This window comes from Metopolophium dirhodum, chromosome 4 (assembly GCF_019925205.1).
Source record: "Metopolophium dirhodum isolate CAU chromosome 4, ASM1992520v1, whole genome shotgun sequence".
In the NCBI taxonomy this organism is placed as follows: Eukaryota; Metazoa; Arthropoda; class Insecta; order Hemiptera; family Aphididae; genus Metopolophium; species Metopolophium dirhodum.
The window spans coordinates 6,749,927-6,873,406 of NC_083563.1; the positions used below are offsets into that span (position 1 = coordinate 6,749,927).

Consider the following 123,480-nt stretch of genomic DNA (forward strand, 5'->3'; position numbering starts at 1 on the left):
CAAACTAACAACTTCTGTAAATAATAAAACATTAGTGGAGGTCATAAGTACAATTTTAATCCAGACCCATCCAATGGTGGACATTTGATAATATTTCTGTGGAGGGGGATACCAAATTGTTTTGCGTCAAAGCTGTTCGCTACGGGCTCCAATGAATTCATTGCCGACATATTATCATTCTTTATGACTCATAGACAATAATAGACCTAACCTAACGGAGTAATAAGGCCCTTTCTAACAATGTTGGCCATTCGAAACCTATAGCTGAGTATGGGGGACGCGCAATACGTGCGTCACCTGTGACGCAATTAGTATATATTATACCTTTTTAGTTTTTATTTTGAACGCAGCACTGGAAACTAGATTATATTTAATACCTAGCTGTGACCTAAAGTGTATGCTATCTTTTCCGAAAAATGTCGTTATTTTTATTGTTGAACATCTTTTTGTCTGACGCTGTTAATATAGAAATAAGCTAATAAAGTATAAGGTCTTAAGTTTTACGCTATATTTTTCTAACAATGTTGGGCCCCATTGACCTCCCTATTTATTATCAATAAATTTCTTTATAGGTCCATGTTATTACTAATACCTATAATATTTACCAACTCACAACATTCAACGACGTACTGGTCTAATATTTTTAACTTATTTCTATATTATGGTGGCTGTTGTATTTGGTACCTAATTAGTAATTATATAAATTAGGGATTAATCAGTAAAAGAAATTTGTTGACATAGGTATAGTCGTATAGAATAAAAATACCAACTTTACTACTGTAGGAAATTACTAATTTATGTCAATATTGAGACGCTAAGTATATATCTTTGAAATTAACCATAGGCATGCATAGACTAATGTTCGGAGGGTATACGGCTGATAAAATGTGCTCCTCAATATGATATAAATGCTCTTAAAATTAATTTCATGGCAGACCCGGATTCAAGGAGTGGCGTAGCAAAAGATGGGCACGACCCCTATTCAACGATTCAATATCTTCCTATAAGTGCTAGAACCTATAAATGAAATAAAATATAATGATATCTGACTGTAATTTATAATTTGTATTTCTGAATATTATAATGACTATTCATGTTGATCTTATTTATCGAGACTTTCAAGAGCTCCTTGGGTTATATTATATATGTACGGTTTCGAAAGGTATGAAATGGTATGAATTGGCGTCACCTATTAAAATATAGGTAACTATTATACCTATATGACTATATGTGAAATTCTGAGTTACTAATTAAGTATAACTAATACAGTAATACGTATAGTCTATGTATAGTCTATAGTCTATACCTAGGTACTGAAATAAAACTCAGGATTTGAATAGGACTTTTGCTCAATGTATTTGATGTGACTATTGAATGCATCGGAATGGTGCATTGGTGTGTTTTTGTAATTTTTGTAATTTTTTTTTCCGTTTAAAGCGATGTTAAAAATATATTTTTTTAGTTTTAAACAATTTAAAATAACTTAATTTTAATTTAATATGCAATTTACTGATATGCCAATATGCCGTGTACCGGTGTACTAGTATAATATGTTTCACTGTTTATTTATTTTCAATCTTAAAAGTATTTGAAATGTATTTGAAATATTTTCTGAACTCATGTTTTATGTAGACATTATATTATGTATATATTAACTATTAGGTAAAAACATTTTAAATTTGGTAATTTATTCAATAATAAAAAAAATTAAATTGAAGGTTGGTAATAAATATAATTATTTAATACTTTAACTTTTTTTCTTAAAGAGATATCAATAAATTAAACAATAACTTAATGTAATCTCTGGTCAGGTGACACTACTGAGGGTCTTCCTATTCGAAAATTTTATAATGTTATATAAACTTTGTCATCATACTTACTGATTATTGTAAAATAGATTGTAAATATATTTTTCTAAATAAAAAAAAAAAGAGATATCTTTTATTATTTATTGTTTATAACTAACCAAAAAAAAAAACAACACAATATTCACTTGGATTTTACACTGTTTTAAACATATGTTTTATTCGTTTTAAACAACGAACAAAACGTTTAAAACAAGTTGTTAAGAACATTGTGTTTTAAATATAACAACCCTAACGGGAATTTGGAATACAGTATAAATGCAGTGTAAAATAATTTTGCTCACCAAACTGTGACTAATGGATACTACCTACCGTAATAAAATAACACGTGGGTACATAAAATGTAAAAAGTATATCTTACTAACAATGTGACGGGATATAGGAAAAAAACTGGTTTTGAAGAATTTTTTGTTTGGTATATTGATGGGCACAGTGGTTCTCGGAGTCTCGGACCCTAAAGATATCGATAGACCCGACCCGATATTATTGTCACTGGACATAATATAGTAACTGTATAAGACGTCATTTGGAATATCAGGATATAGTTTACAATAGATGGACCGGGCTATACCTATAGTGTATTAATGTGTATACCGATTCTTGGTAAGTCGTTGTTTGTTATATTTTATTGTTGTTTAAATAGGCAAACCGAAGATGACTAAAAAAAAATTAATCCACGTGGCCATCGCAGCAATTGTATTTCTACAGGTATCCTGCTGCACCATGCGCCATGATGATAGCATGTTTATTCCTTCACTGCTCTTTCGACGCGACAGACGTTTCTGGTTTTTAATGGTACACTAAGCATTTTCGTTCAATTAGAATATAATCTAAGTAAAACGTTTACATATTCTCTTAAAAAATATTAGACCGATAAAAATAAGCTTGATTTTATAATTTGTTCATCCAAAATTATAATTATAATCTACAATCAACCATCGAAGTACACAAAAATGGTTAATGGATGTCCTTGTCAGTACGGCAAAGGTATGCGATTATTCATTTTATAATTTTTAGTTTCAGCATAGGTATACATAAATAATTATTTTAATATCACTTTTATTGTTAGTGCGTTGACCCATCTTCGAATTCTTAAATGTATTTAATTTTATGGAATGCTGCATGAAAAAATAAATAAAACATAGTTTATAACTGGTGGTTATTTGAGTGCCACCACGCACTCTTACAAGTGACAGGGATTCAAGTAAAATTTCATTGATATTTAAAGAATAAAAACTAAAAAAATTGGAAACTAAAACTGTCCGTAAACAGCTCAAAATAAGTCAAAATATTTTAAAAATGTATGGTGTATAGAAAATGTTAATGGTTATTCAGTTCAAATTTCATGTATCTATATGGTCATTTGTTTTAGAGTTATACACACCAAAAACCAAAATCTTTTGTCGAAAATTAATTTTGCGTAGAAATTCCCGTTGAGATATATATCATATGTTTATTTTACCAATTCCTTTACTTGATAAAATTTTCAAAATATTTCGACTTATTGAGCTGTTTACGGAACATTTTTTTAGTTTTTTTTCTATAAATATCAATAGAATTTTATTTGTTGGGCTAAAAAGCGTAAAACTTAAATAAAAGACTCCTGATATATTGCTTAAACAGCAGTTGAAACATATTAAAAATACATAGGAAAAACAAGCATTGAAAGTTTGATTTTTGACAATATTTATCAATTTTAAAATTAAAAATGATTTGGTACCTAGTTAAAAATGTATACAATTTTCAACTTTTATAGCTGAGGACTGAAAACTTACAACAAAGTTCCACGTAAGTACGTTATTCTGTAACCAAAAAATCTCAAAAATATAAAAAAAAACGACATGCACTGACCCACCTTTTTTATATTATAGTTTAAATATTTTAATGAGACGATTGGTGTTATATGGAATGAACGAGAATGTCATACTGGGCTCCATGTTGATAACTTTAAGTCTTAAATATAATCTTCTACGTCCAATATTTTATTTCTATACATTTATTATTTGAATTTATTAATTTGGGAAATTTATTTTTCACACGTATAGATTAGAAACTGTTGAGCTTGTATTAACAACCTTGATATTTAATCTTAATAATAATTCCAATTTTTCATCATAAGCTCTTTTGTTCGTGTACCACGACCATCTATGTGAGCTTTCCGCGTACCACACTGAGAAACGTTGATAATATAGCCGATATAAAAATATAAATTAATTGTATAAATTGTACGTGTATTAAATGTTTAATGTACCTTTATATGTATAATACTATATTGACGCATTTATCCTTTTCACAGACAATGCCACAAAAATTGTTTCTGAAAATAAAATTCAATTTCAACAGTTGAATGATATTTTTTCCTTAACAAGTTATTTAACTGCATATGATCAAAAAACTCTATCTAAGAAGCTGAAGATTGATGAAAAAGACATACGACTATTGTTCCGAAAGAAACGCGCCCAAGGTAATGAGCAACAGTTATTTTTATTCAAAACATACCAATCTTTTTTTTAACATACTGATCGTTAATGCGATAAATGATAATACTTTTCTTAAAACTTATTCCAATTCGTTATTGTGTCTACTTGAGAGTTGAGATCGGTCAGTCCACTTTCTCCAATTTCACCTCCCCGACAACTATACATTTAGTTTGAATATTTTGAAATTCCAAAATTTTCAAACCTTGGTTATTCGGAATTTAAATCAGAAATCTTGAAATGAAACTGATCTCTACTAAACATTATAACAAATTCACATCAGTTTTTTGAAATATTATCGCATTATTAGGTCGATCGGTAGAATGGACAAAAAGTACATACAAATGAGCATGAATTGTTTACCATACAAACGCACAACTCCGAGGCGGTGACTTGTATATGCGGGAGCGCTCCGCTAATTTTCCACACAGTCACAACACTATAGTTACTACACACACATTTACAAGACCCGCGTCCCGCATACATGCAATTTAAAAATTTCTTAAAAACTGTTCGCCTCCGATCCCCTTAAAATGAATTCAATAATTTCAAAGCATACTCATCTATATAAACTCATGACTAATATTATATTTAATAGCACCTAAAATTGAATTCCAAAGTAGTTCGAAATTAATTGACCACTAATATACTGCTCGTATTATTACCAACCTCTGAGAGTATAACACGTTTATGTAGGTACCACAATTAATCTTTTTTGGATGTAAGAAATTATAGCTCAGCAATCAAAACTTGACTCAATCTTTATTTTCCAATACAGGATCGTTTATTTTTAAGGTTAAAAATTCTTATAAATTAATTTTCTAAATTTATTACATATATAGCAATCAAGTACGTATATATAAAGTAATATGGAGAAATATAATAAATATATGTAGGTAGCTATATTGTATAGAATTAAAAAATTTTAAGTTTTAAACAACTATATATCTACCTATGGCTGGGTATAGGAATATCCTATAAATTATAAGGTACCTATTCAGTTTAAGATAAACTCATCATACAAAATAAAAAAGCTCTATAAAACCATCAGTAACTCAGAACTTTTTAACCTATATATTGCAAAGACATAATAAACTCCCGCAAATCGTGGATTCTTTTAATGGTTCATATTCTTTAGTTATAATTTATAACTATATATATGACAATATAAATATTATTTTTGATTAGTTACATTTAACATTTTTTTATTTTTACCCAGATAAAAAGGATTTAGAAACTGAAAGGAAGGCTGATATTTCTACAACAGTAATTTGTAACAATGACCGTGTACCACACCACCCGCACCTACTTCATGGCCTTTATCATGGCTGCCATTTCAGTGCCGAAGCCAACCACAGTATCTAAATAATATATTATCTTTAGGATTGTGAATTTAAAATTACATTATAAATATATATTTTTTTATTTATAATATTTAATGTACAAAAAATAAAAATAAAAAATATTCAACTTACTCAGGTATATTTTTTCTTATGATACTATTTATGATTTTTAGTGATACCTCTTTTGTTTCAAATTCAAAGCCCCTGGTCTCAAAATCTGTAAATCAGGCTCTTACACACGCATAGCTATAATATATTAGGCGTATATAGTTACCTATAGCTAGATATCGTAGGTATAATATGTCAATATGTCACCACTAAGTATGAAATTATAATATTACATTTATAGTTGTATGTGTGTAATAAGCGTAATAGTTACTCGTTAATTTATTAAAATACTATTGCAAAAAGAATTATTATTATTTATTACATTCGATTGGTTCAATTTGTTTATTGACTGTTTCTTTTGTAAGCGCGGCTTGATCGAGACAAATATCAATTCAAATCTGAAAATAAATATTGTGTTTAGAATGAACTAAAATGTACTAACATTTTATATATATTATTTTTATATTTTAAAAATCTCGTGTCACAATGTTTGTCCGGGATGAAGTCCGAAACTACTGGACCGATCTTGATGAAATTTTTTACACTGTGTGTAATTTGGTCCAACTTTAAAGATAAGCTAATTTAAAAAGGGAGAGGATCAACCCCGGGAGGCGCTGAAACAGGAATTTTGAGATTTCTGATGGGAATTTTTGTTTAAAAATGGTTTCCATGGGTTTTAAGCTATTATAGCAAAAATAATTAAAAAATAAAAAACTATTTGCTTTACTTTTTAAATATAATTTATAATATAATATCTAACTATATAAAAATGTGAAATGAAAATCTCTGTACAGGCTAAACTCTGGAACTACTTATCAGATCTTCTTGATTTTTTTTTAAAACGAAAGAGTATTTCACGGAGAAGGTTTTAGGAAAATCCACCGGTGTATAATATATTGGTTGCTATCGGGCATGTTTGTTGATTTGTATTATTATCTTTTGTCAATATACATATAATAATATATAATCTAATATATAAATGTGAAAATGAAAACCTTTGAGTGATATGTTCTCGGAAACTACTGAACCGATCGTTATGGTTTTTTTTTTAAATTGAAAAGCTTATTGCGGAGAAGGTTTAAGGCTTTTGATCGATTCTCTAACTTTAAAAACAAAGGAGTTATCAATTATCATAAATAATGACCAGTTACGTAGACTGAGTGGGTGAGGTTTGCGGTACGGCAACGGACGGCGGCTAGACGTGGCCGCCCAAACTTCCCCTTCCATATCACCGTTGCGCGACGTGATAGTTCATATCGTTATTGGTTGCTAATGGAAAACCTTGGATCATGTAGTATAATATGATCTAAGTGGAAAACTATAATTATAATTATTTAATTATTATATTATAACTTAAATCAGTACCATAGATTAAATATATAAAATAATATAATCTATGTTAATACAAAAAAAACACAATTTATCGCATATTCTATAGAAATTCACCGCATTATAGTGAACGAAGGACGGACCGACCGACATTTTAAGAGAAACTTCGTAAAAGTCGGAACGCTGCTTAATGTTTGTGCATCGACTATCGATGAATTGTCGAATATTCAAGATGCCTGCATTTAAATAGTAAACAGTACTAATAATAAGTAAATTACTAATAATAACTTACTTTTAATTTAATTTAATTTCCATAATTTTTAAATTTTTATTCGTTTCTTTTAATTATTAAAATTTATCACAATGAAGAGGAAAATTAATTTAGGTCGTTCATCGAATATAATAAAACGTCAACGTTTACTTAGATTAAGTCAAAATAACAATGGCTCGCCAGATAACTGCAATATTAACAGCGATAATAATGATGATAATATAAATAATATATCTGTTACCAATAGTGTTGGTAGTATTAATGAAAACAATATCAATAACAACGAAAATTTAGATGAACCACAAGTTCTGTGGCGTCGCCGTGAAATGTCGGCATTTACTTATGATAAATTAATAGATTATAAAAATAATTCTCACGTTATCATTGGAAATATGAATTTAAAATGTAATTATTGTCGTGCATTGAAATGGTCCAAAGAGCCTGCAGGTTTTTTTTGTTCAGGAGGAAAAGTTGTTTTGGAAGACATTCCTGATCCACCTGAACCATTAAAAAGCTTCTTAAATTTTTCTCACAATAATTCAAAACATTTTTTTGACATGATACGTGTTTATAATTCGGCTTTTCAAATGACATCGTTTGGTGCAACAGAAATTAGACATGGAAATTTCATGCAAACATTTAAAGTTCAAGGTCAAATCTATCATTTGGCTGGTTCTTTATTACCCACCGGTACTGAAGAACCAAAGTTTTTACAGATATATTTTATGACTCAGAGAATGAAGTGAAAAGGCGTTGGTCTATTGCTCCCAATACAGATAAACAAATATTATATGATTTGCAATATATGTTGCATAGAAATAATTCGTACATTCGTAGTTTTAAGAGTGAACGACCTACGGTATTATCATACAGTATGCAGTAGATATCTATGAAATATATTCGTCGAGAAACCGATATTAGGTACCTGTATGTCCTATTAAAATGTCTCAAAGAAATGACTATAATAATAGAGATTTAATAATAACAATATAATTATTAGAACGCATTATTATTATTATTATAAATGTCTTGATTTTTTTTTTAACGAAATAGTATTTCATGGAGAAGGTTTATATAAAAGAAAATTTTAGGAAAATCCACCTGTGTATAATATATTGGTTGCTATTGGTAAATCGGGCATATTTGTTGATTTGTATTATTGTCTTTTGTCAATATACATATAAGATCTGACAAGTAGTTCCAGAGTTTAGTCAGTGTATTTATATAGTTAGTTGATAGATTAGACCTCTGGGAAGAAGATAGGTTAATATTTACAGAGGGTTAAATTTGTTTTTCATTTCATTCATCGGACTTTAGTACGGTTAGGTTAGGATAGGATTTTGTATAAATTGATTATATTAAGTAAAAACGACAAACTTGGTATAACTTTGATACTTTAGAGTTAAATCATACGTACAAACAGCATACATATACATATACATACCTGATAATGTACTGCTGCGTATCAGAATTTTTATTCCGGGAAACGGAAAAGTTAAGATACATTTTGAATACTATACACCGAATATTAAATAACGAATTGAACAAAGTTTGAGTCATGTGGAGTTGATACATTTAACGGGCAACGAAGTGCACGGGATCAGCTAGTTATAATAATATATGTAATAAGTAATAACTAATAATGATGATATATTAATTTGGGACCTTTTATGGTTGTTTATTTTTGAAAAATTACAAAGGAAAAAATGGTATTGTAAACTGACATTTTTATTAAATTATGCCTTACCGAAAATTGTTTCTATACATATACTACTGAGTACTACAGAAATATAGTCAATAGATATCTATCGATATGACGATATGTATTTTTTTTTAAATGTATTTTGGATTTTCAGTACCTATGCCTCAAAATAGCCTAAATAAGGTATTTTTTGCAAATGTAAGTATTATACATCAGCCTTGGATTAAGATCTTCGTGCCTGTAATCTGTTTATATTTGGTGCCATCTATCCATCTATTGATCTATTTTACTAGTCCTTTGTAAAAATATTATTTTCCATACTTAATTTGTATTTAAAAAGTTATTGCACAAACGCTTTGCATTTAAGATACAAAAACTCATCACTATTCAATTTAATTCTATATATATTAAAAAAGTTTTAAAAATATTATTCAGTATTTTACAATGACAATCAGGTAAAAAAATAACAATTAAGTATTGAAATATAAAAATCGGGGAGCTCACTCTGCTATCTAGGAAATGTTGGGTGTGCCTCGTAATTTGGTAAGTCATTAGTACTAATGGATATGTTAAAATGTAATTCAATGATGCATCATTCGAAACGATTCTTTGCAGAGTCAGTCTAAATTTCTAAGAATATTTTATTGTATATTTATACCTTATTTACCATTAGTATTTTATTTTTCTATTACTCTATTAGTAAGATTTACTACCTACTTGGTTGGACCAATTATGCCAAAAACAAAAAGTATTTATAGTTATATGGTAATTATTATAATAATATATTGAATCTAGGAAAAAACACGGATGAAAACATCAACGTAAAAATTCCAAAAAGGTCAAATGGAAAATATTTCAAAATCACAAATATCAGTTTTAATAGTAAGTTATTAAGTTATCAAATTATAATATCAATTATCAATTATACAAATGTGAAATCTGTAAATAATAATAAAAAAAAATCATCAATATCGTATACTTTTTCGTAGACATTTTTACCGCAAGGCGGAACTAGTGGGCATCCCATTTTTTTGACTTAAAAATCACAAATATCAGTTTTTCATAAATTAATAATCCAGACATCTGGTGTCTTTGGCAAAATAATATGAAATAATTCTGAAATTAATTACAAGTGCAGTTTCGTATATGATCCCTGCTCAAAATGAGTCAAAATATTTTGAAAACTGTATAAAGATTAAAGGGTAGGAATTGATAAAATAAACATTTAACAATATGATATAAATTTCAAGAGTCTACTGTAATTCGATTTTTAATTACAACAAAATAAGAAAATTGTTTCACGAGGATTTGTTGATTTACGGGTGAATATCATCCAAAATATAATTTCTAACGCTCGAAAAAATTTAATTTGAATTGACTTTCTTGTAAAGTATTTGTTTATGTTAAATGTAGAAAATCTTAAAGAGAATCTTGTATTACATTTTCAAAGCTTAGATTTAAAAAGAAAATATTTTATGAATATCTAATTCAAATTAATTTGGACATGTATACGTGATTTTTACGTATTTTGTCAAAATTCGAACTTTAAATACTTATAAAAAAAATGTGACTATGTATTTTTAAAATTTTTTAACTGTCATTACAACAATAAATTAGGATCATTGTATTAAATTTTCAAGCTTTTTGACCCAACAAATAAAATGTCAATGGCATGGCATTCAAAATTTTAAACTGAATATGTCAGTAAACAGCTCAAAACAAGTCAAAATATTTTTAAAAGTGTATCGTTTATAGAAAATTCTTATATAAGCATTCAGTAAAAATGTTATGTATATACAATCATTTGTCTTAGAGTTACACCAAAAACCAAAATAGATTTTGTCAAAAACCGGTTTTGCGTAAAAATGTCTATTTTTCCTTAATTTATATTTTGTTTTCCCGGCGCTTTTGGAAACTACTGGGAATTTTGAATTTTGACCTCCTCAATGCACCAACTAGATTTACTGTCCCATCAAATAATATACTAAAGTTGAAAATCAAAGATTTTTTTTGACTACTTCTCGTGTAAACAGATACAAAAAAAACACATCATTGTAAAATTAATACATTCATCGCAATACATTGAATCTAAAATGAAACTATGATTCTTGATTTTATCGCCATTTTAAAATGTATTTAATATATATTTGAAATGAGCAACAAATAGTCTACTCTGTGCCTCTGTGTATTGATGATGGTGGTAAATGGAATCTAGGACAAAATATCCAAGGACAAAATATCCAAATTTATCCGTTTTTACGTAAATTAGTAGACTATACTTTACTTTGTAATAAAATTAGCTCAAATATCAAATTATTTAATTATAAAAATATACCTAATATATAATAATAATATAAATATAAATATATGATATAATATAGGTGTTCATTATAATATTAAACTATTTTCCAAAAATTCAAAAAATCGTTTTTAAAAATTTAGGTAGGTACTAATTAGTAATTACTAATTACTAATAGTAAAATAAATAAATTACATTAATAGTAATAATATCACAAATTATACTGCACACACATTAGTCAAACCCCTGCTTTGAGTCAACTGGGTACTATTGGACCACCATCGAAAAATAAAAGAAAACATATATTAAAACATTTTTGCGAAAAGTACAATGATGGAAGTACCTAGGGACATTCCAAAATTTTTTAATGCTATTGCTTATTTTATTAGAAAATAAAATAACATTTTCTATTTTTAAAAAATGTTTTTCTACATTTTGAGTAGGTTGGTACACGTGTGTGTTGTGTTTTTGGCAAAATGTCTAATGGGGCACCCGTAGGTTTCTGCCATGCCCCGGGGGATGGCGGCACTTGTTCTCCGGACACCGTGAATTGCCCGAAGAAAAATGCCGCCCGCGGCCAAGGTATCGAACTCGGGTCGGCTAAGTCGCAGCCGACGCTTTAGTCCGCTCGGCCATTCCGTCCCCCACATTTTATTTTGTATTAAAATGTGCGTGCAAAATTTATTTTACTATTATAGTAATGCAGTGTATATAGGTTTAACTAATTTTACGAGCTAATTTTAAAATTTAATATTTAGAAAATTTTAGATTCTGAACGGAGCAATGAATGTATTGATTTTACAATGATGTATCATGTATGTATTTTTATTTTTCTAAATTTCTAAATTCAAAATTTTTAGAAAATAGTGTAGGTATAGTCATGCGTTTAGCAAATTATTTAATATTTTATTTTATTTCATTGTGTGCGTATACTATATTCATAAAAACAAATTGTTTTACATTTTATTTTATATTATTTGACTATTTGACTGATATGTGTGCAGTATATTTTGTGATATATTAAATAATATATTTATATTTATATTATTATAATATATTAGGAATATTTTTATAATTAAATTATTTGATATTTGAGCTAATTTTATTACAAAGTAAAGTGTAATCTACTAATTTACGTAAAAACGGATAAATTTGGATATTTTGTCCGTGGATAGTTTGTCCTTGGATATTTTGGTTTTGATATTTTGTCCGTGGATATTTTGTCCTTGGATATTTTGACCGATTACCATAATATATTATTAATTATTTTGTGTATTTTCAAATTTACGACTTCGGTGCTGGTACAGAGTTTTATTTATAATGCAATAAAAATGATTTCATTTTCGATAATATGTTACTATTATGTACCTATAATACAAGAATATCTATACGGCTATACTGATTTTTAATATTTTATAGAATAAATTATAAACTGACTGCTTTTATAGTGGTCATATGATTTGGTAAAAAACGAATGTTTATAAAAACAGGTTTTGGTAAAAAAAACATACGGGTTCGAGTGGGTGACTCATACATTCATACTATTCGTATTGTTATGTTGGAATGCCAGACCTTGAACGGTTCAGGCTGAATCCTACACCACCTCCCCACATTCCAAAAATGACTACCTACTCACGTTATACCGTTTAGTTTAGGGCCACAGATTATTATTTACAAATTTACAAATGATCATTTTTAATGACATTATTATAGCATTGTTGTATTTTATTAGTTTATTGTACAACAAAATAAATTAGTACCTAATTACAGTGATTACCAATTTAGATTAGTCCAAAATATTTTAATCCATTATATTCTATTATAATTTATACTGCGAGACGTTTAGACGATTAGTCGTCGCTCTCCAATAAACTAATATAAATAATATATAACATTGTAGTGATTAGTGGATAGTAATTAGTTACTAATACTGTACAGTTCAGAGGTGACTGAGTTAATGCGATAGTATATCTCGTGTTATTTGATTAGGGGCAATATGTAGGCAATATGCAATTTAGTTGAATCCGCTCGTGGCATTTGTATTAGTCGTAAATTATAATTTGAAAACTATAGCCATATGTCTCCTCAGATTTTGCGCATTTGTTTAATTTGATACGCCTAATAATGTAGGTAGTCTAAACCAGTTAGGTTAGGGTAGTTAACTAGTTACAATTTAGGGTTGGCAGTATTTTACGGGTTATACGGTATTTTCGGTATTTTAGAGTACCGGCGGTATACGGTATAATAGTATTAATGATCTTTATTTTACGGAATAAAATGCCCAATTCCCATTTCAACCATACAGTGTAATACAGTGTATTCACAGTTATAATATTTATCACATTGATTTATAATAAATAATTTAAAATTAAAACGTAATAAAATATAATATAAAATAAATAGGTTGCCGGTTGGTATGTGTAAGGTATATAAGTTAGGCATGAGAATACAATATAAAACAATACGCATAAATACATTTATAATGAACAATACTATAGTTTATAGGTAGGTAATAATAGTTTTAAGCAGTTTTAATTATAACGAAAATTCGTTGATAGATAAATTGAAAAAATCGAGATCTTTTTAACTTAGTGGCGCCATTTCAGTTTTCAATAGAGGATAGCAAAGATTTTGACCGGCCCGAATGGGTAAAAAAAAAACCGGTCGCTTCGCCCGCAACCACATTATTATCTACTTATATTTTTACCCTCTTTAATAAGTCTTCACTAACTATAACCGTTGCGGAATAAGATCATGACTGCGTTGCGGACCGTTTTTCGTCCGTTTCGCGTAGCCGGTTTTTGATTGGTTCCCCGAAGTGGTCGCATGGACAAGCGGTGCGGAGGAAGTTGTTTTGACTGCGCGACCAGTCATGATCTTATTCCACGGCGGGTTAGGTTAGGTAACATAATTTTTAAATATAAGGTAGCAAATATTTTATAAAAACAATTGTATAGGTACCTATATCAGTTAAAGGCTACAAACTATTATATGGCAATATTTATATTAATAAGCAAAAATATTAGTACCTAGCTTATTAGGATATCTTCTTTTTTTATTTTTGAAAATATATCAACTGCATAATTCATAATTATCTATAAATCAATTTTACCTGATTCATCACTTATAGCCTATACTCTATCACTTTTATATTTACTCTTATATAGGTACCTATATGATATATTTACAAATTAATATTATCTTAGTATATATAATATATTTATTTTTTTATTGCTTGCCGGCTCAAGTTTTGTCTGTTTATTAAACATACGAGAAATTATTTTCGATTCTTGAGCAGTTTGCAGTAATTTTATATTTTTAGCCGCACCACCCATTTATTTTTTTTATGTCATATTTTGCCCAAATTAAAAGATTAATGTAAACACGCGTCACGAAAAAAAAATAGTTTTAAATTAGGTAGAATAAGGTACTCAACTAAATTAACACAATGCGTAGAATAGTTGAATCATACACGACTGTCGCAAGTTAACTGAAGTCCGTGATCAATGATAATTAATAAGAGTGCCAATCGGTTGTTGTTTTTAGAATTTGTATAATTTTAGATTTTAGAAATTAAACTATACGAGATTATGATACTAATTCATTTTCCTTCAAAAAACACACTCACCCAAACAAACAAACATACATACATACATACCTATACATACAATGTGTACATCCCCGCATACGTATAAATATAAATATATTCCAACTATCAATTAGAGAAATATACCATTGTGACAATAATTTCTTAGTACATCGTATAATGTTTTCTGAAAATATTATAAAATAGCCATGTTTTTGCGCTAATAAAATATAATAATGGTAAAACGGCAACAACTGGGCACCGGCCCGTCGGACTACTTTTAAAATCACACAGGGGCAAAGTTAGGTTAGGTTAGTGGATGTCGCTCTGCTGTACAGTAGGTTACAAGTGGGTCACTGTAATGGATGGTGTTAAATTTGAATTCAATGATATAATATCATTGTATAAGAAAAACGATTCTGAGCGAAAACGGTCAGTCAGCCTATGATATTACCAATTATATTTGATGATATTATTGTGAACTAAGTAATTTATATATAAACTATTTACGTGGAACCTTGTTTTAAATTTTCAACTACAAAATAATTATTAGATTTTAAATTTGTGGAGCTAAAATATCAGGAGCCTTGCATTAAATTTTCACGCTTTTTTACCAAACAAATAAAATTTTATTGAGAAGTATTTATAGAAAAAAATAACTAAAAAAATTGAAAACAGACTATGTCCATAAACAGCTCAAAAAGAGTCAAATTATTTTATAAATTTTATCGTGTATAGAAAATGCTAATATAAACATTTAGTGAAATTTTCAAGTATCTACAGTCATACGTTTTTTAATTACAACAAAATAAGAAAATCGTTACATGAGAAATCGAGTGAATATCAAATGTTGTAAAAATATGAATTTCAAACGCTCATAAAAATTTAATTTGACTTTCTTGTAGATATTTTTTTTTTGATTAAGGTAGACAAACTTATGGATAATCTTGTATTACATTTTCAAATTTTTAAGAAAAATTTTATGAATTCTCAACTCAAAATAAATTTGCTAGTTTTCGTGATTTTTCCGTTTTTCGTCAAGATTTGAACTTTAAATGCTTATAAATAAAAACGGTGACTATAGATTTTTAATTTTTTTCATCTGCCTTAAAAACAATAACCTTCTATTAAATTAAAAAAAAAATTTAAAAAAAAAACACATTATTGTAAAATCAACACATTCATCGCTTCGCTCAGAATCTATAAGTACAATTAAAATGCGTCACTATGATACCACAGATTAATATGTGATGACACCGTCTATGGTTTCGTCGCGATGTCGCATGATAATATAATATAATATCGACATATCGTTAGTAACATTTTCATTACTCTATGGAGTATGGTTAGTTATAGAGAGAGCCTTATTATTATACCTAAATTATCTAATCTAGCCTCTCTATATAAATTAGTTGGATAGTTTCATATCCCTACTGTAGTACATATTACTCAATGGTTATATCACGGAATAGATAAAAATATCAATTCTGTGGTTATATCGGCTCCATTCTATCTACAACCATACTTCAACCATAGAATTATTCTGTGAGTAGACCGTGTCATAAACTGAGATAATCTTCTGTTATCACTTATCAGTAAATATTATATAATTTATGCGTGATAAAGAAACTTCGATGTTAGCGATTTGTGTTAAAAAATGTACGAATAAAATGTGTATAGTTGTTATTATTTATTGGTGCTACAATTTGTATTCTGTGTGACGTAATTTAAATATTATAGGTATTAATACTAAAGGATTTCAAGTACTAATTTTTTTGTTTGGTTTTTTAGTGGTTTTTATAGAGTAGAAATGGTTGGTATGCAAAATTGTACAAACTTATTTTAACTACGTAATTCTAAGGTTTTTAACTAGCAATGTAGAATCAAATCAGTGATGGGATAAACGTTTTCATCTGAATCGTTTGTCACGGACAACTACAATATAATGGAAAAGTTTACTGTTGATTTAGACAAAGTACTAGACGAATTTGAGTTCAACGAGGGTAAGTTTACAATGATGAATTTACTGTCATTATTCCTACAATCATAATCTATTGATTGTAATGTTTACTATTTTAATATAGAAAGAGAACAACTACAAGCATCCATTTTAAATGGACGGTCCAATGTTGTACCAGCAATACAGGTAATTATTTAGTAATTTTAAGTAATAATTTTGAACATTGGTTTATAATAAAATATTTTAGCCACAAGCTCCAGCCATTACTGGAAAAATGTTACCAGCATCAAGTTATCGTCGTCCTGCATTTGAACCTATAAACTTAGCTGATGCTGATTTTGGTATAGAACCTACAGCTACTACATCTGGTAAGTCTGATTTGTTACAAAATGGATTTGTTGAAACTGTTGATCCGGAAGAAATTACACCACTATTGGATATCGATTTGCCTTCAAATGAAAAAGCATTAAACAGTATAATAGATGTAGTCGATGAATACCAATACAAACCATTTAATTTAAATATACCTCCAGATCCTTATGACGGTCAAGAAATGTTAAAAGACTTTCGTCCAGACTTATTAGAATCATATGTTTCAGCTAAAGAAAGCGATAAAAACTATTCAATCGATAACATCCAAAGGCTACCAGATATTGCATCTTGTCCTGTACTGATTACCTCACCTGATTCATCCAAAGATGATTGTACAATATCTAGTGAACTACAGTCTTTAAACACATCAGAGATTTGTGACATAGATAGCACAAACGCCGATTTTTCAGATTTAGAACTTTATAAGTGTCTTCAAGAATATGAAGAACGAGATGACTTGTTGTCAGTAAATTACAACTGTAGCAGTTCAACCGATGTCCTATCGCCCCGCTCTGAATTTTCTGATGAATTAATTGCTGAAAAACCATTGATATGTGATGATAGCATATCAGAAACAAAAGATACAATTTCATCTGAAACATCCAATGATTTACTTTCAAACAATAACTGTGATGAACCTCAGGAGGATGTAAATGAACAGTTACTGCTTTCTGAAGAAGAAAAAATAATACTTGAAGAAATACTTGAGGATTCGTCAAAGTTAGAAGTCAGTTTAAAGGAAAGTACAACTGTTGAACAATTAGAAAATGAGTTGGAAATAATTTTAGATGTTGAAATTGAATGTGAAGTTACAAAAGACAAATCTCAAAAAGATGTAGATGAGCACAATGACATTCCAGATTTACCCATTGTTCCTGATTCAAAGTTAGAATTAGAATTTCAACAAAATGAAATAATTCAGACTTTTGACCAACATATAAATGAAGAATTGCTAGAAAAAAACTCTAATAATGAAGTTATAATAGAAGACAAAGCACTTTTACCAGAGTCACAAGTTGAATATGTTTATCCACCAGATAAAGAACCTACAGATTCATTGTGTAGTATAGAATCAACTGAAACAATATTATTAAAAGACGACAATCAAGTAAGTGTCAACACTGTCACTGACTCTTTAGATTCTCAGAGTACTTGTTCCCTACCATCTGAAGTGATTGGCGATACTATAGAAAATGTGGAAGAAAACCATTTACAAAGACCTAGTACGCTTGATTTGAATGGAACAACAAATTGTGAAATTGAACTACCATCAACCTTAAGCACAGGTAAATTAAATTGCTTTATTGTTAGGTCTAAATAAATCTTTATTTAACATTTAAATATTGCATTTTAGATTCAGACTGTGCACTATCATTAATTGAACGTAGACTTGGTAAACTACAACCATATTGGGTACCTGATGAAGCAGCAAAAAGTTGCATGAGATGTCAGTTGAAATTTACTGTTGTTAAACGCAGGCATCACTGTAGAGCTTGCGGTGAAGTAAATTGGATAACCTTTGAAAGTAATTTTAGAATATATTTAACAATGATTTTTTTTAGGTTCTATGTTCGAAATGTTGTAATTTACGAGCTCGCCTATCATACATGAATAATAATGAAGGACGAGTTTGTCAGCAGTGTTATAACACACTCGCTAGAGGTAAAATATAATTCTAAATATTATTAATGAATAATGATTTAATTTATGATAAAGTTTAATTTAAAACATTCTAAATTTATTACAGCTTCTCAAGTCGAACAAAAAGTAGCTACAATTAAACATCCAAACCCAAATAATCCCATGGAATATTGTTCAACAGTTCCACCATTACAACAAGTAACTGATTCTAAAAATCAACCCGTGCCATCAGTTTTAGTTCCTGTGAGCGTACTTAAAAGAGAAGGTATATTACTTTATGCATAATTCAACATTCCATTTTACATAAATGTTTTCATTTACTTGAATATACATTCATGTCTCTAGTATAGTTATTTATTAATGATTAACTACTGCACAGTTAAATTTCAGTACCTCAAATCTCTAAATAAATACTTAATAACACTATTTAATTGTTAGTATTATAACATTTAAGTTAAAATTATTAGGATAGGTAAATTGATTTAGTAATATGTAGAAATAACTAAATAGTTAAACAATCATTAACTAACAACATAAATACAAATTTAAATATATGCTTTTTTTAACTTCTAATTTTACTATTCCCAACAAGGTATCTTAAGGTATCTATTGGTTAGAAAACATATTTTGCTGTAATTTTTCTTGTACAACATTCCTCTTCTACCTTACTTTTTGTTTTCATTTAAATTATTGCTATTCAAAATAATTTTTCAAACATTTTATGTTTTTAATGTTTTTATCCACAAAAGTATATGAATTGAATGATTCTTATGTTATTATAACCTATTATTTTAATAATTACAATTTTTATTCATTTTCTGAATTATTATAATAATTATATTACATTACTACATTATTAGCACACCACATTACTTATATTATTAATAATTTACAACACAAATATTGTCAGATTATTTAAAATACCTTTAAAATACCATATTTTAAATATAGTCAGTCTAACTCAAGGCCGTACATGAGGTGGGCTTTTGGGGGTTCAACCCCCCACCATAAATATTTTATAGTTAATAAATTTAATTTATGTAACTTAATTATAATAATTTACTATGTGGGTACCTAATAATATTATAACTATGTTATGTTTGATTATTGATTATATTGTTTAACATTTTATTATTATTCTTAAAAATGTCTATTCAAAGTATCATTATTTCTATACATGTCTATTCAAAATATTGTGATTCCACAAAATGTTTGTACCAAAAAAAAACAAGTCTCCCATTAAATCTGTTCAAAGTATTGCCATTCCAACAATTCCAAAAATTTCATTTCCAATTGTCTGGCCCATTTGATATATTTAAATTAAATACTAGTCTACTACATTATATTCAAATAATAATTTTTCCAAATACTGTATGATTTATTGTTTTTGTAAAACAGTTGTTCCATTTCTAAACATTCCAAGAAAATAAAACTGCCCTAAAAATTCTGATGGTGTTTTCTATAATATTATGTAATGTTATTATATTATACATAGATAAGTCACACACTATAATTAAAGTTGTTTTGTTGACGGACGCGAAACGTCTATAAAGTACTTAATATATTATCGAACAAAAAATGATCGCCTGTATTGCCATTTAATCTCAAAAAACTCCATAGTATTAATAATAATTTTATCATACACATTAAATAAGTATACCAGTACAAATATTGTTAAAATATTCTAAAACAATTATGATGTATTAATAAATAATGTCAGTTTTTTTTTTTTTTAAATAAGTGTTAGTTGTTTTTTTTTAATTACTTACAATAAAAGTATTATTTGATTTAACCCCTCCTCCCCTCTAAAAAAAAAAATTGTTCTCCCTACGGCCTTGGACTTTATTATTATAATTTTATTGATTTTAGGACGAGTAAAGTCAGATGTTCCTAAACAGGTTATGTTTAGTGATGGTATCAGACCTGGAGGCGATTTAGCAGATTTAGATGGATCATCTGAAAGAATTATACCAACAAGACGACTATCACGTTCGTTAAAGAAGCTTAGTCCTACTATAAACAGTAAGTCTTATCAATTATACCCAAAGTCATCACTTTAGTGATAAAACAAATTGAAACTGGTGTATTATTCTATATGATTAGAATGTTAAATTATTATGAATAAATTACCCATCATTTATTATTTTTTAAAAAATTATTTTCAGAAATAAGTTTGCTTCAAATTATGAAATTAAAAAAACAAAAATGTGAAAACACAAAAATTGACTGAGATAATAATTGTCTAGAGAGGACATCGTACTGACATTTGTTGTCTCTATCTTACACATTCCACATAATATGTAACATTGCAAATCTACTTATCAGGTTCTTAATACAGTTAATTTTTAGTTTATATTAGAGTAAATTTACTTATTATCGAATCTGTTATGGAGAATATTTAAATAAATCATATAAATTTTTTTTTAAATAAAAATATGAAAATAGCCCCTTGCTTGAGCACAGTTTATATTCTTCTCTACAAATTCAATAATAGATAAATTTTCTGTAATATTAACTATACATAAATTGTAGTAAGAGAGTTAGACTAAAGCAACACATCCGAGTACAAAGTCCTCTTTAGATCATGCTATAGCCGGTTGTATTTTTTCTATAACTCTTCCAGGTTAAATGGATTTGAATCCATTTTATCTAGTGAATTTTAATATAAGGTAAATTTATTTATTGATCTACTATAACATTAATGGGTAAGAATTATATTTGTTCATAAGCTTTTTTTTATTGATATTTAAATTTTAAAGCTATTTATGAGCATTTTAATATTTTACATACTTATAATTCACAAAAATTTAAATCATTTATAATGGCCTAAATATGGCCTAGATCAGTGTTTTTCAACCTATGGTATGTGAAAAAATCTCCCTTTGTAAAAAAAATGGAATGGCTCTTTATTCACATTAAATATAATTTGATATATTTAATTTAATTTGTGTGCATTAAATGCTTGTATCGTCATAATTTTATAGTTCTTATTAAAATAAAGTTCCATACAATATGACGTATAAAATAACATATACATTTTTTATAAGAAAAAAAAAAACTATTTCGTTAAGTGGTACATATGTAAATTTTCCAACTTTGAAGGGGGTAAGCAAATATAAAAAGGTTTAGATCCACTGGCTCAGATAATATTCTGACATTTAAAATTGAAAATAGGCCAATTAACTATAAAATTTAAACCTACAATATATAATGGATTCTACTGAACACAAATCTTATATGTTGCATATTTGTAAGATAGAAACAACATACACAGGTGTAGCACTACCTCAACGGAATAGAAATATATGATTTAATCTCTGTCAATTATATAAACAAATAACATGGTAATTCATTCTTATTCTCTTTTTAATATAACATATTACATATATCAATCAGACTTATTTAAAATTACTCGAGTTTTTGTATTTGTTTATTTGTCAGTATGTTTAAATTAATTTTTTTTATCATAGTTACTAAATCTTTTATTCAGTAGAGAAGACTTTCAGTGAATTCAAATCTGAGTTTTAAAATTCCTTATTGCATCACTATACTCTTTCTCAAATATGAGTAACTGCAGCCGGCAATGTGTGTGGGTAACAAGTGCCGTGTGTGGCGGTCTCAAGGTTTGCCGCCACATTATTAATCCAACACAACTGAGATACTTACTCTAACACAGTAAGGAAAATTTTTGAGCGTGGCCGATTGTTGGAAGCGAAAGCTGACAAAGAAAATTGATGTGTGTAGTCTGACCAGTACAGACAAAAATAGGTTGCAATATGAGGTTACTCTTATTTGAGATAGACTATAGATTAATCAGTACATTAATTCATCATATTACTACTAAATTCTTATGTTACAAATGTAGTTCCCTTAAGTTAAAACATCATTTTGTATATTATATTACATCAAGTGACTTTCTATTCGCCTTCAAAATTATTTAGAACCTTAATTTTCATTTTTAAATTTAGTTATGCTTTTTTTACTTTATTCTAATTTGAATTACTGATAAGTAAATAAGGAGGATTATCAATGGTACAATTTTGTCTTTTTAAAATATTTTGACATCATTATTAATATTTATGTTATTTATTTTATAAAAATTGTTACAATAGTATTAAAATAAATAGCCAAATAAATTTAAATTTTCAAATATTACTTAGCATTTTAAATATAATAATTAATAAGTATGTGAATGTTTAACATAGTAGAAGATTTATAATAAATTTGCATTGGTAAGAAGTGTTTAATTCCAATTAACTGTAACGCTATACATTTAAGATTGAATTTTTGTGAAATTGGTTCTGATCAACTTAAAAACCATCATGATTCATGGCCAACATCAAACAATTTGAATTTGCTTTTTATATATCAATGGATGTGTTTTCAAGATGCATGAAATTGTGTAATTAGTTTTAAGATTAGAACGATATGTTCATTGTAAAAAATAAAAATAATTTTCATGGTCTATCTGAAATTGTTTGTCATTATGGCCTATCTCATGAATCCAAAATCTTTAGTAAGAATATCGTGAATTAATGAGTCATGACCTATCTAAAGTTAGTTAAAATATTACATTATCAAGGCCAATCTTATGAATCTATTGCAAAAATGTCATAGCCTAAATAACGAATAATTTCAGATACCATGGCTTACTTATCTAAAGTGAGAATATTATACCACTATGGCACTATAATAAAGGCAATTTTAATGAATATGTAGTAAAAAATAAAAATAAATTTCTGGTAAAAATAACTTTTCAGAAAGTTGTAGTATACATTTTAGAGTTAATAATTGTTCAGAAGGATACTAAATTTAAAAATGCCTAGCATCAAAACCGTTTTTTGTTTCTCATAGAAAGTTGTGAAATCACGGCCCAACATTTTTAAATAGGAATAGCTATGGAAATAATGAAATTAAAGATTATTTATTAATTACTAAAATAATAAAACTAATTTATTTTCAAACTATCAATCAGTTTGGCGGTTCAGAACCGGCCTGTTGGTCGTAGGTTGGAGACCCTTGCTCTATACCACCATGCACCAATAATCGTATTATTATTGAATTACATCAGAGAAGATGATGTGATCGAATAGTAACTTAAAATAGTCTTGTCAATAAACTAAAAAATAATTTTTTATAATTTTTTTTTTTTTAGATGTTATTGTTGCTAACAGAAGGCCACTAAATTCTCAAACACAAAGTTACATACCGAATATTGGTTTACCACCAGCATCTAAAAGAGATCAGGGTGAATTAATATTTGATGACACTGAACGCCCAATAGCATTAAATGATCCAGAAACAATGTTTGCTATCAATCCTAATTTATTTCTTTATGTCAGGAGAGTTTTTTGTAAGCATACTATTGTTTAATAATATTTATTTATTACCTATAATATTATGGCATATATATTTATTTCCAACAGTGGACTGTTGTGTTAAACGTGAAACATGGTGTATGAGTACTGATGGCCTTGCATGTGTTGGCCAAGATGAGGTAGTAATTTTATTGGAGACACTTCCTAATGAAAAACATCCACCTCGTGATATATTTCTCTTCGTAAACAATTTGTATAAAAACGCTTCAACAGGTTTATATTATTATTTTCACAAGAAGAATATTATTATTTAAGCTATTACTGGTCAATATATAATTATTTTATTATTTTAGGTGTAACAGTTAGTGATATGTCCTTTACAGCACCTGTTAACACTACATTATTGGATTCCAATAACCATGGTGGATTTTTATTCGTAAGACAAACATACCAATGTATGCAAAAGTTACGTTTACCATCACCTCCTTATTTATTTGCATTGCTTGTTCATCAGTAAGTTGTTTTAATTTCTAACATCTTATCTATTTGAATTTAAATTGAGTATAAGGTCGGGTTCACACCTATGTTTTCTGTTATGTTATTATCAAAAGTTGAGCTCTGCCTAAATCTGGAGATTTTCTGGTAGATTATGGTTAGTGAATCATACCATAATTACAACAACCAATCAGTATACGATAATAGGCACAGGATACGACAGATTATGTAGCTGTGAAGCGAGATTATAACTGGGCTTTAAATTCTAAAATCATATTAAATTTTGTTTTAGGTATGAAACTCCTTGGGCCAAAATGTTCCCTATTCGGTTAATGCTACGACTTGGAGCAGAATATCGTTATTATCCATGCATGTTAGTGTCTATTAGAAATCGACCTTCTTTATATACAGAAATCGGTCAAACAGTCATTAAGCTATTAGTAGTAAGTTATTGTTTAACAAAGCTTTTAAGAATTTTTAACAATTTAAAAAAAATAAAAACTTATTATATGTTTAATAAATATTAATATAAAAAATGGATGTGCATATTTTTTAAAGGATTTTAGACAATATTCTTATGGTTTACCAACCGTTAAAGGCTGCTATATACATATGGACGAAAAACAAATTATGGTGCTATTACCTCGGAATAGATATGATCAAGTAAATATATTATTATATAAGTTTATTAAAGTATTTACTATTATTGTTATCTATTTTAACTTATAAAATATATTCATTTTTAGGTTTCAAGATTGGTATTAGCATCAAATCGCGGTCTTTTAGCATTTGGTGCTAACTTCAGTGCAGTTGCTGATTCTCATCTAGTATGTGTTCAGTCAACTAAAGATGATGGAAATTACAATACACAGGCAATTAATATTCACAATAAACCTAGACAAAGTAATGGAAATCATTTATATAACATTAATTGTATTAACTAACTTAAATGATGGGTTATATAGTAACGGGTGCCAGTTTTATTGCACTGAATGGTGATTTAGAAGATGAGGTTAGTACCAGATGGCGCATAGTGGAAGACGGTGTCATGGTTGAAATGTCATCACAAAAGATGGCATTGTTACGCGATGCTCTTCGTCTAATGAAAGACTTTGAACTAAATTGTGGAACCAATGATGAGCAAACAGTGATATTCCAATGGACAGAAGACGATGTTAATTTCAACATTGGGTGAGAAATGACAATCTTAATTTATTTATTCTTTATAGTATCAACAAAATATTTTGTTTGTTGTTTAGAGTTAAGAGTTGTATTGATGGCAGACTATTAGATGGTGTATACTCAATTAGAGTACATAACGGTGTTGATTATTCAGGAAAAAGACATTTTATTCGATGGACTGAAGTGTTTGTTATACAAGTATGTAACTTTATATGACTTATGATTATTAATACCTTTAGTTTACCTTAAAACGGGTAAAATCCATCAATAAATTCGGAAAGTGTTTCATAAATTTTCACTTCTAATATTTCCTGAATTTATAGGGTAGTACAACAAAAACGTTCACTTTCATCCTTACCATTGAATTAACAATATAATAGTTACCAGATATGTTTTTTTTTATTTAAATACAGTGTGAAGAAACGTCTGATCGTGTTGATGAGCCTTTGGACACTAGTAGAACAGCTGAATCTATATCCAAGGCAACATGTACTGCTTTGGTTCCACTTTTAGATTTGTTATCTGCAGCTTCATTGACTCCACTGGCCTTACGAATTGTCATCAATCCTGATTCGGTAAAAAAATGTTTAGTTTGTTTTTTTTTTATAACTTCAAGCATAGAAATAATATAAAATTATGATACCTCTTGAGTGTATATAACTGTAGGATGCTGAAAATTACTGTAATATATTTTATTCAATTTAATTTGTGTTATTTGCCAAATATTATAGGTAGGATATGAAGCTGGAAGTGGGCAAAGTAAACTTCCCCCTTTATATATGCAAAGTTTGGACGAACATCTTGTCCCAGTGGTGAATGCAATAGCAGTTAAAGCCCAGCAGTCATCAGTAATATTGGAACTGGTGTTCAGAGTAATGGAACACTAGGTAAGTTATTCCTGGAATAGTGTGACCATATTTTACCCTTTTAAATATGTACTATTTTTGGTTAAATTTAACTTTATTTAATATTGTGTTGACTTTATTTTGTTTACCAAATGTCCCAATACCTAATTATATTTATATATATATATGTATAATTTTTATTTTTGTACGGACCTCAAGAAATTCTGGAACAAGAGTAAATTACTAATTATATTTTAATTCATACAATGTTGATAAAATAGTGCATTTTATTAACACTGCAGATGTCAAAAGAATTTCTTGTAGTTTCCTTATTTTGTTGTGATGTGTACCTAAATCATGTTATGTTATCATTATAAATTCATATTATACTAAATAGTAAATAAGAATATTTAACTAAGAATGTTATACTAATTGTTATCAAAATTTATTTAATTATTAGAGTTTAAAATTTTTTTATATTACTCATGCATTTTAATAGATTACTCAAACAAAATAATTATATCAATAAATATGTATTATAATATATAACGTTATAATGTATTTTATACTAACAGTCCTTGAAGTAGATATCTTATATAAACTATTAATACATATTACACCGGGTGATTATTTTATTAAAGAACACTCATTATTTCAAAACTTAATATTTTAATAACATTTTAAGTTGTTACAAAATAACAATTTTGAAAAAACTACTACCTAGTACCTACATATTTTTATTTTTTGAATAACAACATATATAATTATATATATCTGTGGCTAATCTTCATGTTCGTGGCTATGAGAATATAACAATATATTGAAGCGAAACTCGATTACAGAATAGATTAAATCGATATAAATAGATTTAATTAGAAAGTCTAGATATATAAAGGCTCTAGTTTAAATCTATTCTGTGACTCGATCACCTGATTGGGTTTACTAATGATCTGAACTCTGAACCATCGACTTAGTTAATACTTTAATAGCATAGTAGAACAATATGGAATAGAAACTCGATCAGCTGATTGGGGTCTTGTTTACCTATGATCTCAAGTCTGAACCTCCGAAAAACATGAAAACGTTTCCACGGACAAAGACGATGTTAGACCCAAAGTGACTCGTATTATGTTTAGGCGGGATACGCTACGCGAGGTCAGCCTGCTTACCATTCCCTATTTCATGTACGCCACACCTCTGGAAACCGTGTTCCAGCCTCCAGGCCACAATCGCCCGATACGGCCATTTCACGCAGTTTCGTACCACTGCTATAATAGTAATAGTCGTGTTATGAGGGAGACACCAGAGTACCAGAACAATCGACAGTGAAATATCGGCATATTTTCACGACACCACGGGAACTGGAGTTGGCTACCCTGTATCGATCGAGTTCCAAGGAGGATGTAAAAACTAAAAGGTAGTTGCAGTTATGCATAAATCGTGGTTGGCGGTTGCAATAACAAAAAATTGACGCATCATTGTCGATCTGCGATACCTTGGGTTTCTTACCAACACGGGCACACGGCTGACGGCTTCTACTACAACTACAGTGCTACACACGTCTCACTCTTGATGTCCAATGTCCGTCGCGACCAACGGGCCTGTGCTTTCTAGGCGAGTTTTAATTTTTATGATGTTCATTTATATTCCTCTGTTCTGGGAAACGTAATAACTAATAAGTGACCAGCTATTGATAGTGGTCTCTAGTCGCTGCTGGTCATGTTTTAGTCGCGAGTGATTCAGTTTTTTTATTTCGACTCAAAACCAATGTTTCTGTTTTTGTTTTAACTTTACCTTTACATTTTTATTTTATCTTTTTCTGTGATCTCAACCGTCGCAGTGTTTATATGGTCGGCTTACCGAACGCAATTCACTGACTTCTGGCCACACATTTTGATTATATTTTTTCTCAACGGCCCGCAGTTACTTACGTTTCACAACTAACCACCGATCTGGCCGTTTGCTGTTTATTTGTTGTATCTAGACAATCTTAGAACAATTGACGCTCCTTAGCAGATTTTAGTGATGCAAAACAAACGAAAATACAACAAATATCCATTATTTATTTATTAAATGTATTATTCAGATTATATTTGTGAAATATAAACTAATTATATTATGGTAAGTAAAATCATATATGAATTTAAATAATTTAATATCTTCTCAGAAATGTTTGAGTTCTGTGTTACTGGTTACTAGTTACTATTGAGTTTAGTATAGGCTTATGGAATAAGCGCAAAAAGCTGTCGTATTAAAGTGGCCATTTTAGATTTCGGTCTTATTCCACAGGATTTTATTGGACAGATTAGTATTCAGTTTACTTCTTCAATTTAGTTTTAAATGTTTTTAACCATAGCATACTCAATTCAGTGTTTGGAAAGAACGTTGTTCATGAACACATGTTCACGTTCATATTTAGTGAACAATGTTTATATATTTAATGAATTTGAACAATTTTTAAGATGTTCAAATTTATTTATTATTTAATAAATATTGATTTATACTATTATGGTATAATATAATAAGTATATTACAAATTATAAAAATAAAATACATGAAATTCCAGCGAGCATGCCTGGACATAAAACAACAATAATATTATGATTTCCACAATTTTGTATTTATGTTTAAACTATATGTAAAAACAAAATTAATTAAATTAAACAAATGACGAAATGAACGCGTTCATATTTTAAAAGAACGTGAACGTGTTCATTTGAAAAAAATATGAATTTGAACGTGAACGAGTTCCTTTTTTAAGCACTAAACGTGAACGAATTCATTTTTTCAGTGAAAGTTCCGAACACTGTGTTATTAAGTATTTTATTTATTAGACAGGGAAGTACTATCAAGTACCAAATACTTACTGTTAAAGTAGCATAAGAACAAAATTATGATTGTTCTAATTAAATTATATTCTGATCTTTTAAAATAGTTATGAACGGGTAGTTGATAAATATTTTAACATTAGTTACCCCTCGAGTTACCCTAAATTGTGTAGATTTGTAGGATACATTTTGGATAAAAATAATATCATTCACATATTATGATGCCTAGATGTAAATTAATTTTATTTGTTGTACTTATATATTTTGAATGTTTAAAATCGAATTGTCAAACTGTTGTCTATTATTTTTAATTAAGTACCTACTAATATATTTATTTATTTTAAATTTAAATCTGGTATCGTTAATATAAATGTTACATTTTTCTTATTACATTAATTTAAATGAACAAATATTATAGGTACTTTTTAAATCTGAAGTTACTCTCGGTTAGCACGGTTATTTCAATTTCTATATGATGCTCATCCAGGCTATTGTGATTACCATGATATCAAAATATGCTTTACCACAATTATTAGGTATCTTAAATTGTGTTCTATACTATTCTGTTCTCATAGAAATGATCGCAGGGGAGGGGAATATTTTTTGTCGTGGTATTTAAAAGAATCTTCTTTTAATTGGCAGTAAATTATTCTAATCTGTAGAATAAAACCATTGGGGTGTTTCCAACTTAAAAAACTGTACTTTATTTGATATTATAGTAGTTGGTACAATAATCCCCAGATGTGCAACAACAAAAATTTAACTTATTCCTGGCACCTAAAATCTGATTTTTGGTTGTTGCGATAACCTGAGAAATACTTAGCTAATTGTTTTAATTTAATTACTTATGTAGGTATATACTACATATTTTAATAAAGTATCTACTTAATATTAACTTATGTACCTAATTTTAGTAGTACAAAATAATTAAACTACTTTTTATTTTATTTTAGAATTGAAATTTATGATTTAATATGTCAGTAATCATAAAATCTGAACCTATTAGTGGAGTAGTGGAGTTGTCATCGGATGATGAAGAAACAGTATCAACACTATCAACCATTAATAATGGAATTCCTAGTAATGGAGTTCCTAGTAATGGAATTCCTAATAATAGAATTCCCAATTACGGACCTGTTGGACGCTGTTTAACACCAGATACACAATGCTCAATTTGTCTTGATGATTTAAACGATAGATGTTATACAGATTCATGTTGGCATTTATTCTGTTTTGAGTGTTTACGACGATGGTCAAATGTAAGTTTAAGTGATCCTTAATAATTATTAATCGTTAAAGGTATGTATATCATATTGTATCAAAAATGTCTTAATAAAAATTAACTAGATATTTACAGTTCGTGTTGGAATACATACCATTTTTTTTTATCATTTTTACCATAATAGTTTAAAAAGTAAGAAGACTGAACCTAATTTAACTTCAGAAAAATTGCATATTCATAGTCTGAAGTCTTTATTTAGTACAATCAAATATATTATTTTATTTACTTAATGCAGATAATATAAGAATTAATGTAATTAGGAACTTGTTGAAAAGTTTCATACTTATATAAGTCTTGATCACAATGTTGATATGTTTTTATATGCCTATTATTTAGTCTGAACCAACTTGTCCATTATGTAAGAAATCATTCAGTCTTATTTTTCATTCAATTGATAATGTGGGCATCCAAGAAACATATGATGTTCCTTCAATGGCCAGCATTCCGACGTAAGAAACACATCATATTAAAACATTGATATAATATTATAATGTTTATAATTGCAATTTTTTTCCAGACCAAGAATATACATACGGCCAATGAGTGAAATGGCAGGTGATATAGACAGGTGACGTACTATTACTAGTACTTATTAAATATTTTATATTAAATTTGGATTGTAAAGTATCAATAATTTTTATTATTTACATTATATTTCAAAATATATTAATGTACTTATTATAAAAATACCTGTACTCTTTCAGAATTAGAGTAACCCAGGGAGCGAGTCACACGTCGAGTTCCCACATGTACCCCATATACCTGCATGCCTCCACCACCTACCCATAATTTATGCATTTGTGAAACTAGTGTGCTTTTATTCTGAATAGAGTATAGATGCAAATTATATTGTAGTTACAATAATATTAATGAGCATATTATTATTATTATTTCGTATGGCGTCTATGAGCAACACTAGAAACACTTAAAATATAAAAAGATATAACATGTATAAATGTCAACAGTGATTAAACTCAAAAATATATAAACACATTAATAAATACAAATACATTATTAACATAAAATAGACAAGAGGTTCCCCTGATGTAAATGTAGGGATCATGCTATAGCTCCAAATCTAGATTCTTCATCCTTTACCAAGTGGATATCTTCCATGGTGCCTTTAAATGCACAAATTGGACATTTAATGGTGATGTGATTGATCGTCTGGGATTCATAGCCACAGTCACACGTTTTAGTGTCATGCAGTCTCTATTTATACATCATGTGACCAGTCCTGATACGGTTTAGTGTTACTCAAGTATTTCTTTTGAGGTCAAATCCCAATTGTTTGATAGTTGGGTTAATCACCAGTTTTTGGTTATCTGGGTTTTCTATTGTCCAATTGTTTTCCCATTTAGAACTTATATTGAATTTTTCTCTGGTGAGATCCCTTGGTGTTTTCACGATGGTTTTCGGGATTTGAGTCGTTGAACATTTTTTAATACAGTCAGGTCCGCGTGTATGGGAAGGGAGGGGTTATTAGCATACTTTTTCCATTATTGCAAGAGTGCGTGTTCTTTTCGTAACTTTGGCGGAGCAATGTTACTAAGCACTGGTAGCCATTTTAGTGGTGTGGATTTTGTCAACCCACCAATTGTGCGCATTGCTGCATTAAGGTGTTTGTCTACATTCTTTGTGTGGATGCTGTTAAGCCAGACTGATGCACAATACTCAGCTGCAGAATATACTAATGATAGCGTGCTTATGCGTAACATATTTGTATCAGTTCCCCATGTTGAGCTAGCTAGCTTTGAAATGATGCTCTGACGGGTCTTAAGTTTTTCTGATAGTCTGGTTAGATTTTTTCTATAAGTGAGTGTTCTATCTAGAACCACTCCTAGGTATTTTGGGTGCTTAGTAATTCAAACTTCCTGACCGCCAAAGCTTATATTTATTTCTTGACTAGCTTTTTTGTTATTCAAATGAAACACTGTTACTTCTGTTTATGTTGGGTGTTAGGCTTTAGTCTACCATTTAAAATATGAGTTCTCTAACTTACTAAGGTCGTTGGTAAAGGGCTCTTCTAGTCCCTCAAAGCTGTTACTCTGAGTAGCCAGGGCAATATCCGCATAGATAAACTTTTTGAAAGATGTTGGAGCAGATATTTTATATATAAATTAAATAGTAGTGGGGCCAGGATTAATTTTTGTGGTAGGTTGTTATTTAGCACTCTCGTCTTACTTTTTTCCTCTCCTATATAGACGATTAGTTGTCTATTACTGAGCATGTTGTTGAGTAGTATGAGTAATGTTTTACTAGGGATTACATCAAGGAATTTAGATAATAGGCCTTTTTACCAAACTGTGTCGTAAGCAGAGGACAGGTCGACAAAAGCTACAGCCGTTTTCGATGTGAGTGGTTAACGCTATGACTTGGTCACAGTAATTTTGTTGTGGGCGAAACCCTACCTGTTCTTGCGGTAAGACCTTATCTATAGTTTCCGATATTCGGTTATTAATTAATCTCTCGAGTAGCTTGCACTTAGTAGCAATATGGGTCTTTCAACGTCGTCATTTGCTTATGTGGTTTTAGAGCTGCTAATACCTTGGTTGTTTTAAATAATTTTGGTAATTTACCTGAACATAGTATGTTGGAGAAATAGTCTACTAACCATTTTCTTGTATTGGGACCACAATTTTTAAGAAATTCCGGGTGAATACCATCTAGTCCGGCCACTTCACCAGTTTTCACACTCTTTAAAGCTATTTGTATTTCTTCAGGGTTAAAATTCTTTGCCCATTTAGATTTGTCCATTGCTTCAAATTTTTTAGTTTCTAGGCTCATAGTGACTTCTTGCTGTTTCTTTATTCATCGTAGCTCTGGTCATTTCGACTATTCTGTTAGCAAATTCATCAGGTTTAATTTTCAGTGCCGTTTTTGCTCTTGTTGGGTTTGGGTAAGCCTGCGGAGCTAATTTCAGGCTTCTCTACTGAAGTGCTTGAAATCTAGCTTTTCCATCATCTCAATCCATCTATCTCTACGTGATTTAGCCAGTGAAGTTAAAAGCATGTCTTCAAGCTCATTTGTGCTATTTTTTTTTGAAATTCTGTATAAAGTAGATTACTTTCAGCATTAAAACATGGTATATAATTTTGTCTATAACCTCGGGGGGACACAGCGTTTTGCTGCTCCTTTAACAATACCAACAAAAATGTCGTAATTATTACTTGTTGGTTTGATCTACCTGATATTTATGTCTACAGAATTCGTGAAAGTATGCCAGTCTGCTTTTCTAAAATTCCAACTTGGTTTTTGAATGGTTTTAACAATTGGAATTTGAATGCTGACATTTATAAGTATCGGCCTGTACTGGCTTCTGGGAAAGTTGTTTAAAATGGTTCTGTAGGCTGGTATAGCTATTCGGTTTTTATTTTTTGAAACGATGCATAGGTCAGGGTTGTAGCCTCTGTTCCACCAACCTGAGTGAAATGTTTTCCTATCTTTTGCATTGAATACTACTTGCATGTTTTCGCTATCCATCCAATTTTATAATATTTCACCATTATTATCATTCTTTTCATATTATTATATAAATGAGCCTAATCACCTTTTTACCGGCTTAAGAAAATCAATGTGTTTGAGCAATATGATTCAACGTTTTATGTTTAGAAAAAAATGTATTCATAACGAGAAATCATTATATTAGTGTTATTAATTGTTATGTATAGTTTACCATAGATGGATTCATCACACTTGAATGCCTCTAAAGTAACTGCTTTATTACAACAAATTAAAGTAGAAAATAACTAACATTGCAATGCTATACAGGGAGTAACAGGAAGACCTGACAAAAAAATAAAAATGTTGCTACTTAAACGTATGTAAAAAATTGTGAAAATTATGTAATTAAGAGAACGTTACACCAACATTTGTTGTTTCTGTCTTAAAAGTGCGTAACATAGCAAATTGTATGCTCGGCTTTTATATGCTTCTTAAAATTTTACGAGAAGTCAATTCACTCTAATTTTTAAACCAACGGAGCTAAACGTGTTTTCCGAGCGTACAATTTGCTATGTTACGCACTTGTAAGACAGAGACAACAAATATCAGTATAACGTTCTCTTAGTAAATAATTAAAGTAATATACTGATGTCAGGAAATTCCCAAAAATAATTATACTAATTATACATTATTATACTAAATTAATTTACTAAAAAACATATTGATATTTTAAAAAATTCTAAAAAATAAACTACATGACTTAGATAAATGTTTTACCATCAAAATTGTTCTTACAATTTGATTTAAAAATTGGCTATTTTGAATTTTACCAAAAAAATTTGAATCAAATTTTAAGTTTTTATTTTTAGTATTAAAAAATAAAAAATATTAATTTGAACATAGCCATTTCATCTGTCAGGTCTTCCTATTATCCGGTATATAAAAATACTGGCAATATTAAATTTGTCAAACAATTTTATCCGACAAGCAAGAATACTTATTAACAACTGTACAAGTACACTTAAGGTGAAATTTGGATTATTTTAAGTGTATTATATATTTATTGCATATTAAAATTCTAAGACAAATGTGTAAAACAATTTTTAATATGTAATTTAAATATATATAACATTTTTAATAATACTAGTGAAATTCACAGATGATTCCAAGTCTGTTATGATAGGTAAAATGCATTGATAAAATATTTCCAAAAAATTTTGTAGCATATTAAAAAAAGATCAATCAAACATCATAATATCTTTAAATTATTAATTGCTCAAATGTATTATTACAAATTGCCTAAACGTCTATGGTCCCAATAACAATACTTATTTCGTTAAATGTTGTATTTTATATTAAAATGTATATATATAATCTATATTAAAATATTTGTAAGTTAAAACTGATATTTTGTCTAGGATGTTCAGAATGAATATGTTTATGAATATTGTCAGTACAACCAACAGAATATCTCATCATCCCGAATATGACATAGACGATGTGGACCATAATCAAAATGGCATGAATCCATTTGTACAGGAACTGTCTGATAATTATCCTAGTACTACTTTACAAAGACCAATCTCTGGTATTTAATATTTATTATAATTTTGTTTAGAGAACGCTATCCTCGTGTGTTGGCTTTGTCCGACTAATGTACATTCACAATAATCCATTTTAATCTATTACTTTAGATTCTGAGCGGAGCGATGAATATATTAATTTTACAATGATGTGTGTTTTCTTTGTCTATCATCGCCTTTTAGGACAGTAATAAATTTTAGATTTTCTTCAACAGTATCTTTTCTGATAAGAAAGTGAATCTAGTTGGTACTTTGGGAGGACAAAAGTAAAAATGTACAGTAATTTTAAAAAGCGATATGAAAATCAAAAGAAAAATGTAAGGAAAAACAGGAATTTTTACGCTAACTCAATTTTTGACAAAATTGATTTTGGTTTTAGGTAGATACATGAAATTTTGACTGAATGTTTATATTATTATTTTCTATACACCATAACATTTTCAAAATAATTTGAGCTGTTTACGGACATTTTTAGTTTCCAATTTTTTATTCTATAAATATCAATACAATTTTATTTGTTGGGTAAAAAAGATTGAAAATTTAATAGAAGGCTCCTAATATATAGTTTCAAAGACAGATAAAAAATATTAAAAATCCATTGTCACAATTTTTTTTTATAAGCAATTTAAAGTTCAAATATTGCGAAATATGTAAAATTCACGAAAATGTGAAAATTATATTAAGTTAGAAATTCGTAAAAAAAATTCTATTTAAATCTAAGATTTGAAAATGTAATTAGTACAAGATTCCTTATAAGCTTATCTACCTTTATCAAAAAATAAATGTCCACAAGCAAATCAAATTAAATTTTTATGAGCGTTTGAATTTCATATTTTTACAATATTCACTCGATTTCTCATATAGCGATTTTGTTATTTTGTTGTAATTCAAAAACTAATAACTGTAGATACATGAAAATTTCGCTGAATGTTTATGTTTTCATTTTCTATGCATCATAAAATGTTAAAAATATTTTGATTTTTGAGCTGTTTACAGACGTTGTCAGTTTTCAATTTTTTTAAATTTATTTTTCTATAATTGTCAATACAAGGCTCCTTACTTACCCAACTTTTATATCAGATGATTGAAAATTTAAAACAAGGTTCCACGTAAATAGGTTATATATAAATGACTTTATTCACAGTTATATCATCAAATAAACTTAGTAATATCATAGGATTATTGACCGTCTTCGCTCAGAATCGTTTTTATTATATAATGCTATTTTATCAATGAATTCAAATTTAATACCATCCATTACAGTGAGCCACTTGTAACCTACTGTACAGCAGAGCAACACTCACTTGTCCACCTTTTTTAAATTAGTGTGAATTGATGTATTATAAAATTTAAAAGTAAGATTATTATCTAGGGCATCTTGGAGGTTTTTATTGATATTTTAATTTAGAAGCAAGTTATAATAAGTTATACTGTACAACAAATTAGTTTTAAAATGCTCATAACTTGCTCTTTAATTAAAATGTCAATAAAACCTTTGGAGGTGCCTTCCAACTTGCCTTTAAATTTTAAATTATGTCAATTTCACTCTAAATTTAAAAAATAACAATCAAACGGATTATTGTGAATGTAAAATGTGCTATTTAGTTTGTTTGTATGACTGAGACAACATACACAAGTGTGGCGTCCTCTTAGTTTATGTATTTTAACATTACCTTTAATTTTCAGGTCAAGCAACGAGAATACAAGTGTATATTGATGATGCTTGGGCTATACCACTACCTGATACAACTGGCCGTTTTAGAGAATGTAGCTCAGCTTTCTACCGGTAAAAATAAAAATTTGTCTTTTTATTAGAAATATTTTATGAAAACTTGTTAAAATCTATATATCGATGGCGACAATGCAAAAGGGCATAAGCGACATTTTCAAAATTATTCAGGAGAGTCAAAAAACTATTTTTAACAATAATTACATTTTGTAGATTATATTTTTAATTTATAAAAATATGATAAGAATAAAAAAGATGAGTTATACTCTATTTAAAACAATTGTTCTTCAATTTTTTTAGTTAAACATTAGTATAAGTTAGAATTGGCTATTATTATATAATTTGGTGCTTATGCCCCATTTATTTCCTTGCCTATAATTTTAGTACTAGTATTTTGGTGCTTATGTCGTATTAATTTTCTTCTTATTTGTGAATATTCACACGCAAAACTAATAATTATTGTAAAACACAAATAGTCAATCATAGTTAATTTTCATTGATAATAATATTATAATTTATAATCATAAATCCTAAATAAAAGACATGTTATTTTAATAGAAACGTAGATAAATATTCTCTTTGGAATAAAAATGTTAATAACTTCATACGATTAAGATTAAGATTATTTATCTTCAACCGAACAGACAACAGAAAATGGTTTTTTATATAAAATCTATTATTAACTATAATAATGATGTTGTCGCTTAGGCCCCTTAAAGTAAAATCCTATGGCACTTATGCGAACATTTAAAACTAAATGTCGCTTATTCCCTATTTATACACATACATGTTAATTAATTAAAAATTTTTGGCGCTTATGTCTAAATCTAAATTTTTGTTTTATATTGTAAATAATAATTGTATTGATAAAGGAGTAAGAGCAATCGATACAGAATGACGTTGCTTATGCCCTAATTACAAAAAGTCGATTTCATAAAAAGTGTCGCTTATGCCCTTTTGCATTGTCGCCATCGATATTATTTTTTAGTTATTATTTTTCAAACTAATAAATTTTTTTAAAAAATTGAAATTTTAAAAATCATAATAAATAAACCATTTTACTTAGATAAATGTTTTTACAGTCAAAAGATTTCTAAAAATACAATTTACAAATCGGCTGTTTTGAATTTAAACAGTTTTAAAATTCTTTTTTTCAATATTAAAAATTATAAAATTACATATGTTGTGCAAAAGTTAATAAATTATATATAAAAGAAATAAAAAATAAAAAACTAGGTATTATCTCAAAAGTTATTTATTTAATTTGTTAGGGTTTTCAAGACACTCAATTATATCCAACTTCATTATCATCTCTTAATCAATTATTATTTAGTTTAATACATATTAAAAATGTGAACTAAAGTTTAACAATTTAACCATTTTTGATAGAAAAAAGTTTGATTAATAAATTAATTTGTATTTGATTATATATTACTTATAAGTTACTGTAGCTATATATTTGCAACCCTTATGGAATTAGTGGGGTAGCGATTGTTACTGTAATAATACCATAGACATAGATTACTGAACAAACGCAAAATTTGTTTATAAATATTAAATAAAATAATGATACAAGTGTAAAACACACATAGTATATACCTAAGCACAAAATATTGGTTTATAATGTTTTGAGTATACACTATATATTCCAAAAATGTTCTTACTGCACTTATTCAAAAAACATAACTTTGTTACTTACTCCATAGTTCTCAATAATGCGTCATTAGAAAAAAAAACAAGAATAATCATCCATGTAATATGTGAAAAATAAATCTATTATTATCCACTTAAAATATTTTCAGCAGGTGATCTATTTACACATAAGTTGTATTTATGACTATATTAGTTACATTGTTCTTGAGTGGTGTGTCAAATCACAAATAACCTCAAAATTTAAAAAGAAAAAAATACAATTTAAACAGAATAAGACAATATACTCATTGCCACCATTCACTGTATACTTACAAAATTAATATTTTTTTCTCGTTTACGCGTTATAATTCAGATCCATAATTTGTTCTTGATAAATATATATATACATAAAAGTGGATATGCTGTACAGTAGGTTACAAGTGAGTCACTTTAATTGATGGTGTTAAATTTGAATTTAATGATATAATATTGTTCTATACGAAGAACGATTCTGAGCGGAGACAGTCTGTCAGTCAGCCTATAATAATATTTTTAAATTACAATAAAATATCTAAGATTGTTAGTCTTTGTTCAAAAATTTAATTTCGTCCAAGTTTGAACTTAAAACAGTATTAAAAAAAAAAAAACTATATATTTTTAGATTTTTTTGGTGACAGTATGGATTACTTATGAGATACCTTGATACCTTGGTTTAAATTTTCAATCCTTAGCTATAAATAAAAATGTTATACATTTGTAACTATTGTAACACCAACTAGATTTACTTTCCCATCAGAAAAGATGCTGAAGTTAAAATCAAAACAATATTTCGTCCGCCACAGCAAAGAAGGTCATAACTCTGTTTTAACAAATTTTTTTTTTTCAAGTTGTCTTAACTGTTTTTGTGTAGTTTCCGCGAAGATGGTAGTAACTGCATTTTATTGTATAGAACGTCTTTGATTGTTTTATGCTACTATCAGTTTCACGGGAATTACACAAAAAAAGTTATAACAACTTAAAAAAAAAAAAAAAGGTGAAAACAGAGAATTACGAACTTCTTTGCTGCGGTGTGCGATTTAATATTTATACTAGAAAAAATATTTACAGACAAAAAAAATAAACATTGTAAGATTAATACATTCATTGCTCCGATCAGAATCTGAAACATGACAAAAATTTATTGGTTACAATAATATCTGTCAAGAGAAGTTTCTTTAAATACCCTAAAATGTTCTATATATATAAATGCATGCTTTAATGATTTCTTTGTATTAATACTATTTTTTCTAATATTTATGTTTTTGTTTAAAATATGACTTTTATAGCTTCTATAAAACTATTCTACTTTTAGTTGTTTTATCTTTTTTTTTTATAGACTTTTTAACAACAAAAATCAAGACTAGTCTAAAATTAATATTAAAAATAAAAATCAATAATTTTATAATAAAAAAAAATTCAATTTTTAATGCATTTTGCAAAATTATTTTTAGTTATTTTTGAAAAATGAATGCATTTAATTTACAGTCCTGCTCATGTTAATATAATACCACCTTATAAATACAAAAAATACATTGGCACAATTATTTTATAAGCATTTCAAGTTCAAATTTTAAAAAAATTACCAAGTCACAAAAATTTGCTAATTATTTTGTAGTTAAAAATGTATAAAATGTTCAATATTTATAGCTAAGGATTGAGCATTTTAAAAACAAGGTGTCTTAAGTACTTCATAGTGTAACCAAAAAATCTAAAAATATATTTTATTCACAGTTTTTCTTATTGATATTTTAAGTTCAAATTTGGTCAAAACTAGATAGGTATTTAAACAAAAAATAACAATTTTATTTATTTCAGTGTAATTCAAAAACATTATTCATGGGAACTTAAAGCTTTTACATAATATATTATACATTTTACGATACACAATGATATTTTCATTAGATATATTTAGATTAATTTTTAGCTATTACCTATTCACACTGTTCTACGATAAGGTGGTATTGACTTTAAAGTTAATAACAATAATGTAATTTGATAGAAATTATACTATTAGAATAATTGAAGGGGTCCGTGCAAGAACGAGATGACTCAATTTTTCAAAACTTTTCAGGAAACGATAATGTTATTTTAAAAATATTTAAATAAAGATAAATAGGTATAATTTGGAAATTAATTTAGATACATTAGACCACGATAAAAAATATGCCGTAGTAATTGATTTGATTTTCTTAATTTCTTTGAGATGATAGTTAATATTAACCTACATTTTTGGAGTTATCTTGTTTTTTGACCAGAACCATGTATTTATTATTTATTCATAATTTGTTTTAATACAAAAAAAATATTATTATTCATTCGGTTTTAGAAATTTGTAAAAAATATTAAAAAAATAATAAATAAAATATAATAAAAAAAATATAAATATAATTGTATGTACCACTCTGGAGTTATCTGGTTTTTCAACGGAAAAAAAAAACCAGACAACTCCATTTACTTTATATCTTCTATACGAATGATCGGAGTTATCTCGTTCTTGCACGGACCCTTCAATTAATGTAATACGTTTTCAAAAATTTAATCAACTTCTCTTAATACTAATAGTAAAATAAGTTACTTTAATATCAATATCAAAAGTATATCATGAAATATACTTGATAGACTATATAGTATATCTATCAATATTGGCTGACAACATCTACGCTCAGAATCGTTTTTCTTGTACAATGATACATCATTAAATTCAAATTTACACCTCAAGTTATTGCAGTGACCCACTTGGCACCTATTGTACAGCAAAGCAAGGCAAATGTAAATTCAGCCTTCGATTGCCTTTTTAATTGTAAACTTTTGCCAGAAAATGTTTACCGATAAAACATAATAAAGACAACACAACTTTATCTGAAAATAACAAATAACACATTTTAATTCAACTTACTCTTTATAGAAAATATAGATATCAGAAGGAGTCCTTCAAAAGTTTTAAATAGGCCCATCAATTAAAAATGTTGTCTATTAAGTTCACTACTGTGATTTTTGTTAGGTTTTATCAATATTTAAAAGTTAACCTGCAACAAAAATAATAAATAAGTTTGAAAAAATCCAAAACGAACCTTTTCCATACATAAAAAGGTGGATAAGTGGATGTCGCTCTGCTGTACAGTAGGTTACCAGTGGGTCACTGTAATGGATGGTGTTAAATTTGAATTCAATGATATAATATCATTGTATAAGAAAAACAATTCTGAGCGAAAACGGTCAGTCAGCCTATGATATTACCAAGTATATTTGATGATATTATTGTGAATAAAGTAATTTATATATAACCTATTTATGTGGAGCCTTGTTTTAAATTTTCAATCCTTAGCCATAAAAGTTAAACATTTTATAAATTTTTAACTACAAAATAATTAATAAATTATAAATTTGATAAATGTTGTCAAAATTTGAACTTTAAATGCTTATAAAATAAATTGTGTCTATGTATTTTTAATATTTTTCAACTGCTATTAGAACGATATATCAGGAGCCTTATATTAAATTTTCACACGTTTTTACCAAACAAAAAAAATTTTATTGATATTTATAGAAAAAAAAACTAAAAAAATTGAAAACTGACAATGTCCGTAAACAGCTCAAAAAGAGTCAAAATATTTTCAAAATTGTATGGTGTATAGAAAATGCTAATATAAACATTCAGTGAAATTTTCAAGTTAATTCTAAATTCGTTCGTTTTTGAATTACAACAAAATAAGGAAATCGCTACATAAGAAATCGAGTGAATATCCAATGTTGTAAAAATTTGAATTTCAAACGCTTATAAAAATTTAATTTGACTTTCTTATAAACATTTTTTTTTTGATAAAGGTAGACAAACTTATGAGGAATCTTGTATTACATTTTAAAACCTTAGATTTAAAAAGAAAAATTTTTACGAATTTTTTAACTCAAAATAATTGCTAATTTTCATGATTTTTCCATATTTTGTCAATTTATGAACTTTGAATGCTTAGAAAAAAAAACTGTGACAGGATTTTTAATATTTTTCATCTGCCTTTGAAACAATATACTAGGAGCCTTCTATTAAATTTTCAAGCTTTTTTAGCCAACAAATAAAATTTTATTGATTTCTTTAGAAAAAAAACTAAAAAAAAATGAAAAATGAAAATGTCCCTAAACAGTTCAAAATAAATCAAAATATTTTCAAAATGTTATAGTGTATAGAAAATGCAAATATAAACAACCAGTGAAAATTTCAAGTATCTACGGTCATTTGTTTTAAAGTTACACCAAAAACCAAATTCAATTTTGTGAAAAATTCCCATTTTTCCTTAATTTTTCTTTTGTTTATCTTGTCGCTTGTGTAAACTATTGGGAAATTTTTACTTTTGACCCCTCAAAGTACCAACTAGATTCACTTTCCTATCATAAAAGGTACTGTTGAAGAAAATCGAAGCATTTTTACTGCTCTAAAAGGTGTCCTCAGACACAAAAAAAAAAAAATTAAAATTAAAAAAAAAAACACATCATTGTAAAATCAATACATTCATCGCTCCGCTCAGAATCTAAAAATAAATAGTTGTTACAATATCTAGTTTAAAATGTAGCATAATAAGTAATAACATATTTAACAGATCAGTTAGTTTTAGTATATTGAATTGTGCCTAAATGGCCGACTAAATAGACATTAAAATTATGTTTGACGCCTAGGCGTCAAATACCTCGGATCCAAGGTACTGACCTATCACCACATAAAAAAAAAATGGATAGTTTTTATAATTAAGATTTATTTTAGTAATTTAATAATTAATGATAATATAGTTTTTAAATACTCGTTTAGAATAAGATAGCAACCCACTATATCTTATTGTCTAACCCAGCTTTTCCTAAATTGTGGTCCGTAGACCCCTAGGTCATCCAGCCATTTGGCCCGTGTCTTATCTAGTACTTATTCACTTTGCCTCTCCCTGGAAACTTTTTTGTATAAACAATATTATAAATTATAAAATTTATGTTTAATACAATGCATATTTTCATTTTTTCAGTGATAATCCAGCACAAACATACAGATTGCATTCATTCATCCTTAGAGATCTGGTTGCCGTGAGGGAATCTATAAGATTAGATGGTCAGTCAATGCCTATCCCAGTGAATAACGATGTTACTGTGACAAATTTGATAATGCGATCACTTGCAGCGTATGAAATAAGACAGTTACATTTAGTCAACGTCTTAAGGCCTTTTCTAGATATGCGTGCAGTACATTTTTGCCATGAACTTTACAATTTTGCTAATAGCCCATACGACCTCAGTGGCTATGATCACCATGTTCGATTTACTTATCCACCGCATGCTAGTGAATTGACTGTAAAATAAACAAAATATTGCAAATTATGAGGTATTGTTAATATAATTGTATGTATATTTTTAGAGGCCATATTATACAACCATATTACCACCAATCCATATTATTGGTGAAACTATTGTACTGGATTCAGATAATGAAGAAAATATAAGGCCCCGTATAATGGAAGTTATCGAAGTTAGTTCTAGCGCTGATGACTCTGATGTTGAAATTTTAAGTCACTCCTTCCATTCTACTATGGATCCACTTAATTTTGATTCTATAGACCAACCATCTACGTCTACTGGAATTCGAGATTCATTAGATCGACCAAACAATAGGTAAGAAAATAAAGTTATTGTTTCTACTATTTTGTATATATTATTTTAAATATAAAGTTGTATAATTGTATTATTTTTTTTTTCAAATGAATAGATATAATTTAAGGAGACGAAGAATATTCTCACCAACTGTTAATGATTCTTCTAGTTTTCCTTTATATGGTGGCTTACCTCGAATTCCATATCCATCTCAAGTAAGAAGAGGGAGGCCCATTCTAGATTCTTCATCAGATGATGAAGAATCAATAACTGCTACTCGGGGTTCTCAAACTGCTCTTATAAAATCTCGAAATGTTAATGATAAAAGGAAAAAAAAAACAAAAAGAAATAAAAAGAAAAAAAGGAAACTAAACACCAATGATTCACGGTCTGAAACCCGCAGTACCAACAGAAATCGTTCATATTCAGGATCATCTTCATCTTCGGGAGAAACAGATATAAGACCAATTAACGGTTGTATTATACGGATATAGTTCTATGAACTTGTATTAATTTGTAAAAAGAAAATATTTTGTATTCGTCTGACCCAGGACCTAATAAGAGATCAACATAATGCCTGAAGCTTTTTGATTTTCACTTACCATCAAAATCAGTTACTTATTTAAATCTGTTTTAGTTTCATTAAATAAAATTGTAACACTAAAGATTTATGAGCAAAAAGTGATACATTTAATTATTATTTAAATTTTTAAATAACTTAACTAAAATGTTGTATGTTTATATATTATATATTATTATAATTTATAATATATGCATTATGTTATCACAATAGAAATTATAATTGTCAATCTAAGTAAACCAGGAATAGACAATTTATGATTTTATTTTATTTTTTCTAACTAATAATTTATGTTCAAATGTGTGTATTTGATGCCTTAAAATAAAAAAAAATGTTTGATAATCTTAAATCTTAATACATTATGTATAAAATAGATTTAATCAAGTATTTTATAAGATAATATAAGACTATTTTCTTTCTTCAAAATACGGTATTTATGTATTTTCTATTCAAAGATATTTTTATCTTATTTGCTTTTTTATTATTTTGAAAACCAGTGCTAAACCACATTAGTTGTAGGTATACAATCATTAGAATTTCAACTTTGCAGACAAAGGCTGACAAACTGTCTTTGAAACACTTCATTGTATACAATAATTTTTCATTGAATTGTAATTTATGTGCATTGTACTTAACAATGACTTTGCACTCTCAACACATAATAATTCGTATATAGCAGAGCAACTTCCCTTGTTTTTTGTGATGTTGATAAATTTCTATAGCTTAGTCAAAAATCTTGAAGATTTAATACAAGGTTAACACATTTTTCTTACAGGAAATAAGGGTTTTTATTAATCGGAAAAACTCGGGCAATATCTACAATATATAATCTTGTTGCCGCCGTAATAAGGTCACTTAAGACATGCCTCTAAGGTTGGAAACAGGCATTTACAGTGGACATTTATCAGGAATTCTCAAGACGTATAGGTAATACAACTTTAATATATTTTTTTAAGTTTTCCTTTGATTGTCGTAAGTCTTAGTGGTTCATAATAGACAGCAGATTTTACATTATGATTGCCTGGATTAAGGATCAATTGGGCCCCGGGACACCATACACTTAGTGGGCCCCTTTCAACATTAACTTCAAAATAATTGTATCATTACATATTAACGACTTTATATTATTGTATAATTTTTCACTATACAAAAAATATACAGGATGCATTTTATGTTATTGTACGTGGCTTTTTTTTTTAACAATGATGGATTGATGATATGGAATTTCGTTAAAACAAAAAAAAAAAGACGCGTTTCTCTATTTTTAACAGGCAATTTTTTTATAACATTTTCAAAATTTTTAAACGCGTATAGTTGTACCAATAATAAAATCGACTTTATTTTTTCAAATAGTAACCACTATTTTTTTATGGATTCTAGCGTAAACCGTTTTTTCTGAACATTTTGACAGTAAAATGATCAATTTTGGGCCACTAGATTATTAATATGGTCCTCTAAATTTTAGTATAATAAGCATTAATACTTAACTGAAATACCTAATTTACAAGAGCTAAATATTATTTTCTTATAACTACCTTTTTATATACTTAAATAATTAAATCGGTAATCTAAAATGCTCAAAAACAAAATTGTTGGCAAACAAAGTTCATTATTTATAGTAATTTACTAACCTATCCTACTTACATAATTTTTTTTTTGAACTGTATTGGACGCGTTAAAAAATATATTTTGGGGATAAATATGGGCCCCGGGACCGTGCCCCCCTTTGTCCAACCCCTTAATCCGGGCTTGCTCATGTGCTATCTTCGTCTTACAAGTACGTAACGTAACAAATTGTACGTTCAGTAAAACACGTTTAGCTCCGTTAGTTTAAAAATTAGAGTGAATTGATCTCTTATAAAATCTATAAGTAAAATTATTATCTAGGCAACCTTGTGGTTAATAATAATTTCTAAGTATCGTATAGAATCCCGACTTCTTAAAGATTTTTTTGAGATTAAAAAAAAAAATTAACAATCAGAGTAACTTGAAACAATGCACCTCGTACTTAAATCATTATTTTCTAGACAATGAATTTTTTAAAACATTTGGACTGATTTTAAGCTAGATATTTATAGGTTTATAAGTTATAGGCATTAGAAATTAATAAAGGTTGGTATAATAATTATAAACTATAATAGTTAATATAGGTAGGTAATAAAATAATACACCAAAAATTTGTAGTTTTCCCCTTAACTCGGAATTTTTAAAATATCACTTATAGGTAGGTACTACTTGTGTTCTAGGCGCATCTTAAATACTGATGTTCGTGTCAAAACATACTTAGCTTGACATAATGTTACATAATTTTTATAGTGTAGGTAATGCAAAAATATACGTATTATCTTACTACTGTTAAGATAAAAAAGAGGACCGTGAAGTTAGCCGGAGACTAAAAGCACTAATCACCGCTACACTACCAAGTTTTAGTGCTCAAATAGTGATTTCGGGATCGGTATATAAAAATAAAAATTATTGCTCCAACCTACCATCGATTATCCACGATTATAAACGCTAATTCCCGCTTTAATACCAAAATTTAGTGCTCAATTAGTGCTTTTAGGATATACAAAAATAAAAATGTGGGGGGTAATGTTCCATGAGATAAAATAAAACTATAAAAATTGTATTTAGGTTTTTTTATATTTATACATACCAACTAAACAAATAAACTTCCTCAATTCAAAGCAAACACCGTGCTAGACGTATTTGGCAAACCCAAAGAAGTGCGGAAAATAAAAGGTCATTAAATAAACTCACTAAAGACGTGAGAACGGCTCTACAAAACTACCGTGTGTCGTCCTAAAACAACTACTTGTCAAATATGCATTCGGGTGATTCAAATCTATGGAAGGCGACCAAAAGATTATTGAATCAGGAAATAAACGTAATTTCTCCTCTCCGTGTTGCAAATCAACTAGTGACGTCTGATATAGACAAATGCTACGTTTTTTCGGAATTGTTACACAACACATTTTCTACTAATCATATTACTGATACATATTATAATGAACGACGGGTCCAAAATTTATTGTATTTACCTGATTACTCTGTCCAAAAATGTATGAACTATGTTACTCCAAATGAAATCAAACTTATAGTCAAAAAATTTCCGAACAAAAAAGCTCCGGGGCACGAACACATTACTAACCTTATGTTTAAAAAACTTCCCGCCAAAGGACTCGTCTTTATGACCTCATTATTCAATTTTTTGCTACGCACTGGACACTTTCCACTCAGCTGAAAGATAGCAACAGTAATTTTAATCAAAAAACTAGGAAAGGATAAAATAAACCCTGACAACTATAGACCAATAAGCCTGTTAACCTCCTTATCAAAAATATTCGAAAACGTCCTATACACTAGGCTACAAAACTATCTGCATAGCGCAGATCTTATTCCGAAATTCCAATTCGGGTTTAGATCTAACCACTCGACAGTACAACAACTTTTTCGCATAACGGAGCATATCAGTAACTCATTCGAAAAGCACTGCCATACCGGCCATACCATGCTCAATATTAATCTACAAGCAACTACTTCGCCCTCTATTAACCTATGCTTGCCCTATCTGGGGTAACTGCTCAGCTACACATATAAGGAAAATTCAAATTTTCCAAAATAAAATCTTAAGAACAATAACAAACGCACCATGGTTCATACGGAATGTAAACCTTCATAAAGACCTCCAAATTCAAGAAATCCAGGACCACACAAGGGACCTTGCTACAAACTTCCACAAGTCACTTCAAAAATCAACAGACTCGTTATACTTCAACCTTCATATACGTCCACTACCTATAAGACGTCTCAAACGCGGCCGTTCACACGATCTTATCAACTAAAACTCTTATTATTATATCCATTTTTTTAACTCATATTTTCTCTTTTCACTTTATAATTGTCTAATCAACCCTAACTTTACTATTGTCATTATAAACTAATGTTACCATGCTTAAAATTGTCATAAACTTATCTTTATATATCAGTAGATGTAGATAGCCTACTTGGCTGGGAATGTCTTACTGCAATAAATAATAAAAAAAAAACAAATTAATATTAATACAATTTTGCATAGGTACATTTGTACACATATGCAGGAGACGGGCGACAGTGTCAGTGTCGCGCGTCGTCGCAATGTTTATTATCATTAATTACTTTATCAAGACACCTGATTTCCAGAATTAATTCCAATATTCTAAGAATAGACTAGTTTGGTGGCCGCGCGCCCGCGCACACTTATTGTAGTGCCTGGTGCGGGGTGCGGGGTGAGGCGGGTCATTCCAGTTAATATTATCAAATAATTTACTTGCTAAGCACTGTGCGAGCTGTCCCCCACCTAGCTAGTAGAGCGGCTATATACAATATACCCGGTGTCCCGGTGGCCCGAGGCAGTATATTTGGACTGCCTTGGCTGGAGTTTTGTGCATGCGTCATTCACAATATTGTATGTGTTTAAGCCGCACACCCGTATGCCACCTACCATGTATTAACGTAGGCAACTGCCTCGTCGAGTGTCGATGTCAAAGGTTCCATGTCATAATATCTTCGAAATAATATCTTCGGTCAAAATATCTTTTGTGAAAATATCTTATGACAAAAATTTCTTTGGTTAAAATATCTATTAAATTGATTTTTTTAATAAATAAATATAAAATTAAATATAAAAAACATCATAGTTAAAAAGTTAATTATTTAAATTAAAATTAGTGATTAATACTGAACATTATAAGATAAACCTCTTAAATATTGAACTGTTGGTATTTCAGAGTAATTTTCCACGATTACTTTTATTTTTTTATCATGATCTCTGTACTTTCTACGACGTGTTGGACTTGCTTCTCCCGATAAACGTTTTTCCAATCGAACCTGATATTAATTATGTAATTAAATAAATAAATTAAATAAGATGAAATATAAATTAAATATTTAAATACTAACCTCTTGTAACAGTTGCTCATGTTTTAAGAAGCGTATGAATTTCCATATTGAAACGTGATTTGCTCCGAGTGCTGCATTGAATGCATGATGCCATCCTTCTACCGAATTATTCGTACGTGGAAGATCTTGTATTACCGATTCATAGCAATTCCACATATTGACACTAAACATTGGCGGGCGTCGACCATTTCGACGGTTTGGACGTCCGATCCACGTGTCTTCAAAATAGTTAATCATCGGCATAATGACAGGATTCCTTTAGTATTGTGCCTATAAATAATATAATATAAATTAATATACTTCGTCAATTTATTATAATATTTATATAAAATAATAATCAATAATTTTGAAATAAATATTTAAATCACTAATTACCTGTTTCATTTTTGCTACTTGTAAAACACGAACTGCATTTATATTTGTTATACTCGGTACACCGCCAAATATATTTGTTTTTACCATTACTATAAAAAATATGGAGATATCCATTTTGTAGTAATAAGTTATTACCTTTTTGGCTTTTAATAAAAGTAAGAGTCATATTTAAGAAAGAAAATCAAAAGCAAGGTACATCAGTTGACAAGTAATACTGTTATGACAAAACTATTACACATAAACCTGCTAAAATGTATATAAGCTGATAAGCTTTCTACCATTTTTATCATAATGGCATAATATGTATACGTAGTCAATACCAATAGTCTATAATAGTGACGCTTTGACGGGGATTACCGGCCAGTTTTCGCAATAAGTAGACTAGCAGTTATAAAGATATAAAATGTCGATCGGAGATAATATAATAATAATACCTATGTACCTAATACAACGGTTCACACGGCGATAGAACCGATAGCCGATATATATGACGTATATTTGATTATATAGAGATAAATAAATTATATGAATATAAACTAAAAAATTAGTTTAAAAAATATTTTGACCAAAAACATTTTTGCCATGAGATATTTTGACCAAAGATATTATTTCGAAGATATTTTGACCGGTCACCGATGTCAAACCTCTAGCGGTGGCAGCGCGGCCCAAAAAATATTGCGCCCTAGGCAGGTGCCTTGGTGGCCTGTTGATAAATCCGCCCCTGAAGACATTTGTAACTACATGGAAATAATTTCATTAAATAGGTACATGTACGACGATGCGTAAAAGAGTTTTACGTTAGAGCTACCTATTATTGGCAAATTAGTTATGATGGGCGTTATGGCTACGAATTTGAAACTAAATTTCTGATAAGAAAAATTTTTGTTGTAATGCTGTCAGAATATGAAATTGTAGTAAATGGAATTGATACCCATTGTGAAAAAGCAAAACAATTTTTATAACACGATTTTCTAATGGTGTCGAACAGTCTATAGTTGAAAGTGCGATGGACTATCAGCCAACTGAATGTTCATTAGAAAAAGAATATTCTGATAATCAAGAAGATGATTATCCTCTTGAAATTAAAAAGTGGTTAAACAATATATAGATGCAAAAAATCTAGTGGAAACAGACGAATCCCGAGATAATTTGATGTATCTTAAAATTCTATGTTACAAGTAGGTACCTTAGTTAATTTAAGTTATTAACATGGTACTATATAATTCAATACTTATATATTATAATATTTTTAAAATCTTCAATGTTAATTTAAAGTTTTGGAAAAAAATCTTTAAAATTAGTATTTTACTACAGTAATATTTTAAAAATTAATATAAGTACCTATTTAAAAATATTTAAATATCTATAAATAACATTTTATTTTCAATTGTACAACCATACAGCATTTTTAAAAGCAAAATTATGTGTTTTTATATTTTTGAGATTTTTTGGTTACAAAATAACATACTAAGTGGAACCTTGTTGTAAGTTTTCAATCCTTAGCAGGTTAGGTTAGCAGCTTAGCTATAAATGTTGAATTTAAGCAATTTAAGCTATTCGAGCAATATATCGGGAGCCTTGTATTACATTTTGACGCTTTTGGCTCAACAAACAACATTTTATTGATATTTATAGAAAAAAAAAAACTAAATAAATTGAAATTTGAAATTGTCCGTTAACAGATCAAAAAAAGTCAAAATATTTTGAAAATTTATCAAGTATAGAAATTAATAAAATAAACATATGATATAAATCTCAAGTGTCTAAGTCTATTCGTTTTTGAGTTACAAAAAAATAAGAACATCCATCGAATATTCAATGTTGTACAAACTTCAATCGCTCATAAAAATGTAATTTGACTTTCTTATAATTTTTTTTTTTTTTGATAAAGGTAGATATTCTTATAAGGAATATTGTATTACATTTTATAATCTTACATTTAAAAAGAAAAATTTTTAGAAAAATTCTAACTCAAAATAATTTGCAAATGTTCGTGTTTTTTACGATTTTTGTCAAAATTCGAACTTTAAAAGCTTATAAAAAAAATTGTGACTGGACTTTTATATTTTAGATTCTGAGTGGAACGATGAATGTATTGATTTTACAAAGATGTGTGTGTTTTTTTTTATTTTTTTTTTTTATTTTTGTGGTCATCACCTTTTAGGACAGTAAAAGTGCTTGGATTTTCTTCAATAGTAAATTTTCTGATAGGAAAGTGAATCTAGTTGGTACTCTGGGGAGTCAAAAGTAAAAATTTCCCAGTAGTTTTCAAAAGCGACGTGAAAAACAAAAGAAAAATTAAGGAAAAACGGGAATTTTTACGCAAAATCTGTTTTCCAGAAAATCGATTTTGGTTTTTGGTGTAACTCTAAAACAAATGATCGTAGGGACATAAAATGTTGACTGAATGTTTAATAATTGCATTTCCTATACACCATAACATTTTCCAAATATTTTGACTTATTTTAAGCTGTTTACGGACATTTTCATTTTTCATTTTTTTTAGTATTTTTTTCTATGGATGTAAATAAAACTTTATTTGTTGGGTAAAAAAGCGTGAAAATGTAATATAAGGCTCCTGATAATATATCGTTCTAATAACAGTTGAAAAATATTTAGAATACATAGGCAAAATTTTTTTTTATAAGTATTTAAAGTTTGAATTTTGACAAAATTTATCTAATTTAAAATTTAATAATTATTTTGTAGTTGAAAATTTATAAAATGTTCAACTTTTATAGCTAAGGATTAAAAATTTAAAACAAGGTTCCACGTAAATAGGTTATATATAAATTACTTTATTCACAATAATATCATCAAATATACTTGGTAATATCATAGGCTGACTGACCGTTTTCGCTCAGAATCGTTTTTCTTATACAATGAATTCAAATTTAACACCATCCATTACAGTGAGCCACTTGTAACCTACTGTACAGCAGAACGACATCCATTTACCCACATTTTTAATATATAAGCTATTTTTATAACTACTAAAATCTCCTAATACAATTTTACTCGAACCTATTATGCATGTTGAAATTATGACTGATGATGATCATGATGATCTGCTGTACTTTCAGATTTGAGAAGAAGAGGATTAGTTCAAGACATTTCAGCTAGATCAAATTATCGAGTAGTAAATTTTTTAATCTCTGTAATAACGTAGAAATAAGATAAATATAAGACGACACCTGTCGATAGTTATATTAAGATAGTAAAATTAGAGTGATAAAATTACGCTATTACTTTCCTCCAGGTGTTCGGAGGGCTCTCGAGATCGTGTATTCGAGAATTAGATCAAATACACCGTACAATATAATTTTATGGAAAAAAGCATATAGAATGTATTAACTGCAATCAACATAAAATATTATATTATATGCCTTACCTGATTCGCAGTTGCTTGTAGTGAATATTGTAGGAGTTTTAGGTTTTATATAAAACAAAGTAATACTTCAAATACACAAATTGAATTAAGGAACGCACTGATTATTGCTCGCATAAGGAGTCCAGTTGTCGCTCGTTGAAATCGGTTTTTTGAGACTTGAGAGGTTGTTACTCTGGTGGTTGGTGTTCATGCACTGGTTTAAGGGACGACGCGAGGATGCTGACCAGAGAGTGGTAGGCGGCTTTATCAAAAAGTTATCGTGAGCCTGGGAACTAGATTATTCTTTGGCGTCAGCATAAAATAAAGTCACACACATCCTACGTAATACCGTTATAAGTGCGTGCCGATATCTTAATTGTCGTTGTGAATGGTTTTATTTGATGCGACCGATTTCTACAAACGACAGTCTGGCCGTTGTTTATTATTCTGTAAAATTTTAGTTTATTATAATGGTGTGTGAGCATATCATTACATCCTTCTATTATTTATTTTGTCTTATTTGTGTCATAGGTATTAAATTCATTCGTTCCTCTATCAAATTTATTAGGTGATTCAAAGGATCATAGAACAGTTACATCAGGTACAGCATTATTTTTATTATGGAATTTCTTTCTTATCAAGGAGTGTAAGAAGAAGGAGAAGCAACTAAAAATTTTTAATGGTTTTTATCCAATTATTTGTGTATAGTGTTAAATAAAATAAATATTATTGTTATGTATTGGTAAAAATGTATCACAAGATATATTTGTATTATTGGTTAAAATAAAATTCATGATATGAACCATTTATAGTTTTTAGAAAAATAAATGGTAAGTACCTACTTATAGATTTTACACTAAAAATAATTGTCTAAATTCGTAATTTCTATGCAGCCAAATGCAATCGTAAATATAAATCATACAGTAAAGGCCTAAGAACAAAAATACTTCAAGCGGCTGTATTATGACTTCAAGTCTTCAAAATAAGTTGGAACAAGTCATTAACAATATTTATCAGATATTTCCAACTGTTCAAATTTGATGGTTTTTGATATTTTTTCAAGTGAATTATCAAAAGATTCATGCAAAGGTGTGTACCAACAAGTATGTGTATTTTTGTATTTTTAAAAAGGTTCATTAATAATATATTATTAAATATTAATATATATTTTAATTTTTTAAGAATTTGGCATTTTTTTTTTTACTTCTATAATCTATTATAACCCATCTTTTTTTTTTTCTTATTTTCTTGTTGTGAAAATTTCCTCATTCTCATTCTTATATAATACATTACAGTAAATGAAAATATATCCCCACCATGCCTTAAACATGTGAAATTTATTGTATTTTCAGACATCAAATCTGTGATGTTGAGTTCGAATACATGTGCGGAAGAAAAATGTTTGATAAAAGACAACACTCAAACGGGAAAAAGAGCAACTCTTCTTGTATTTTTTTAAAAATATAAGATCTGGAAATACTTATACCTGGCTACCTAATTAGGTACACATTACAGACAGGCGTACCGCTGCGTACCTACCTATTTATTTGGATACTTATTCGTCAATGTCCAGTTGTTTGACTTGTGTGTGTGTGTGTGTGTGTGTGTGTGTGTGTAGAATGGATATAACTGTGGTATAACAAACAAAGGCGTAATAATGATTATATGATTATAATAAATAATTTTGTTACAAAAAAACTGAAAGAACTGACAGCGATTTGATGTTCTTTTTGTAAAATTTTTACATTAACATAATATGTTACTGGAAGACATGAGTTATACATATGTTTGAATACATGTATGTACGTATATGCTTAAAAATAGTAGACGTTCGTCCAATAATGAACATTCCACGTTGAGTTATTAAAACATTAAGTTCTATGATAATAATTATTCTAAATCGTTAAGCCTAGATGTTAACAATAATTATATATAAAAAAACATGATATTTATGATATAACTGACAGGTAACAATAGGTAGGTAAACCTACCAAAAAAAAATCCCGCCGCACATTTTTATTGCGTTTATAAAGTTAACAATTTAAATTTATTAAAAAAACAAAAAATAAAATTGTCTATTAATTGGGGATAGGAAACCAAATATTTGCCTATCAGACTAACTAACACAAAACGTGTCTTAAACGATAATAATAATGTTTGAATATAGCGATAAACTCTAATAAAAATCTCTCTAATGTACCTATTGACTAATACTAGTCCAACAAATAACCTATGCCTACACGTTTTTATTTTTATTATTTGTTAACAACAATCGCAGATTATGATTTAGACTATAAACTACCGTTTAAAATATCAAACAAATAAAACGTTAAATCTGACTTGGGATCGAAATCAAATTCAAAACATTTTACACGGACATCGTGTTTCGTGGCGTACGACAGTGGTGCAACAATATAATAACTGCAAACATCGGTAACCCATTACAAAATTCTTAAACCGTAATAATAATAATAATAATGACGTATAGGTATTATGATAACAATATTAAATGTTAAACGCGACATATTATAAACCGAAAAAGAAGATCGATACGGCACTATAATTATAAAGTGTAGCATTTTCTATAAAATTATTATTAGGTATATGTGCGTTTTTTTAGATAAAGTGTAATATATCACGTGGCATAATATATTTTTTTAATTTTACACGAATTAATAATGTATATTAATATTATGGTAATATGGTATTGTAATTAATATACTTCAATCGACGAGAAAATCATAATATTAGCGCGTGTTTTTGTTGTGCAGTTAAGGGTTCAAGTCGACAGTCGACTCGAGAAAAAAAGCAATATAATATAATGAATTATGAATAATATTATTCAAACGGCGGCTTAATAATATTAATATCAACGTACTCGTATAAAAATTGCCTTTATACTAATGCGCACGATTCGTAGTATCTGATCGACATAAATCTGATGAGATACAATTTGTTTACTTTATACAAATTTTTACTAATTAACGAAAAAAAAAAAAATGGAAAAAAAGTGAATTACATTAGTTTGTAATATTATATACGATTTTAAAAAATAAATATAAAATTCGCGATGAAAAGAAGAATACAATACTGAGAGTTCAACGATAAAAAAACAATTGCATTGTGAACTGAATTATATACATAGGTACACACACACATATATTATATAATATATAATATACTTCTTAAACGACTCTAACAATTAAATAGTTTAATATAATATACTATTATTATATACACGTACCTATATAATAATAATAATAATGATAATATTAATAATTACAATATTGTATAGTATTGTGTAATGCACAAAAACAAACAACACGGTATTTTTAACGATAAAAAAAAACTCAATAGCGTAGAATTATGAAATAATATTTTATTAATTCAGAACCACGCAAATTCACCAGTAGATAATGATATTATTATAATAATTTATATAGCATAGAATACAGCCATACAGCAGGGAGTTGCACGGGTAAGATGTGTCTATTTTTTTCTTAAACTTTTAAACGTAAATGTATGGATATTATATTTAATTCCGTGCTGCAGTGTTGAACACACGGTGTGGGTGTATACAATTTAATATTTTTCGGTAGGTAGCAGATTTCGAGAAAAATTCGTAAGGTCATGTATAGTCGGGGATACCGTCTGTGCAACTGATTTCACTGCGCTGGGAAAGCGTGCTTACAGCGTTAAAATATTATTTAAATCCACTTGATATTATTGTATCGTGCCTATCTGATTTCGGTTAGTGGTTTCTCGTCCCGGTGACTTTGTTTGTTATTTGCTTCGTTTACGTGGCCGTTTTTGATTTGTCGGGTTTTGTGAAAAAAAAAAGATCTCGCGACGACAGGTACTCGAATACAATAATATAGTACAGTGGGGACAGAACGACCGAGCAAGAGTCCTCGGAAAATTCGTAGAAATATGGAAATACGCGACCTGGGTAGAATTGGTGACTCTACGCCGCGTAATTATAATATTACTATATAGGTACCTATAACATATATAGAATATCGTAGGTAATCGAAATCAACTACTTTTGTGATGATTTATTTTTCTAGACTAAATACACTTAGAACCCACTTGACTGTATATTATATATTATTATTATTATTTTATATTATCACAATTAACATTGCACTTGCGCCGCGTGAAATATTATAATATGACTATGATTATATAATAATATCATCTATAATATGACGTGTTGCTAATTATTATTATTTATTATTATTATTATTATATAGTAAATACGATTGCACATTTACCAGCAAATTATTGTCTAGTTTTTCTATATAATATCATATCAATTATCATATTAAATTCATTCCCATATAAGTACATAATAATTTTTGACGTACAAAAATATTTTGGTATAGTTATGCTACATACATAGTATTATATAATATATATTATATATAATATATACATATATAATGGAAGATCCATTATACACACACACAATATATATTATTATAATATATAAATAAGATGTATACAATTCACACGCGATATGAATATTATGTGCGTGTGTATATGAGTATGTATGCCAAATACTATTATTACAACGATTTAGCGGGGGCACTTATAAATTCGAGCGCTGGCCATTATTAAACGAATAATATAATAATATAAATTAAAAAAAAACCGTTCAAAAGATCTTATGTAAAAAAAAAAGAAAAAAAATATAACAATTATCATACACTTATAAGTTATTCGTAAAACCGAAGGCGCTGAGGAATTCATCGTTCAGCCGAAGTACGACGATCACGTTATCCATATGGCGGTTACCATGCTCAGTAGTACCAGGTACGAGGTGACTAGTAGCGCCGAACTCGAACCGCACTGTTTGATTTCAATTTCCTAGAAAGTGAAAAGGAAAACATGTCGATCAAAAAACTCGAGACGATATTATTATATATTGACAAAAATAGGTGGTGTGACTTAGAAGTTGGTCCCCTATAGTTTGCCTATAGTTAGTCCCTAACCTTGTCAAATGTTTAGTTGACTTAAATAGCCTACAATTTATTTTGCACCTGTGTCCGTAAACAAAGTTGGTAAAATAGTAAACGAACAAACAGATTAATGAATCTAGGTTTAAAATCCAAAGTGGTGAAAATCACTGTAGGTAATACTAAAATACAATAAATGTATAAGCACGACAATATAATGTCTACTGAACTCTATTATAAATATCATGCTTGTATATGCAATATGCATAGTCAATTTATGTGTCACATAAGACACGGTAAACTATGTCACATATTCACATGTGACACATAAATTGATTATGCATACGGACATCAGTCATTTTATCAACTTTGTTAAAACTAAGTAAAAATTTACATATTTTTATCATACTTTCTTCCACCGTTCAACGAAAATATACCTATATTGTGTAACACATGTACCTATAATGTTATTGTGTAAAATCATTTTTGTGTTTGTATATCAAGGATAGTGTTAAAATACCATTATATTCTCCTGTGTTATGGTATAAATTTGCATTTTATCGGACTGCTATACGCTATAATAACACAGACATTACCTCATACCTACCCAGTGGCGTACGCAGGATTTTTCAATGGGGGGGAGGGGGAGAGGGCTTGAAAATTAGTTACAATTTTATTTTGGTTTTGTCCAGTCTATAAATTTCAGACGTATATTTGAGGTATTTTTAAATGTTTGTAACTTCTCAACTTTTCGTGTAGATAAAATGCTCTGATCATAAACTTCGATGCCCGATGTATGTTTTTGGAAACAAAATGGATCTAGTTGGTACTTTTAAGAGGTCACCATTGAAAATGCTCAGTGCTTTTTAAAATAATTGGAGAAAAAAAAAATTAAAATTTATTAAAATTGTTTGGTAACCAGCTTGGTTAACCACCCTCACTTGGATTGTATTTGCTTAATTAACAATGTTTTTCTATAAATGTCAATAAAAAATTATTTATCCGGCCAACAAGCTTAAAAATGTAATACGTTAGTTTTTTATTTAGTGACTAATGTAAAAGAAGTTTTGTCAAAAAAAAAAATATTAAAGTTACATAGTGAATAACTTAAATAAAATATTTATTTGTAATATCTATTTATCTATAATAAAACTCCTTGAAAATATTTAATATAATCTTCTGAGAAAAACTCAAGTATCCTAAAACGTGTATGGTAGTATAAATACAGTTGATATTTGAAAAGTTAAACTCATTCACAGTTGCACCATCAGTTTGCAACTAGGTACTGGGAATGTTTTAGTGCATTTCGTTTTTTAATACATTTTTTTGGAAAAACAATTTCAATAATGGCTAGGGTATTCATTTTATTGTCTGTGATCTTGTTCAGTGTCTATATGACAGAACAAGCACACTTTTTGGAAAAAGATTACATAAATTCAATCAATGCAGTTGCAACAACATGGAAGGTAAGTTGTACAACTTGAATATTATATTTTGAGTTATATACCCAAATAATAATTGTGGGTTGATGTTATTTTTTATGTTAAAATAAATTATTTGTTTGAAACACATATACCCTAAAGTTAATACGTTTTATTTTTATGTTAGTAAATTAAGTGTCTAAAAAGTAATTCAGCTTAAAATCAGGACTAACCATAAGGTACACGATTTCATCATTTTTTATATTGGAGTATAATGTAAACTAAATAGCTTCCATTTTTAAAGTTAGTAAATTAGTCCAGTGTCACTAATGGGTGACTTCTTAATTCCTTTTCAAATTTTTAATTTAAATTTAATTCTGTTTCCCATGTACTTATTGTGCTAAAAACTACAGGTTATATTATTGTACTTTTTAAGCACACAACAATTTCAAACAGTGTTATTTCTAAATAGAGAAACAAATATACACTTTTTATGTAAGTCTAAACATTATTATTTTTAAACTACAGTGGTTAGTTATAAAATAAATTTTTATTTGTGTGAATGTATAGTTAATATTTTCAAAGAAATATAACTCTATACAAATTCATTAAATATTATGAATTCAAATGAAAAAAAAGGTTAAATTGGAAATCTACTCTACAGCAGATCTACTTATCTCGGCATTAAGTAGGTCACTGTATGAATGATGTGTTAAATTTAAATTTCATACAAAAAACGTTTCTAAGCAGAAACGATATGTTGAATTACTTCCCCTTTTTAAATTAATCTAAAAAAACAATTATCCGTGTAATATTGATATTTTCAAATGACGTTTTTATTTATCTACTTTATTTAGGCTGGTGTTAACTTTCACCCATCCACACCGAAGGAAGACATCTTAAAACTTTTGGGTTCCAAAGGTGTCCAAATTCCAACTAAAGCTAACTACAAAATGTACAAATCAGAAGACTCTAACTACGAAAACTTGTTCGGTAGAATCCCAAAGAAATTTGACGCTAGAAAAAAATGGAGAAAATGTAATACGATTGGAGCAGTCCGAGACCAAGGAAATTGTGGATCCTGTTGGGTATGTCTGAATATAATTAGTATATAATATACATGTACATACACAATGTAGGTATATTACATTAAGTATACAAATTATAAGTTAATTTGAGACAAAAGTACAATGATAATATAACTTATTATCTCTATGACAGGCATTAGCTACAAGTTCGGCGTTTGCTGACCGTTTGTGTGTAGCCACAGACGCAGATTTCAATCAACTGTTATCCGCTGAAGAATTAACTTTCTGCTGTCACAAGTGTGGTTATGGATGTAACGGAGGATACCCGATTAAAGCTTGGGAACGTTTTAACAAACACGGTCTTGTCACCGGAGGAGATTATAAATCGGGAGAGGTAAGCAGATTATTTATAGAAAAGTACTAATATATACGTGAACTATTTTGTCATTCATATTTTTTGTATAGGGTTGTGAACCATACAGAGTTCCTCCTTGCCCATATGACGATCAAGGTAATAATACATGCGCTGGCAAACCGAGAGAAAAAAATCACAGATGCACAAGAATGTGTTACGGAGATCAAGACCTTGATTTTGACGACGATCACAGATACAGTACGATTTTTTCAGATATTATATTATATTATTAATACATTAATAGAAATTATTAAATGTAATGTAATAAATTTGTAATTCAATAAAATTATGATATTACAGCAAGAGACTCGTATTACCTTACATACGGAAGTATCCAGAAGGACGTTATGACCTATGGTCCCATTGAAGCATCATTTGATGTTTATGACGATTTCCCCAATTACAAGTCAGGTAAGCTCAATAGTTCATGTTAATCGCAATGACATTTTACATACCTACTAAAGTAATAGTTATTTGAATAGAATTTTGAATTACAATTTCTAAACGTGTTAACATCAATTTCACTATTTTTAGGAGTCTACGTTCGATCAGAGAATGCTTCATATTTAGGAGGTCATGCCGTTAAATTGATTGGTTGGGGTGAAGAATATGGAGTCCCATACTGGTTGATGGTTAACTCATGGAACGCAGATTGGGGTGACAATGGTCTTTTCAAAATCCAACGAGGCACAAACGAATGTGGAGTCGACAATTCGACAACTGCTGGTGTACCAGTAACCAACTAAATGTATCTTTAGTTCAAACAATGTTATATATTTCATGATTAAATTAAAACAATTTTTATTATTCTAACTATCGTTTTTTTATTGGCTATAAAGAATTAATTCCTTGTAAATGGGCATACAGAAATCGATTTGTATTTCTAAACACTATAGGGAAATTAATATTAAGTTAGTAACTGAATAGTGAATGGTAACCTATAGCAATATTAATAAAAATATTAAAATTTCCAATTTTTATAAAATATTCGGAATGCGCCACACCTTATCTTCAGGATTGGCGTTGGGACTCATCACGAGTGAACTTAAAATCTAATGAACATTAAATTTTTTTTTTATTTATTTGAATCAATATAGATGGTATTATTATTATTAAATAGTGTTATAGTAATGTAGTATGCCATAATATCAGTTAGTATAGAATTTTTATTGAATTTTTATTGCACTTTATGCTCGCGTATAATATGTACCTTTACAAATAAAATGAAATGTATTTTGCAATTTTGTTTTCCAATCTAAGTTTGATATTTGATGCTTTTCGATTCCTAATGTATACCTAATTCACTCTGTGTATACTGGAGTTAAGTGTGGCATCATCGTTATTTGAATTAAACGTTTAGTGCAGTATCGCTTAATAATATTGTATACAATTCTCCAGAATTTTTTTTTTATAATATGCCGGGAGCTACTAACGGCAACATCAACCTTTCGTTTGAAATTTTCGGCTTATAAAAAATTCTGTGATAACCTTACCTAACCTAACCGTAGGTACCTATGTATCTACAGAGACGGCGGCGGGCCACATCCCGAGTGAACTCAAAAATATGCTGAACATTATAATATTATAATCTATTAAACATTTTTTTGTTATTTGTCTCGAGTCATACGTTTTTTTGTGACTTATGAAATCGGATGGATTTGGAATTTTATTGCACTATATTGGCGTACAATACGTATATACAAAATACAAATTAAAAATATTGATAATATTAAATTATTTTTGAATTATACGTAGAATGTTTATACAACGTCATAATTCTATTGTTTTAAATTAACACTTTCATGGAGAAATCCGTAATCTCAGTTTATACAATTTAAAGTCAATCTGGAATTACGCGGCCCTGTATCTAACTAAGAAATACCATTATTATGTTAAGTGGAATAAAAAACACATTTTTCTGAATATCTTACATTTAAAAAACAAATAAATCTTAATTACGAACTACACAATTGACATTTAGTACTAAATATTAACGAGTGAATAAAATTCTAATAATACAAAATTATCTAAACTCACTTGTGGGGTTTTGTTAATGCATTTTTTATCAGCACCAAAATAAAAATGACATTTGCGTCACATCTAAATATTTATTTTGGTAATCTGCGCCACGAGAAAAAATGAAATGGCATATTGTGTAATCAGCGCTACCCTTTGAATTTCTGTCATTGGGATTTACCTGATACATTTACCGAGCTTACATCAGTAAGTTACAGCACATACAACGTGAGTTAATAACAAGTTACATGGACGATGAATGACATGAACAATAATTAGGCTATATAAGTTTTATAAGTTTAAATCTCAGTTAAATACATTTATGTTGCTTAAATAATTTAAACTGAGTTAAATTATTTCAGAGATCGATACAGTTTATTTATATATATCTTTTTTTCTTCTAATTTTAAAGTAATTGTCACAAATACTAATATAATTTTCCTATTTTATTAATTTGATTAATCAATTAATATTATTATTATTATTATTATTATTATACACATAACACATACATATTACACACATGCGTGCATGTATATTGAATGATATAGGTAAGTTAAAAAAATTTTTCCATGGTGTTTGAGCCTTGACGTAAGATGATTTTTTAAAGCACAGAGAGTAGCTTTGATATTCAATAAACTATTTTAAATTAACAGCTCTCTCTGAAGTTATGGAAAATTTCCATCTATGAGTCTACATCTCTATCTAGGTTCCAATAATTGAATAATTATATTTAATTCAATACGTATCACAAGGTGAACTTTTAAGAAATAATAAGCACCCTTTATTTACAGTTTTTTCTTGTTAATTTGATTTTTTTATATGATATGTCCATCACAATTTGACAAACGACGCATATCGGACAATCTAACAAATTCTGATTAACGCCAATTATGGTTGTTGAATTGTAAGACTGAAGAACTGTCAATCATTCGTCCTTACAAGAAACGTATTGATAATAAATGTGACATGTTGGGCTAGTGAATGCCGAACCGTACAATGTGGACCACGATTTCCGATAAAATATTGTTTACGTTAAATGCAAGTTAATAACAACGATACTTATTTTTTTTTATAGAAATATTCAAGAATGCTCGCATATGTTCTAGATTTGGATAATTTGTACTTCCATCTTTAGCAAGAGGGGACAAAAAAGTAAAAAAATTCTAGTACTTTAAAAATTACAGTGAAACTAAAAAAATTTAAATTATATTGAGAATACTTTTTTAAAATATTTTGAATCTTTTTGAGATATTTATATACATTTGAAACTGTATGACTTTGCAATAAATGTCGATAAGACATTGTTAACTAGGTCAAAAAGTTTAATAATTTAATTTAATACAAGGTTTCACATAAGTGGTTCATAATATTGTAACCAAAAAATCTATAAAACATAATATGAGCACGGTTTTTTAGATTTCTAAACATAAGTTTAAACACCTTATATTCCCGACGTGTCCGTCCATCCGTCCGTTAAAGTTACCAGTACATATAGTGACGATAAATTGTTGATACTAGGATATGTATATATTTTCCGCTGTCACTGTAGGTACACAAATTGTATATGGAATTATAATTTATTGCGATGTATTAAAATACGTTTAGAAATCGGGAATTTAGCTCGCTCACTGAGTGAGCTTTCTTTAACTTGTTTTATAGATATTTAAGTCCAAGTTCGGACAAAATTTATACGAAGAATAACAATTTTAGTTATTTTGTCATAATTTAAAAATATTATTCGTAAGTACTTGAAACTTTACCTACATATACACATATTGACATTTTAAAATGCAATGTTTTTATCAAAAATTTAGTCAATTTACCGTATTATCAATAATAAAATTAATTAATTTATTAACAATATAATTACATCATAAAAGATATTTAGTGATACAGACTGACATACCGTCATCGTTCAGAATCGTTTTTCATATACAATGATTTATCATTGAAATATTGAATACAAATTTATCACATACATAAATACATTACAGTTGTCAGTTACTTACTCCTCAATGATGAAGAACACTCGACACCAACAACTTTACAGCAGAGCGGTGACCCACTTTCCCCTTTTTTCCAATTTATGTTGTTATATTTATTTTTTTTAAAGTTAAACAGCCTGCACATTTAATACAAAGATCTTCATATATTGTAAATTAGTTTTCAGATTGTAATTGCTGATAGAATGAATATGCTGCGATTTGCCACAACACCCCATGGACCATTATAAAAAATGTTTTGAAATTTGGATTTCTGTCAGAGAGAATAGAAAATAATTCTGAAACTGTCAATTGATATAAGTATTGTAGATTTTAAGATTTTTCATAAGAAAGTTCTACTTCTACAATATTGAATTTAGATTTTTTTTATTGAATTGCGGGTAGAGAGTGGTGCAGTTATTATCCATTTAAAATTCAGACTTTAGAGAAGTAATATTCGAACTCATAATTTTAAAGTATAACCTATGAATGTATATTAGACAACGTGAAATATAAAACCATATATTGAGCAAGTCATCTATAATATTGTGCAAAGTGGTTATTATTCATAACGTGTTTTTAATATAAAATGCTTATTTCTGATAATAATATACATATCTGTAAACGTATTTATTTGACAATAACTTGTAGATTAGTTACCAAAATTCATAGAAACTTGATAAAGCTATGAGTGTATCAAACAAAATTGCTTAAATAAAATATTTATTTGTATAATCTATAATAAAAACACTTGAAAATATTTAGAGTATTCTGAGAAAAACTTACGAATAAAATATGAAGTATTTCATTCAAGTATCCCAATACATATAATATGGTAGTATAAATACAGTTGATATTTGAAAAGTTAAACTCATTCACAGTTGCACTATCAGTCTGCAACTGGGTAGGTACTGGGAATTTTTTAGTGCATTTCGTTTTTTAATATATTTTTTTGGAAAAACAATTTCAATAATGGCTAGGGTATTCATTTTATTGTCTGTGATCTTGTTCAGTGTCTATATGACAGAACAAGCACACTTTTTGGAAAAAGATTACATAAATTCAATCAATGCAGTTGCAACAACATGGAAGGTAAGTTGTACAACTTGAATATTATATTTTGTGTTATATACCCAAATAATAATTGTGGGTTGATGTTATTTTTTATGTTAAAATAAATTATTTGTTTGAAACACATATACCCTAAAGTTAATACGATTTATTTTTATGTTAGTAAATTAAGTGTCTAAAAAGTAATTCAGCTTAAAATCAGGACTAACCATAAGGTACACGATTTCATCATTTTTTATATTGGAGTATAATGTAAACTAAATAGCTTCCATTTTTAAAGTTAGTAAATTAGTCCAGTGTCACTAATGGGTGACTTCTTAATTCCTTTTCAAATTTTTAATTTAAATTTAATTCTGTTTCCCATGTACTTATTGTGCTAAAAACTACAGGTTATATTATTGTACTTCTTAAGCACACAACAATTTCAAACAGTGTTATTTCTAAATAGAGAAACAAATTACACTTTTTATGTAAGTCTAAACATTATTATTTTTAAACTACAGTGGTTAGTTATAAAATAAATTTTTATTTGTGTGAACGTATAGTTAATATTTTCAAAGAAATATAACTCTATACAAATTCATTAAATATTATGAATTCAAATGAAAAAAAAAGGTTAAACTGGAAATCTACTCTACAGCAGATCTACTTATCTCGGCATTAAGTAGGTCACTGTATGAATGATGTGTTAAATTTAAATTTCATACAAAAAACGTTTCTAAGCAGAATCGATATGTTGAATTACTTCCCCTTTTTAAATTAATCTAAAATAACAATTATCCGTGTAATATTGATATTTTCAAATGACGTTTTTATTTATCTACTTTATTTAGGCTGGTGTTAACTTTCACCCATCCACACCGAAGGAAGACATCTTAAAACTTTTGGGTTCCAAAGGTGTCCAAATTCCAACTAAAGCTAACTACAAAATGTACAAATCAGAAGACTCTAACTACGAAAACTTATTCGGTAGAATCCCAAAGAAATTTGACGCTAGAAAAAAATGGAGGAAATGTAAGACGATTGGAGCAGTCCGAGACCAAGGAAATTGTGGATCCTGTTGGGTATGTCTGAATATAATTAGTATATAATATACATGTACATACACAATGTAGGTATATTAAATTAAGTATACAAATTATAAGTTAATTTGAGACAAAAGTTCAATGATAATATAACTTATTATCTCTATGACAGGCATTAGCTACAAGTTCGGCGTTTGCTGACCGTTTGTGTGTAGCCACAGACGCAGATTTCAATCAACTGTTATCCGCTGAAGAATTAACTTTCTGCTGTCACAAGTGTGGTTATGGATGTAACGGAGGATACCCGATTAAAGCTTGGGAACGTTTTAACAAACACGGTCTTGTCACCGGAGGAGATTATAAATCGGGAGAGGTAAGCAGATTATTTATAGAAAAGTACTAATATATACGTGAACTATTTTGTCATTCATATTTTTTGTATAGGGTTGTGAACCATACAGAGTCCCTCCTTGCCCATATGACGATCAAGGTAATAATACATGCGCTGGCAAACCGAGAGAAAAAAATCACAGATGCACAAGAATGTGTTACGGAGATCAAGACCTTGATTTTGACGACGATCACAGATACAGTACGATTTTTTCAGATATTATATTATATTATTAATACATTAATAGGAATTATTAAATGTAATGTAATAAATTTGTAATTCAATAAAATTATGATATTACAGCAAGAGACTCGTATTACCTTACATACGGAAGTATCCAGAAGGACGTTATGACCTATGGTCCCATTGAAGCATCATTTGATGTTTATGACGATTTCCCCAATTACAAGTCAGGTAAGCTCAATAGTTCATGTTAATCGCAATGACATTTTACATACCTACTAAAGTAATAGTTATTTGAATAGTATTTTGAATTCCAATTTCTAAACGTGTTAACATCAATTTCACTATTTTTAGGAGTCTACGTTCGATCAGAGAATGCTTCATATTTAGGAGGTCATGCCGTTAAATTGATTGGTTGGGGTGAAGAATATGGAGTCCCATACTGGTTGATGGTTAACTCATGGAACGCAGATTGGGGTGACAATGGTCTTTTCAAAATCCAACGAGGCACAAACGAATGTGGAGTCGACAATTCGACAACTGCTGGTGTACCAGTAACCAACTAAATGTATCTTTAGTTCAAACAATGTTATATATTTCATGATTAAATTAAAACAATTTTTATTGTTCTAATAATCGTTTTTTTATTGGCTATAAAGAATTAATTCCTTGTAAATGGGCATACAGAAATCGATTAGTATTTCTGTAACCTAACACTATAGGGAAATTAATATTACGTTAGTAACTGAATAGTGAATGGTAACCTACTAACCTAACTTTAAGTTAAATATTCATTGCATTTTCCATTTGGGTTTTCCAATTTAAATTTGATGTGTTAAATTTGGGCGACACTGTTTTAGTGGATCATTGTCATTTGAAATTAACATTGAGTTTATCGTATCATATTCTATTGTATGATGTCCAGAATTTTTATTCTATATTAAACTGCTAGTAGGTCACAGCAATATCAATAAAAATATTAAAATTTCCAATTTTTATAAAATGTTTGTAATGAGCCATATCTAATCTGCAGAATTGGCGTTGGAACACATCACGAGTGAACTTAAAATCGAACGAACATAAAATTTTTTTTTATTTACCTTAATCAATAGGTGGTATTATTATTAAATAGTATTATAGTAATGTAGTATGCCATAATATCAGTTAGTATATAATTTTTGTTGAATATTTAATGCACTATATGCTCGCATATAATATGTACCTACCTTTACAAATAAAATGAAATGATATTATTCCATTATTTTTTAATTATACGTAAATGTTATTAAAAAGTCATAATTCAATTTATTTATGTTTTAAATATGATATAGTTTGTATAAAATGTTTATGAAAAAATCCAATTCCTTGGTTTATAAATTGTACATTATTTTGCACCGTACCTAATTTAGAATTATCATCACTATTAAATGAATTAAAATATTTATTTTTCAAATCCTTCCTATTTAAAAATAATAATAAAAACTCTAGTTACCAACAATAGTTAATAGTCACTTAGTACAAATTTAACGTGTTGATAAAATCATAATGCTACAAAATTATCAAAACTCACTTCTGGATGATAGTTAATGCACTTTCCTGTGCGTCTCCGGAACATGTTTTGATCTTGACAGTTGTACACTGGTTGTCCAGATTCATCTGTGGCCATTCGAACCTCTTGTGGTTCGATGCTCAGTTGTTTGCTGCCACAAGGGCACAGAGTATCCACCACTAATAGTATTAGGTTGCTGTGGGGGATTTTTTGCACACTGAATGGCCTGTAAACACGAAAAGTAAATAATATGTATCAACTTTCAAGTCATGAAATTTATGTGAGTTTTTTTCTGTCTCCTCGAAATAAATGTACTCGGTTATAAATGTGACGAGTCTAAAAGAAAAGTTTATGGATTGTTCTATATTCATGATGCTATAACTATAGTGTTATACTTTTTAGAACTCGAATGGACTCTTTAATTGACTCAGATATCATATTAGAATTAGGAGTAGGTAGTGATAAGCAGTTTAGGATGTAATATCGTTTATTCATGTCTTAGGCGTTGTAACTACACAGAATATGGCAATGACAAATGGTTTTGACGTAGGCAACATTAGATAGAGATATAATAATATATGCTGTAGTAAACAGTATATAGGTAAATAAGACATTATCATACCGTTCGCATCCAGTAGCGTGGCAATTGGTCAATTTTCCTTTGAGTGGGTTAAACGACCCACTCATATTCAATCTGTTGGGTTGCAGGACGTACAAATCTACCGATTTGCGACATGTCCTGGTTATGCCAGGTTGAGTTCGGTTGTAAACTGGGCTGAAGTACTCGGCGTTTTTCATACTTGGCACGTACAGCGGTGGATGCTGTGGTATGTCTTTGTAGTCGTTCCCGGAGCTCCCCCGGTCACCACCGACACCGTCTGTTATTGGTTTGTCACTCTGGTCCGTGGTCTTCTCACCTTGATCTGGCACGAATTCATCTGGTCCCAGGTCGTATTCCGAATACATTGGATCTGGTCGAAAAATTACGAAGTGTGTGTAAAATATAGATACCAGAATAACAAATGTGTTTGGATTATGAGACTGTCATTTATTGATTATGGTGGGGGGGGGGGGGGGAGAGAGAAAGTGTTCTTTTTTACGTTCAAATATAATATCTCTCTAGTACCAAGTAAGGTACATCTCATTAGAAATTCACTCATATAAATTATATTATGATAGTAGGTATGAATATAGTTTCCTACTTAAATTACTGGGTATATTATATAATAAGAAATATAATAAAATATATACCTTCTTCTTGAGCTTGAATCCAGTCCGGGAATAGAACGTGATAGATGTTAGTTTCGATTGCTAACCAAGCCAATCGACCTAATAACCACCTTACAAACCAGACGACCGGCTGGAAAGGCTGCAAAAGAAATAAGATGCATCGTAAACGGTCCTAGTCGAGTTGGGTGTTCGTTGATATTATAGAGATAATCGCTATTATTATTTTGATTGTATGATTACTCGTAGTGAAGACGCGGAATCGGTTCCATGTTCGATACCGCTATGACACGCGCCTTGGTTGTCCAGTATGGTGATTTTTTTGTAAATGCCGTCTTGAACCAACGAGTCCATAATCGTACCGTCTGTTTGCCCGAAAAACTGTCCGGTATGATGCGATTGTTCGGATATTATGATGAAACCGTTGTTATCCAACACATAGCAGTCGAGATCATCGGAAGCACACGTCTTCTTGCATCCGGTCATGCCAGTACACTTGGGATAGATTAAGAGAGAAAAAAATTAGATCATTTTGTAATAATTATATTGTTATTAATTTAACACGCACGGCTGAAGTGATGTTGATGAAGTGCGAAGCGATCGATGAATGTTGAAATTGTATGCCGACAACCGCGGCTGCTGCTCGATGACCTTTATTTTCAACGAACATGGCGTGGGTAGCTGTAATCAGTGGTCGATCGAGACCAGCGCCTGTAAAGAAGTCGAATGACTTTGATTTATTTTTATCCTTTTACACGAACAACATATCCGATTGTAATTTTCCAAATAATGCTGTTTTGCTCCAAAATCAACGGACCACCTTTATAGTATATACCTACCTGAATATACGATACACGCGACGTAGTATTTGTATAAACAATATCAATGTTTACGTTTAATTGAATAATAAAATTATTGTCATTTCATTGAAAGAAATATAAATATGAAAATTACAATTGGAATGTTTTTAGTATGAAAAAAAATCAAATTAACCAGAATTGAATGGCACTGAAAACACAAAACTTTCAGGTTCTATGTTGTGCTGGTCAATCGCTCTTTTGTACCACACCTCGTCTATGGCTTTTTTGTTGGTTTCGCTAAAATGTCTAAAACAATATGTGAAAAATGAATGGTTATACTAATGATACGACATGTATTAAATCATCAAACTTACGGTTCGGGGCCTCTGTTATTATTTGTTCCGTGATCTCGCCATCTCAATAATCCACTCCTTGTCGCAATGAACGTAAGCGTTACACCAAACATATGATGTCCTTGGCTACGAACGCGTGCAACATAGTATACAAAATTACAAATTAATACAGAACGAAAAATTGTTGTTTTATACATATTTTATTTAACTTAAAGTATTATTAAAAACTCCTCTGAAGAAGCCACAGAAGTTTAATTTTAAGTATTTAAAAAAAGTTATTAGATCTAGGACAATTTTTAATTTTTAATTGATTAAAAAAAATCGATCAAGTTAATATTATGAAAAATAATGGTGCTGTATTTTAGTTACTTCTTCAGAAGTTTGTAACTTAAATGTTATGTGGAAGTGAGACATCTTAGTATCTTACCAAATCCGCTGCAATAATAATTCAAAATATTTTCTAAGGTGGGGAACACTTAATCATAAATAAAAAAATATGTAATTCAAAATCGATTAAAGTCCATATTTTCCGAACAACAATCTTAAATTACGTTAGGTACTGTGACACACTGAGCTAATAAAATATCAAATCTACAGTTCAGTGCAAATAGTTTGAATGTACCACGTGTTTCATCTACTTTACCTGTGCAGAAGTGCCATTAGTGTGGCTATTGGGCTTTAAAATGTAGACAAGGTTAGTGCAATTTTTAAATTAGGTGCAAATATATAATAAATCATAATTAATATTATAAAAACAAAAGTAGCTAAATATAACTTAAAGTATATTAACCTTATCGACAAAATAAAATATCTGCAAACAAAACTGTGTTTGTCGTTTTTGACAGAATAACGTATAAGTGTTTAAAGTATTATGAATATTGAATAATTCATAGGTACTTTTTTTTTAAATAAAATTTTAGCTATTTGAAGATCTAATCATATTCTGTTCAACTTAAAACTTTAGATTCCAGTTATTTTGATTTATTATGATATACTATGGTTTATAAAAAAATATTATAAGTATTGCAAAATTTTATATTTATTTATTTATTTTTAAATTTTTGTTTTTTGTTTTGAATTTAACAACAGGATATTTTTTTGAATATTTTAAAGTGTGAGGTATATTACTACAATATTTTTTGTCGAACGTTTAAGATATTATAATAAAAAAATAGAATGGATCAGTAGAAACAAATGCTAAAATATAAACATGACAAAATACTCATTCAATATAATTTTCAATTATGAAAGGGAATGATAGATTGATAAAATATATTTTATAATATGATCACATGCAGTTTGAAGTATAAGCCATAAAAAAATATTAAATTTATGATAAGAAATACAAGTTAAAAAATAATAACATAATAAATAAATGTAACAGCGTATAACTGAAGTTAACAAAACTATATTGGTATGTAAATAAATCTTTTGATTTGGTATTTGGTTATATATTTGTATTTATTTATATTTGGTACTTAAAATATTCAGATATTTTATTTTATGATATCTTAACAAAATAAAATAAAATAAAAATAAGTAATCATGCTTATCAATTATTATTAACATTGGTGCAAATATGTGTGTAATTAATGTGTTTTGACTTATAATAATACATAATATTGTGAGTAGGTACATAATATAATCAGACATTAGTCATGATTTGTGATTTCAGTGCGTTAGAATGCGTGTTTAAAAATAACAGCCAGTTTCTTTTTATTTTTTTACCTATTTTTTAAATTTTGCATTTTGAGTAACGTGTTTGTAGATTTACTGAAAATAAAAGTTTTGAGATTTTGTAAATATATATATATATTTTTTTTCATTGACAACTATCAAAACTTTTGGCGAATCATAAAAAATTATAAAAACACATAATACTTGAAATTCAGGAAAACTTGAGTCCAAAAAAACTATTTTTATAAACTTTTAGATTAAATATACCTAAGATATAATAAATGAACAATGCGCTTACTGTTTATCAGCCTTAGATATTTGACTTGTTAGTTTTTCAAGACTATCAGTGACTAATGCATCGAATACTAAGGATTGTAAAAGATTTTTATCGCCTGTAATTAAAAAAATCTCATTAATAAATCTATAGGTATTTAAAATGATTACATAGGTATTAGTAACAAAACACTTACAGTAATGAGAGTCTTTTTCCTTTCTCCACGTGTTATAAACCTGACTTGTACCTGCAAATACTCACAAGAATTAATATTTTAGTGTTTATTAATTCATTATATAATTACCAGGTTCTCTTTGTGGCATTCTAGACCTTAATGACATCCATTTCCAACCAGGACGTTTGGATCTGGACAAAAAATGCAACACTCTATCCTCTGGAGTTTTAAAGTTATGTTCATTGCCATAGTTATATTCACAATAAACCCTGTAAAATTACATTTCAATAATGAGACATATATATGATATATATATATAATACCTATAACCTAATCATTATACATATTATACGTAAAATAGAATTTGGAAGTAGTTTTGTACTTACCACTCGGGGTGGACTTTCCAGTTTTTTCCTTTAAAATACTCTGTAACTAAAAAACGAATACAAATAAATTTTAAATATCCAAACATGTTTTTTAAGTTACTAACTATTGAATTGAGTTAACTTGATTTCTTCTTCTCCGAGCAGTTCATACATTCCATAACTTTCTGGAAGAGCTATACCTAAACTATAAGGTGTATCTTCGATTGAATGATAAAAGTATTTATATTTTCTAGTAGATACTCGTCTCTGGAAATTAAAAAAATATTAAATTAAATACTTTTAAAATTTAATTTGTTTAATAAAGATTATTTTGGGTTTACATTTTAAGTAAGCCATAAAGTTATATTTTAATTATAATTCCCTCACAAACTCACTATCTTCTGTGTGAAGTTTTAAAATCTATTTGTTTTTTTCATAAAACGAACATTTTTATATAAAAATAATTTATAATCAAAAATTTAGTTTTCTTTCCATACATTGAACGTCACAATTTCAATAACATGCAATAATTTTTTAAAAATCAAAACTATTTGGGTACAATTTTATTATATTTTAAATATAATATTATCAGTTTAAAATATGTTGTGTGTTGGTTACCATATTATCCAAGTGATTTTTGACTTTTAGAGTGGTTTCACCTTCCCGCTGCTCAATCATTTCTCTCCTCAACTAAAAAATATTTATAAAACGTTTTCAATCAATGAGAATATTTTATAAAAAAATAAATACTCACTTCGAGCAATAGAGTGTTATTATTAGTGTCCACGTCCGGTAACTCAATCTCACTCAGGTCGACCGTCTTATATTGAGGTCTGACCGAATCAGATTGCTGTAAAATATTGTTTATACACATGAAATTATTAAGTTGCCGTTTATTAGTGATAATGTTCTATGAGTTATTACCGTTGGTCGGAAGTCAGGATGGTAAAGGACATGTCCGTTATTGTCCAATATAAAGGAGTAACCATTGGCACCGAGCTAAAAGGATAAAAACAATTTTAAAAATTGAATATATCTTCAATATTCGTATAAAAACTTTATATTTACCTTATAGGCTGGAACAAGTTTCTTTAGGTCGTCAATATAGACGTCCATACCAACCACACCCAATAAATTGGCGGCTCGTTCCTGTCAAAACGAAGTTTAATAGTAATATATGTATAAGATATTATACAAAAGTACTCAGTATATTTACCGAATGGTTTCTCCTGTCAAAAACGGGCGCAGATACTGTTGTCATAAGTCTGCCATCTATAGTGTCAGTAGCTTTTAAATTGTCAACCTGAAATGACAAAAATTGAAAATCAAACACAAAATATAAATTTTTTTCGAACGCGTTCGTTTTCAAAGTTAAATACTTTGCTTGCAAGATAGACTGGTGACCAATATACTGGATGATCGGTTTGATACATAACTAATGGTCTAGCCATAACTAAAACATAGTTTAGTACTTTTTCTCGAAGATTTCTTTGGTCTTCGATATGTTCGAAATAACCTGAAAATTATTGAACGTGTGAACTGTAATGTAAATTATTTATAAATAAGTATAATAGTAAAAAATGGCGATAATTATCTTGATTATAACGATAATAAAATAATTTATGGCATTTTCATTTTTTCTACTATTAGATTTAGGGCATAGCAATGAAATAATTGATTTTAGAATGATGTGTGTTTTATTTTTCATAATTATTAATTTTTGCGTGTGTGTGTCTGTCATCACCTTTCAAATGCTTCAGTTTTCATTGAGGTTAGTTTCTGGTAGAAAACTGTATCTGGGCGGTAGTAGAAAAATACTGCGTAGTTTTCTTAATTGGTATTTAATACAATTTTATTTTATTATTAAAAAATGGTTTTCTTTAAAAAAAAAACACCGAAAATAATGGAATATTTATGCAATACCTGTTTTTGACAAAACCGATTACATTATTTTGTTGTAATTAAATAATACGAAAATAAATAATAATAATAATTTAAATATAGATAATATTTTAAATCTACCTACACCAAATTTTATTTATATAAGTAAGTTTTTTTTTTTATAAAATATGTTGATAAAAATATTATTTTACTTTGTCAAAAATCTTGAATATAATATTCATTATAAAGTCTTCTCATTGAAATTAAAAATAATTGTGGTTATATTTGTTGTACTAAAAAAAAAATATCATCGTAGTAACTTAAATCATTCCACTATTGTTTACTGTACACAATTAAATTTTAAAAATATTTAGAATAATTTTAAGATATTTATAGGAATTAAAATTGTTTTTTTCAATGTTCTTATAAGTTTTTCTTATAAAAAAAATATAAAAAAAAACAAAAACACAAAGTTTTTTTCGAAACGTTAGAAGTTCATATTTTGACTTAGTATAGATAAAATGTTCCTATTAAGAAGTATCCATAATTAAAAAATTTACCTTTATTGTTGCAAGCAATCCAATTCATATCAGCAGCGTTTGAGTCATCTTTGCCGATTAAATACGTAAAAACTCGAACCGGCATATGTGGTTTATTATGTTGCAGAATTTCTTTATATGGTCCAAATGGACCGTCAGTAATTATCAATATAGCTTGATTGCATTGACTTCCTTGACCGGTACGATTAAACTGTATTTTAACATAATAGACGTTATATTGGTAGCAAACACGAATAGAATTTCACCCATTATACTAATATCCGCCCTATCTATCTTCACCCAACAAATTAACTCCTCCCCGAACCAAACTATAAGTTTCTATATTAATTAATTCAAAGGTACTTTATGCAGTATGTCGAATGCACGGGCTAGAGCTCCTGTGAAGTTAGAACTGCCAGCAAACTTTGATTGTGCCACGGCGGATCTTAAATCTCTTAAGTTCTTCTCGTTGGCCTAGAATTTAAAAGAATGAGCCATTGTTTAAAATAGTGACGTGTATGGTATAGGTTTACCTGAACAATCATTTCTTTGAAACATGGAACAATTTCATAGTTTGATGATTCAAGTGATAAAACATTGACGAAATCATTAGCACCCAGCGTATCAAGCGCCGCTAAAGTAGTAGCTCTTACAAGACTAAGTTTATAGTCAGATAATGCGATTGAAAAATCAGCTATTATAACTATATCTTTCGCACTGGTTGCAGCTTCTACAAACCATGGATTAAGTCGATAGTCAAACAACGCAGATGGTGACAATCCTGAATATGAAGGCCATCTCAGTGCTATAATAAAAATATAAGATTCACGTAGTCAATAAACGTATTCTTTTGCATTACTCAGTAATTACGTGTTTCTGTTAAAATTTTTTATTAAAAATATATCATAATAGTCCACTACTATCAGGAATAAATTCTAAACACATCTTAATGTTTACCATGAATGACGAGAGGTTCATTTTAACCGTAATTAGTAAAGCAAGTAGCTGGGTAGAACGAAAAGAAACTTTAAGGACGACTTCGAATAAAATAAGAGCTTGGAAGTCAATTTGATCAGTCATCAATATTCTTATAAAATGTAAGTAAACTTAAGTTGATTGATCACGATTCATCAAAGGCTCCGCCTAGATGCTGTTAAATAGGTAATATATAATGTAATTTATATTTCTTCAATTAGAATCATTGTAATCTTGAGTAATTCAATTAAATATCAACTAACATTTTTATTTCAATCATATTTAATTAGGTTGTGTTGAACTTACTATACAAACTATTATTTTGTGGCTTTAGATTGGTCACAAAAATGAAAGATCATAATTTGTCTACACAATATTTATGTCATGTTTAAATAAAAAAAATATTATCTGTAGGTACCTATATAATAGTTTATTTGATTTAGTACTATAGAAAAATGTTATTAGTTTTGTTTGAGTAACTTGAATACAATTCATGCATGAAATTCACGAATACAATTTTGATATAATATATTGTCGACTAAGGAAAAAAACCACAGTATTGGATATTCGTGTTCAAATGTATTATTTATATATTCGTAAATGTAATACAATTTGATTTCGTGCTCGTGAATCGTGACACTAATACGCTATGACAGTAACGTAGCGACATTTCCAACCTAGAATGCTAGAAGGTAGGTTACACTTACTTGGAAATCTTCTGAGTGTCCCTTTTGTGCTACCGAAATATTGCCATGATAATACGGGATCCATTTCATAATTGCTTACAAATATTGGATCCAGATGATCAGTCCACTGCATATCTCGTACTACGGTTTCATCGACTGAATCTTCAAATGTTATAATACAATAGAAAACATTTTTTATCAATATTTTAAACGATTAGGTATCTAAAGTTAACAATATTTAATCAGTAATCACTTTAATTAAAATTAAAAACAAAAAAAATTGTATAAGTAGGTACTTTATACAATATACGTAATCAGGGGCGTAATTAAGGGGGGATGAGGGGGATAGATCCCCCTCCAGAGCCTTCATAATATTATATATTCACCAATGTACTTGAAAATTTAATATTTTGTGTGTAAAAAAAATGTATATCCCCCCCCACCAGGACAAATTCCTAATTACGCCACTGTACGTAATATTACCTACTTACATTTTTAATTGAATAATTGGATAATTTGAATTATGATATTATACTCTTTAATATATATTTATATTATTTGTAGTAATCAGTACAAGTATTGTGAATGTTTTTTTAATAGAACAGATATTACCTGGATCTACATATGTGCTCTGTAACAGCACACAATTTACAGTGGTGTTAAATGCACATTGATCATATCGGTCTATTGATTCGAGACTCTTGTAATCCCCAAATCCATCATTTACATATCGCTCACTCTTTACAGCAGCCTCTTGATTAGCTAAAGCAGATTGTTCGCCAGCTTCCATTAGCCTCTAAAAGAATAGAAAATATATTTATAGAAAAAATATTTGAGTTAGGAAAAAATATATTTACATATTATTAAGTTAATTGAATAACATTTTAATTATAAAATTGAGTTTTAAATATAATATTGTATGCTGAAGTTTTCTGTTAAATTCTTGAACTATAAACTAATATTCCAAAGATAAAATATTGTAGACTTGAGTCTTGGACGCGCTCAAGGCATTATACTTTTGTGGTGTGTGAAAATATTCTGAAAGGAAGGAGAATGAAAAAAGTTGCTAAACGGGTACAAAACTTTCGAGACAGAAATAAATCGAAAAAACCTGTAAAACAATAGTCAAAGTTGATGGTGGGTAATTTTTAAAACTTTATTCGGCAACAACGGTTTATTAGATTTGTAAAAAGTGCGTTGAACTTTCATTGGTGACCTGTATAAATATTGGAAAAGATATAAAACTACCTATATATTTTACGTATACGTGATACACTGATTACATTGTTTTATAATATATACATTATAAGTAGTTTTTATAATATATATTATATTTTTTTAAACTATCTTCATTATATTTTATAGTTTTATTATTAAGGTATAATAGTAATTACATTTATGTCACTAAAATATAAAGTTTTACATTAACATTTCTTAATAAACAATTGAAAATCCAAAAAAATATTATATTTTTATAAGCACCAATTTAATATGAACTATTTATTTTAGTATTTTTTTTTTTTTAATATGTGTAATTATTATTAAACTAAAAATCGAGAATTAATAAAATTTAATATTATAAATTTAACAAAACCTTATATTTATTTAATATACAAAACCTACATATTTGTTTTTATAATTTATGTTTTAGTTTTAAATTACAATTTAGATAATAATATAAATTTTAAATTTAGATATATTTTCAATTAAATTAAATTAAAATACTACAAAATCAAAAATATTGAAATTATAATAAAAATGTTTTTAATAAAAAAAATAATAATAATAATCTGTGCATTTAAAACTACCACAACTGACTGATGAATTTTTGAGATGATTTAAATTAAATTAAAATATTTACACTAACCATTATCGTTACTGGATAATGCTGACAGGCATCGTCCAGTAAAGTTATTGTGAAGGTTTTGATAGGCCAGATCACGTTTACGTTTACGACAGTTGGTGTGTTTTTTTAAAATTTATAATACCACAAATGTTGACAGTTATTTACCAAGTTTTAATTTAATTTTTAAAAGATTGCATTTTAACATGGATTAAATACATTAAATCATGTCAGTCGTGACCTAAAAAATGATGAAAATAAAAATAATATAGTATAATATTCATTAAATGTAAGATTTCATTATTACAATTTAGAAATTAGAATATATTTTTATTCACAAAACATTAGAAGGTGTATATTAAATTAATGTATTTTCAAACAATTTAATAAACATATATGTAGAATCATATAGACATTTATATAGAACTTGTAGAGAAATAACTAATAAGTAATAACATTTAGCACTACATAAATATGAAATATAATTTATTCATTTACAATATTATTGGAATCAAAATTGAATTCATAAGATGATAAGGATTAAACAACGCTATTAGGTAATTAGAATTGGACAATTAAAAGAATTTTGAGACAATAAGACTTTTTGTGTAGGAAGTTAATAAAAACTAAAAGAATAAAAGTTTTTTTTTTTTGTATTGAAGAGGTATTCTATATTTTTTTTCTTATAATGTTAAAATTTGCAATTTTTTAAAGGGCCTTAAGTTTAAATAATGTTGAATTTTTTTAATTAAATAACGTTGTTATTTTTGACATTTTTTAATTGAATTTGTAGCTTTAGGGTTTGACATTTTAATGCAAGTTAACTCATATATTAATTACTATGTTCAGTAAATATTTAAAATCTTTTATCATTAATTATTTTTATAAGTAACTTAAAATTGTTAAACAGTCCTTAAAGTACTTCGGGAAACTAAATTCCGGTGTGTTGTCTACTCAGAATAGTTAATCGAATACAATGATTTATTATTTGTTTAAAATGTATACCTTATATTATAATAATTAACCGCTAATCACAATTATTCTGTACTTTACTGAACAAAACATGACAAGAACCATATAATACCTAATTATATATCCTGTCTAGCGTTTATATATTTGTCTTATTTGATTATATATATTATATTATATACCTACCAATTTTTATAAAATAAAATAAACCAGGGAATTCTTCGTTATGCGCGGTATACTAAGTGTCAAGTGAACGTCTTTATTGAATAAGTAACTGTAATGTGTGTGTTAAATTTGAATTTATTGATAAACCATTGTATACGAAAAACGATTCTGAAGTATTACTATTTACTAAATAGGAATATTTTATTATATTACAATTACATCACTATAAGTAATAAAGTATAGGTTGGACAAAATTCATATTTTATTAAATAATAATACAAATAGTATTTCAAATTATAATATAATTATCTATTACTAAATGTTTATAAGAGCTATATCGACGTACCTACTATAAAGGTGAGAATAGGTTTGTCGACTGTCGTATAATTTAATATCTTCAAATATTTTGAAAATTGTATTGTGTATAGTTAATAAATATTTAATCGCTGGTAAAAAGTTCCTATACAAAATATTTTTTCAATCACAACAAAATAACTAAAATCTTTATTTGACATTCAAATATTCAATTTTATCGAAATTTTAACTTGATATATCTATAAAAATAAATTTCCACAGGTATTTTCTTTACTATAAATTTCTATAAAAAATTTTCACTGGTACGTTAGCAATCTCCCCCTCCATTCTGATCTCAAAATCCAAACCATTCATCACTTACCTCTCACTATATTGTATCGGCATAATATGGTATATAATTAACCATTTCACAAAAACACATTCAACCATTCAAATCCCTTAATTTCAATCCTCTCCTCGCTTACACTTCCTGATAAAACACCACGCCGCGCGCCGTCTTAAACAAACTTTGTACATAAACCTATTGTATCCATTTTATTACTGATTGTATATATATATTCTTGTTTGTTCTAATAAAAAAAAGAAAATTATATGTAAGATCTTGTAATACATTTTCAAGCACTGTAAACATTTTTATCAACACCTTAAAATAACTAAAAGAGTTAGACAATTACAAATACCTATAAATAACTTAAAATTGGTCTAAGCATTTATTGGAATTTCATTTTCTATAGAAAATTATAATATTTAGGATTTTTCTAGTTCTTACGATTAATAATGTTTTATTACAACTAAATATCATAGATCGTCTCTTCGAAGGAAAATCGTTATTTTACGTGTATAATATATACAACGTTAAATTCCTGAAATTCCGTCAAAAATAAAAATTCAATCAATGAATATCTCTTATAAAATAATATGTATAATATGCCTTTACGCTCAAATATATTTTAATTTACAGTAATAAAAACTTTTGAAATACCTTATGAATGTAAAAGTGTGATGACAGACAGAAAAAACACACATTATTGTAAAATCAATATATTCATTGCTTCCGCTCGGAATCTAAGTTATGAGAACCAATTATGATTTAATATTTTCATACTATTTTCATATACGACAAAATGTCCATCCTATTTTATTATAATTGTATATAGAAATTAGAAAATATTGTTATTGTTTTTACTAAGTATCTACAACCTACCTACCTATATTCTCTATATAGTAACTTCAAAAATCAGAATAGCAATTAGTCAAATTACTTTTTGAATTCATTGTTGCAAAGTTTAATCATTATTTAAAATACTTTTATAAAACTAAATTTCAATTAATATTGTATTACACATTTTTGATTTTTCTTAAAACATAATATTTACTAGCCGGTTGATTGAATAAATGGATAATGGATAAACATTATCATAATAATGTATAAGCCAACCTTTTTATATTATTGTTTCTATTCATGATTTGTTTACAAGAGCTGAACAGATTTATTTTTAGCTTAAAATGTGTGATTCCCCAAGCATGCTCACCCCCATTTTTCTTTTAATGAGTTTATTCAAATTCTGATTTTAGGAATTTTTAAATATACTTAAAGACCATATTTTCAAGTTGTTGAATTGTTTTCTATTACTTAAGGAGTGTCCTGTGGTGATATAAACTTCTGTTTTTAAACGAGAACCAACCTTTTTTTACTGTATATTATTTAGTGGATATTTTTTTTGAACATTTTGATGTACCTAATTTAAAATTTGAATGAGTAGTTTCTTAGTTATTAAAATGTTTGTATTAAGGATAATAGTACTCAAAAATGATTTTACATAAACATAAAATAGACATGAAATTGGATCTAGTATCTATTATACTTGGGCCATTTTTACAAATAATTCATATTGATGGATTAATTAAATATTAATGACTACAATTTTTAAATCACCCCCATATCTCATAATAGCCCATTACCATAGACCTTTTATCTTTAAAACATAAAGTTAAGCAACTCAAAAACTACTAGTACGAATTTTGATTTTGAAACGTCAAAAATTATCTACTGTATAATTCATAGTTAAATAGGGATTTTCCTATTTGAAAATCAGAAGTTTGTATTTTCTCTACAGGACACTCATTAAATGTAGTGCAAAAAATCTCAAGAATTTGAAAATATGGTCTTAAAGTATATTTAAATATTCAAAAATCAGATTTTGAATAACTGCAATATTGAAGAAAAATGGGATAAGTATGCTTGTGCCTTGTATACGGCTCCAAAATTAGACAATAAAAATTATTTTTAAATATTTATTCCGATAAACAAAAGATGGATTATATGCGTTATAAGCACTAAGTACCAGGGGTTAAATTGGGTGACGCAGTGGGTCCTCCTACCTCTGATTGCGAATACGCGAACTCCCTTTTACTCATTCTGTAAACGGTACCAACGCTGTGACGCTGAGGCATTGAAGCGTAATCAAAATAACTTTTCCTCCGTTAAAATTAATTATTTATTTTGTAAATGCATCATTTCATATTTTTCAGTATATTCAGTGTATAAAAAAATATTAATAAAAAATATTGGGTGGATGTGCCTTGAAACTTATTAATTATTGTATATTTAACATTTTGTGTAATGAAACCCTAATAATAATATGTATGTTCATTTTTATATTGTTTTGTTACATTTAGTTTTGCTAATGTATAATAGGTTAGTGTTCAAAACTATTTTGTGAAATAAAGTTCTAAGAAGGAAGAAAAATATAATTAATTTTTTAACTATATTTGTTCCTATTTAATTAAATTTAATATATCATAGGCATTATGATTAAGTAATATGGATATTTTTTCCATCTATTAACAAAAGAAATTAATATTAAGAGAAAAAATGTTTTGGTTCTACAAATTAATGCATTTTTGTACGGGAAAAAATTACATGAAACGCTCAAAATAAAATATGAATCACAGTACCCCTTGCAGTTTTGTGCCACTTTAACTCAAGCTCACATCAATTTCTAAAACAATGTTTCGATTTGGTTAAACCCACACACTAGGATTGCTTAAAATGGGTGCTCTCCCCCCCCCCCCCCCATGGGTATATACAATTTCACAACGACACGATTGCTTCAATGACGACACCATTTTAATTGCAATTCTTCTTCTCCTTCGTATTATTATTATTATTAAGAGACTGTTTTGACAGGATATTAAGTTAATAAAACGAGCATAGCGTACAAATCATAATGGTTAGGCACTGGTAACGACTTATGCAAATTAAATGGCAAAGAAACGAGATATTTCAGGTCTGTGCAAAGTGCTTTATAATATCATTCGTCAGATGGCATGGGAAGTGTGGAGTCATTAAGGGTGTTAAAATGGTGTGGTTCTCCTTTTCAACCTCGAATCCTGTTAATTAAATTCCTCGACGAGTTGTGCACTGTGTCTGTGTTTGTATGCGCGCGTGTGTGTGTGACTCTTCCACGTCTATTTCTATTTCTCTCTCTCTCTCTCTCTCTCTCTCTCACTACCTCAGTGTTCCTGACTCTCTCTCCCTGACTATCTCTTGGTGCCAAAACCATTCGACAAAGCAATCGGTTCCAAAAATCTACACACAAGCGGGAGAGGAACATACAGTTAATGAGACAAAGAGTGAGAGAGGAATGGAAAGCTTATTGTTACGACCCTCTGCCAACGCACCCATTGAAGCTCCCTCTAATTACACCCCACCTTACACCCGGCCAACGCTGAGTTAATTAACGTTTATTGATGTAATATAGACGCCATATTTAGATGTGCAATAATGTTTTAATCGGTTTGGAAACTTGTCGTATACGTCGCGTTCAAATAACGTTGACGAAATCGATATACAGACACCTACAACAGTGTGAGTATATGCTTAACGGTGACAAACCACCAAGGGAAAGGTCTTTGATTTTAATGACGGTGGTGGTTGATTGTGTACGATTTATAGGAATTTAAGAAGCATTGTATGCATAATATATTGTCGTTAGTAAAATAATGTAAGCATTTATATAGGTATGTGCATTGTGCACTTGCGTGTCTGTATAATTGTGTACACTCGTAAATCGTAATACAAAAATGGATCGAATTTAACATATTTTAGGTTGAGCAGAAAATAAGTGTGTTTAGACACAGTTTTTAGTTTTAAGTACATTTTAAATACCATTCATTTTATTTATTTATTTATCTAAATAAATAACCTATATATAACTAAAAAAAATAATAGAACATTTATTTGCTCACCAAAACAGAATTCATTTTGATATCCATCATATTTTTAACTTCTGCTGCCAAATCTCGAATAAGTAAAAGTCCGTCTTTTCTTCGTACTTTAGATTCTCGCTCTCGATATTTCTATTATAAAACACAAAAGTAAAAGTTTGATTAATTTTTTAATGCATTCAGAATAAATATACAAAATATATAAAAAAAATCTATTTTCTTATTTACTTAAAATAATATTATGATATTGTCTACAACATAGTAACATTTTAATTTGTGTGTAATTAGTATTATTAGAATAAACTAATAGCTTTAAAAATCACATTTTTTCTTATTATTGATCTTTTCATAAGTTTGGCTCAGTGGCCACTTATACGCTAAATCTAAAACAAATTAATTTATGATGTCTACACTTTTAAAAAATATTTTTTTTTTAAAACATCGATCTATTAATTTTTAAAAATACTTAACTTATTATACTTACTCTCTGGATTTCATTCATGTTGGTGATTTGTCTGCCAAACTCCCACAGGTCCACACCAAATTTCAGTGCCCAATTTTTTACCCTGAAACAGAACACACACGTCATGTTTATCAAATACAAATAAGCGTAAGACCATATTTAAACTGGGGCACCTATAATAGAGGGTAGAATAGAGCATAGAGGGTATGTCTGGCGGCCCGCCAGACCGTGTATTATCATTTGTCGGTGGCCGTCGTGTATTTGTGGGTCACACGTAATACGTACGTGACGCTTGTTAATGGGATCTGGCTACAATGAACGCGTGTTGTACCACAATTCACAACCTACTTGTAAAAAGGAAGCACCAATGTGATGTCCCGCGGGTCGCTGAACTGTGACGTGTAAGCAACACCTATTTCGGTACGATGGATGCAATTATTCGATATTTTGGTGTGTACGAGTGTTATAGGTATGACGTGTTCCAGAATTCAATATATTCGTGCAATAAAATATGATAAAATATGTATTAACAAAAACAGCTGAGAACCGAAAAATCCGTTTCAAATAATTAATATTAAAAGGAACAGTTTAAGAAAAGAATATAGTACTTACTCCCGAATATACATGTATAATATGCTCTTTTTGTACCAATAGTTTCCAATGAAACATTTAACATTACTAAGGGTGTTATAGTAAAAAAATATTATTTGTCAGTAATCAATGTCTATACTCTGTACTATTAAAATTAACATTACTAAAATGCTTAACACGTTTTAGCAACATAATATATATAAAGCTATAGAAATGTATTCGTTAGTGTATTTTATTTAAAAATGATTTTGTGAGAGTAATAATTATCAAGAACATAAGTCAATAAATAATTAAATCGTGTGATAATAATTGAACAGCCATTTTCTAAAGGTTATTACAAACAATATGATAGTTGTTACCATTACCTTATAATGTAGTTGGAAATACTATGTATTACCATTTATTAACAATTAAATTTAAGTTAAGACAACAATAGTGAATGGTTGGGACAACCAAAGTGTATGGTTGATGGAACTATGTTGGCTGGCAGAATTCCAACCATCATTTTAGGTTACATTAACTTATCATAACAAAATGTGTTTGGTACTATGAACTATGTTATATGGTAGTCCCTATACCTACCATTGGAAATGGTCAAAACAACCATTTAAATGGTATCTATAACCACATTGTTTTTTCCGTATAGTACAATTTTTTCGTTATAATTAATGGCCAGTTTTCAATGCAAAGTGTATTGTTTATTGGGTGATCTAGGTCAATACTCAATGCATTCCAAGTACATGTTTTATTTCATGTAAAATGTAATAGATACTTCAATGATGTAACTATTATTTTGTTTTTTTTTTTAGCATTTTAATTTTTAGTGCATATATTATAACATTTTACAAGCTTTAAGTTTAAAAAGGGAAATTCAAATTATTATTTCAAGAAATACTATATTTCATTATTAATACAATTTTTAGGCAATTTTCATCCTTACTAAGTTACCAAATGTCAATATCGTATGTGTGAACTATTTTTATCAATGATAGTCGAATGTGATATATTATCAAAACTCAAACACCTAATTGCGCAATAGGATTGCATTTATTTCCAGTATAGGTACTCTTTATTTATTGTCTGTGCCTATGTTTGGTATTTGGATTTTGTATTTTTGTTAGTTTAGTTTCGATAAAGAAATGTTGAAAATGTGTTGAGTACACTATCGTTTTACCATCGGTTGCGTAGTTTCGTGTCTATAAAAAATATTGGTCATTTTGTAAGGCTATTATATAGCGTTGAAGTACATTTTTATTATTTTATAGTGCATTTAAATCCATGCCTTATTTTTAATACTTACTATTTAGGTTTATAATTTAGAGCGATCGAAAATTATTTATTTTTGATGCAATGATAGTTTTGATGAAGGCTGATTTTTACCTTTCAGATCAAAAAAAAAAAATATTTTTAAAAGTAGAGAATTAAATGTTTTAATACAATATTAACGTAAACTTTTTTTTTTGGCAGTTTTCTCGAAAACTACTGGGAATTTGCTTGTCTGACAAACCTAAAGTACCATCTGTGTCCGTTTCGAATCGATAGAAAAGCTGTATTAAAGTTTAGGTGTATTTTTATTTTTACAGCTCAGAAAAAAAAATAATAAACGTTTTCTGAAACAAAATGAAAAATAACACATATTGATGTGATAAATCATTGTAGGTAATTAAATCTAGATTTGAAGCAGAATATTAAAAATGATATTAAATTGTTTAATAATTGTTATAATTTAATCACTGTAAGTCTCTGCAATGGTGGTTTGTCAACTCCATTATGTTTTACATTTTATAATCATCGTATGAAATTCGTACCATATTTCGGTGTATTTATGTTTTATGGGTTTTCGTTAATTATTATTGCATGGTCACAGCTGCTGCAGGTGGTACAAATGTACAATGGAATATAATTTACAGATCTCGTGAACAATATAATAAAATTATATTATTTATTGAGTGTGTACGAAATTACCTATTCATCTATATTATCTGTACACTATTATAGTAGTACTTTTAATTGCCTTTTAAAAACATTTTGGTGAGCCACGCGTTTGTTGTTGTTTAAACGTGTAATATACCCGACTTGATTCAGTTCCTATTATTGTTATTGTATGCGATTGATCACTGATTAGGAGTATCATATATCATATGGATACGACACACCACCTGAGTGTAGGTGTTGATAGTTAACAAATATATTTACGAGTGTCATCATTTTTTTTTACCGACTTAATAGTAGTTAAGTCTGTTGCCAAGCCACGGAAGTACTACGGAGGGATCCGTTGAACGCCATCTCGACGGATTTTCAGCATTTTTGCCTTATGACACCTTCTGCAAACACAGTCAACCTCGAAACCAGTGGCCTTATTGTCAAATAGTGTAGTAGAGCTTGGCATGGAGTCACGGGGGAAGGAACGGGGTCCGCGAAGAACCTAATGGGCCCGAAAGTATATCGGCGTTTCACTTATGAGTTACACACCTATTACCTACCTACTTTAAACTCTCGACATTAATACTGGTAAACAGCGGATTTTCGACACACAGGATCATGAGAAATATTTGCTGAACAACTACCGTGTTCTTTACGCCGCTGTACAATCGTGTAACATGGTATGTCACGCATTACATGGAGTGACTGAAGTCGGTGGGCAAGGCGAGGAAGCATAACGAGAAATTGAGAGAGAGATAATAATATTATATAGAAGATCGAGAAAGAGAGAGAAAGCGATTTGCGGACAATCGGCGAAAAAAATCGACGAACGTTGCGGTTGTGGAATGAGGAAAGGACACGTGTGGTGCGTGGGTGGGTATGCGAATGGGTGGTGTAGCGTAGGGTAGAGCGAGAGGGTATTATAATATATATCTAAACACAATATAACACGCGGCTTTAAGAGGCATTAATCACACGCGGGGAGGAACGCTTCGGCGGGACGAATGCAGCTATATGTACACATAGCGGGCGGGCCGGCGTATAGTGTTGTTTTGGCGAGGACGATAGGGGTAGTTGCAGGATGGGGGTCGCGCGTCGACGTGACCCCTTCGTATACGATCTCGAGCGTTTTCTCGTACGCCGCTTCTACTACGACTATACTACGACTGCTACTCCAACTACTACTAATACTACTACTACTGCTACTCCAACGACTACTACTACTACTACTACTACTACTACTACTACTACTACTCCTCCGACTTCTACTGCCGCTGCCACCAATGCCACGATACGTATTAGTACGTTACGGCGTGCGCTTGAGCGCTAGCGTCTCCCGCCGCCGCGCAGTATCGATCGCATTCGACGTGTACGCTCTGTACACGCAGAGAGACCCCCTGGATTTCGGTCGGCATTGACCTCCCTTCGCCCCGCCGAAAAAGGTGAGCGCGCGCGTGCGTGTGTGTGGTAGGGTGGTAGGTCGGTGGTGTGGGTGCAGGCGAGGGTATGGCGGTACGCGCCGCGCGACCTGCACCGGACAGTCCCCGCACTCCGAGCTTTTCCCCGCGATGGTTATAGTCGTCGCCGTAGTCGTCTCCTCCACCGCCACGTTCAAAGATTTCCCCCCACGCCACCAGATCACGACTACGTCCGTCCCGTCGATATAATAATAATAATAATAATATATTACGTATAAGCGATTTTTTTTTTTTTATTCTGCTCGACCGTCAAGTTTGTCTTCGAGCCGATCACATCTGCGGCGTATAATAATATATAAATATTATAATACGATAATATGTATACGCGCAACGTATATATTTTTACCAAAATAACAATACAATCACGAAATCCAGATCCGTGCCGCGCCATTTACCGCGGTATAAAAATATAAAATGCACGTGAGATATAATAATGCACAATGTGCCTATATGTATACACTATACAGTATATAATATACAATACGAAACGACTCGGCTAAGCGTTAATTTGCACATTTTTTTTTATTTTAATAATATAATATAAGAATGTCTCCTATGTGATATGGAAATCGGTAGGTAGAAATATATACGATTTCAAACGAAGCGGTAGATAGTGTATTAGGCTCGACTACATATTATACCTTTATTCCGTATACATATTTTTGTCTTAAACAATAATAATATAGATACTCGGTAGTGCTACAAAATGTTCATATTGCAGCAACCTTTGACCTTCTCTCATGATTGGGTATATGTCACAGATGGTATATCTTATAGGCAGATAATTTTTGGAATTCCCTCGTAGTGCCCGAAAAAATTGTGAAAACTCTTTAGAAAAATTGCAAATGACAAACCCTCTTCGTTCAACGAAATATTTTTTGGTAATCTTATGTCAGTAAATACCAAAAAAATGCATTTTTTTACAAAATCTGTATTTGTGAGTAATATGTAAACGTGATACAATAAATCTTGTGTTCCATACAATATTTTTGTAAGACAATCACAACCATAGAATTAAAATGTAATATCTGCGTAAGTTTTCCTATATTTTAATTTTTAACTATGCTGAAAAAATATCTAATACCTAAATAATTTTTATTTATTCTGAATATGGATGCGGGATCCATTCGTGAGAGACGTACAACAATAATATATTATATCAATTACCTACTCTATTTATGAATCCGATAGTATAATAAAATGTATTACAACCGGAACATTAGTGACGATGTCTTTTATTTAGACTGATTAATAATCGTAGGTATATACACAGAAATGCACAACCACAATATAAGCGTCAATTGCAACAGGAGATAATAATATTTTGATTTCGATAACTATGATTCATATTACCTAATATATTCAAAAGAATGCAATCATTTGTGATACAAATAACACATAATATTCAATAGTTATTAAAAACTTTTTTTTTAAATAGCTTGATTTTATAGAATATGATACTAACTTTTGATAATATTATATGCTCGTTATACTAAAAGTCAATATTAGTATACAGTTTGAAGTTTCTATAATATGCAGCTCTTCTTACCATATTCCAAATGCCAACTGTTCAGGCAACGTTTTTTCTATGCAAACATTTTTTATTATGCCGTTCCTGACCTATACAGCCATACAGAAATAATATCCTCGTACTGTCGTAGATGTATATGATATAAAATACAAGTATATACTTTATATCACATAATTTAAGTCATGTGACTTATTTCCGAATTTAGAAATTTTATCTATGTTTTTATTGATATTTTTTTCGTAAACGTGTTGTTCCGGCATTTTGGTGCCATCTCTCTGGACGTTTACATTACGTACTATTTTATGTGTACCCACCACAACTGCAATGGTATCATTGGTATCGAATTGCTATCTATATATATCCCTCACGTATTTTGCTATTATACACATAAGTCTTTTGTTGTGTTTCAAATATGTGTCGTGTTTTAGAGCCAGTATTGCACTACTATATATTTCAATACAATTATTTAACAACAGTTTCTCGTTACTGTTATGATAATATACATGCATAAATATTATAGTATTACAAATTACCATATTTCACTTAGTAACCGCTACACAAATATTTAGGATGATTTATAATAATGATAATTTGGATTTTAAATACTAAAGTTGTAACCATCGATGTTTGAAAAGTTATTTGATATAACAACAACAAAATACAAAACAAGTAACATTTTCTTTGAACATTTTGTTTTTTATTAAATATTTAGGTTGTTTTTAAAATCAAGTATACTTTCCAATAGGTAGTAAAAATGTTTTGCAACTAGTTTGCGAAATTCCCTTGCCCAAAATACATAACATGCAATAACAGCGACATAATGTTAATCATACTGTATAACAAACCTTAATTTTGTGTTCATATTTTTATAATTGGTGTGATAAATGCATTTATATTTACCTAATAAAACTCCTATAACTGTTTATTCTGTAATATTCAATTGAAAATTAAAATCAAGTTATTTATTAATAAACAGTATTATGTAATAGAATAATAAGAAATTAATTAATTTGTTCATTAGCTTAGAAAACTTGGCCACATAGACTACATATAGAAACTTTTTCTTTGAACATTAATATTCCATTAATAAACTTTATAAAATTTATCAATTTTCTGAGTTGTTTTACAGAACTTTTTGCGTCCATTTCGTTGTTACACTTTTATACTTAATAGATTTAAGAATACTTATAAATTATAATTTATCATTTATACTCATAAAATGTAACAATGTTAATAATTTCAAAGACGTAATTTTTGAAAGTCAGGCTACTATTTTACTTTTATTATTATTATTATCGTTATAACCACAAATATCTTACACATGCCATTAGTCATAACCCAATGTGGTATAATATGATACCATCCAATGTTCATCGTTTTTATACGATATCTGCAACTGTATAAAAATAACTTTATTTTTAAAATTATCTACGCGTATTAAATTTAAGTTACCTAGATAATATATTATAATTTATAAAATGTCACTTTATAATACAATATATATTATAATATATTTATACATTAAACACGTTTTGCCTTATATATAGGTGAGTTATTTTTCCTTAAAATCGTTATTAAACGTTTTATGATAACGTAAGTCGTACTCTAGTACCTATAAGTCCTAACCCTAACTGAGTCTCAGTGAAAACGACCATTAATAATAATCGCAAAATAAAAACAAATAATAAATAAATGTCAAGGGGTTGTTGGATGCAAGAGAGAGGAGTGTCTCGAGTATTTCAAAAATATAACTGTACAATAATTACACAAATGTGTGACATAAACTAGGTAATGAAAAACGAAAAAAAGAAATCCATTGAATTATTATAGCTGTTATTTTATTATACATCATATTATTAATATTATTATATATAAGTCCGGTGTTGCCACCAACATAATCTACCCTCTCCCCCAATCCTGCATCAGCTTGAAGGTTGTGGCCTGCCGCCCGGTGTGTCGCAAAACAATATAAAATAAGGATGATATCCACGACACGAGAACGCCACTATATAGCGCCACCGCCTCTACCACCACCTCGACCACCGCCTCTCCCACCATCACCTCGGCCACCACCAAGCACCACCGCCGCCACCGTCCAACAACGCCACTGCTCCACCACCGCCACCGCGTAAGAGATAAAATTTTATTACGGGTTTCGTAATGGCATCTGTTGCCCCCGGGCGGTTACAGTGCAATATTTCACTGATTCCGTTCATTATACGGGCTACTATATACGGACGTTACATGCGCGGTACACAAATAAATGCCCTTTTAGAAAACCACCGGGGATCAAATTCAAGATAAAATTAATGGCATACTACGCTACGATGGCCATAAGCCTGCTGTATCTAGCTTTAGATTTTCCAACCCCTCCTATACCCTATATTATACACCTCCAACCTTATATTATGTATCATACATCCATACCGCGTCTCTCTCATATATGCATATATATGAACCGTGGCCACCCCTCTCATCCTCGTAAATTATTAATATAATACATAGGTACATTGAACATAATATATCATTCCGTGTATAATATTATAGTCGCCGCATACACTCAATATACTCACATATTATTAGTATTGTAATAGTCGCCATCTTCAATTCATGTAATAAGGTTTATTATATAATTATATATTATTAACGTTAATTAGGTATTACGTATAATATATCAAATGTGGGTATATGTAATAATATATTATACTAATTTAGTAACATTAAGGCGTATTTAAAAACAAACAAATTAGCTTTAAGCTAAAATATTCTTTGTGTTTGGAATATTCATGCATGTGCAGTGTATAATGTGTAAGGGGGGAAGTGAGGTAGTGAAAAATCGTGTTAACACTTGCTCGTTTTATTAGTGCACTTAGAAATACGACGGTCGAGGGTAAGTATATAAGTGTTCACGACCAGGGATTTTAAGGGTTCAAAACCCATTTAGAAAATACTTTCAAGTAAATTACAATATTAATTGTAGACCACGAAGAAAGATAACACGTAATAAATATAAGTAATAATGCAGTAAATTATTCACTACTACAAAAATACATACCTAATCAAACGCTTTTGTTCTGTATTTCAAAAATTATAGGCAGCACGTATTATATATCATATTATTATATTATTATACATGTAATAATATTTATACTATAATTCTTTGTTTTTTCTTATAAAAGTAAATTTATAAAAAAAAATCAAAATTAATTATAATAGGTACAATAATTATTATTCATAAATCATAATTCGGAATTATAATATATTATTACACCATCTATAGTGTATAATACATAATATTGAGATGGTGAATTTAAGAAATATAACTCTATACTTCCTATAACAATACTGCACTTAAAATAAAATCTAAGGTGCGATTTTATAAATCATAAAGTTATTTCTCTAGGTACCTAATCAATCATAATAATAAACTAATTATAATAAATCATTAACATATTTTCTAAACTGAAATGTCCATAAACTGAAGACAAACATAATATGGTTATTCCAGTGACTCATCATTTAGTGGGATTGAGGGTGTTGATGGAATTGAGGGGGTGGAGGGGATTGTGGGGTCCATAGATTTGGATTTCCCTTTTAAACAGCATTTGAGTGTTAATATCAAGTGATATCATTTATTTGGAAATAATACAAATTTTAATAATACTATTTAACAATAATATACCAATCTAACAAATCAAAAATATATGTTATGTATTTTAACCCCCTCTCATGACATTTTGTGGTTGCACTACAGGGTAATCTTACAAGTTTTAAAGTATAAAATAAAAATAATATATGTCCGTCCATCTGATATGTATGGCCAACAAATTGTATTTTTCCTGTTTATTGTATAGTGAAAGGTTTGAGTACGGAATGATAGCTCTTGAATTGAAAAAATATTGTATAGTCAAAGCTGAAAGCGGAATGGGACCCTGGTCAACCAAAGGTAAAATGGTAGATGTTTCACTGGATTAAGTTATACAAAATAATAAAATAACATTGATTGAAAATACTCGTTAGAATTGTTAAATTCATATTAAAAAAATATTATACAAATATTTTTTTTTACTTAAAATTTTATTTTCATGTTGGTATGTACCTATATACATTTCTACCGAGTTAGGATATTATAAGTGTTAAATCTGGAAATAATTTTCATGACTATTAGATAAAAAGTTTAAAATTAAATATTTTCTATAATATTTTAACCATCACAAAAGTATGAAATTAAAAATAGTAATTAAAAATGAATATAAAAAGTTTTACAATATGAATGTAACACCAATTATATTTAACAAAAGATTCAATCTTCAATCAAGCTGTTTCCAGCCGTTATTCACCACAATGTTTGTGTTAAAATTGTATATTAATAAGTAATTACTTATTAAAACTTTTTATTCTGATTTTCAATTATGATATATATTCATCAGTTATGTTTAGTTAAAATATTTAAAACTAAAAAAAAATAATCTATTTTGTGGAAATAATTGATTTATAAATTTTAGCCAAGTGTAATAATATTATATAGCCATGTTTATAATGCCATATACAATATGTAGGTACAATTTTAAGTTAAAATAAAACATAAAATATATTTTGGTATTTAAGTCGTATATTTAAGAGAAGTATCACATCATTAAATAACATTTTTTATTTTTGTTAAATTGCAATACTTGTGTTAAATTTATATGCAATCTTATTAATTTAATTTTGACTTATTTTATATCTATATAATGCAATCGTATTCATATTTTAATGTTGTTTTTGATGAAAATAAATCTATTTAAAATTTAAATTTGCATAATTTGTCTATTACACTTTTTTGAATTTGTTTACGTAAAAATCTACAGATGCCATGACAAGATACCGAAATAGTTCAAATATACCAACTATAACAATTTTGTTTTCATTGTTTTGTAGAAACTTCTACGATAAAATCACTCAAAAAATTCTGTAAAAATGTATTTTAAGTTTAGGTTAGGTTACAAAATAAGCATTAAATTATGTACTCAACTAATAGTAGAGTTATCTATTATTATTTGAATTCAAAATGAATTTTATTACTTAATATTTGCAACAATTATTTTTAAAAATAGAAATATAAAATATAATTTATTTTCTAATTGTTATACACAATTTAAATAAATAAATAAGCTCGATCTAAAATAAAAGCTAGCTAATAGTGACTATTGTCTTTCTTTTTTAAAAATTGTGAGCTGAATTTGTTAGAAATTGTTGGAGCACTCCCAAATTTTGTTTTACTTTATTTTTTTAGGCAAACAGATTTACGCTGCGACTTTTGCTTCAACTGCACAGTTATTTGCAAAATATTGGCGAAAGTTTGGAGAAAATTATTTGCAAAACATTGATACCATTTTGAAGCTCGTACCTCAAATAGGGGTCCGGTCACGAGAAACTTCCCACCTCCCATTTTTATTTCAGACTGGTTAGGTTTTCAAATGATTTTCAATGTCTGAAAATTGATTTTCAAATATCTGCACGTTATTTTCAAAATGACTACATCATTTTCAAATAAATTGGTCTTAGAAAGAAGGTAGTAACTTAGCGCATGTATCAAGTACCTGTTTTTGTGATTAAACTTTAATATTATTTTGTATAATTATACGATTATTCTGTGATTGTTGTTTAATTATTTTAACTGTCTTATTTTTTATAGACGTAAATGTATTCTAAAAATGTCACTTTCAAATATGCCGTAAGCAATTAGTCCATACTCTTTTTGGGGAAACATCTTATCCACAAAAAGGTAGATTGGATGTTATGTATATTATAATATAATAATGATTGCTAATGTTTTAAGTATGAAATATAAAACAATGTATTTTTATAATACTTTATAAAAGTATGTGGAATTTAAGTTAATTATAAAAATACTTAAAAATGTTATAATTATTACAAAATATATTATACAGTTATAATACTATACAGCCCATTACTCTTAATTACTTTACACATCATTATCATAATATTCGAAGGTGACCAACATACCTAGGTATTTAATTTTTAATTTTTTAATATAATATGTTAACTTGTGATAAATATTAAGCTATCAGATGCCATCGTAAATAAAGGCAAACAAGACTTATTTATGTATAATGTTCCATAACTATAATATCGTGGTGTACTGGTATTAAATTTTTAACTTGTTATATGACTTTTATAATCGTTAAATTATGCAATAAGGATTACTTGTCTTTATTCATTATGATATATTTATTATCGCCAGCGACCACGGTTAGTAAATGTATCTACTAACTGTGGCCGGCTACGTCTTCATAATTAAATTATATGGATAAACGAGGTGCATAATAAATTATTATATATTAATATTAATTTTTGCAGTTAAAACACTTTAATTAAACCCTATGTTACAACACACATTTTAAGATAATAAAACATTATTGTATTGTCTGATAATTATATTATCTTCAATTTAACATGTAATATTTCATTAATTATCATTGTGTTTTGTGGTTTTAAAAACTAAATTAGTTTCAATAAAAGTTGAAAGAAATTTATTCAAGTACCTACAAGAGATACAATTTAGTTAAAAAAAACACATTTTAAACTATACAGAATTACAAATGTGGGACGGAGTGGCCGAGTGGATTAAGGCGTCGGTTGCGACACCCACCGGCGTCGGTTCGAACCCGGACGCGGGAGCATTTTTCTTCGGGCAAGTTAGGTTTCCCCCACCCGGGCATGGCAGATACTTACGGGTGCCCACTAAAAAATCTGCCAAAACCAAGAACACACGTGTTTACAAACCTACAATTTCCTCCCCTACAAACAAAAACAAACAGCTAATGGCCATAGTTGCCAGGCTTCACATGCTGCATTCAGTTGCAAAATAGCAACTACATTTCTCACACAGAAAAGATTATTTATTTCTACCAGAAAACCAGTTTGAAAAAAACAATACCATATGTATTATACATTTATACGTATAAGAGTGCGTACTATTTGTATTTACTTGTATATATTATAATTCATATTGTTTTATGTACAATGAGTTATGAAATTGAATTTTCTCCCGTTTGCGATTCAATTTGACTTCCTTAATAAACAATCTAGTGCCTACCCAGTACCCACTTTGAAGATACGATTTGGCATAATACTCCATCCATACTAAAATCGTTCAACCATAAACGAAAAATGAAAAGTATATGCTATTTTTGGTTTCTAAAATGTAATGCTCAACTAAAACAAAATCAAGATAAAAGTATTATTTAATCAGTTTTTTCCGCTGTAGTTTTATTAATTTCATCTTAATTTATTTATTGCATCTAATAAAATATGTGTTCGTTGTTTTTATTTAGGTATATTAATTTAAAGTACCTATTAAAGCTCGTAAATTATTTATCTTGAAAATTATGACCTTAATCTTGCGTTTATAATTATTGATAAAACTAAAATCATTACTTATAAATTATAATATATCAATTTAAATTAATTATGCAAAATACTTAGTGGTCTGCCTGGTTGCATTATTACTTCGATATAATTAATATTTGTACAGCCAAAGCTTAAAGGCGTTTAATGTGGTTTCTCTTCTATATATTTTGTAGAGCTAAGAATATTTAACTTTACTTTAGTTTATATAAAGTTAAAAAGCCTTGAGTCTCAGTACTGGAATCAGATTAGTGAATTGTTTATTTACTCACTTATTTAGTATTTTTAATCCCGTTGCGAAGAGTTTGAAGCTTAAGTATGGTTTTACACTTTTAGAGTTTTTGGAATATTATACAAGTCCTTAGCATTACTAATTAAGATAAATATTTAATATGCAAAGGGTCATTGTCTAATAAATATCCTATATAATATAAAAAGAAAGTTATTATAATATTATGATAAAATGGAAATACTCGATTAAAAAAAAACACACACACAACAAAACAAAAAATATAGATATATTTAATACCCAACAAAAAAATCATTAACTTTTAAGTTTAAATATTTCCAAGGAAAAATATAACAATAGTTACCATTATACACAAAAAAATTGATACTAATTTTTATTTTACGATTAAAATAATCTTAAATTGTACAATATAATATTATCCTTTTAAAAGTGTAACGCTAATAATTTATAGATAAGTTATATTTGTTGAAGCTGACACACAACAATAATTGTTGTAATTACATTATCCAACTAAAAACAAGAATACTAATCTATTACAAAGTACAACAACAGTTATTATAGGAAACAATTAACAGTAATTGAATATTAAAATCTGATAGTATATTTAAATTATATAATGTTCTTAAAAACAAAATTAATTAGTTCATTACATTCACATTTGTATATGAGAGTGAATTCTTATCAAGAATTAAAAATATATCTTTACTTTTGTAGTTTTGTCTTTTGTCATTTTATATGAAAATATCTTTGTACAGTTACAATACAATCTATACAATCTATACAATTTGTACAATTATTAGGTATAGTATGAGGTGTCATATTATAATACAATTATTAAAATATCTGTATAGAATATCGGATATTTTATAAGCTCGTCGTTATTATACTTCATACACCTCGATACAGAATAGTCGTAGAGTAGACATTTTTGTCCATTACGTTTCATTTAAATGTAATTATAAATCATAGCATTCATAAAAATATTCTGGGTGGAGCTTGAACCTAACCTAACATAACCACACTTGCTAACAGTTTATATTTCTTCATAATTGTCCATATAGTATTTTGATAAGTTTACTTACTAATTATAGAAATTGTTGAGAGCATAGAAAATTACATCTTTAAAACTCAAACTAGTTGAAAATTCCAATCGAGAAATAAGATTATACAACAACTGATCACAGAAACAATAGAAAAAAAAAAGGTATTGGTAAAAACTATTCATATAATTTATTTTTATTGAGAATCTAAATTTACAAGGTATAATAGTGTATAACAAAGTAGTACTAAGCTAGGCTCATGTCTTTATAACCTCGTTCAAATTCAGTTTTTACTATTATTATAGAATCCAGAAAACCAATTCTAATCAATACACATTTTCTAAATGAAATAATTAAAATACAAAATATTAATTTTTTAACATTTGCCTTATAATCGTACAGTTTAATTAAATGATAAATATGTACACTATAATAATGGCGACGATTTTTTTTTTGTGGGGGGAGGGTGGAGTGGTAATATAAGTCAAGTGATTTATGTGAGGTGGTACCTACGATTTTGGGTAAATGTATTTTAATTTAATATAATTTTAATCTTACAAAAAATGTTCAAAATATTTGGAAATTAAATATATCACCTTGCCAATATCCATTAATATTGGAACTTGGTTTTGAGCTTTAAGTTTAAACACAAAACGCAATTTTGGTGTAAGGTTTGCTGTATAGTTAATAATTTATTGTTGTTATTCTCAATGTTTTTGAAACTTAACTTTATTAGTGATATTTGTTGGCCGGCGCGTTATATAGGCAACTTCGGTGCATCAGTGTGTAGGTAGTATTTACACAGTATCCGTATCCCACGTGCTGTTATCGGAAAACGAATTAAATATTATGGAAATATTTCATTACGACGACAATAACGTGCCAATTACCCATGTAGTCGTGTGTACACGTGGCACGCACAACTACTATTTAATAGGGTACGATGATAAATTCATAGAAATATCACGGGTGGGCGACTATTTTGGTTCATATATGTTTTCATAGTAATGATCTAGTTAAAATAGGTCTTATATTTATTTGTTTTATGATTAGAAATGCTATTGATATGAATCACAATAAAAATAAATAACTTAAAAAGAAGGTAATCCTCACTTACTATTTTGTTTGTTTTATCTACTATACCGTATGAAATAAAATTAAGTATTCTATTTCCCTATGATTTCATGTGTTTGTAATGGAAATAACGTGATAAATAAATCACCTCATAAAAAAAAATAATACCAAAACTCTGTCATTAATAAACCGGGTAACGACTTACAACGATATTTAAACCATGGCTTCATTCAGAACCTAAAACCTAAAAGGAGTATATGAGAACATATGGTATATAATGAAAGATTTTCAATGTTTTTTTATACAAACTCCGCTGATAATTCATTACATTTTAATATAGTATTTTCCCCGTTATAACAGATATTAAGTAATAGTAAAACAAGCGCGTAATAATGTGCCTGCACTATTTGTTATTGTGTATAGTATATTATTATCAACGAGTGTATAATATTATGTTGAATATACTAAACATGCTATTATCTGTGCATAATACATAAATATAATCGAAGCACATTCAACGGCATCGAGTTTCCAAAAGGTTATAACAACAATTGAATAGAACTCTCGACGGATCAATTTCGACACGAACCGTTTGACATAATGGTTCTATAAATAATGACCACATAACACGTATATATAGGTACCTATATAGTTTATACACAATACACGACACGTAATCGTCCACATGTTTACCGAAAACCCTCAAAAGTCCATCCGCTTGTGTTTACAATACTTCTCTGCAATGTTTGGAAACACGTTATATACTTATATACCACAATATTTATACTTGGGTATATAATATTAAAATTACTAAAATACAAAAATGTATATACACTGTAGGCGAGTGATTTACATGTTTTAACTAATTAACAGGTGTTTTAGTTCTAAATATTATGTGACGCACTGGCATGGACGAGTTTGGGGAGAGGGTTGGGCGGGAGCATTTAGGCCCTAAAGTAAACTGTCAATTTTTTTTTAAATCTCAGATATTATTAGGTTATTTTCTTGTTATTTGCACTACTCGTTAATTGTCAAGTAATTTTTATGTTTGTAATACATTGTTCAGTGTACTGTACTCAGAATATTATTTGTTTATCAACTTATAGCAAAAAAACTGACTGTTGGAGAATAAGAAACTACATAGTTTATAATTATGATATGTTAAATTAAATTATTATTAGGTTTAGTATACAGTGTATATTATTATTACAATATTACGGAATTACGAATATTATCTGATATCGTATCATAATAATTATTATCCTATCACTTACTCGTTGTGCGGTATGTCCTCCGCCTGGGCCCGGACGCCGGGTAACGGCGACACGACCACGGCGACCAGCAATACGAAGACGTGCGCGGTGGCTATGACGGGACAACAACAACACGCGCCGCCGGCGAAAAACATGGCGATTTTACCGCGGCACTCACGTTACTTGAACTCACAACGACAACAACAATAACAACGGCGACGAAGACCACCGAAACCGTATGTATAGGTATTAGGTATAAGCGCAAAACGAACGAACAGAAAAAGAACGGAACGGACGAACCAAACGGATGCGATTTTGGCGCGTGAACGCGGCTAACGAAAAACAAAAAATCAAATCGGCTAACCACGGTAACGGCTAATCGCGGGCGAAACGGCGACGGTCGCAGTGACACTCGTCGGCACGCAACCAGGCGGCGGTGACAGCGGCAGCGTCGTCGTCCATTGCGGCGGCGGTGGCGGATGTGTGTGCGGTATAATATACGCGATGCGCACGTCCGCGATGTGTACGCTCGCGTATATGAGTAGTAAAAGTATTATTATACGCGAAATCCGGCGGCGTGCTGCGGCGGCGGCGGCGTCATCGTCCGGGTGTGGAAGCGGCAGCGACGGTGGCGGAGGAGGCGTGGGCGGCGCGTGCGCCCTCCCTCGTCACTGCCGCCGACTGAAAATTTCCTTTTATTATATTGATTCTGCAGACAGATGGGCGCACCCCCTCCCCACGCGCCAAACACACGCTACACACACACACACACACACATATATATAAATGTATATTGTGAATATGTGTGTGTGTGTGTGTGTGTGTGTGTGTACCCCGATCCCAACCCCTTCCCGGAGTTAACATGCCCCCACACTCCCCCCCACCACCGCAGGACAGGCTGTACGCGACGGTACGCCGGCAACGCGACAAATTGAACTCTGCATGTACGACAAAATTCCTGTATGCGCGTATATATAGCTACACGGCCAAGCACGCGGTTGACAGCCATTGAGAGCAGAGTCGTAGACACGGCCGCCGACTTCAGACATATAGTGTATATTGTGTTTATATATATATATAAATATTATGTACATTGGACAAAATTATAACGATACGGAAAATATATAAATGAAAGAATGCGAAAAAAATAATAATAATAGAAACATGATTAAAACTCGACAACCAAGTATTTTTAACCCGGAAAAAAACGTTCTTTTTTAATCGCAAGCCCGTCCCTTTTGTGCGAATCTTTCATTAACGTGTATATTCGTTCGTCGCCACCGCCACCATCTAAAGAATATATTATAACGGGATCGCGTCGGTGACAGCCATCCAAAGCGAAGAACGACTGAACTACGCGAGGGACGAATGTGCGCGTGATGATCACTTGAATGGACCAGCGGAACGCGTTACAGCCAGCCGTCCTCCCGTCCGACAGAAAAGTGCGATTTGTCTGTTGGCTGTTCTACGCGAGTAATATTCTGAATAATGAGTTTCTTTCCAACACACACACACACACACACACACACACACATACACACACATACAAACGCACGTATAATGTATATATACAGTCTGAGAGATAGTATGGTTAGATAGACAGAGAATGAGAGAGAGTAAAAGAGAAGAAGACAAATGAATTAGCTAGAAAACGATGAAAGGCCGTATATTAAAGTAAATATATATATATATATATATATAATGGCCTCACGCCGACACTCATGTCTACCAGTTAAGTACAAAAGGAATAGATTACAAAATATTTTTCGAAAGTTGAATTTTAAAAAAGTATCCCAATAGATCCGCTTTCAAACAAACATAATATCTTACATACCTAAATCAAAAATAAACTGAAAAAGTAGAACATTTTAAAAATCTATAACAATGATTAATAGCACAAATTATTTTTAAAGTTCTAATAAAATATGATAATATAATTAATATTTGGTGAAAAATTGAAGTCTCTACAATTATTAATTTTGAATTACAAGTTAGTAAGTTACTAAGACTTTTTTGAAGACTGGGTAAGCATATTATTTCGTTTTTTTCCGTATATTTTAGATTTTAAGCGGAGGGATTAATGTATTGACTTTACAATGATGTGCGAGTGTGTCTGAATACATGTCAGTATATAAATAGTATAAAAGATGCTTCAATAGTTCAATCTCCAACTTCAAGGGTGATTTCTGATGTTAAATTCTATATAATAGGTACTTTTAAGAGGTTAAAATTAAAATGTCTAGGTATTTTTCAAAATAATCGGGAAAAACGTGAAAAAAATTCAGAAAAAACAGGAATTTTTACGCAAAATCGGTTTTTGACGAATTCGATTATGTTTTTAGTGTAACACTACTAAAACAAATAACCTTAGATTCTTGAATCAATGTTCATCAAATGTTTATATAAGCAATTTGCTATTTTCTATACAAGATAAAATAATTTCAAAATTTTTTTAAGTTTTTTTCTTTTTCAACAAATGTCGAAAAAAATATTTTTGCTTATAGTCAAATACCTTCAAAATGTAATTCAAGGTTCCTCATAAGTTGTTGTTACTGGAAAAAAGTTGAGTTCTTGAGTGTAATCACACAAATGTTTTATTATGAGCGTCTAAAGTTTAAATTTTGATAAAATAGGAATTTACACGTAAAATAACGATTACTCATCAAACCATTTCTTTTATTTTGCTGTAATTCATAAACGAATAAAGGCGCATTCACAGTTACGTCGTGTGTCGTGTCGTTCGAGGGCTTGGTTATTATATGGTTACGACTGGTAACCAATACGGTTTAAAAGTCACCACGGACACCACGGCCTATTATTGTTTGTTCCCGGCCCTTACAGTTGTAGTGTTTGTACATCTTTTTTTTATTAAATTTTTTTTTTTTAAATTTATATATCAATTTTCCACCAACTATCATAATTCATAACACACTATAACCATACCACGGTTTTAGATAGAACTATTTGAAGCCGTGAACCATACTACAACCTTCATACACTGCACAGCAGCTCGTGTGAACACATTTGATAATGTGAGATATAGTACCACGGAATTCTGTGATAGTACTAACACATATTCTCATGATAGTAACTATCGTGTTTTACTATCATCGTGCGACTGCGGCCATAAGGCCTATCTTCAAGACCCCGACAGTCGCCCGATTTGGCCATATTATACCATATCAGTATATCACACTATCTCAATCTTACAGTGAGTCTGGTCGGTGTCCGTTGAACGGAACTGCTGTTAACTTCAAAAATCCAATAATTAATGATTTTTGAATCCTTGAATGGAATAGTATAATGGAAATATTCCATTTTATAATTGTTATACTAATTAATCTTCTACTTCATTCAGTAATTTTGACGGAATGTTCTGTTGGAAACTTTGAAATCATAAAAGGGATCCCAATAGAAAGTAAGTTTAACCAGTTTAGGTATTCTATACAATGTTGAATAATATATCATAATTGGTGCCTTTTGGGCAAATAGAATCAATTTATAAATTTATAAAATGTTTACAATATTTTCGACAGCTTTTGATAGGTACTTATGTACTTACTTATTAGTTATTTTCTTAGAACAATAAGGTTCAATCATTATTCACAATTTAAACAAAAAAATAATACTCACACAGTTTTAGATGATGTATTTCATTTTTTTTTCTTTATTACGTAATTAATTTTATCAACATATTATGTACCTTTTTAATGTTTTTACAATGCTGCAATAAAAATATTACAAATTATGTAAAATAAAGAGAAATATAATCTTTATTTATTTGGTTGGTCTTTGATATCTCCTAGGAAGATAGTTTGTTATTGGTATATTTTAACCTAGATTCAGAAATATCTTTAAGCATTACATTTGTAAATAGCTAATATTAATGTCATTCATAGAAATTCTACTTTTCAAAGTACCTAGTGAAAATGTAAAATGAATATTGTTTTTTATCTAAATTAATTTTTGTTTTAAAATATAAATATATGTATATACTAATTGATCCCGTGCACTTTGTTGCCAGTAAAAAATGGCAACTCTTAAAAATAATATGTTTGTTCAACTCCTTTGGGTGTAACTAGCTACAGTAAGTGCAACTCAGCCAGGGTGGTAGACAATCCAACTACGTCAGAACGCGGACAAAGAGCAACTCATCCACCTTTGTAGGCAATGTTCGAAAAATTCTATTTGATGTAAGGTTGTACCTGATCCACCCTAATAACCAATAACAACCAATAATAAATAAATACTAATTTCCACCCTTAATCTACCCTCAAAATTTAAAATCGATAGCTCTTCTAGGTTTCGGCCCTGTGTTGATTATGAGTCACTCAGGATAGTCTCGTGTATATTTACAGATTAAATTGTTTGTAACATTAAGATTATTAATAAGAAGATTTAGAAATAGATAAATAAAATGTAAATAAAAATAAATACATCAAAATGACCTATAATATTTCCAGTTACTGGGACACCAAATTTAGCATAAAGATAATTATTATAATAAATTTCAAATAAAAATGGGAAAATATGTTGCCAGCTGTAACCAATTCGCAATAACCACTGTAAACAGTATGATTGGCCATTTCACATCCATAATCCTCAGCAGTGGAGAAGTTATTACCATTTGAATTGTAAGACATAAAATATAGTTATTCCAAATATCAGAGACATACGAAACAATTATATTTCGGATCTCCTGACATCTTTCTTGAGTGTTTAACAAATGAAATTAAATTGAACGGAAAGAGCAAGCACCATCACAGATAATTGATACAACTATTTGAGGTGTCAAACGTCAATATTCCATTGACAAAAATCTCTTCAAACGAAGACATTTTTTACAAAATACAATTATATTGAATATATAAATTTTTGAATGTACCGACTATGTTTTATAATGAAAATAAACAATAATAATAAAGTATGTTGTACATGCGTATACAATATACATGTAAAATATTGCTTTTGCTAATTTTAACACCTTAAAATCAAAATTTTGCAAAATCATTTCTTAATGCACGGTGAAATTATAATATTAATCTACCCTCAAAATTTCAAATCGATAGCTGTATTAGGTTTGGCTCTGCGTTATTATGAATCAGTCACTCTCGCTCAGGACACTCGCTTATATAATATATAGGTAGATAATAGGTACCTTTTTTTTTTGTTTTCCTTTTTTAACAAACATCTGAATGAACAATACTACGCCTCTTCTGCCATCATTATTTGGTGGATAGATAATAGATACCTAGATAATTTGAATAATTAAAATATAATAAATTTAATTTATTCCATTACCCTATTTATTCATCATTTTTTTCATGATCATGTTGGCATTGTGTTGTAGATGCCAAACTATATGCCCACGGCAAGGACTTCTCTTGTTTCGATGGCACTTTAACTATTCCTTATTCATATATTAATGATGATTATTGTGATTGTATTGATGCAAGTGATGAGCCAGGTACCTCAGCATGTCCAAATGGCACATTTTACTGTTCAAATAAAGGACATTTTCCTTCCGTTGTGCCGTCATCACGTGTGAATGATGGAATTTGCGGTACCTATAACATTTAATATAACATTATACTATATTATATTATACAAAATATAATCTCAGTAATTCTAATCCTGAGTATTGTAATTCTAAAAAACTGTATAATGGTAATAGGTATTTCTGAACTATATTATATGCAAGATAACAATTTTTTCTTATTGTTTAAATGGTTTAAATGTATTAATATTTCATAAATTATAAGTAGGTACCTAAAAAAAAAAATAGCCTTAATATCATAAAGTTTAAACTCTTGTTCTTGAAAATGTAATTTAAAAATAGCAAATGTTAACTTATTACTACTTTAAATTGAACTAAATAATCATTAAACATTTATCTTTATAAAATGTAAATAGTAAAAGAATTTTGAAATACATAATTATTTTAAGAGTTTATTATAGGTACATATATTATTAAAAATTATCTTATAGACGCTGTTTAATCCAGGGGTATAATCATTCTTAACACTTAGTAGGTAGGCAATAGGCAACTATAAATATTATTTAAATTTAACAAATATAAATTAGTTACTTTTTTAATCTTATTTATTGTAACACCTATCAATCAAGATAAGTTTAATCTGTTTAATGGACATTACATTTTAAACAGATTGTTGTGATGGGTCTGATGAGTGGGCTAGTAATTTCCAAAAAGGTGCTTGTCAAAACACATGTGAAAATCTTAGCCGTGAAGCTAGAGGTGAAGCAAATAGAGTTCATAATTTATACGCTCTTGGATTTAAAATAAGAGAACAACTCATTGCTAAAGGCAAATATCTTTTATTACAGAAACAGGTAAGACATTTTTATTTAGGTATATTATACACATTGGAACGAATATAAATACATAGCTTCCTTTACTCTCGCAGTCCTACCCATCACCATTTTAATAATAAAAAATTAAACAGTAAATAAAAACTCATACATGATATCCTTATATAGTTTAACTCATATGTTACCAACTTATCAAAATGTCAAATAGGTACCTAACATATTTTATTTCAAAATTATATACAATAAGTTTTAATATTTAATTTGTTACATTTACTACAATTTGATTAGTTATGACAATCAACAAAAACTAGAATAAATTACCAAAAACACAACAAAAATAAGTATTATATGCCTGAATTAATTCAATTAAGATAAAAATGACACAATTCCATTCAAAATACAAATATACAATATAATATAGCCCCTATTTTCTATAAAAAAAATAATAAAAAAAAAACCTTATAGGTTATCAGTTATATGTTGGTATTTGTACCTACAAATTATAATTATTATTTATGTGTACAAATAACTTAGCAACAGATATTCAATTTTTAATTTATCACCATATTAAAAACTTTAATACAACATGAACAAATGTGATTGTAAAAATCAAAATTGTAATCACAATAATGTTTATGTACAGCCGCCAAGAGGTAAATCATATGCAAAACATGGAACTTATATTCGTCCAGATATTCCTATGCAGTATAAAACCGAACAAAAATTATCTTATAAGAACTATCCTATTAATGGATTTATAAATATTAATTCATCTTCAAAAAGTAACTGCTTTGAAGATAATTTAAAATTTGGTTTTCAATATCCAACAGTAACTATTCAACAATCCAGTTACAAAAAATGGACAATTTCAGATGAGTTGGATATTAAAAAACCAAGAGACTGTTCTGATTTAATTGGGCGTGGTTCTATAGACTTAAATACTACTAAACATTTTGACTTTCAAAGAAAAAACATTACTCCCCAAAGTAAAGAGTTCATTATAGTTCATATAATTATAATTTATTGTCAATAATAAACTAAAATATTCCAATTTAATATAAATAGGTAAACACTATGAACAACCTTGCAGTGTTTTTAAGTTAAATACTCAAAATGAAATTCAATCTACAATTTATCAAACATCTTATATGGATTCTAAAATAGAAAAAAAGAATGTTGATATTTTCAAACCTAAAAGTGCTTACATTAACCCAACAAAAAAAATGGAAACAATGACAACAAATAATATAAATTATAAAAATTGGATCAGGAATTCAAATAATTCAAATATAAAGACTAGGAACGATTGCCAAACAAAAAAACCTATAGAACATCAAACTTCATACAATTACTGTTACACTGTACCAGGAACATATATTAAAGAAGTTACATTTTCATCAAATGATGATTTATGTATTAAAGAGTGTTGTGATTAAAATGGATTAATAAATATTCTATCTCATTATATGTATGACATTTTAAATTTAATTGTATTAATAAATATTGGGTAGGGGCCAAAATTATAAGTACATAAATATTTAGAGGTTCCAATCAGATTTAATTATATAGCAGTGATCATAAAATGGGCTGGGAGTTTGTTGAAAGATTCATGAGGTAGGTGCATGAAACAGTTAAGTGGATAGTTGTAGTTTTAATTCATGACACATTTGGAGACATTATAACTTATAAGCCACGTTGCCGTGATCGTTGGTTCTCTCGAACTCTGATGAAACCCTTACATCAATGAACTAATAGATAAAATATGTGAATCGTAATTAAGGTCAGCATTTAGCTGAAAATCTAGGTATTTTTTTTATTGAGAATAGGTATTAGATTATATATTAGAATTATTTATCAAATATTTGTGATTGAGTGAATATTTTTTGAAAACTGTTATATAACAATTCAATCACAGCTTTACAAATATAATACAAGTTATTTATCAATATTTTCAATTTTGTTTTGTTCTTTAGAATAAGATTCTTCACCTCTTGACCAAAACAAAAGAAGCGCAGTTTAATAGAAGTAGTATGTTCAATGACAAAGAAATAGCTAAAGAAAAAGAAAAAAAAGCTATAGAGGAGGAAAAATTAAATCAGCAAAATAAAGCAATCAAAATATTTAATGAAATTGATACTAACAAAGACAACAAGTACAATTATTTTAATATCTATTAAAAGACTAAATTATATGTTAGAAAATTCACAATAAAAAAAATCTTATTTAGAATTGAAGTGGAAGAAGTAATTGCTTACAGTACTTTTGATCAAAATCAAGATGGTTTGGTTTCACAAGATGAAATTAATGTAAGTTAAATAGATAAATTAAATTATTAACATACCTATCAATAGAGGTAAAATACACCTAGTATTTTATTCATTTAGTTTTTGAACAAAATGCTCTTTGCTTCATTTAAAATATTTATTATATTTGTATAGTATTTTATGGAAAATAAAAAGGAATTTGATCTAAAGGATTTTATGGCAAATGGCTGGAATCGTGTAAACCTGTTAATTTTTACAAAATCTTTTGATGAAAAACAACATCTAGCTAAAAGAAATGTCAAAAAAGATATCGTAAATCAAGATTTTAATCATAGTTCTGATAATGAAACTGAAAAATATAATATTGAAGATATTGAAGCTATAAGAATTAATAAATTATTATATACTGAAAAAACCAAAATCATAATTAATGGTAATTTATTATATCTATACAATTTCTAAATAAATGTTCATACTATTAATCAATACAAAATCAAAAACTGGGGAATGGTTCATGTCTGTTATTAGGTACCTACTCATTAGGGGCAATATTTAGACAAGACCTAGGTTAAACATTTGAAAACAGCTTAATAATTTTGACTTAAGAGATGACTAAATTATTTGTAAAACTTCTTCTATAAAAAAATTATGTATTTATATTTCAAGAAAATTATGTATAATCGAGAATCATTGTATAGTGTAGTTCGTGCAGACTGTAGATCAAGCATGTAGAACATCAAATGGGCTAAAAATATTGAATCAAATACTATGGTCTATGACTGCTCGAATAACTTATCAAATAAAAATTCTTTTACTGTCACTATATTAGCCAATGGTCCTTGAGGCCACTGGCCCGAAAAAAATGTAGGGCCGCACGTTTGTCATGCCCTGCTGTAGATGATTATTTAATTTGTGTGATACATTTTGTACACGTTTATTATTAATTGTTATTTTAGAATCAAAAAAAACTCGTGAATTATTTGAAGAGGCTGATAGAACAGTTAAAGATCTTCAAAAACAAGTATATGAATTAAAAAAATCAATAAGTAAAAATTTTGGTCCTGATGACGAATTCGCTGCTTTAGATGGACAGTGCTATGAACTGACTAATGATGAATACATATATAAATTATGTCTCTTTGAAAAGGTAAGATAAAGTATTTACAGCAGAAGCCGTGAACACATGAACACTTTTGGACCAAGTGTGTCAATTAAACGATTGTTTCTAATAGGCGATTTGTTTCTACTTATAGTAGGCCCTAGACATTTTGTCTCAATATCGTGATTGTATCTTTTATCCGTGTTCCTAATAAACAGCTTCTACTATATTTCAATTTAAATTGCATCTTCTCCCTTCGGCAATACTTTTAAGTGGATGTTACTGAGTTTATTTGCTATAGATAACTCAATGGCCAATAAAGGGAGGACCTGAAGTACACTTGGGTGTCTGGAAAGATTGGGCAAACTTTCAGAATGACGAACCTCAATATCATACCATGCTTTATGATAGAGGACAACAATGTTTAAATCATTATCAAAGGTTTGCTTATGTAAGTATTTTTCACATGTTCAGTGAACAAACATTAATAATTTTATATTGTATTATTGTGAATAAATATTAATAACACATATTACCTTAAAAACAGGTTCACTTGAGTTGTGGTTTAAATCCTAAACTTATATCGGTGTCAGAGCTTAACCGATGTGAATACCTAATGGAATTTGAATTGCCCTCAGTATGTGTAATAGAAGATAATAAATATTTAAGAGAACTTGAACGAGAAGAATTATAACCATAAATACTATTAACTTATACTTAAAACAATTTTGTGTTAAATTGGTTTTTATTCCTCATCAATTAAGAATATTAAACATGTTTAAAAAATAATGTACATAATAGATATATTAGTGACAGTACTAAGTACTACAAATGCAGAAATTAATTTCATAATATTAAATATGCTGTGTTACCCCTGTTATTAATAAAATAAAATTGTTAGTTAAATTACTAGTTATGTAAATTTCATATTGTTAAAACTATCATTATTTCAATATTAACAACTCCAAAAAATGTATAATTATGTTATATGTTGGAGCTGATTTGTATTTTGTACAAAAACTTCCCATCTTCCAAACAGGAAAAAATCTTATGTCTCTTAATATAATCAGATTTTGGACATTTTTTTTTCTTTTGAAAAATTAAGATTGCATTGGGAATTTAGATTTAAAAAACTTTATTTTCAGAAGTTATAATCATTTAACTATTTACTAAATTTTAAGTATTTTGAAATCTATTTTCCTGGTGTTATTTAATATTGGAGTTCAATGAGACCTGATAAAGCATAAAACTTTTCTCTTTCAAGAAAAAAATCAGTAATCACTAAACTGACTTTAACGAGGCATAACCGTTTTTCCCATAGTAATTTCTGGTAATTTAAATGGGTTTTAATTTTAATTTAGGTATTTCCAACACGTAACGTAACTAGAAACTGGCAGAACTTTTGCTCCTACAAATCATTATTTCAAATTTAAAAACAAAACCCAGTTTTATTGCTTGAAACGCTTGGGAAAATATTTGAATACCATCAGATTTTATATAATTTAAAGTTTAAACAAGTAGATAATTATTATCTAATGATCTGTATAGTATTTGAGTACATAATTTTACTTCCTAATGTCTGTTCTTTACTGCGCTTCCTCATATGTACTATGTATGGTTATTAATTAGTATTCAATTATTAGAACTCAATCACAACAGTTCATGTCTTTAGCATTGTCTATTGATTTTAAATATTGTATATAATTATTTTGTTACCTACATGCATAACTTGGAAATAACTTACAGTTTTCATATAAATTATCAATGCAGGGGACATAATATTATCTATATTTATACATATGAAGCCATTAAACGTTATGGAGAATCGTTTAGTTCTAATAGTTATTACAATTGTCATAAAAACAGTTAGAATCAAATATTGATGGTCAAATAATTATTAAAATATATTAAGTATAATTAGGTATTTAAGTTAAACATTTATTAAAAATTGTTCCAAGATATGTATGAACCAATTTAATAGCTTCGTATAAATGCAGTAATAAATTAGAAACCAAGGTAATAAAATATTAATTCATTAATCACACATTTTAAAGGAATCAAAATTCACATTTTTTTAAATATATTATCAGATAGCATTATATTATAATAAGTTTTGGTAATAACATGCTGATTGTATCCTAATATAATGATCACAAAAATTAAAAAAATTAAATAAAAATACTAATAAAAAATGATTTTCTTAACATCTTGATCAAACATGAACTTCAACATGAAAAGCTCGTTAAATTACAATATATATAATGTAGTCAAATTATGAGTATTATAAATGTCCAATGAGGCCTTTGTTGAAATAGTTAACTTAATTATAGTATATGTTTTTGTTCTTTTGCAATAATAAAATTATCCCCAAAGGCCAAAGGTATCTTTCACTAAGTATTAGTCCTGTATTTTAAACAATTTAACTAAAAAAAATTATCATTAAAAAAAAAAAAATAATAATAATAAATAATAATAAAATTGAAACAACTACAATCATAATGAATATTTTAATATTAGGTGTGTATAAAAAATAAGACTTAAGAAATAAATACTTGAATAGTGAGTATAGTTTTGGCACGGATGTCCTACTTATAATCCCTGTAAGTCATCTGCACCTTCTGATCAGGTCAACATATATTTTATTTTATAAACATAAAAAAAAACAATTATCAATAAAATATATATATGCAACTACTGATCACAAGGCAGAGTGGAAATAGAAATCTTCTAATAAAATAAGTAAAAATAATTTGAACAGGAATTATAACATAGTTTTATATTGACCAAATGTATTTGTAATTTAAAAAAAATGATATACATTTTAACTAGAAATAATTAAAGTATTACATTTCGTTGATTTTATACTATGATTTAAGTAAAAAGAAAATAAAGTAGTTAAACCAGTTAACCATTCAAAAGATAAGATAATAATATTGTTTATTGATGTTGAGGATGCTATACCTGCTTGCATTGTCTGTTTTAACAGGACACTACACAGCCATTTGTTGTTTTATGCCGGTATACATGGTCAATTTAAGTTTACATAAATTGACTATGCATACGGACATCAGTCTTACAAGTGCGTTACATACCAAGCTCAGCAGATCACGTTAAGCTCTGTATATTTAAAAATAAGAGTGAATACCTATTATGAAAATTGATGGTAAGAACTTTATCTGTGTTTGTATGTGGTTTTTTTTACAATAGTTTAATTTTTTAGCGAGTTATACGTATATAATATAGCGTAAATTAAAACTGCCCATAACCCACTTATAAGCTGAATTTTTGTAAAAAAAACCTCCTACAAACAGAGATAATATTCTTACCATCAAGTTTCAAAATAGGTTGATTCACTCTAATTTTTAAACTAACGGAGTTAAGCGTGATCTGCTGAGTGCTGATTTGCTATGTTATGCACTTGCAAGACAGAGACAACCAATACCTGTGTAGTGTCCTCTTACATTAGAGCACGAACACGAACAAATGTTACCAAACGAACCAAAGTAAATAGTATAACCGAAAAAGTACAAATGCATTTGTACACGTTCAGAAGCATTTACTCCAAAGGCAGTTGATCAAAGCGTTCGATATGGGTTCGAATTCGTTCATTAATTCGTGTTCGGGCTCTAATGTAAACCCACCTTTACAAACGCATAACATATCAAACTGTATGTTCTGAATAATTTATTGAACTCTGTTATTTTTAATATTAGGGTGAATACTACCAAATTTAAGTAAGAATATTATCTAGTGCATAACAGGTTTTTTTTATACTTCAACCATTTTAAATGAGTAATGGATTTAAAAGTGTACAAAATCATAACTCACTTTAAAATTTCAATATAAAAAAACCTGTCATTCATTACATAATATTATTACTTCTAAATTTGGTAATAGGTCATTTCACTTTAAAATTAAACATAACAGTGAAGAGATGTCAGTGCCCCATTTGTTTTCTATCTCTGGCCCATGTGCAACATAAACGAAATGCATTTACTAAAATAATATTTTTTTTAGGTATGACGTATCGATTTGTCCAAATATTATCTCAAAGCAATTTAATATCCATTTAAATGTATAACATTTATTATTTTTATTTTTAAAGTTGTATATTGTCAAATAATAAAAAATTTAATACTGATATGTCGTACCTAAAAATATTATCCTTTATAATTCTTGTAATTGGTAATTTCATTAAAAAATGATTTTACATGTATGCTATTGATCTATATTGCTAATGAGTCAGAGGAAACAAATATTGCGCTGACATACTCTTAAACAAATTATTCAGACCATGCAATTTGTTATGTTATGAGTTTGTTAGACGGAGACAACACATGCGGGTATGACATCCTCTCAAACAATAAAATCACATACATATTGACTAAAAAAAAAAAAAAATAATAATAAATTGTAGTAAAGCCTATGCACAAATCAATAGCTCCTATGAATACTGGAAGCACGATTTTGAGAAAAATAAATGGGGCAGGAAAATATTTCAGATAATCGAATAACACTATAAATATATATTTTTTAAATTTTTATTAATAATAAGACGATAAAAATAGCAATATTAAAATCGGATCTCAAAACAAGATGTCAGCTTGTTAAAGGGGTCCTCTGTATAATGTTCTTTCTTTGAACATAAATTTCTATTGATCGGGATTCCAAAAGTTATTATTTTTTTTTTGTTTATCATTCAAATAAATATATTCAATACATGCTTTTAACTGAACAATATTATAAATGATGAAAACACACTTTCCTGAGCCAAAAGTGTGTTTACATTAATTAAAATACGACGAGGACACTCTTGTTCGGTCCTTTTTTAATTTAAATAAAAAAATTCCATTTGTTTCACTCATATTCAAAAGAGGTAACAGTGCTTGCGTTTCCTTCTTGGTTTTGCTTTACGTTTTTCTCGCAACCTTTGTTCTTTCTATAATATTAATAAATAATTATAATCCTAATACAAAATATACACTATTAAATGACTACTTACATCTTTCCTAATTTCTCTAACCAAAGTGTAAAACGCTTCATCAACACCTTGTCTCGTTTTAGCTGATGTCTCAATAAATGGTACACCATATTGTTTAGCTAAATCAGATGCTGCTTTAACATCTATCGCTCTACTTTGTAGATCACACTTATTTCCTACCACTGAAAATTAAAGTTAATTTAAAGTAGGTAATTATTAATTCAACATTTCAAACAATTTATAATTTATCAGAATCTAAATATCTGAATGGATAATACTTCAAGTGTTTAAAATATTGTGATAAATAAACATGATACCAAAAGTAATAATAATTTACATCATAATAAGAGTTCAACGAATAAATACTTTGATACTTACAAACCATTGGGACGTCCTCCGCATCTTTTACTCGTTTTATCTGTTCCCTGTAATTACTGATATCTTCAAATGATTTGGTATTATTAATAGCAAATACAAGAAGAAAACCTTCACCGGTTCTCATATATTGATCACGCATAGCACTATAAAAAAATATATATTATTAACTTCTTGTAATAACAAATTGTATAAAACAATCTTACCTATATTCTTCTTGACCCGCCGTGTCTAAAATATCAAGTAGACACGTTTCTCCATCAATTACTACTTGTTTACGATAAGAATCCTCTGAAAATAAACAGCAACATCATTAATATAAATTATGCTCACATCAAGTATATAAAATGTACTATCTAAAAAATGATCAACAACTAAAAAGGTAATTACCTACATATTAGGTTTCCCTAAATAAAATAAATACTAATATAAAACTAACCAATTGTTGGATCATACTCGTCCACAAAGCTGTAAAATAAAAAAAAATATACTTATAAGTTAACTTTAAACTAAAATAATAGTAAAATATTTTAAGTATTGTAATGAATGAAATTAAAACATACTGATTCTGTATTAACTGTATTGTTAAGGCACTTTTACCGACGCCGCCAGCTGAAAAACAGAATGTTAAATAATGCATTAAGAATAATATATAATATAACTTAATATATATTATATACCTACTTAAGGCATAATAGCAACAATTATTCAATTTAATAATTTTGTTAAATGTACAACTTGTTGGTAGGTATACAGAAATCGGTATTCATAGGTTATGAAACTGACTAATATATACCTAAGTTTTTATGAATTTTCTGTTAGTAGTATGTATTCATAAATAGACTATAAATTATTTCCCTTATACAAACGTTCTTACACCTTTAAATCTCAATAAAAAGTAATAAATCTAGCCAATGACTACAACCAATAAATAATAATAGTAGACAAAGTAAACATTAAGATATAGGTAAATTATGAAGTTTTAAGTGTGAAGAATAGTTTCAAATGAATAATTATATTTTAATACTGAACTAAATCAAAAAATAACTCTTAGTTGAAAGCAATGAAAATACATTTTGTGAAATTGATAAGATAAAAGAATGAACAATAAGTACTGCGAAAAAAACTTTAAACCTAAAAAGAACCAAGGATGAAAATTTTTCAAATTTTTTTTCCAAACAATGTTAAGAGATAAGATTCAGGGAGTTGATCTACAGATCTACAAGACCTTAAAAACTCATTGAATATGAGTGTAGGATGTACTTAGTTTGGGTAGTATGTGAGTGAATTGAATCGAGTGTGTTGGTCAGATCGTACGGGACGATTGTCAATTTACTCAATTTATAGACACCGGAGAGGAAGGAAGCCTCAACGGAAATCAGCGCGAGTAACACACATACTGCCTTCGGCTCACAGCCAATAACGCACTCGTCAAGGGTCGGCGAAACGCTAGACGATGGTCATATACACAGAACAAGTCGTGCAATTTGGACGGGCGCCGGGTACAGGGATCGGACATTTGGCCCGTACAAAATACCTACACTCTGTCGGGGTTTTTAGTGATTGGCGCTGGTTGTGGATGTGCTCACACAAAATCGCTATACGTCCGTGGGTAGTGCAACAACTACTTACCACCGACGACGACCAGTTTGTATTCAGTCATTATTTAATTATATTCGTCTTCGGCTTCGTCGTCGTCGTCTGGTCGGTCACAGCAGAGCAAGACAAAGGGCGCTCTTGTGCGGCGTTGTGGTCGGTGGTCACTGGTCCCGTGCGGTGCTACACCGGTCGGCGGCGGCGTTCGGCTTGACGACGGCGTCAACTTATACCGCAGAGGCGACGACAATAACCACGGGTAACGACAATATCGCGGAAAAAAATACGCGAAACACACCCCGACCGTAATGTATACCGATTAGCGAAGACGGAAAAAAAAGGTGTTTTGGTTTTTTTCCTTCTTTCTTTTCTTTTTTTTTTTTTATTATTATTCTCTAAAAGGGGCGTGACATTTATTTATTTATTTTTTGTTTACAGCACAGCCATCTTTTGTACGGCGCACGCAGCCTGTCCAACTGTCCGCTATGTACGTTCCTCGGCGCGCGCGTCGCAGTCGACGTCGCCGTCGTCGTCGTCCGTCGACCGTCGTAACTCGTTATCCGTACTTCGTAGTCTTCGTCATTGATAAGTGATAACGTAACAATATATTATATCATAAAAAATTTAAAATATCGTCGTTGTGCAACCGCAACGGGTGTCTGACGTCCGTTTGGCGAGCGCCGAGCAGTGAGCACCATTAGTCAGTAGGATGCAGCAGGCGGCATCTATTGCAGCCGATCCGTTATGTTATCATTTTTATTATTCCATATTCGGACGGACGATATTTAAACCTTACGAAAAACTCAAAAACGATGAATTGGATAAATAATTATACGAACACGAAAATGTATTCAACTGAAACTATATAAGCCACAAGCCCACAAACAGTTTCTAGTTACTAGTACTTTCTACTTAGTACCCGAGACGACGACGATGACTTAAATCCGACATGTCGTGGCCGGTGGAAAGTGGCAACATCGTTGTTTTTCTATAGATATATTTATTATAGTATGTAATATTTATTTATATTAATTGAGAATAATTGTAATATTATCGTAGAAGGTAGTGGAAGTTGTGTGCGGACGTGCAGTGATCGGCGGCGCGTGATATCTGTGAGAAACTATTGCGATCGTGCCTGAATGCCGTTTGGCGTTTGTGTCACACTGGTGATAGGTGACTGATAGGATAATGGCATGGATTATGGATAATAAAGGAAATAGGAATGGATAGGCTACGGCGGATAATATTATTACTCTAATGGACACGATGTAGAGAAGATAAGGTGACACCACGACTTGTACATATTATTCCGGTCGTAAATTTTTCGGCAGTTTGGTATCGTACAAATGTCTCGTGTAGGTAACGCCACCATTCACCCGAAGGCCGGTTTTTATATTGTGAATACCACGGACTAGATAGAGACTAGAGAGGACTGGAAACGAGCAAATTTTTAACGGGTCCGAAGTATCTCAACTGATTTCTGTATTACATAGCTGGTTCTAACGCTACCTAGACAGTGGCTGGATGGAAATTGGAAAATTTACTGATGATAAAAATCAGTATTCAAATAGTTGATATTTTACCTAGCATGTTGGCTATGTACCAATTAGCGATTGCGGTTCAGCTCCCCATCATCCGCCCATTATATCGTTTCCACTTTTCCAGTCCTCTCTATCTTACTCTATGATAGTCCGGACTTCCGGAGTCTGGCGACAAAATTTATGTTATAGGTATGGTTGCCCATCGAGCTATGATAAGATGGCATGGAAAATAAATCCAGATTCCACTACTAGCGCTCTTAGTGGACTATTTTTTTTTACGTGTCGGTGTCATATCTCTACTATCTAATATTATTAAAGTCCGTATCAGGATGTAGAGAAGAGACCTAACCTCTTCTCATCGTGATCAGTATAATAATTAGTAATTACCACGGACCATATTACATGTAGTATATACATCTTGATGCCACCGACTAAGTCGATAGAGAGGACTGGAAACGAGCACATTTTTAACGGGTCCGAAGTGCCTCTGCTGATTTCCGTTTTACACAACTGGTTTTAACGCTACCTAGTGGCTTGGTGGAGAATGTAATGATGATATGAATTAAAATTATATTATACAAATAGTTGATATTTTACCAAGCAGATAGCGTGCATGTTAGCTGTGTACAAATTTGGTCGTGGAAGAGTAGGGGCACTGAGGCAGTTGCGATCCGTCTCCCCGTCACCCGCCCATAATTTCGTTTACAGTCCTTTCTATCTTAGTCCGTGGTAATTACCAAATATTGTATGTAAATAACTAAATAAACAATAATTATTAACTAATAACTACTATTTAACTAAATAACATTTTAACAAATTTAACTTTGCCACCGGTAGCACTGTAGATCAAAAAAGTGACCAGATCACGTCTTGACTATTGGATTCATATCATCTGTCATGTGATAGCACTTTTATAACGGATCGTAGGACAACCATATTATGATAGAACAATTTTATTGTTAATATTGATACTATTAATTGTTCTACGATTGTTCTACAATCTATTCTTCTAAGACCGCGGTTACTGACTGTAGTGATCATATATAATATTATATACCACGGACATCACCACCTTGATATATATTTATTATATCTGTGCATGAACATTGAACATAAATTTCTAGTTCCATAAGTATCCACTAAGACAGCGCTAGTAATGCTAAAAGGAAAATACCATAGATAATATAAGAAATTAATCTAAACTTTGCGTAACTTAATAATTCTAATTAAGAATATAGGATAATTATATAGATCGTTAATTATTACCATAAAATATTCTAAGTTATTACCACCGTCTTAGATTATTACTAATTAATCATTGATGTTATTTATTATCATATCAATATTTGCCCAATAACATTAAATCGCTAAATTGTCTTGTGATAAGTTCTTATGTCCGTGCACGATTTAAGACATCGACCTATAACAAATAGTGCTTTACGGTGACTGGTGAACCAACTATCTGAAACACCTGAGGCCCAGAATCACTAGCGCTCGTTGTGGTTTAAATATGTTAAATATATATATATAATATCATGACGATA

General features: G+C 28.9%; 11 protein-coding genes across 18 annotated transcripts in view; 7 read left to right on the top strand and 4 right to left on the bottom strand.

The window, feature by feature from the left end:
• LOC132942889 (uncharacterized) overlaps positions 1 to 2,500 on the bottom strand; it is a 6,976-nt gene extending 4,476 nt beyond the window's left edge. The window contains exon 1 of the mRNA XM_061011587.1: positions 1 to 2,500. This exon is cut by the window's left edge and continues 418 nt beyond it. The gene's annotated coding sequence lies outside the window, so the exon portion shown is untranslated.
• Positions 1 to 5,810, top strand: part of LOC132942890 (uncharacterized) — a 23,691-nt gene extending 17,881 nt beyond the window's left edge. The window contains exons 5-8 of one of the 2 annotated variants that reach the window (XM_061011588.1): positions 2,509 to 2,660; positions 2,735 to 2,852; positions 4,162 to 4,329; positions 5,562 to 5,810. In XM_061011588.1, coding sequence (XP_060867571.1) covers positions 2,509 to 2,660; positions 2,735 to 2,852; positions 4,162 to 4,329; positions 5,562 to 5,707 — 584 coding nt within the window. In that variant the 3' untranslated portion in view covers positions 5,708 to 5,810. The remainder of the gene's footprint in view (positions 1 to 2,508; positions 2,661 to 2,734; positions 2,853 to 4,161; positions 4,330 to 5,561) is intronic. The other variant, XM_061011589.1, reaches the window with a different exon arrangement.
• A 10,738-nt stretch (positions 5,811 to 16,548) lies between these two features.
• LOC132942886 (zinc finger FYVE domain-containing protein 16) lies at positions 16,549 to 27,342 on the top strand. 3 transcript variants are annotated; one of them, XM_061011583.1, is made up of 18 exons: positions 16,549 to 16,793; positions 16,854 to 16,983; positions 17,065 to 17,126; positions 17,188 to 18,598; positions 18,667 to 18,815; positions 18,875 to 18,974; positions 19,060 to 19,218; positions 20,823 to 20,975; positions 24,109 to 24,306; positions 24,380 to 24,544; positions 24,625 to 24,784; positions 25,059 to 25,209; positions 25,325 to 25,429; positions 25,513 to 25,669; positions 25,732 to 25,957; positions 26,026 to 26,146; positions 26,362 to 26,523; positions 26,680 to 27,342. In XM_061011583.1, the coding sequence occupies exons 2-18, from the start codon at positions 16,926 to 16,928 to the stop codon at positions 26,833 to 26,835; spliced, it is 3,693 nt and encodes a 1,230-aa protein (XP_060867566.1). In that variant the 5' UTR covers positions 16,549 to 16,793; positions 16,854 to 16,925; the 3' UTR covers positions 26,836 to 27,342. The 3 variants fall into 3 exon arrangements, with proteins under 3 accessions (XP_060867566.1, XP_060867565.1, XP_060867567.1); XM_061011584.1 differs by having other exon boundaries at positions 16,552 to 16,983; positions 17,188 to 17,308; positions 17,540 to 18,598; XM_061011582.1 differs by having other exon boundaries at positions 16,549 to 16,983.
• A 958-nt stretch (positions 27,343 to 28,300) lies between these two features.
• On the top strand, positions 28,301 to 45,881 carry LOC132942888 (E3 ubiquitin-protein ligase Topors-like). Of its 2 annotated transcripts, none has more exons than XM_061011585.1 (9): positions 28,301 to 28,914; positions 30,575 to 30,880; positions 31,240 to 31,352; positions 31,421 to 31,471; positions 35,766 to 35,935; positions 37,617 to 37,716; positions 44,334 to 44,655; positions 44,720 to 44,973; positions 45,068 to 45,881. In XM_061011585.1, the coding sequence occupies exons 2-9, from the start codon at positions 30,596 to 30,598 to the stop codon at positions 45,444 to 45,446; spliced, it is 1,674 nt and encodes a 557-aa protein (XP_060867568.1). In that variant the 5' UTR covers positions 28,301 to 28,914; positions 30,575 to 30,595; the 3' UTR covers positions 45,447 to 45,881. The 2 variants fall into 2 exon arrangements, with proteins under 2 accessions (XP_060867568.1, XP_060867569.1); XM_061011586.1 differs by having other exon boundaries at positions 35,775 to 35,935.
• Positions 45,882 to 50,220: 4,339 nt separating this feature from the next.
• LOC132943868 (uncharacterized) lies at positions 50,221 to 51,029 on the bottom strand. Its single transcript, XM_061013000.1, has 3 exons — positions 50,849 to 51,029; positions 50,474 to 50,743; positions 50,221 to 50,401 (listed from the first exon to the last, which is right to left on the bottom strand). The coding sequence occupies exons 2-3, from the start codon at positions 50,714 to 50,716 to the stop codon at positions 50,246 to 50,248; spliced, it is 399 nt and encodes a 132-aa protein (XP_060868983.1). The 5' UTR covers positions 50,717 to 50,743; positions 50,849 to 51,029; the 3' UTR covers positions 50,221 to 50,245.
• Positions 51,030 to 55,873: 4,844 nt separating this feature from the next.
• On the bottom strand, positions 55,874 to 104,340 carry LOC132943863 (voltage-dependent calcium channel subunit alpha-2/delta-3). Of its 3 annotated transcripts, none has more exons than XM_061012991.1 (28): positions 103,772 to 104,340; positions 87,219 to 87,300; positions 86,756 to 86,866; positions 79,825 to 80,008; positions 79,234 to 79,374; positions 78,085 to 78,356; positions 77,915 to 78,025; positions 77,573 to 77,762; positions 76,511 to 76,647; positions 76,348 to 76,434; positions 76,200 to 76,280; positions 76,056 to 76,130; positions 75,886 to 75,981; positions 75,750 to 75,821; positions 75,257 to 75,398; positions 75,153 to 75,198; positions 74,896 to 75,035; positions 74,788 to 74,838; positions 74,616 to 74,709; positions 74,369 to 74,413; positions 72,662 to 72,766; positions 72,481 to 72,593; positions 72,056 to 72,198; positions 71,731 to 71,982; positions 71,512 to 71,629; positions 70,883 to 71,231; positions 70,282 to 70,486; positions 55,874 to 59,087 (listed from the first exon to the last, which is right to left on the bottom strand). In XM_061012991.1, the coding sequence occupies exons 1-28, from the start codon at positions 103,903 to 103,905 to the stop codon at positions 58,992 to 58,994; spliced, it is 3,672 nt and encodes a 1,223-aa protein (XP_060868974.1). In that variant the 5' UTR covers positions 103,906 to 104,340; the 3' UTR covers positions 55,874 to 58,991. The 3 variants fall into 3 exon arrangements, with proteins under 3 accessions (XP_060868974.1, XP_060868975.1, XP_060868977.1); XM_061012992.1 differs by lacking the exon at positions 74,369 to 74,413 and adding an exon at positions 73,284 to 73,316 and having other exon boundaries at positions 103,772 to 104,339; XM_061012994.1 differs by lacking the exon at positions 74,369 to 74,413 and having other exon boundaries at positions 103,772 to 104,339.
• On the top strand, positions 60,419 to 62,853 carry LOC132943866 (cathepsin B-like). Its single transcript, XM_061012998.1, has 6 exons — positions 60,419 to 60,642; positions 61,455 to 61,685; positions 61,819 to 62,019; positions 62,091 to 62,238; positions 62,341 to 62,451; positions 62,575 to 62,853. Exons 1-6 carry the CDS (start codon positions 60,523 to 60,525, stop codon positions 62,784 to 62,786), a joined length of 1,023 nt encoding a protein of 340 aa, XP_060868981.1. The 5' UTR covers positions 60,419 to 60,522; the 3' UTR covers positions 62,787 to 62,853.
• On the top strand, positions 66,900 to 69,347 carry LOC132943865 (cathepsin B-like). The gene is made up of 6 exons (XM_061012997.1): positions 66,900 to 67,133; positions 67,946 to 68,176; positions 68,310 to 68,510; positions 68,582 to 68,729; positions 68,832 to 68,942; positions 69,066 to 69,347. The coding sequence occupies exons 1-6, from the start codon at positions 67,014 to 67,016 to the stop codon at positions 69,275 to 69,277; spliced, it is 1,023 nt and encodes a 340-aa protein (XP_060868980.1). The 5' UTR covers positions 66,900 to 67,013; the 3' UTR covers positions 69,278 to 69,347.
• Positions 104,341 to 105,895: 1,555 nt separating the features above from the next.
• LOC132943864 (glucosidase 2 subunit beta-like) lies at positions 105,896 to 114,355 on the top strand. 2 transcript variants are annotated; one of them, XM_061012995.1, is made up of 9 exons: positions 105,896 to 107,168; positions 109,101 to 109,313; positions 109,917 to 110,101; positions 112,054 to 112,232; positions 112,308 to 112,386; positions 112,519 to 112,777; positions 113,301 to 113,491; positions 113,745 to 113,894; positions 113,991 to 114,355. In XM_061012995.1, exons 1-9 carry the CDS (start codon positions 107,054 to 107,056, stop codon positions 114,135 to 114,137), a joined length of 1,518 nt encoding a protein of 505 aa, XP_060868978.1. In that variant the 5' UTR covers positions 105,896 to 107,053; the 3' UTR covers positions 114,138 to 114,355. The 2 variants fall into 2 exon arrangements, with proteins under 2 accessions (XP_060868978.1, XP_060868979.1); XM_061012996.1 differs by lacking the exon at positions 109,101 to 109,313 and having other exon boundaries at positions 105,899 to 107,168.
• LOC132943869 (uncharacterized) lies at positions 110,341 to 111,516 on the top strand. The gene is made up of 2 exons (XM_061013001.1): positions 110,341 to 111,066; positions 111,146 to 111,516. The coding sequence occupies exons 1-2, from the start codon at positions 110,667 to 110,669 to the stop codon at positions 111,514 to 111,516; spliced, it is 771 nt and encodes a 256-aa protein (XP_060868984.1). The 5' UTR covers positions 110,341 to 110,666.
• Positions 114,356 to 115,489: 1,134 nt separating the features above from the next.
• On the bottom strand, positions 115,490 to 120,921 carry LOC132943867 (GTPase HRas). Its single transcript, XM_061012999.1, has 7 exons — positions 120,432 to 120,921; positions 119,363 to 119,411; positions 119,239 to 119,267; positions 119,006 to 119,090; positions 118,803 to 118,945; positions 118,446 to 118,606; positions 115,490 to 118,382 (listed from the first exon to the last, which is right to left on the bottom strand). Exons 1-7 carry the CDS (start codon positions 120,460 to 120,462, stop codon positions 118,311 to 118,313), a joined length of 570 nt encoding a protein of 189 aa, XP_060868982.1. The 5' UTR covers positions 120,463 to 120,921; the 3' UTR covers positions 115,490 to 118,310.
• Between the last annotated feature and the right edge of the window lie 2,559 nt (positions 120,922 to 123,480).

Bases quoted from the DNA above. Each gene is read 5' to 3' on its own strand.
- LOC132942886 (XM_061011582.1), top strand. From the start codon at position 16,926: ATGGAAAAGTTTACTGTTGATTTAGACAAAGTACTAGACGAATTTGAG. The intron at 19,219-20,822 runs GTATATTACTTT...TATTGATTTTAG, and splicing joins GAGCGTACTTAAAAGAGAAG to GACGAGTAAAGTCAGATGTT. The intron at 25,430-25,512 runs GTAAATATATTA...ATTCATTTTTAG, and splicing joins CTCGGAATAGATATGATCAA to GTTTCAAGATTGGTATTAGC.
- LOC132942888 (XM_061011585.1), top strand. From the start codon at position 30,596: ATGTCAGTAATCATAAAATCTGAACCTATTAGTGGAGTAGTGGAGTTG. The intron at 31,472-35,765 runs GTGACGTACTAT...TATTTTGTCTAG, and splicing joins ATGGCAGGTGATATAGACAG to GATGTTCAGAATGAATATGT. The intron at 37,717-44,333 runs GTAAAAATAAAA...TCATTTTTTCAG, and splicing joins TGTAGCTCAGCTTTCTACCG to TGATAATCCAGCACAAACAT.
- LOC132943868 (XM_061013000.1), bottom strand. From the start codon at position 50,716: ATGCCGATGATTAACTATTTTGAAGACACGTGGATCGGACGTCCAAAC. The intron at 50,402-50,473 runs GTTAGTATTTAA...AATTAATATCAG, and splicing joins ATGAGCAACTGTTACAAGAG to GTTCGATTGGAAAAACGTTT.
- LOC132943866 (XM_061012998.1), top strand. From the start codon at position 60,523: ATGGCTAGGGTATTCATTTTATTGTCTGTGATCTTGTTCAGTGTCTAT. The intron at 62,020-62,090 runs GTAAGCAGATTA...TTTTTTGTATAG, and splicing joins GAGATTATAAATCGGGAGAG to GGTTGTGAACCATACAGAGT. The intron at 62,239-62,340 runs GTACGATTTTTT...ATGATATTACAG, and splicing joins TGACGACGATCACAGATACA to CAAGAGACTCGTATTACCTT.
- LOC132943865 (XM_061012997.1), top strand. From the start codon at position 67,014: ATGGCTAGGGTATTCATTTTATTGTCTGTGATCTTGTTCAGTGTCTAT. The intron at 67,134-67,945 runs GTAAGTTGTACA...TACTTTATTTAG, and splicing joins CAGTTGCAACAACATGGAAG to GCTGGTGTTAACTTTCACCC. The intron at 68,511-68,581 runs GTAAGCAGATTA...TTTTTTGTATAG, and splicing joins GAGATTATAAATCGGGAGAG to GGTTGTGAACCATACAGAGT.
- LOC132943863 (XM_061012991.1), bottom strand. From the start codon at position 103,905: ATGTTTTTCGCCGGCGGCGCGTGTTGTTGTTGTCCCGTCATAGCCACC. The intron at 75,199-75,256 runs GTTAGTAACTTA...TTCGTTTTTTAG, and splicing joins CAAGTTAACTCAATTCAATA to TTACAGAGTATTTTAAAGGA. The intron at 75,036-75,152 runs GTAAGTACAAAA...GTAATTTTACAG, and splicing joins TGGAAAGTCCACCCCGAGTG to GGTTTATTGTGAATATAACT.
- LOC132943864 (XM_061012995.1), top strand. From the start codon at position 107,054: ATGGAAATATTCCATTTTATAATTGTTATACTAATTAATCTTCTACTT. The intron at 109,314-109,916 runs GTACCTATAACA...CATTTTAAACAG, and splicing joins TGTGAATGATGGAATTTGCG to ATTGTTGTGATGGGTCTGAT. The intron at 112,387-112,518 runs GTAAGTTAAATA...ATATTTGTATAG, and splicing joins TTTCACAAGATGAAATTAAT to TATTTTATGGAAAATAAAAA.
- LOC132943869 (XM_061013001.1), top strand. From the start codon at position 110,667: ATGAACAAATGTGATTGTAAAAATCAAAATTGTAATCACAATAATGTT. The intron at 111,067-111,145 runs GTAAAGAGTTCA...TAATATAAATAG, and splicing joins AAAAAACATTACTCCCCAAA to GTAAACACTATGAACAACCT.
- LOC132943867 (XM_061012999.1), bottom strand. From the start codon at position 120,462: ATGACTGAATACAAACTGGTCGTCGTCGGTG. The intron at 118,607-118,802 runs GTAAGTATCAAA...TTTAATTTTCAG, and splicing joins GGAGGACGTCCCAATGGTTT to TGGTAGGAAATAAGTGTGAT. The intron at 118,383-118,445 runs GTAAGTAGTCAT...TTAATATTATAG, and splicing joins TTAGAGAAATTAGGAAAGAT to AAAGAACAAAGGTTGCGAGA.